We start from the raw sequence: 144,179 nt of genomic DNA, 5'->3' as shown, positions 1-144,179 counted from the left end.
CTGATCATGCGCGTGGCTCTTCTCTGGACTCTCTCAAGCTTCTCCACATCCTTTTTGAATTGTGGAGCCCAAAACTGGATGCAGTACTCCAGCTGCGGCCTCACTAAGGCCGAGTACAGGGGGAGAATGACGTCCCGGGATTTGCTTGAGAAGCATCTATGGATGCAAGCCAGCGTTTTGGTCGCTTTACTAGCCGCAGCATTGCATTGCAGGCTCATGTTCATCTTGTGGTCAATGATGACCCCCAAGTCTCTTTCTTCCATAGTGCTAACCAACATAGCACTGCCGAGCCTATAAGGATGCTGCGGGTTTTTTTTCCCAAGGTGGAGAACCTTGCATTTATCGGCGTTGAACACCATCAGATTCTCATCCGCCCACTTGCTGAGCCTGTCCAGGTCAGCCTGGATCACCCGCCTGTCTTCTGGTGTGGATGCTTTGCCCCAAAGTTTGGTGTCATCGGCGAACTTGGCCAGTCCGCTTCTGACTCCAGTGTCCACATCGTTAATGAAGATGTTGAACAGTATGGGTCCAAGGACAGAGCCCTGGGGGACCCCACTGGTCACAGGACACCACGATGAGTGACTTCCATCAATTACTACCCTCTGGGTCCGACCCCGGAGCCAATTTTCCAGCCAGTGGATCGTGGGGGACCCAAGGCGACAATTGGCCAGTTTCTCCAAGAGACGATCATGGGACACCAGATTGAAGGCTTTTTTGAAGTCAAGATATATGACATCAATCTCATCTCCCTTGTCCAGGTGATAGGTCACCTGGTCGTAGAAGGAAATGAGATTGGTCAAGCAAGACCTACCCGCAACAAACCTGTGCTGGCTGTCCCTTAAGATGTTGGCGTCGGCCAGTCCATTAAGGATGGCCTCCTTAATAAACTTTTCTAAGATCTTCCCCGGGATAGAAGTCAGGCTGATGGGCCTATAGTTAGCCGGATCCACTTTCCTCCCTTTCTTGAAGATAGGCACCACGTTGGCTTTCTTCCAGTCTTCGGGCACTACACCAGAGCGCCAAGAGTTTTCAAAGATCCGCGCTAGAGGCTGGGCTATGATGCTCGCCAGCTCCTTGAGTACCCTGGGGTGAAGATTGTCAGGGCCGGCTGACTTGAAGGTATCCAGCTTCTCAAGATGTTCCTTCACAAAGTCAGCATTAATGGAGGGCAGGGGATCACCCTCACCCAGACTTCCCGGCCCTGTAGCAGGCACAGGCGTCCCATGGGGCTGATGAAAGACCGACGCAAAGTACCTATTTAATAGGTTGGCTTTTTCCTGGGCGTCAGTTGTCAGTTGCCCCATCTGGTTCAGCAGGGGTCCAACATTGCCCCTGCTTTTCCTCTGGCTCCCCACATATCTGAAAAAGGACTTTTTATTGTCCTTGATGCTCAAAGCTAGCTGGAGTTCAGTTGCAGCCTTGGCTTTCCTGGTCAGCTCCCTACAGGACCGGACCAGTGCAGAATAATCCTCCTTGGAGGTGACTCCCATCCTCCATCCTTTGTAGGCCTTTCTTTTTAGCCTCAGGAGGTCTGCTAGGTCCCTGGAGAGCCAGGGGGGCTGCTGTGCCCTCTTGCTGCCTTTCCTCCGAGATGGAATAGACTTAGTTTGTGCATTGAGGATCGCTCCCTTGAGGAGCAACCACTCTTCTTGAACTCCCCTCTCCCTGCGGTCACAGTCCCTTAGGGCCTCACTGACAAGCCTCCTGAGCTTGTCAAAGTCGGCTTTCCTGAAGTCAAGGACTTGCGTGTTGCTGACCGACTTGCCAGCTTTTCGGCGGATGGTGAAGGTGATCAGCTCGTGGTCGCTGTCACCCAGCTTCCCATCGATCACTAGGTCACCGACTAGGTCCTCCCCAGTAGCCAGCACCAGGTCGAGCAGCGCTTTGCCTCTCGTTGGCCCATAGACTTCTTGAGTCAGGTTTTCTTCTCCTTTTTCCTCCCAATCCCACCCAACCTGTCTTTTCCCCTTTTCTTCTCCTTTTCCCTTCAGTCCCCTCTCTAAGCAATGCTACTCCAAAGTCCCATGTTCTGACTCCCAATCCTAACTATACACATAGTTATACACATACTGTGCACACTCCCCTATAGCCACAAGCATATACCGTTACAGGCAACACCATTCCAAAGTCCTGGGCTCATGGCCTTTCTGCCTATACTATGTTCAGCTATAAATACCTAATCTTCTCCTGACTGTAATAAGAAAAATATGCAACTGCATTCCATCTGCTCTCTCGAACCTTTCCCCTCCATCTCCAGCTCCCTCACTCCCCTCCCCTCCCCTGCCATCCTGGGAGTGCGTGACAGAAGCTGGGAGGAAAGGGAAACGAAAGCAGTAAACAGTGATTGGATCCAGAATTTACTGCCCTGGCCTTCGTGACTGCGGCCCCCAGCTTCTCAACGGCCAATTTTTTCACACGCAAATTTCAGCTGGAGCTGCCCCTGGGTCAGGTCCCCTTTTCACAGCCAGCTCTGTGTGTAATGTTTGGAAAGGGGGAGGAGGGCTCCCAAAATGACTATGCCGTCTCCACCACAGATGCCAGAGGCTGTGATCCAAAACACACTTTCGTTCCCTGCCTTCCCTGCTCCCCAGCTTGCACCAGCAGAGCTGGGAATAATTATGAATGGCAATGTTCTGCGGACTGGAACAGATTGAATTGCACACAGATGGATGGATAGTTTGCAAGCTGCAGTGCTGCTGGAAAACCAGGGATGCTGACTCACATTTGTGAGCTCCACAGGACAATCCAGCTTCCTGTTTCTGAACAGGTTAGGATTGTTCCCATTGCCCAATTCACGCTAACGACCATTCCCCACAACTGCAGTGACACCTCACAGGTCTTCAGGATCTATCCTCTCCAAGGCTCTTAGACATAGAGCTGAACAAGAAGGTTCCAGTGAATCAGGTTTGCTGTAAATGCCAGCTCATCGAAACCAGATGAGTTTGATGGGAATGTGTCTGTTTTGACAAAAATGTTCTTAGGAAGAATTTGTGGTCCAGGATGGTAAAGGGAGTAGCCCCACCTCTTAAGCTTAAGGAGGTCACAGGTTTCCCCCAGTGCAGGGCAAGAATATTTTTTTGAAATCCAAAAAATAACCTTCAGGAGAGGAGAACCATTTCCTGCCCAGCTCGGTGCAGTGTTTTATCAATTAGGGGGTACACTGTGCTTGCTCTTTCACAGCAGTTGTAAGCCAGAGTTTGCAAGTTCAGTGGTGTAACTGAGGACACAATTTGGTACTCATATGGCAGTGCTGAAACTCAGCCCTCCCTACATCAAGGATGGGAAAGTGATAATCAAGCAATCCACAGCATCTTGCACAACATTAGACAGAAGAGAAAGTTTGGCTTATAGCTCACAGGAAAAGTCTTGCTTAAGAGATGTGTCACAACATGTCCACAGGCCAATTTTCAGCTCCAGACACAGTCAGAGAGAGATGCAAGCCATCAGTACCTATACAAAATTAGACTGGTTGAGTCCCTGCCCAAGGGAGATTTTGAAGTGAAAGACCCCATCCCTCATAACAAGGGAACAAGCAGGAGGAACTAGTCCTCCTGTTAGCCAGCACCAACCCAGACATAGTGAGGCTCACCAAAACATGGTGGGACCCAACACATGACTGGGCAGTGAATATCAAGGGCTACAGGCTCTACAGGAAAGAAAGGACAGGTAAGAAGGGCAGGGGTGTGGCACTCTATGTCAAGGAGCAACACACATCCACAATGTGTATCACTGGGTCAGAGGAGGAGCAAACAAAAGTGCTCTGGGTTAGAGTACAAGGGGGTCGGGGAGAAAGGGACTTAACGGAGGGGGTCTACTACAGACCACCCAACCAAGGAGAAGATCGAGACCAGGAATTCTTAAGTCAGCTCACGGAGATAGTTAGGTCCAAGGATGTGGTCATCATGAGTGACCTAAACTTGCCAGACATCTGCTGGGAGGAGCAGACAGCCAGGTCTGACCGCTCACGCAGGTTCTTAACTGACATACAGGACCTCCATCTAACCCAGGAGGTACACAGCCCCACCAGGGGAGACGCCTTGTTAGATTTGGTCCTGGCCACAGGCAACAACCTGGTATGGGGCCTGCGGGTGCTTGACCACCTAGGCGATAGCGATCATCGTCTGCTGGAATTCACCATCCAGCGCGAGGTAGTGAAAGCCTCCAGCAAGGCAGCAGCCCTTGACTTCAGGAGGCAGCTGCCATGTGGGAGCCAGATGGGGAGGGCAATCCCCACTGCTCTGCGTTGCGCAAGAGGGCTCTGCCATGAGCCCTCAGAGGTCCTAATCGCTGCTGCTGCAGCTGGTGAGTACAGGGCTTTTTTTGCTTTTTTTTTTTAAATGCCAGGAGGCTGGGGCCGGACAGGGGATGGGGCCGGGCAGGGCAGCCATGGGAGTTTCTCCCATGGCTCCTCCCATGGCTCCTCCAGCTGTGCCTGCCTCTGCCCCAGTGGGGGCAGCTGTGAGAGAAACCCCCATGGCTGCCTTGCCTGGCCCCATCCTCCACCCACCCCCAGCCTCCTAGCACTTTAAAAGGAGGGCTGTGGGGCTGGACTATTCCCAGGGGCACCTCTGAAACATTCCGAAACATTAAAAACATTTCCAAAACATTTCAGATGGTTTTGTTTTGGATGTTTTGGAGCCTTCCGTTTCATTTCAGATTCGGTGCTTTGGGCACCGAAACAGGCTGAAACACCTCTGAAACTAAATGGCTGCAGAAATTTCATACAGCCCTATTATCTGCAAAGCATTTGGTGAAAGAACTGAGTCACTATTTCCAAGATTCAACCCAGTACTTCTGAGGGTGAGTGCACATTTAATATGAAGTCTTCCACAACAGAGCAGGGAAAAAAGGGGGGGGAGGGGGTGTAGCACTCTACGTCAAAGAGCAATTCACATCCTCAATGATCAGGATGGGTTCAGAAGAGGGGCTAACTGAGGTGCTCTGGTTTAAATGCAAAGGGGGGTGTGGGGAAAGGGACTTGATAGTGGGCGTCTACTACAGACCGCCTCACCAGGGGGATGAGCTGGACCTGGAATTCTCAGGTCAGCTCGCGGAGACAGTAAAGTCAAGGGATGTGGTTGTCATGGGTGACCTAAACTACCCAGACATTTGCTGGGAGGAGCAGTCAGCCAGGTCTGGCTGCTCACGTAGGTTCCTAGCTGGGATACAGGACCTCCACCTAACCCAGGAGATGCATAGTTCCACCAGGGGAAATGCTTTGCTGGACTTGGTCCTTGCCACAGGTGACGACCTGGTGAGGGGTCTGTGGGTACTCAACCACCTGGGCGACAGTGATCATCACCCGCTGGAATTTACTATCCAGCGCAGGGTGATGAAAGCAAGCAGTAAGGCAAAAGTCCTCAACTTCAGGAGGGCCAACTTCAATGAGCTAAGAAGATTAGTAGAAGAGGCATTGGGATCTCAGAGCTTCAATGAGATGGGAGTCTAAGACGGGTGTTTGTTCCTCAAGGAGATGATCCTCCAAGCTCAAAGGGAGGATCCTAATGCACACCAAGGTGGGCAAGAGTGCTAAAAAGCCCCCATGATTCGGCAAAAGCATCCAGGAATGCCTGAGGGCAAAAAAGGAGGCATACAAACAGTGGAAACAAGGGGCTTTCACCAAGGAGGATTACACCTCCGTTGCTTGTGACTGCAGGGAGGATGTTAGGAAGGCCAAGGCAGAGATGGAGCTAGGGCTAGTGACTAGAATTAGGGATAACAAAAAGTCCTTTTTCAAATACATAGGGAGTAAGAAGGCACTGGGGAACGTGAGGCCCCCTACAGGATAGGTTTGGCAATCTGGTGATTGCAGCTAATGAAAAAGCTGACCTCTTTAATGAATTCTTTGCCTCCATATTCCTGAACTAGGATTACAGATGGACCCAGGGGAGGCACTGCCATGCCTAGGGTCAGGGATGACCTAGTTAAGGAATTGTTGAAGGGGCTGGACATGTTTAAATCAGTAAGTCCAGATGCTCCTCATCCAAGGGTGCTGAGGGAATTGGCGGGGGTCATAGCGGGGCTCCTGGCATGGCTTTATGAGCACTCGTGGGGCTCTGGCCAGGTACCAGAGGATTGGAAAAGGGCCAGTGTGGTCCCCATTTACAAGAAGGGGAGAAAGGAGGACCCGGGTAACTACAGACCAGTTAGTCTCACCTTGTTCCTTGGGAAGACTTTTGAGAAAACTATCAAGGATCACATCTGCAAGGGCCCAGCAAGGGAGGTAATGCTCAGGGGCAACCAACATGAGGGCAGATCCTGCCTGACTAACCTGGTTTCCTTTTATGATCAGGTCACAAAGTCCCTGGACGAGGGTGTCAAGGTGGATGTTGTCTTCCTGGACTTTAAGAAGGACTTTGACACTGTTTCCCACCACATTCTCTCAAAAAATGAGGTAACTGCAGCGCTGATGCTTACACAGTCAGATGGGTGGCAAATTGGCTAGATGGTCACACCCAGAGAGTGGTGGTGGACGGTTCGTTTTTGACCTGGAGGGATGTGGGCAGTGGAGTCCCCCAGGGCTCGGTCCTGGGGCCTGTACTGTTCAACATCTTTATCAGCAATCTGGATGTGGGTGTGGAAAGCACACTGTCCAAATTCACTGATGGCACCAAGATGTGGGGCAAGGTAGGCACGCTGAAGTGAAGGGACAGAATCCAACTAGATCTAGACAGGTTACAGAGGTGGGCGGATGAGAATAGGATAGAATTCAACACAGACAAGTGCAGGGTACTACATCTAGGGAGAAGGAACCAGCAATAGACCTATAGACTGGGGAACACCCTTCTTGTCAACACAGTGACAGAAAGGGATCTTGGAGTCATTGTTGACTCCAGGATGGACATGAGCCACCAATGCGAGGAAGCGGTCAGTAAGGCTAACCACACCTTGCCGTGCATCTACAATGCATCACAAGCAGGTCCAGAGTGATGATCCTTCCCCTTGATGCAGCATCAGGCCACAGTTGGAGTACTGTGTCCAGTTCTGAGCACTGCACTTCAAGAGGGATGTGGCTAGCATTGAGAGGGTCCAGAGGAGGGCCACTTGCATGGTCAAGGGGCAGCAGGGCAGGCCCTATGAAGAGAGGCTAAAGGGCCTGAACCTATTCAGCCTCCACAAGAGAAGGCTGAGAGGGGATCTGGTGGCCATTTCCAAACTCACCAGGGGGGACCAGTGGGAATTGGAGGAGGCTCTGTTCCCCTGGGCACCACCCTGGGTTACTAGGAATAATGGCCACAAATTGTTAGAGAGCAGGTTCAGACTGGACATCAGGAGACATTACTTTACAGTTAGGGCTGCCAGGCTCTGGAATGGGCTCCCAGGTGAGGTGGTGCTCTCTCCTACCTTTGGGGTCTTCAAGAGGAGGCTGGACAGATATTTGGCTGGGGTGTTATGATCCTGCACTCATTCCTGCTTGGGGCAGGGGGTCGGACCTGATGATCTGTTTAGGTCCCTTCCAACCCTAAGCACCATGAAACTATGAAACTAATATTCATCTTTCATCCCATGTAATTTGTGAGGCACATTAGGTTGATGTGCAGCACTTCACTGGAAGTTAACATCTGTCCTCTCACCTTCTGGAGCACTTTAAAGGCACCTGAAGTCTAAATTTTCTAACGCTGGTGCTAGGCCTTCATACTGTTCCCTCTGGAGAGAAGAGATGGCAGGATAGCTCCAAGAAAGTCCAACAATCTCAGAAAAACTCCAACAACTGTCAAAACTTAGACATTTTGGGCATGTCCCCATGAATGGGAACGTGTGTTCCCGGGGGACAAATAGCTGTGGCACATATTTGTGCTGTTGCTACTTGTCCCTGGGGAATACCTGTGCGCATGCACTCTGGTGTGTGGCAAGTTGCTCTGGGTGGGATAGGGGCAGCTGAGGCCAGCACCTGGGCTGGCCCCAGCAGCCTTACCTGGGGTCCTGGGGGGACTTCTGGGGCTCCAGCAACAGCAATCTGGGTGTGTGGAGCCTGGCTGGCAGCCAGAGCATGGCTCTGGCCAGCCACACTCTAGTTTTGGGTGGTACATGCTGCTGCCACATGTGCCATCCTGCTTTTTTCTGGCATGGGGTTTTGTGACACTGGATCTGCCAGTGTCAATAAAAGCCCACCACACTGTTAATTAGCAGTGCGGAGAACACGGCATTTGAGTAGGCTGGAGACGTGCCTTTTGAGTAGGTTGATTTCAAAACAACAGCTGAAGAAAAGCTGTGGTGGCCAAGGAATGCTGAAAGGGGGGAGGAAGCAGCCAATGCCAATCAAACCCAAGGCTTGCATGACTGGTTGGTCACTTTAAACCTGAGAAGTATTTTCAATCCTACTGGCCATATATGTGTGCATTAAATAATCCAATGCCAGCACAGAGCTGAACAGAGGAACCAGGCAATTCCTAAATCCCAGTATTTCGCCCTAACTGGTGTCCTTGTTGTCTTTGGAGAGGATACAGAGTAAATGAGCCCTTGACTCTAATCCCTCATGTAACCGTAAGGGAAACCTTTCTAAATTCAGGGTTGAAGCAAGGTATTGCTTGGGGAGCTGAGGAGAGACAAGGCAGCTCATCTGAAAAGCAACCTACATTCAAACTATTGATAGATGGTGCAACCTTAATGTCCCTGCAACAAAGATTTTTGTTTGGAAAGCACCTTGGTTTCTAAAATGCTTATAACACAGGACTAGGGAGAGAAGAAAACTGGGAAGGAGGAATCCCCTCTTCTGTGAGATTTGCAGGAGAGAAGCATCAGCAAACTCCTCCAGGTCCTTACCAAGGCAGGTCCTTACCAGGTCCTTATCAAGGCACACTCCTCCAGGTCCTTACCAAGGCAGCCAATGTCCTATGGACCTCAGGAGTTGCACAGGACAAGGGACCTGTTTAAGTGCATCAGCATCTTGGAGAATCTTACAAGCCCTGTCACTGCTCCCCAGAACTTACAATATTTGCATGTTTGGTTACTCAAGCACTACAAAGAAACTACTAAAGCAACAGGGTCTGGCTGGCTGAGAATTCCCGTGGGATTAGGGAGCTCTTAGCTAAACAAGGGCAGAATGCCCAGCTGCTGTGCCACTCCACGAGGCATGTCAAGGACAAGGGAAGCAGAGGCTGCAGTGCACTGCATCCCAGCTACACTTTGCTGCATGCTGTCTCAGGAACAATAGCCAGCTATGGTTACATTACAACAAAACCCACACAACTCTAATCTATTGCAGGATCTATATGTAGTCCACAGCATTACAAAAATAAAGCATCTTCCCAATGACCCTTCAGCCTCTGTTGAGATTAATAGAAACTAAGAACAGCAGACACTCTGGGACTGTCTGTGCAGCGTGGTGAAGATGAAGGGTGTTGTGTAAGCGCTAGGTCACAACAGGGAAAGCGCATCAATTCCCCTGTTCCTAGGGACAGCTCCCCTGAAACAGTTCCCGAATACTCCAAGAGGTGCTGAGAATGCCCCTTTTTGGAAAGGGTCGCCTGCATCATTTTTATCATGATGATTCTGAGATATGATTCATCTGTTTCTCTCAACATCTCCCTGAGAGTGTGACTCTCTTCTACCCTGCTTATGTCCCTAAAAAGTTAATTCAAGAGTGGAGGGGAAAGTGGGATCTTCCTTGCTGCTTTTCTGCAACTCAGTCTGAAGGACAAGGTGATTCTATGTTACAAAAATAGATGCATTACTGGATTTCAGGGCTCAAACTATGTGGAACAAAATTGTGCTTAGATACCAAAGTCCACTTACACACCTAATAGGTAGAATAGACTGTGCCCCCTAGTGCTCAACAGCCTGAAAAAATCACGCTTGATAAAACAGCCCAATATATTTGCCTGAGTAGGGCTCAGACGTGTATGATTCTGAACACCTCCACGACCTTTATGACTTGTGACATCCTTTATGAGAGCATGGTTAACATTTATTTATCCAGCACTGTTTGTTTGGCAGCAGCTGTCTGACAGAGTTGAAGGCTGCTTCAGATTATGCTTGATAAAATGTTAGCAAGCTACCCTTGTTACACCAATCACAGATTGGTGGCACAACTATCATGTTATGCTGTTCCACATCCTTACATGTGCACTTACTGCTTGAATTAGCAGTTCTCCATCCCATTAAACTGGTTTTACTCTGGTGTCACAGCACTATTTTCAATTAACATACTCTTGACATAAAATTAGTGTCCAGGAGTGAAGCACCAGGCTCAGTGTGGCAAATAACCACTGTTTACAATCCACCCACAAACATACTAGCTGTTGTATTGATGCATAAAAAACAGGCCCTGCTCTCAACAGTTTATAATCGGAATAGACAACAAACAGAGCAAACAAGGACAGGAAACAGATATAATGGAAGATCAATTTTTCCATCCCTGCTTTCCATGTTCTTCATACCATTCCTTTCCCTCCCTGGCCGATTCTGTTTATTTTTGTAGCTCTTTAACTCATCCCAATTTGCATTTTGAGCAACACTGTAGGTGGCCCTTCACTAAAGAGCCTGTGTTACTCTCTTGTATTGAATTTCTAGTTACACAAGATCTAAGACCCCCTACAGTCATGGGAGTCTTTCAAGTTTGACTTTGACTGGCTCTGAATCAAGTCCTTGTTCTTTCATTTGTCTAAGATCTAGTTCAATTTTTGTCTTAATTTCCTTAACACTTCCTTTTTTTAAAGTTATTTTTTAAATTACAAACTCAAAAAAATCTTTTTGCCTCTTGCCTGTAGCTTTATAACTATCAATAATTGCTAAGAACTTAAATTTGTACTGAGCTATACATCCATCTTATCTTGAAAAAGCATTGTTTTAACAACTATATATCTAAATCAGCTTTCCAGCCCTTTAAACATTCCTTTAAAAACCCCTGAAACATAGGTCTCTGCTAGGTGGGTTTTTTTGTGTGGGATTCTTTAAATGAATACAAGGAAAGAAAGACTGATGTTGATTATCCAGCTGTACCATCCTCACTATCCTTATTGCAGAGAACCCAAATGTCACCAGATTTCTTTGTAGAGAGCCACCTGCTGGAAGAGCCTAGCACTAGCCACAGGCTGCTCAATCTTGACCCCAGTAACATGGATACACACTGTACTTCCACTGTCAGGTGCACTGTAACTGTGCAGAACAGAAGTGACAGGCACTTAGGGTTACAGAGCACCAATAAGGTTACCCATTGTTTTTCAGATGCAGTAGTCTAGTTTCCAAGATCATAATTACACCTGTACTTTAATAACTCTTTCCTTCAAGACCACCAACTCACTTTACAGACAGCATTCACTAGAGTTAATGCTCACAGCTCCCTAAGTAGACCCATTTTACAGATAAGGGAAGTGAGATACGAAGGGCTAAATCTTGCTCTCGCTTAAATCTGTGCAAGTCTAGAGTAACTCTGCAGACCGTAACTAGCTGCACCAGGATTACATCCAAATACCTGTGGGTATGTCTACACGAGACGCTACAGTGACACAGTGTCAGCAGGCACGAACCATGATGCGTTGCTACTGTGCAGTAGGGTCAGGAACGACCCATGCGCCACTGGGACTCTGCAGGAATGGCAGTAACAATGGTGCAGTCAGGGACAAATGTAGATGCACCGTGAGTAGGATGTGACTCAGAGAGCTTAAGCAATTGCCAAAATTCTATTAGAATGGCACAGCCAAAACAATAAAATGACTCCATTTCCCAAACTACAAGACAGAAAAGAAGCTCTGAGAATTGCATGCAGACACACAGGTTTATTTAAAACAAACACACAAACAAACAAACCAGACAACAATACTGCTGTTAAAAAGCACACATCACAATGGTGCAGATTTATACATCTGAAAACCAGAAAGGAGTATTGTAATCATCTACTCCAACTTCCTGTATAGCATGGGTTATAGGACTCCCCTGAATAAATCCTGGTTCAAGTCCAAAGTTTTGGCTTAACTTGAACACCTCTTCTAAAAAAGCCGCCAACCTTGAGTTGAAATTTTCCAGTGATGAATCCGCTGGTAAGTAACTTCAGTGGTTAATTACCAGCACTGCTACAAATATGTACCTCACTTCAGGTCTGAATGTTTCTAACTTCAGCTTCTAGACAACTGGCTCTTCTTATACATTTGTCTGCTTGACTAAAAGCTATTGTGAAATATCTGTTCCCTGTACAGGTCCTTACAGACCATACTCAATTAACTCTACAACCTTCTCTTTGATTAACTAAATTGACTGAGGTCCTGGAGTTTCTTGCATCCTTTAACCATGTTTGTGGCAGCAGTCACATCAGGGCCAAATATGAAGCTAAGTTTCCCTCCTTACTCCTACTTGATAGTCTCCTGCTTATACATCCCAAGACCCCATTAGGCCATGGCATCACCATGGCACCTCATGGTGAGCTGGTTATCCATAAGAACCCCTCAAGATTTTGTCAGAGTCACTGCCTCCTTGGATAAAGTTCTCCCCACAATCCTGTAAATATGGTCTACATTCTTTTTTCTTGGAGGTAAAAGCTTACATTTGGCAGCTTTCAAATGCATACTATCTGCTTAGCAACATCTGGGTCTCTGCTTGATCCCAGTCTGACAAGCCAGGACTTTTGAAGCTCAATAACCACTCATGGCTCTGAGATCATATGGCAATTTTACTGTTTAACGTATCTAAATTACAGGTATTTGATGAGACAGACAGAAATCATCAGGCTCATAATACATTGGGGTATATCACTGGGAGTGACTGTCACCTCCTATGTGTTCGACTGTGAAGGGATAACTATATTATGAACATGACCACAGGAGACATCCTGCTAGTGATCCCCACAAAGAAAGCTCCTAGTCCCATAAAATTACCATGAAATTAGCAGCAATCTAAAAAGAAATAGCCACACAGTCTATGCAACTGAGGATCTGGAAACACCTCTTTTTAAAAATCTGTCATGCTGCAGTGTGGGGTGGCTCTAAAATAAGATATATGAGGTGAAAGGCTTTGAGTACAGCACAGCCCATCGGTTATTAGAAATAAGCTGCACAGAGCCCAAAGGAAGCACACTGACAGCCCACCCACAGAACACAGCAATATTATACCCTTAGAATTTCGTGGGAAATATAGAATTGGATCTATAAATTTCCTCTAAAACCACACTTGTTAGAACAACGTAATCAATTACAGCACAGCAATAAAAACTCTAGTATAACTGATTGTGTCAGGCAAATTTGCTTGTGCCTACCACAGAATGTACTTTTAACAGGCCTTTTCCCTTAGCCTGAATTCATTTATTTACACCTACACAGAGCAGTATAGCTTGGCACAAAGGCTTTGCTGACAGGAGTTTGGGATGGGCACTTTCCTTCAACGACAGTGCTCTCAACCTTCTAGACCACTCCAGACATGACAGTTGAGAAGGAAAGAAAAATTGGGCTTTTTTTTCAAATAAGTATGGCTATTTGTCTTCTATTTCTACATATGAAGCCAATGTTCTTAAGTGCAATGAACCCAATCATCTGAACCTTAGAAAGATGGGAAAAATAGAATTTTATTACTTAAAAATAATTAAATTTACCTAAACAATCCTAATACATGCTAGTTTTGTTACAGCACTACCACCCAAGATCAGGACCACATTGTGCTAAGCACTATACAAACATGCAAGAAGAGAAAGTCCCTTCCCCAAGGAGTTTCAAATCAAAATATGAAGCAAAATGAATGGAAAATGTACATATAGACGCAGGGAACAGGGGTCTGACACTGAGTCCTTTGAAGTTAGTGGAAAGACCCCCACCTGAACAATGCAGTCTGCCTTATGATTTCTGCACAGAAGTTGAAAGGATGTGGCAGAAGTAGTTTCACTATTTGTTTTAAATAAGTATTATATGTATTGTAACAAGTTATGCCTAGTTTGAGTTCTTGGTGCATCTCACACATAAGTCTCTTCCAGTAGGATGGTTCTTTTAGCTAATATCTTCAAAAGGCTCTTTTCTATGTGGATGCTTGGAGCTTCAGGGACCATTTGCTATAAATCTTCCAAGGTGGTGCCTATTATCATTTCCTGTACATGGTTACAGTAGGGAGCTGGGAATAGGGACTTCTGGGTTCTGTTCCTGGCTTTAACTGTAATTCTTCAAGGCACGTTAGGAGGGTCACTTAACCTCTCCATACCTGATTTAGCTGTAATACTTAGTTTCTTCAGAGAAGTGCTATAAAAACTTTTTGTGGACTCTCCATCATGGAAGGTTTCTAAGTGCAGGTGAGATAAACACTTGGCAGGGATGGCTAGATGAGGATGATCCTGCCTTGAGCAGGGGATTGAACTAAGTAAGCTCCTGAGGTTCCTTTCAACCCCACTTTCTACAATTCTATGAACACCCTATGCAGGGGGCTTAGAGATCCTTAGGCTAAGTGAAAATTAAGGATTTACCACAGAAACTGTGATGAATATTTTGAGCATTATCCTTCTCTGTTCTGTTTAATGGAACTCCTTTAGAAACTGAGCAGTTACCATTTGTTACAGATCTCACCAAGTTAATTTGCTCTCTAATCTATTATCATTGCGCCCTACCCTGAAGCTTTTGCGTAGGGAAGTGCCCGTTCTGTTCAGTTGAGAGTTCTATGTTAAGGACTGGAGGATCAAACCCTTTGACACTGGATTCCAGTAAAGGACAAAACACCTATGTTTGGCAAGCAGCTGGAGGTCACAGTGCAAATAAAGAACATCTCAGATCTTGGCCCGCCAAGGTCCATCTGTTTTTGTTGGTCAATAGTCTTCATTTTTCATATATTTCTGGATGCACACATTGCAAAACTAAGGCATTAAAGTCTTCGGCAAAGCAGAAGGTTGAGAAATCAACAGCATTGCTGATGTTCAACATGTCCCTTTTGCCATCCCATCTACAAGCAACATGCTGTTGTTTTACGTTCCACTGCACATAATGCTATGCAACACAGCATTGTAATGGGTGCAAGGTAGGCAATTTGCAGCATGTTGAATTTTGGTCACAGAATTTATTGACTGACAGAAAACACAGGGACTGATCCAAAGTCCACAGAAGTTAATGTAAGTCTTTCCACAGATTTCAATTAGGTCCTTATGCGATATGCATACACTGTGCCCCTGACGCTCCCAGCATGCCCTGCCCTTCTACTGCTCTTTCATACTAAGCTCAGGAATTCATTAGTGAAGGTGCTTTTGAAACCCCTGTCTCTGCCCGCTGTGAGAGTGGTGGTGGGGGCTGCTCCTGAAAGCAACTTTTTGTGTATGTAGGAATAGAAAGTGCTCAACAGCCTGCCTTCCCCACGAGAATTTAGGGTTTGATGTAAACATACCTACACACAGGGGAGGAAGGAATCCCATGCATTCTGAACAAAAGGAAGACTGGTGATGTGTTTTTATCAAAAGAAATATAGAGGAAAGCTGTTTTTAGGTACATGGGTTTTGAAGAATTCACCAAATGGTATATACCTGGACTGTTCACATTTGCCCCACAAGAGGTTAACACACAGCCCCCAAACTCCTGCCTAGCCACCATTGCCCTTATCACTCCAGCTGCAGCAGCAGTGGGTGCTCAGGGCTTCCCCTCCTTCCCCTGGCTTCTCCTGCAGGCCCCTGCCCCAAGAGGCAGGATGAGTTGTGGTACAGCCTTTCAGTGTTATGGAAGCTGGGGGCCTGAAGCAACCCTGAGGCAAGGTGCAGTGTGAAAGCCTATGGCCAGGCAGCTGAAGATGAGGTGGGGTGTCTGTCCACCTGCATGCACATACACAGAGTGCAACAGGTTGGATGGTGCAGCTGTGGGGGACATACATCCATAGGCATGTGCAGTGTGCAGCCCATGTGAGCTCTGGTCTCCACTAGTGCAGCCTATGGCGTGTGCAGCCCTGGCTGCTTAGAGGCTGGACAGCCCTGGTATAGACTGCATTCTAGTTTATTGTTTAAAATTGAATACATATGAATTTAAAATGCATGTTCCAATCAGATGGACCCACCACAAACACTACCTCACAGCAGGACTTACACTCAGTCCTTCTTGTCTATCAAACAGTTGCCTGGATTAACCCTCATACCTAAGATGCCATTTATTTTATGTATTTATTTATCCTGAACACTAAGGAGATGCTTGGAACCCAAATTTGGACTTGGATCTAAACTCTGAAAACGTCTCCAACCCCAAATCAAAAGTTGCAATTCAAGCCTTTTCGCTGCTGCTGTCGCACCAGTTGCTGTACTATCCAACCCCTCAGTCTCATTAAAAAATAAATGAATAATTTTCCTCTGTAACACCCAAGTAAACTGCTTCTGTGACTACTCATTGCCTGTCATCATGTCCCAGCTAATCCAGCCTCATTGCCATACAGATATTCAGCCAAAAAGTCTGACTAACCACATAAGCCTTACATTACGCCCTGAAGGCGGCCAAGCCTAAGCAAACTGTCAGAAAAAGTAAACTCAGTAGCAAAGAGCCCTCTACTGAGAGCATTTGGCTGTGTGTCTCAGGACGTTTTATTCTAAACACCAACAGAAGTGCCCCAGCCAATCTCCTTTTATATCCCAAAGGAGCAGTGACTCAAATGGCCATGTCCAGGGTATGCTTATGCTGAACAATGCTCAAGTTAGCTTGGGTGGAATACCCTGAAGCTAATTAGTTTGGCTGAATGACAGGGTTTATTAATGCAGCTCTCCACTCAGCCTAATGTGGCTATGCTGCTTCTGGTGCCGAGCTAGCTTGTTCTAAGTTCTCTGCTCAACACTGAGCTGCACTGCATAGATATACTCCCAAACTATTTGGGGTTATGTATTATAAGGATACCTTGGATTGGACCTAGAAGTAGACAGGGTAGGAATGAAGAATGCCTCCTTTCATTCCATTATCTGGGCTTAAAAAAATGGACTTTGCATTCCATTTCCTTCTACCCTTATTGAGACAACAGCTCTCTAACAGAATTGTTTCCTTGTTTCACTGCAAACAATCTTATCTTCTCCAGACTTCACTGGGCATACTAGTTGTGCACTCTGCAAACCTGGCTGATGTTAGCAGTGAAGAGCTGTGCATCCTATAGTCAAGAGCCTGAGTTTACAGGAAAAAGAATATGACACTTCAAGGTCCATGATGGGGGAAAGAGCAGCTGCTAGAGAAACAGGATTGAAAGGTGCAAAATTTAACCCTATCGGCCAGCCTGATCCATTACCTTATAAAATCCTGGGTTAGGCCAAGTTGCCTTTTTGCACATTATCTGCCAGTTAATGAAAAGTCTAGAGGAAATCCCAGGTCTTTACTCAACACATTCTAAACTATAACTTGCCTTGCCTAACGTTTTAGAAGATGCTAGCAAAACCAAGCTAGCTAATACTATTTTATAACACAGCTTTCAGTCCTAGTCCAGGCATGATCTTCGTGAGCCAGAAGCCCATCTCCTCAGCTAGAATCTAATTCCATGCCACTTCCCTATGTTTTCTTTCACTGTTCATTTTTGTACATAAAAGCAGCAGCTTATATAATGTTGAAGTGAGTGATTTCTGGTTTTGAAATAGAAACTGCATCCTGTGTCACTCCCCTCTCAGCTGAAACCCTATGATCCCTCTGCTGCCTGATGTAATTCTCTGCCTCTCTAACCTCTTCTCAAATATCTTTACAGGAATGAACCCAGCTCCAAGACAACTTTGAGAAGACAGGCAAGTACTGTTATTATTCATCTGTATTGCTCTAGCTCCAGTGACCCCCTCATGATGAGGACTCCATTGCGCTAGGTGCTATACAAACAAGCCCTCAGCCCAAAAGCTTGTGATCTAAGTAAAAGACAAAAAACAACTGGTGAATACAAACAAGTAGGGAAAAACAAGGACACAATATCAGTCAGCATAAGCAGTGGTCTTGAAGAAGTCTCAGGGCTTGGCTTGAGCAGTGTCAAGTATTTTTATCAGAGCAAAAGGAGTGTTTTAAGGAGGGATTTGAAAGAGGACAAGCTGATAGAGTATAGACAAGTTGTCTTGTTGTCTTTGCAGATGTGTATGGAAAACTCTCCTTAACCAGGAAGGGCAGCAGAGAAGAAAATATTAAGGTCTGTTATCTTCATTTTACAGAGATTGTCACCCATGCTGTATGTCTACCCAATAAGAATATGGAGGAGAAGTCTTGTAACAACAACAAAACATTTAAAAGCCAGGAGTCCAAAATTAATCTATTAGATATATAGTAGGTTCTAAAATAAGTGTCTTGTTATTTTTGAAAAGCCAGATGATTTATTTAGATTCCTACAGTTAAAGCTCTTTGGATTTTTTACCCCAAGTACTAAGGAGAATTTTTTTCAAAAACACTGAGGACCCCTAGTCTATTTTCAAAAGTGACACAAGACACTCAGGAGTCACTTTTGAAAATGGGACATAGGCTTCTCTATCATTTAAGTCCTATTAAAAGTGTACCTCAGTTCTTAAATATATTTAAAGGGATAGAGGCAAGAAAAATAATCACATAGAAACATTCTTTACATATTGTTGCATATATTTTCAAACTTATATTAAGTCTTGTAAAACAGATTTAGTTCTTTGTTTTCAATTTTGTATTTCACTCAGCTTATACGGAAGTGGAGGCTAGTCAGGTACATACTTGCTCCTCAAATACTTATGAAGCTGTCCTATTTGGATTCCAGTACTGCAAGAAATTATTTCAATGGAAACAAAATGCTTCCATGGGTTTTCTTGTTTTGCTTTGTTTTAATTTAAGGGAAATATTAGATTTTTTGGCTTTGTTCCCTTGCCCCTCCACTCCTTTCTTTTTTTAAATTTAATAACATTCAAAATGTGGGCCTTGAACTACTTCACGCTCACTATAATAACATCATTGCCAACACATGTAAAATTAAAGAAAGAGTCAGACCTGCCAAGATGATCTGTCACTCTGGGAAATGTCTATCCATAAAATACTTATATTTCCCATGAAGCACCAGCAGCATCACTTCCTGACACTTCCTAGCCTTTGTCCTCAAACATGCTCAAGAGATTTTGAACTTAAAAAAAAACCTATCACCAATACCTCCACAATTACTGTACTAAAAAAAACCCAACCCCACAACATACACATGCTATCTGGGCAGAAAGACCTTGAAAACAGGATTTTAAATGGCATCTGGGCCAGATCCTCAGCTGATGTAAATCTACACAGTTTCATTGGCATTGGTGGGATAAGGCACTAAGGAAGCGTGTGGTTCTGCACCTATTGAAATCAATAACAAACTCTTACAGATGTCTAAAGGATCAAATCCTACCATCACTATACATGTAAAAGAACAAAAAAAAGAGAGAATTCTCTTTTCCACCAATGATGTGGTCCTTCCAGCAACTTTCTCAGCTTGAGTTCTTTATTACTTAATACTCATAAAGCATAAGGGAGGACATGGTGGCATATCATAGACTAACTCATTCAGAGAGGCATAAGCTTTTGTAGGCTACAGCCTACTTCATCAGATGTTACAAGTGGACTTGCAAAGAGCTAAACAGAAAGAAATAAAGTAATTTAAGAACATAAAAAGATAGCATAAAAAGTGTCATATTGGGTCAGACCAATGGTCCATCTAGCTCAGTATCCTGTCCCCAACAATAGCAGAAGGAGAGCACTTAACTGGATGTATATGAGTGACCTATCCCCTCTGTTCAATACCCTCCCTGGCACCCATCATTATAGATTTAGTGATGCCAGAGGAACCATCTGCAGCCATTCTGTTCAACAGCTATAAATAGATCTATTGTCCAAGAATTTGTCTAGTCCCTTTATGTATCAATACAGACCATATCATGACTTGTAACATTTTTTATCTATGCTTAGAAAGCTCCTGTCCTGAGCACTGGTCAGTATTAACCTGGCTCTGGATCAAACTGTAGCCATTAATAAAAAAAGTTTCTATTGGCCTCAGTAGGAGTGTGACTCAAGTGAGGGATAAAGATCTGAGCTCTTTCTCCATTAATGTTTGCTGTTAGAGTTTGCATTCAGGAAAAGTAATTTCTATACAGTAACTCCTTTTTAAAATAAATTGATAGCTATTAATTTGGAACTGCCACTATAAAAGGCAACAGGGAACTTTTTTTACAGGGAACTATTTAATTTAAACTTGATTGCTCCAATGTTTTCTCTGTCATCTCCCTAGCTTCAAGCGAGGAAAAGAGAGAGATAAATTAACTGTTCTAGGTCCTTTAAGATTTCTGTGATTTACACTGCTGTGAGATGACAGCATGACTGCAAACCACAAGAAACCCTGCTTATATTTATATTAGATTGCAACATGACAGATACTGATGTGATGTCCACTTTGCCAGAACCCTAGTGCACTACTGAAACAATAAAGGCATATGGCAGGGGTAGGCAACCCCTGGCATGGGTGCCAGAGTGTGGCACATGACAGCATTTTGCTTGGTAGATGGTCTCGTGGCAGAGGGGAAAGGACTGGGGATGCATTGCCACAAGGATTGGGCTCTTTGTGGCTCCCCTGCCATCTGCCCCTGGCACACCAACATCTTACAAGTCGAAGTTGCGGCTGTTTTTGGCACTCGGCCCAAAAACGTTGCCGACCCCTGACATATGGCATAGCAATTCTTCCTTTCTGGTGCTGTTGACTGAGGCCAACATTCTTCAGAAAAGCCTACTGATTTTTGGCAGTCCTGCTCAAGAACAACTATGGCTGGTTGTGAGAGCTACACACCACCTGAGATTGCCATGGATTTCAGTTGGAGTTCTGGGTGCACAAAGAGTCTGACATGAGTGGCCCCAAGTACAATTTGCAGAGCACTCAAAACCAGTGAAAAATGTGCACCTCTAATAAAGCTTCAGACTACATCATGAGAGAAAGGCTCCCACCCTTTATTTGCACAAGCTCTGCTCAGATAGTTTTGAAAACAAATGCCCCCCCCTAAAATACCTTGACAGTTCTCAGAGAACCTCTCCTTCCTGCTACTGGTTTTCTCACTCACTCTTCCTTGGTGACTGTTCTTACATTTTCCTTCTTTGTCCTTCTAGGTCTTTACCTGTTTTACATGTTTTGCTGACTCCTCTCCCAAGCCCTCTCCCTGTTCCACAAGAGGCAAACATGACCAGTAGCCAAGATCGGTGGATCCTGGCAGAGTCTGCAGAGTCTGCATGTATATACTGTTTCCAGAGCCAGCTACTTTAATGGCTGTAAAAAGAACAAATAAAGAAGATGAGCAAATTTTAAGGAACACCTGCTGCTTTACCTGCAATACAACACCATGTTTCATGTGCCTATGCAGGATCTGGTAACCTAGAGTTTTTCCCATCCACACCTACTTCTCCGCCACATGTGCCCTTCTGCACCAATCTAGCGCCTGGCTATACATCTCTCAAAGAAGCAGGCCAGAGTAATTGTGGCATCTGCTACCTTGAAAAAGGCATCCTTACCTACTTCTATTTGAATCTATTACTAGATAAACATGACCTTATTTCTTACTCCTTTGCTTCCCCCCACTCCCAGCTCCTTTCTCATGGAATATACATTAGCTAATTAAATGGAACTGTTCACGCCATTTTCATTACAAAAAAACCCTAATTTTTACTTATTGTCATCTTGTACAGATATTTTATCTCCTACAACATGGTACTATCTTGCCCAGTGATCTCAAGCAGGATACCAGCTTGATGTATAAAGAGTTAAGCAGATAAACCAAGAAAATAAGCCAGGCAGATAAACCAAGCTCAGATCCCCAACCCTGCCTGTTTTCTGCTCCCTGCCTTATCTGCTATTGTGCTGCTTGTCCTCTCCCTAGCCTGCCATGTGTTATTGTGGCAGAGCACCTTTGGGGGTGCTCGCCACTTGAGGGCTCTCACAGGCTCCGAGGGGAGCCTGATTTGGAGAAGCAGCAGGGGAAACCTCCCCCAAGTACCATTTTAAGTGGGGAAGTGTGTGGCAGGACACTGTTGGTGCCTGCCACTTTAAGACCTGAGCCAGGCAGCCAGCAGGTGCTTGACTGTGGCAGCCATTTTAGATCCCTGGCTGCCTATATAAACAGATCAGTTTCCTCCTAGCATGCCAGGTGGTAACACTGTCTGGCTGTAAGGCTTCTTGTATCATCCTGGAGGTAAGGGAGGAGCTGTAAGGGATGGCTAGGAGGCTCCTTGGTCCTGGGCATGACCTAAAATTGCACCCTGCCAGGAGTGGGTGGCCTGGTGGGGCTCTCAGTGGTGCGGGAGCCCCCAGGAAATGCCAGGCCAGTTACTACCCCAGTGAAAGGTGGGTGGGGGTGCCTTAATCCTAGCCCTCACCTTTGTGTGGGTTTAAGTAACACTGGTGGTAGTGGGGGACAGGCATGGCTGCAGCCACCTAAGCCCTGTGGGGTGTAAGACCCTGAAGAGAGAGAGTGGAGGCCAGGCATGGCTATGGCCACCTGAGCCCTGTGCAGGGTGTAAAGCCCTGAGAAAAGATAGTTGGGGCTAGGCATGGCTGAGGCCACCTGTGCCCTGTGGGGTGCAAGACCCTGTGAAAAAGTAGTTGGGGCCAGGCATGGCTACAGCCACCTGAGCCCACTAGGGAGGGAAGCCTTGTGGCCCTGAATGAAGGGGGCAGTGTGGAGCCCTGAGTGACGGGGAGTAGGCCAAGGCATGTTTCTAGACACCTGAGGCTGTAACTTGCCCCAGAGGCAGAGTAAAGGGGGCTCAGCCCAAGAGCGGAGTGAGTCCTGACCCCAGTAAGTTCTCCACTGCTGGGAGGCCGAGCATGGGTCAAAAGCAAAATCTATAGTGAGCACAATGACATGGTGCTTCAGGCAGGGGAGTGACAGTCCCCGTGAGACCCTGGAACACCCGTTGTGATGTGAGTTACCGCAGCTCCCACAACCAGGTGGGTTATACCTAGTAGGGCCAGAAGGTGGACCCAGCAGTGAGAGTGGGGCTAGAGGCTCAGAGGCCTGATGTAGAGTACCCTCGACTGGTCAGTGCTGGGGCCAGGACCAGAACGGTCAAAAGGGCCAGGGGCCCACCACAAGGGATGCCCAGAGCTGAAGGCCTGGGGTTCTGACTGGCCTTGGAGGTGAGGCCAGGGCCTGTGTGGCCAAAGGTCCCAGAGGGAACATGCCTGAGAGGGGAAATCATTTCAGGGAGCTAGGCAGCCTGAATGAGGGTGGAATAAGCTGCCTGAATGGAGGAATCTAAGAGGGGTCCTGATTGGAGGATTCTGGGGCCCAGTGTGGGGCTGGTGAGATTAACATCCAGTGGATGCCATCTGCAAGGCATGGGCTGTGGTGTTCAGAGCTGCAGATAGCGCCCCCTGGCGTTGGGGCAAGAATGGGCGGCTTCCTGCCTTAATTAATTACCTTGTTAATTAAAAAACAAGGTATGGCAGGCGAGTGAAGTGGGTGGCATGCCCAAAGGCAAGTGGGGAACCTACGCAGGGAGCCCTGCTTCGCCAGTCATACACAGAAGCTACCTATGCCACTTATGGCAGACATGCTGCAGTTTGGCCATCCTTGGTCTAGAAGATAAATACTTATCAATCTGACAGATCCCCACTCCTACTGCCCAACCCCTGTGTAAGGAGGCAAGTACTGCAATATACACACTTAAAAAAAAAAAAAAAAAAAATTAAAAAAAAATTGGATGCCACTTGATTCTTAAAAGTCTTGGAAGGGTACCTTGAGTCCAGGGATGGGTACCTCAAGTCCAGAAAAGGTTGAGAACCACTGGTCTGGCCTCATCATCCTTCTTGGTTAGTGGATGGCAAATATCTACCTTTCAATGGACTTGAATCAGCCTTTGAGCATCTTGCATACAGATAACAAGGCTCTGTCCACTACCTGGGGTTAACACTGTAGCTATAGACCTGCAAGGCTCAACACAAGAAACCTAAGGAGAGAGCCTACAACCTTCTTCTGCTCCTGGTGGTCAACTTCCATTGGGCAATAGCAAAATGGGTTTAATTAAATTGTCACTGAAAATAAATGCTCTCCTAATGAGGATCAGAGATTCATTCTTCTGGCTGTCTATGGGAAAGATCCTGCTCCCTTCCATGAGGTACCTTTACTCTGAGCAGAGGTTCACTCTTAGCATACCTTAAGGCAATAAACAATTCAAGACTACCTCTGTACTATGGACAGAGCTCCATTGTATCCAACTACATATGGTACTAGTACTTGGCTTCACAGGGTGGAATAGGGAAAACAAAGACACAAACAACCCCCCCCCCCTTCCCCCCCCCGGACGAAAATCTGATCTACTGTGGCTTTCTAGAAAAAAAGTCATAGAAGCAGCTTCCAGTGATGAAGTAATTTCTTTTCCATCATGTACTTCTCAGGAGTGTGGTGAAGGTTTTATTAATTGCAGTAATGTGGTCTGGGCTCTCCTGAAAAACTTGACATAGAAATATAAGCCATTAGCTCACCATCAGAACCAATAGTGGTTAACAAGTCCTTGTGGACAGGAATCCAGGGATGATTATGGCTTAGAGCAGTGGGCCACAAATGACACCTACACCCTTCCCAAGTGACGCTCCAATCCCCTTTCCCAGCCCAATTGGGCACTCTGCTTTCTGTCTGATTTGCTACTTTGCTTTATGCATCCTGTCCAATCTGCTCCTCTGTTTTCTGCTCTCTGCCTTATCTGCTACTGTGTTGCTTGTCCCCTCCATAGTCTGACATGTGCCACACACAGAAGCTACCCATGCCACTTCTGGTAGACGCACTGCGGTTTGGCTACCCCTGATCTAGAAGGTAAATGTTTGTCAATCAATTTACAGTATCAGTCTGACTGACAGATCCTACAATTCTTTATCAATTATCACTTTATGAAAATTGATAAAGTCACTGAATGTTAACTAAGCACCATAATCAAGGTTGAGCTGGGTTTTCTGCTAAAAGCAGACTAAACGTTTCTGAAATGTACAACATATTGTACATCCCCAGTAAATTACGTTGCTTTTTTCTTAGTACCAAATGAATTTTCCACATATTTTATAAATAAATCTGTAAAATAGCTGGTAAGTTAAATGACCCTCTTCTTAGTTAATTTCAAGACAGCTAGCATCCAACATCAAACTATTTTTTCTCCCAAGAGATCTTAGCTAAGCGATTGGCATAAGGCTATTAAAGAGCTTCTTGAAAGTCATACATGTGCAACAGTCCATTTTCAGATGTTTGTAACTTTGGTGTTTTTAATTAAAATAAATACCAAAAGGCATTACAGACTAAATGCATACAATATTGTACACTGGGAAACAAAAGCGTTTTATATTATTAGATTATATTACATTTTTCTGCTTGTATAAAGTTCTATTGTTCTGCACTCATAACTGGAAAAATTCTATTTTCCCTTGAAAAGTTGCTTTTACAAATGTGCTTGTGGACCAATACTAAGGACACACTGTCAGACCAGTACAAACCTTGTATTCAATGAATTTAGAAAATCAGGATTTATAATGGCAGTGCTGACAGTTGTAACTATGTAACACTGTTATAACATGTGAAATGCTGCATAATAATTCCAAAGCACAAGGACAGAGCTGAAGTGTGTGAGAAAGCTGGCAAAACTAAATATTGTACACCTAATACTGTTCAGTGTCTAATTTGCCTGGTCACAACTGTTTTCTTTTGGTGATTTAAATTTTTTACTCCAATAAATCTGATGGCTGCTTGTCTTTGGCCAAAGGCCAAAGCATCAAGTCCAACTGCCTGATTCCCAGGTAGGAAAATTCCCCAGTTTGGTGGCCTCCATAGGTGGCCTTCTATGGTATTTCATACCTCTGAATCAGATATGGGATTGTCCAAGACTACAGCCACAGAGCAGTAACTTACCCATTATTAGTTTTGGTCTGTTGCCTACAACAGGTCTCTTAAACCCACAGGTACATTTTGGTCTTTTGGCTCTGTATGTTTCTATGCCTCAAAGAATATGCAGTCCACAATGAAAGGCAGGGTCAGGGAAAGTATCCAAGCATGGAGCATGGTTTACTTGACTTTCATAATCTACATCGCAGGTCCCCAACAATGACTGCTCAACCAAACAGTGACCCAGGGACTCGATCACCTTCAGCATCTTTCCTTTTGCTATCTAATGGAGTCCTTCCTAAAAAAAAGCTACTAACCAAATATTAATTTTCACTAAGACTGTTGACAAGTCATTTGTTTTCCATCCACAAGTTTGCCTAGAGCAGCTCTACTTCTTTCTCTCAGCTGGTAAAATATAACTTTCAAAAACTATAGTCAGGTCTACAATTGCAGAAGGGTTGCCGTGTAAACTGAAATCTGCAGAATAATCCTTGTTTTCATCAGATACCCTATGGACAAAATCCCCCAGGCAAAATTCCAGTTGCATTCTATAAATGTAACATCACATTGTAACAGTGATTACAACAATAAGTGATTATTAGCCTATATCACACAGCATGAGGATGCATAACTGTCACAGACTGAAGAAACCCTAGAATGAGAAGACACAAGCACCCCTAGTTGGGGTTGACTGAGTTTAAAGTGAGTAGCTGAAGACCAGCTTTGACTAGGATTGCAAAAGCCCTGGAATTAGCTCTGCTAATGTAATGGATTTTCCTAGTTTTGGCACCCTTATCTAGTGTGAGAGAACGCTGACTGGCTGACTTGGCAGGACAAGCACTCGTTGGGTTTTGAGGTCATGTGCTTCAAGATTATATTGGAATATGCAATTTGTATTCAGAGGACATTTACATTGGAATTGGTTTCTTTCTGTGGAAGCCATTCAGACATAACATGAATCACACTTGAAAGAGAAACTGCATTTCTATTAACTGTGTCTGGTTTGTATAGAGCAGGCTCTGATGGGACACTGCTGGTCAGTGAAGTGTTACATGCAATGTCTCCGTTAAGTTCCCACAAGTCTGATTATGTGACTTCAGAAGATAAATTCACTTTCAATTTCATGTCTGGCTGTAATCTTCCCTGCAAATATTTATTTGTGCAATCTCTTCCAATGCTGCCCAATATTGTCTTTTTGTTTCCTGATGTTCTCCCATCTGCCTCTATCTGTTGTCTCTTATCTTAGATAGTAACCACTTCAGGACCATTTTTGTTCTGCATTTGTACAGGACCTGATACAAGGATGCCCTGACCCATGCCTGGGGCTCTGAGACAATACAGTAATACAGATAATAACTAGAAGGTGTCTGCTTTATACATAGCTGTGCTGTTACTTGAGATAAACAAAGTACAATCATCTATGGTGCTTACCTACTGCAGCACTAAGAACTTCTGCCTGATTGGGGAAATTACAAAATGACAGGTGTCTCTGTTTTATTAGTCATTTAGTATGCTTTTTAGCATGGAAGGCAGTAACATTGAACTTGACATCACAAGTCTGACATGTCTAATTATAACCTGAGAACACATTTGGGAAAGCAATGCAACATGTGTAAACAATAATATGTGACAGGACACATACTGGAAGTTAGAGAACTCTGGAACTCGAGTATGCTTTCAGAATGCCAAAATAGTGCTTAGCTCATAGCACTAATAAAATAGTTGAGGTTTTTTTTTAATAGGTGTGATAGGAGATCTTTAATGTCTTCATCAGCGACTTGGACAAGGGAGTGAAATGTACTCTGTCCAAGTTTGCAGATGACACAAAGCTATGGGGAGAAGTGGACACGCCGGAGGGCAGGGAACAGCTGCAGGCAGACCTGGATAGGTTGCACAAGTGGGCAGAAAACAACAGGATACAGTTCAACAAGGAGAAATGCAAAGTGCTGCACCTAGGGAGGAAAAATGTCCAGCACACCTACAGCCTAGGGAATGACCTGCTGGGTGGCACAGAAGTGGAAAGGGATCTTGGAGTCCTAGTGGACTCCAAGATGAACATGAGCCGGCAGTGTGACGAAGCCATCAGAAAAGCCAATGGCACTTTATCGTGCATCAGCAGATGCATGACGAATAGGTCCAGGGAGGTGATACTTCCCCTCTATAGGGCACTGGTCAGACCGCAGTTGGAGTACTGCGTGCAATTCTGGGCGCCACACTTCAAGAAGGATGCAGATAACCTGGAGAGGGTCCAGAGAAGGGCCACTCGTATGGTTAAGGGCCTGCAGACCAAGCCCTACAAGGAGAGACTAGAGAAACTGGACCTTTTCAGCCTCCGCAAGAGAAGGTTGAGAGGCGACCTTGTGGCTGCCTTTAAGTTCATCACGGGGGCACAGAAGGGAATTGGTAAGGTTTTATTCACCAAGGCGCCCCCGGGGGTTACAAGAAACAATGGCCACAAGCTAGCAGAGAGCAGATTTAGATTGGACATTAGGAAGAACTTCTTCACAGTTCGAGTGGCCGAGGTCTGGAATGGGCTCCCAAGGGAGGTGGTGCTCTCCCCTACCCTGGGGGTCTTCAAGAGGAGGTTAGATGAGTATCTAGCTGGGGTCATCTAGACCCAGCACTCTTTCCTGCTTATGCAGGGGGTCGGACTTGATGATCTATTGAGGTCCCTTCCGACCCTAACATCTATGAATCTATGAATCTATGAGATCCCTTTAACTTCTCTGCTTTTGCTCTTAAAAATTGTCTGACATGTTTAGAACACTAAAGGAAGATGTGGTGGTTGAAGTAGATATCCACAAGCACTACATGCATGTTAGGGGACAACAGGCTTTGACACTCCAGGGCCAGTCTGGCCCCATTTTCCCTCTCTCAGCTTTTCTCTGCTGTTTCTTCTTTGCAAAGGCATCCCTGCTTGTTGGTGTCTCTAGTCTCCATCAATTCCCAAGAATCCTATACTGGTTGATAGTTCAAAGCAGGTGCAACAGGAAACAGGAAAAAGGTTTCTAGTACTCATATAGTTTGTACACAGCTGAGCAGAACCAAGGACAACCTTAGGAGGCAGGATACAGCATGAAAAATCTTTACATTTAGCCAGTGAATGAGCAAGCATAGATACCTGGGCTAGTCTAACATCCCTTTTGACCTTACACCAACAGACAGCTATTTACTTAGTTTGTGAATAAGCAAATAGCTTGTTAGGTATTCTACTCAAACTAATGGAATATATGAATAACTACTGCTACCTACACCTTGGACCTGGGAATGATTCTAAATTAGCTGCTGTTTCTTCTTCTTTTTTCCCCTCTCTTTTCTCCACTTTATAAAAGTAATCAGAATACTTGGCACTTGTGAACCACAGATATCAAAATAATTCACAAGGGTGGGTAGGTATCATTATTTCCTCTTCACAGGTGGGAAAGGTGAAAAACAGCTTCCACCTCAGAGTTTTAGAAGTGGCTTCATTCTAGACACCTATTAGGCTCGGATCCTCAAAATTATTTAGGAACTTTACTCCCATTGCAGGTTAGATACCTAAATACAGCTGAAAACCCAAGCCTTAGCATTTGACTTTTCAGAGGTGAAGAGCCTGCTACTCTGGCTGAGGTCACCTTTGAACAATAACTGTAAAATTAATGCACTGCTATCTCTGGAACTTTTTCACTAACAGAAACCAGAAAGGGCTGTCTTTGGGATGGGATTGTGCAGAACACAAATGAAGCCATCTGTTTAAAATGCTTGCTCCCACGATGGTACCTACATCCAAAGGCCAGGAGCTGGGCCCATTTGCACAAGCTGAACACATGCACAAGACTTTTTTCAACCTCCTATTAATACTTAGCATTTATATACTGCTGTTCCCCTTACAGAAGTCTCACATTTCTCAGGCAGCCCAAACCTACCTCCTTCGTGGCTTTAAGTCAGATACAGTAGATTTCAAACCCCAGCATGAGATTTAACCTAAATTTTTCCTGCAAGTTTGGCTCTTACTCTGGTTTCCATAGATGCCAATCCCTCCCCTCCTTCTTCAGGAAGTCTCCAGCCCCATCTGCCTCCTGACTGGAGCTAACTGAAGCCACCTGTCAATCTCACTCAGCAAAACTTTCAGCTGCTTGTCTACACTGGGTAATGGCACTTTTGCGGATGGTGTCTTACCAGAGAAGCTGCATTTCAAGGAAGGATCCTATAAACTATCCTAGCCTGGGCAGGACTTGGGAATGCCCACTTCCTAGCCCTGAGCTCAAGCCAGTTGCTCTCCTCCCTTCTGCACACAGATGCACCCCATGGAGACCTGTTTTTACCTGACAAGGTGCTGTCCTGGTTTCCCTGGGGGAAAGGGCTCCAGCAGTCAAGAGCCTGGCCCTCCTCCTGCAGCAGGGGCCAGCAGGACACCTGAATACAAGGGAGAGTCACCTTTCTTCCCAGTTCCATTTTACAGTTAACCCTTCCCACTCCCGCCCCTCCTTCCCCATGTACCCACATCATCTTCTCTCTCCTCCCCCTGCTCTGTAGTGACTCTGTAGCCCACCAGTTTTCTTTAAAGTGAACCAAATCAGAACCATGACTTGCTTAATGCAGCCAGTGTTCCCCTCCTTGCCATCCCCTGCCCCCCAGCACTGAGCTCCACACCAGGCCTTGGCTTGCACTCATCAGCCCACAGACGTCTCTCCCCCACCCCAAACACCTCCCTCTGCCGCCCCTATGCCTGTGGCAGCCTCAGCCCTGCAAGCATCTGCAGCCAGCCTGGGAGGGGCTGGTGGAGCACCCAGAGGGAGGGAGCGAGCGGGATCTTTCTCCAAATATGCCAGCACTGGGTGAGGGGAACCGCTGCTTATCCCTTGGCATCTGCTGGGCTCATAGTCCATAGCTGGACATAAGAGGTATTGGGAGCACACTCAGAGTTGGTTGCACCTGGCTCTTGCATCTGGCTTCTCACCCAGACACCACACCACGGCACCCTAGGGAAGGGAGGGAGGTTTGTTCTTCCTATTTTACAGAAAGGGAAACTGGCAGGGGGCAGCTGTATGATGGAGCAGGGAAGACAACACAGATCCTGAGATTCCCGGTGCATGTAATGAACTTCCAAGCTGGCCCCGCTGCCTCCAGCTAGGGAGTGAGTGTGTATGAATGGGAGCAAGAGCAAGCCGGCAAGTCTGTACACCCCCCAGCATTTCTACACACCCCAACACACACACACCCATAGCCCCCAATGCATCCCCACACACACCATTTACACCCCCCTGCATACATGCCATACATGCACACACCGAGACATACCATTTGCAGACACATACCATTTACATATACACCATTTGCACACCCCAACACCCCCCCATTTGGACACACCCCAACATCCTCCATGCATACACCCCATTTACATACCCCCCCACACCATTTGCAGGCATAGCTCATTTACGCACACACCCAACACATGCACACCATTTGCACACATCTATGAACAAATGCACATTTGCAGGCACAGCTTATTTACATCCCCCAACACACAGTTTGCACACATCCAACACACATTTGAACACACCTGCACCCATCCCCAGCACACACACGTCTGCACACACCTGTGTGCACACACACAAATGGCACGCCCCAACACACACAATTTGCACTTCCCAACACGTGCACACATCCACATCTGCACACACACACACACTTTGACTTTGCACACACCAACACACACCCCATCGCGCACCTCCCACGCCCCATCCTGCACACACCCAATTTGTGCGCCCCCTCAACACACCATTTGCACATACCCCCACCCCAAGGCGCACACACATGCACTTTGCACACACCCCCAACACGCACGCACAATTTGCACACCCCCACCCACACCCCCGGCCACACACACACACACACACACACACACACCTTGTGCGCGCAGGAGCCCGCGGCGCAGAGGCCGGTGCCGGCGCGCGGCTGGAGCTGCCGTCGGGCGGGGGCTGTGACCGCGCGGCCGCGGCGTCGGGCTGGGCAGGGGCAGGGGCAGCCCAGGTGCCCCCGCCCCGCCGTCCCCTCAGGGCCCGGCAGGCGGGCGGGAGGGCGGAGGGAGGGCGGCGGGAGGGAGGGAGGCGCGGCCCGTCCCGAGGCGGCTATAAAGCCGGGCGCCCGCCGCCCCAGCGCAGCCGAGCACGGCTGCTGACGGGCCGGGCCGGGCTGGGGCGGCAGAGGCGGGAGGCTCCGGGCCCTCGGAGGGGATGCGGGGCGGGCGCGGCGCCATGAGCACCCCCGCAGCCGCCGCCGCCTCGGGGGGGCGCTCCGGCCCCGACGGCCCGCTGCGGCCCGGCACCGCGCTGCTGGTGCCGCCGCTGCTGCTGCTGCTGCTGCTGTGGCTGTGGGCGCGGGGCCGAGGGCGGCGCGGGGCCGGCCCGCCGGGCCCCTGGGCCTGGCCCGTGCTGGGCAACGCGCTGCAGCTGGGCCCGCTGCCGCACCTGGCCTTCGGCCGCCTGGCGCGGCGCTACGGGGACGTCTTCCAGCTGCGCCTGGGCGGCCGCGCCGTCGTGGTGCTGAACGGCGAGCGCGCCATCCGGCAGGCGCTGGTGCGGCTGGGCGCCCAGTTCGCCGGCCGCCCCGACTTCCCGTCCTTCCGCCTGGTGTCGGGCGGGCGCAGCCTTGCCTTCGGGCCCTACGGCGAGCCCTGGCGGGCGCAACGACGCCTGGCCCACGCCGCGCTGCGCGCCTTCTCGGCCGGCGGCGGGCGGCGCCTGCTGGAGCGGCACGTGGCGGCCGAGGCGCGGGAGCTGGCGGCCGAGCTGCTGCGGCGCGGGGCGGCCGGCGCCCGCTTCGACCCCAGCGCCGCCCTGGGCCTGGCCAGCGCCAACGTCATCTGCGCGCTCTGCTTCGGCCGCCGCTACGGCCCCGACGACGCCGAGTTCCGGGCGCTGCTGGGCCGCAACGACCGCTTCGGGCAGACGGTGGGCGCTGGCAGCCTAGTGGACGCGCTGCCCTGGCTGCAGGCCTTCCCCAACCCCGTGCGGAGCGTCTTCCGTGACTTCCAGGCCCTCACGCGCGAGGTGCACGCCTTCGTGGCCGACAAGATGGCGCAGCACCGGCGCAGCTACGACCCGCGCCGGCCCCCGCGCCACATCAGCGACGCCGTGCTGGAGGGTGCCGAGCAGGCCCCCGGCGGGCTGGGCCGCGCCTATGCCGAGGCCACCATGACCGACATCTTCGGGGCTGGGCAGGACACCACGGCGACGGCGCTGTGCTGGGCACTGCTGTTGCTGCTGCGCCACCTGCCCCTGCAGCGCCGCCTGCAAGCCGAGCTGGACCGCGTGGTGGGCCGTGCCCGCCTACCCACGGCCGACGACCGTGCCGCCCTCCCTCAGCTCGAGGCCTTCCTGTGCGAGGTGCTGCGCTACAGCAGCTTTGTGCCTGTCACCATCCCGCACGCCACTACGGCCGACGTGCAGCTCGATGGCTTCTACATCCCCCGGGGCACCGTGGTCTTCATCAACCAGTGGTCAGTCAACTACGACCCGACCAAGTGGAAGGACCCGCACGTCTTCGACCCGGGGCGCTTCCTGGATGCCGAGCAGCAGCTGGACCGTGACCGCGCCGCCGGCGTCATGATCTTCTCGCTGGGTAAGCGGCGGTGCATCGGCGACCAGCTGGCCAAGCTGCAGCTCTTCCTCTTCACCGCCATCCTGCTGCATCAGTGTGCCTTCGAGCCCAACCCAGCCGAGCGCCTCACCATGGACTGTGTCCATGGGCTGGCACTCAAGCCACAGCCCTTCACCGTCTCCGTCAGGCCGAGGGGCGAGCCTGGGGGTGCCCTGTGAGGAGCCAACTGGCCCCAGGGTAGCTCTGCCTGTAGAGCCCAAGGTGAGATTGACCCTGCGACCAGGGCACATCGCTCTTGAACAGCCTTCCTCTTGAACAGCCTCTAGCCTGCCCCTCAGGGCAGTGTAGGGAGAGCAGTCCCATGTCCCCGCGTGGCAGAGTGGACACATCTGCAGCTTCAGGCAGAGAGCTGGGGGTGAGCTGAGCCTCTGGCAGCCCTTATGCACATTCCTCAGCCCCCAGCAGCTTTTGCTGGCTCTGGGAAGAGTCCTCTTCCAGCTGTCCTATCGCTGCCAGGGTCCCCGGAGCTGTCCCTCCCTTACATCCAGGGCACTAACTGAAAGACACCTGCTCAGATCGGACCAAACAGGGCAGCACAGGGGCATCTGCTGACAGCCTTATTCCTTTCACTAAAGCAGCACACATGAGGGTACGCCTCCTTCCCTGCTCATCCTAGCCCCACATAGACAAAGCCTTTGAGGGAGGGTGCCTTCAGGCACCGCTCCTGGATATTGCTGCCAAATCCAAGACAGTTGGCCCTTGTTCCTGGATGCTGGACAATCACTGGTTAATGAAATTGACCCAGAGAAATCAGGAGCAGGAGTTGCACTTTGCCATTCAACCTGTGCAGCCATAGATTCAGGGGTCCCTTTCCTACATAAACAGCTTCTCCCAGCCCTAGCTTCATTATTCTCACTCCCCAGTGAAAAGGACTTCCCTGTAGACAAAATAAGTGTGGCAGAGCCCTTTGGAACATTCAGTGCTTTATTAAGAAATGAAATCCAAAGGTATGGGGTGAAGGGGACATCACTGTTTCTGAGCCAGACTCTTCCCACTGCTGTCTGTTCATGGGGAATAAGCACAGGCCTCCTGTGTCCTGAGTCACTCTCCCTCGGCCAGAAGTCAAAGGGAGCAGCAGTCCCTTCCCAGCAGCTCCCACATCTGCTTGGCAAGTCAAGAACTTGGGGAGAGTTTAACCTACAAAACATTGCAAATCTAGGACATTTAAAGATAAAAACCCCCAGCTTTTTTCTCTGCTATTAAGCTTTGCACGCACAGATTTTTTACAGTGCTTTTCTGTGTTCTTTTTGTAATGGGAATGGCTTAAGTCTGAATTCACAACACAGTGAAATGTGACATTTTTCTTTCCTTTTTAATTTTTTTTGGTTTTTTTGCCTTTTCTGAATAAATCTCTGACAAGTGTTTGTACTGGTGGTGGTGGTTTCCTCTTGGAGGGTGGGGAGGCAGGTGGAAGTCTATACCTGGGCTGAGGTCCTGTTCTTTGCAAAGACACTGTATATGTGTCTACAGAGGCATCTGGAAGGGAAGTGTTTTAAGGAACGTACATGTCGGCTCCTGGCCTGAAATTGCTGTTACAGGAGAGAAGGATGTTAAAGGGGGAGACTGTCAAAGGTCATGAAGGGTCAGGAAACACATCTGGCTTCTTTGGGCATTACCTGATATTCCCAGTGTCTTTAGGGGTGGGTGAAAAGGCCAGTGTTGAGAGGTCTAAGTCCTGCCCTCCTGTGTTCACTGAGGCAGTGCTTCCAAAGCAACCAGGTGATACAGCACCTGCCGCAGCACTCACCACTCCATGTGGGCTAAGGTCTGGGGCACAGGTTCACCACAAACAAGGTGCATGTAGTAAATGCTTTCTTTAAGGAGAGATCAGAAAGAAACCAGAGGCTGCTGGATGCACAATCAGAAAGAGACTTCTGTAAAATCAAGGTGCAGCACCACAGAAGGTAACATATAAAGGGGAAGGAAGGAGAAAAGGTGGGAGGATAAGGTAACACCCTGCCCTGCCCTGCCCTGCCCTCCCCCGAACAAACAAGCTGAACTCATCACTGGAGGCTGAACATGTTGCTTATGGTGCGGGGAGCTGAGTTCTCTTGAGAAATATTAATCAGAGCATTTATGGGATTAAAGTGACAGTGTTTTACTAATGGATGCTAAGGCCTACAGTGTATCAGTTCTCTGGAGGCACTGCTGAGCGCTGCCTGCAGGGCATGGGCTCTGTTGTGATAATCAAAGGGGTTGACTGCTAGAGCCCACAGGACAGCAGGGATATACAAACAAATAATATGCCCATACAAACAATACAGACAGTATAGCATACCCCAGCAATTCCAGAGCTGCAGGTATAGGTCTACTTTTGTCACTGGACATGAAAGTGGCCAGTATAGTGTCTTTAAGAAAAAGAAATCAAAGCTGGCACTTGCCTGTCCCTACAACCAGTATGTCCAATGGGGCTCCACAACTGGGAATTCAGTAGCAGGTCCTGCCCCCCACCGAATTCCCAACCCCTCTGGAAACCCTGCAAGCCAAGTGAAATGGCTCTATGTGCCGCACATGGCACCTCTTATTCAGAGGGATCTGTCCGAATTCCAGCTTTAACCAGGGGACTCCAGTTCCCCCCACTCCCAGCAGACGTCTTCAAATCCTTTTTAAGTGCCAGGATAGAATGGGTGATGATGACCAGTCCTCCTCTTTCCCTGCCAGTGCCTTTGGCACCATTAGCTCCTTCAGTGATACAGGCAACAAAGCATGCAGAGAGAGGGATCTAAGGGAGAGAGGAAATCTGGGTGCTAAGTGCCCTCATCTTCCATTTAGGAACTTAAAAACTACAGGAGCAAAACAGTGGAGGGAGCTGGCTGGTGAAAAGATCTAGAGCTAGAGGCAGGGAAATAGAATCCATGCATGATAGGGAGCAAGAGAGAGACAGGAACAACCAGAAAACAGACTCCAGTGGGAAGCACAAAAGGTGGATGGCATTCAGAGATGGGAGGGGCAGCGGAAAGGGAAAAACTTAGAGGCTGCAGTCCCAAAGAAGGAGAAGCTGTTCCTGGGACAGCTGCAGGGGAAAAATACCTGCCATGAACCCCTTGAAAGGATGCATGTTTTAAACCTTTCATAGCCTGTCAGACAAAAAGAGATTCTGCAGATTTTGCCTCAATTTGTTGATGGCTGGAGTTAGGCAGGTTTTCCTACTTCACTACACCATAGTAGTTGTTACACCAACCACTCTTCCAGGGCAGGCTATGGTCTATCCTGGGGTAGTATTATAATGGGAAGGAAATTCTACTTCTGAGTTGTAACAAAACATGAAATCTGTGACAATTTGATTTTTGTCAAGCAATCTAAAGGTCAAAGGGGTGCCATAAAATTAATTGATACATGGCCAACCCCTCCATCCCTGTAATGGCACATGCTCCTTCCTATGTAGCCAGGGAGAGACTGCAGAACCATATAACGTACATATTTATCACACACTTTTTATTTCCTTTGCACACTGATCTATTTGCACCTGGCATCATTCTTATGTTCCAAGCCCCTTGAAGCAGCTTCAAAGGACTTCCATGTTTTCAGGAAAATCAAACTGGTGCAGATGTTCTTGCTTTCTCCTTTTCCTTTCCCCTTCCCCTAGTCACATGTGCCCAAAGGCAATAGCCAAGACTCTGTCCTAGACCAGCAAGCATTTGAGGTGCAATATATCACAACTCTGCAGGAAAGCCTGCTTAACTTCTGGCTATGACAAGCCATTCTTTGTGTTATACCAAGGGAAAACAATGCCAGCTGCTTTTCATACAAATGCTGAAGACTAAATAGCAGCAGTCTAAGTGGGGGGGAAAAAGTGCCTTGGTGTAGGAGGGAACCCTCACCCTGTTATTGGGGGAGAGCTATGAAGCCAGTAGAGCCACTGAGGGTCCATTAAGAGAAAGGTTTTTGTGGCCTGGGCTAAGGTAGCTGGCAGGGCCCCTGTGCCCAGACCAGCTAATAGGTCAGGCTGGCCAGAAGGGGCAGGGCTCAAGGGGTAAATAGGCTTGCCCTCAAGTTGTAGGGGCAGTCTAGCCCTGACTGGGAAAGGGGTAGCACCCTGTAGTTGGCCTGCAATGAGGCCTGGAAACAAAGGGGAGTCCTGGTGAGTAAGGGCTGAGAGGAAGGTTTGGTTGTTTGTTTGTTTTTTGGTTAGCTTTTTCCTTTTTCCCTGTGCAGGACCCAGAAGGGAGAGGGGACTGCTACTTAGGGAGTACTTGTTTGTGAGTGCCTGGAGAGGCAGTAGTTTATGGTTGAAAGCAGTTTCTTGCATGTTTTTTTTTGTTTCAGTTTGTGGAGATGAATGACTGTGAGGGGGAAGCAGAGGTCACTCTGTGAGTACCTTAAAGTGCCCTGGGAGAGTCACCCCTTGTGGATGAGGGGTCATGTGGGGGCAGAACAGGAGAGAGAGGATTTAACCCCCTTTAAGGCTGGGGAACCTGGGGGGGCTATGGCCTTATTGTGTAGCCTAATTCTCAGCTGTGCCACGTTTACAAAGAGCCCAAGCTGAACTGAGTGGGTGGAACTAGGGCTGCAGGAAAATAGACCCTGACCAAGAGAGATGGAGCCTGGACAAATATAAAAAGGTTAAGCCAAGTGGCCCAAAGGAAGCTTCACTCTAAGTCCCAGGGTGCCTCCTGCATAATTAGTTCCATCGAGATGTGGCAGGAAAGATGAAGGGCAGTAGTTCAGAAGCGCTAGAGAAGAATGGGGGAACAAGCTACATGGCTACTTTATGACCTAGCAGGGCTAGACCTGCCACACTTGGTCAGAAAAGTGATTTATAAAATAGGACCTTGCTGAACCCACCTGCTGCTTGCACAACTTGGCAATGCAAAGAAATGCGTTCTGGGAAGAAGTAGAGGATTTGTAGTGTATGCCAGTAACTCTCCACCTTTTTAGACTCAAGGAACCCCTCTCATTAGCATCAAAGTACCCTCTGAAAAATCCCAGCTCTTGGCTTCTGTTTCTTTTGACTGCAGGAAAGCAACAGAGCAATCTTTCTGTTGGAATGAACTCGGAAAGCCCACAGCAGCTTAGAATGTTTTTTAACACCAAGTTTATATTTGAATCTCCTGTCTGCGCACCTAACAGTACTAACATTGGGCAGTGCCCTTGAAAAGAGTACAAGGCATCCCAGGGTGCGTTGGCTCCTGGTTGAGAATCACTGGTCTAGGCCTAGCTGACACTGTTCTGAGGAACAGTTTTTTTCCTCATTTAAAAAACAAACCAACCCTTCCTCCCCCACCATCAACAAATTCCTGCTGTAACAACTCCACCAGAGGGGATTCTCTCAGTTAAAGCACTTCAACCATCTCCTGCCATCCATGTCAGTACACAGCTGCAAAATGTAGTTATGCTCGCTTGTGGGGGAGGCAGGAAACTACTTGTCTTCATGTAGTTGCTACAGCTATGGCACTTGGTAACAAAGAGAAAGCAACTTAAGATGGGTGGTATTAGCAACAAGGGGGAAAGAGCATAGGTTGGAGGAGATGCTCTTAGGAATTGCAGTACAATCTATCTCTGCCATGACCTTAGCAATGGTCTGTTAAGCTTGTAGATTTGGAAGCAACCAGCCAATGCTCCTTAACAGCCATCAATCTATGATGGGACACTGATACCTCACACTGGTGCAGATTTTCCCAATACTTAGACAAGCTGCAGACATGAATAAGCTCCTCAGCCAACCCCATACAGATACACATGAGAGAACATCTGTGCCCTTTCACCACTAGAGAGATGTGTTCTGTTTATCCAAAATGCTAGTTACTTTGTGAAGGCTTTGGGGGAAAAGTTTCTCCCAGTCAGTTTGAAAACACATACAGAAGTTTAATGAAGCTGAAGGGGCTTACCCATTGGAAGTTATAGGGTGGAATTGCTTAGAGCCTGACTGGGGCCATCTTCCCTGAATGCACAGAGCTGAAACCATTTCAATGGATACTTGCTAGCTGCAGCTCTTAAACTCTGTTGTGGAGAGGTAAACATACCACACCACATAAGCACATTTTGTACAGAACTACCAGCATGAATCAAAAACACTTCATCGGTTTATTTGTAAAATTTAAACAGACTTCTTGTTCATGTTCTTAAATACATTGGCGCTTGCAAGCACTAGAGAATGTTTAAAGCAGTTCCATGGGGCTAAGTGCTAGATTTTGTTCTCAGTTTTAGCACCAACTTGCTGTATGAGCTTACCTACAAGTCACTTCATCTCTGTGCTTGTTTATCATAGAATGATAGAAAGTAGGGCTGGAAAGGACACTGAGTGCTCATCTAGTCTCTTCCCCTTTGTCTGCAGGAAGGATCAACTATACCCATCCTAAACCATTCCTAAGAGGTAATGGTGTAAATTCATTAGGTAGTCTAGGTATACTGTAACACCGCCCCCTCTCCCCACCCCCCCACGTGAAGTGGTACATGGAAATAAGGTACATGGAGATAAAGTACATTGCAATACTTAGGTGTGAAGTTCTGTAGAGAAATGTATCTGCTTGGACCCATTATGGCCATTAGATGCCTAGAAAAAAAGCCATCCTCAAACTTGCACCCTTTTTGTTTCATTGTGCTGTCCCGGTGCTGGTCCAAAGAGAGTATATATTTCTATGGTGGGTTTTCTAGCAACACAAAGACTTATTGCATCTCTCTCATTTGAGAGAATTGTATCTCTCTCATTTGAGACTATTGAAACACTCTCAAAGCAGGGAAGTAAAGGAGGGAATAACCCAGCAGAACTTAATCTGTCTATAAACCTTCATCACAACTGGAGAAAGTCTTTAGAAAACCTCTGCTGAAGTCTCAAATCTTCTGTACAACTGCCATGCTGGAAATATTATAGAATACAGCTCTTACAATTATGTTCTCTTCCCAGCATTTAGTTTCTTAATTACATCTGGCAAAGCGATTTACTTTTTTTAAATGTTCCTTCCCCCTTGATGCAAAGAATTAAAATCCCACAAGCAGTGAGCAAGTAAATAAAGCATCAGTTTTGTGTATGTTGTGTTAACTCCTTTATGACAGATTTCTTGGTACCATTTTGAAATGCATCACTAAATTGCACTGGTGGAAATACATCTACTGTATTTACTAGTGTAACATACACCCTTCTGTAAGACATGAACCTAGTTTTCAGAAGGCAGTAAAAAAATATTCTTGCAGCAGCATAAGATGGGGATGGAGGGAGAAAAGGTGGAGAAACCCTGAGCATGCCTCAAGCTGGTGTTGGAATACACCCTGCTGCTGAAGAAAGAATTGCCCACAGCCAGCCAGCAACTTGGAGGTTAAAGGAGCAGCAACAGGTTGTTGCTCCCTCCTATTGCAGCTCCTAGTGTTTATTATGTCACTGGCAAGCAAGGAAATACAGTAGAGCCAAGCTATAGGGCACCCTCCTGCCCAGCCCAACTTAGGTGACATGAAGCCATTTTTATGCTATTCACACCCTTAGCAAATCTAGGGCTGAAGAGGGTAAATTAGAACACATCAAAGTGAGTTACAGCAACTTCCTTGTACTATTGGATTTCTGGTTGTAGCTGTAGCTTTCCTTATGCTGTAGCACTGTCCAGAAACTTAGTAATGCCATAGCCCCATCCCATGTCCCTCTCACTCTCAGCAGGTCCCTTATTAGACTATATACAGGGGTATGCTTTGTACAATAGAAGACTGCTTGCATTAGAGGAATGGTCTCCTGGCTGAACCTGGGGATTTTAGGTTTATATCACTCTTACCATTTTTGCCCACTGTAAAGGGGCTCAGAGAGCCTGGGCATGGTACCAGGACATGCTCTCAAGACTATGCCTATTGTTCATACTGCAAATTTGCAAGCTCAGGCATGAGGAGGTAGGGCTTATCCCTTCAGCAGAATACCTGTAATGGCTAGAGAATGATATTTAGAACTTTGCTTTTAGAAATTGGCTTGTAGGTAGAATAAATCATAGAAAATGAGGGTTGGAAGGGACCTCAGGAGATCATCTAATCCAACCCCCCGGGGCTCAAAGCAGGACCATCCCAGCCAAAGCTTTGTCTAGCTGGGTCTTAAAACCCTCTAAGGATGGAGATTTCACAAACTCTTGGGGGTAACCTGTTCCAGTGTTTTACTACCTTCCTAGTGAGAAAATTCTTCCTAATGTCTAACCTAAACTTCCTTTGCTGCAACTTGAGACCATTGCTCCTTGTTCTGTCATTCCCCACCACTGAGAACAGTCTAGCTCCATCCTCTGTTTAATGCCCCCCCCTCTCCCCCCTTCATGTAGATGAAGGCTGCTATTAAATCCCCCCTGTCATTTAGTCTCCAGACTAAATAAGCCCAGTTCCCTCAGGCTCTCCTCAGAAGTCACATGTCCCAGACACCTCACCATTTTTGTTGCCCTCCACTGGACACACTCCAATTTGTCCATATCCTTTCTATAGTGGTGTGGGCGGGGGAGGAGGGGTAAAACTAAACACAGTACTCCAAATGTGGTATCACCAGTGCTGAATAGAGGGGAATAATCACTTCCCTTGACCTGCTGTCAACACTCCTATCAATGCAGCCCAGTATGCCGCTAGCCTTCTTGGCAACAAGGGCACACTGCTGGCTTGTATTCAGTTTATTGTCCACTGTAACCCCCAGGTCCTTTTCTGCAGAGCTGCTGCCCAGCTACTCAGCACCCAGCCTGTACTGGTGTATGCGATGGTTCCATTGTAAGTGCAGGACTTTGCACTTGTCCTTGTTGAACCTCATAAGATTCTTTTTGGCCCAGTCCTCCAACCTGTCTAGGTCACTTTGAAACCTACCCCTACCCTCCAGTGTATCTACTACTCCCCACAGCTTGGTGTCATCTGAAAATGGGTTCCTTGAGGATCTGCTCCATGATTTTTCCAGGGTCTGAGGTGCGGCTGGCTGGTCTGTAGTTTCCTGGATTCTCCTCCCCGCCAATTTCTTAATATGGGCACTATATTTGCCCTTTTCCAATCATGTGGGACCTCTTCTGATTGACCTGAGTTTTCAAAGATGATGTCCAGTGGCTCTGCAGTCACATCGGCCAACTCCCTCAGCATCCTTGAGTGCATCTCATCCAGCCCCATGAACTTGTATATGTCCAGCTTTTCTAAATAGTCCCTAACCTGTTCTTTCGCCACTGTTGGCTGCTTACCTCCTCCTCAAACTGTGCTGCCAGGTGCAGTATTTTGGGAGATGACTTTGCCCATGAGTTCCTTAGCAAGTAGAAGTCTGCTTTTGTCAAGTCCAGGATCCTTATTCTGCTGTTCTCCATCCTTCCTTTCCTCAGGATCCTGAACTCAATCATCTCATGCTCGCTGGTGCCCAAGTTGCCATCCACTACTACATTCCCCACCAACTCTTCCTTGTTTGTGAGCAGCAGGTCAAGAACAGCACAGCCCCTAGTTGGCTGCTCCAGCACTTGCACCAGGAAGTTGTCCCCAACACTCTCCAAAACTTCCTGAATTTCCTGTGCACTGCTGTATTGCCCTCCCAGCAGATGTCAGGGAGACTGAAATCCCCCATGAGAACCAGGGCCTGTGATCTGGAAATGTCCACTAGCTGTTTGAAGAAAGTCTCATTCACCACTTCCTCTTAGTCTGGTGGTCTATAGCAGACCCCCACCATAACATTACCCTTGTTGTTCTCTCCTCTGCCCTTAACCCAGAGACTTCCAACAGGCCTATCTCCAGTTTCATACTGGAGCTGCGAGCAATCATATAGCTCTTTTACATAAAGTGCAACTCTTCTCCCCTGCAAATGAATGATGAGTGCATCCTCAGGCTGGGGGGGGCATGGCGACCACCTGCAGGTGGCGGCAGTGTCAGCAGAAGGTGCGTGGCAGCCCTGAGTGCCCACAACTGGCTGCAGTGTCTTCTGTGTTGAGGGCGGGCTGAGCAGGGACCACGCGCAGGCGGCCGCTGAGGTGTTGGGGGTGGGGCGGTGACGAGCGGTGAGTGGGGACCACCTGCAGCTGCCATCCATGATGTTGGCGGTGGCAAGCAGGGACTGGCCACAGGCACTAGCAGCCACGTTAGTAGGGAGGGGAGGGTGGCAACTGCCCACAGAAGCTGCTGGCGGCCAATCTCGGGGGGCACGTGCCCCTCTGTGCACCCCCCATGTGTTGCCTATGCCCCTGCCTGTCTTTCCTGAACCGTTTATACCCATCCATGACAGGGCTTCAGTCATACAAGCTCCCACCAAGTCTCTGTTATTCCAATCACATCATGGTTCTGTGATTGCACAAGGGCTTCCAGTTCTTCCTGTTCATTTCCTAGGCTCTGTGCATTCATGTACAGGCACCTAAGTAACTAGTCGATTGTTCTGATTTCTTGGGAAGAATAAGAACACCTCCCCTGTTGCCCCTTCTTGTTTTCTCTTCCTCCAGGTCACCACTTACCTCAGGGCTTTGGTCTCCATCCCCCTGCAAATCTAGTTTAAAGCCCTCTTCACTAGGTTAGAGAGCCAGTCTGTGAAGATGCTCTTCCCCCTCCATCAGGTGGCCAGCAATCCTTCTTCTTGGAGCATCATCCTGTGGTCAAAGCAGACAGAGCCCTGCTGGCAACACCACCTGTGCAGCCACGCACTGATCTGCATTAGAACAATGGTCTAGGGCAATGACAAGGGTTAATTGGTTTCTAAAGCCTGTTTGTAGCACAGATCAGTCTCATTACTGTGTTAAACAAACAGACACATACCTTCTGGGAAATTGAAAACATGTAGCAACAAAAAGCATCTAAGCACTATGTTCCCTTAAAACCCATAACAAGGAAGGAACATGCACATTTAGCATCAGGTCACAATGACCAGCAGTAACTTGGTCAGAAATTCCCAGTTTTGGTGGAATGACCAAATTGGTAGACTGGGAATGCCCAAATTAAGATAATACAGATGTGATAGGTTTAGGAAAACAAGGGATTAGGTTGACAGGGCAGAACATGGACAACATGACGACCACAGGGAAACCAATCAATGGTACCTGGAAATGAAGAGTCATCAGGAGAAAAAGAATACAAAAGGAGGGGTTTTCAGAGAAGTGAGTGGGCATCAGCCCCAAACCTCCAAGACTACTGACATTCGACATTGAAGCAAAAACTATTGGGTGGCATTTGTGTACTGGCCAGAAGTACTGTCCCCTCATGAAGCCCTAGAACTGGTAAATGAATACTATTCATGTAGTCATTTTGCTTGCTTTGCTCACATTTAGACTTATCTGCTATCACTGTGTATCAATAATGTTTTCCTATTATCAAACTGAGGTATTGTGGTCAGTCAAATTCAGAAATGTTGGACCTGCCCAGAGCAAGGCAACAGGACTAGGTTGTAAATCCAGTGCCAACAGCCTGATCTCACTCAGAACCCGATGTAGATATAACCTTAAAAGATTAAGGGAAGCCAGACTCTTTCCCTTCCTTAGGCTGTAACAAACCAGATAACATCATAAATATCCTGTTTATTATTAGGGGTGCAGTGACAGAGATCTTTGGGTCTGATACTGATAGCTGACTTTTAAGGAGGCGTATCTGCTGACTACTGATCTGATTTCCGATAGGCAGCCCTGCAGCTTGAAGAGCAGTGTCTGGCTGGTAAGTCTGTTGTAGGGGAAGATCAAGGACCCCATGGTGAGGGAGGGAGTGGGGCTGGGGCAGGCACTGCCCAGCTGGGGTAGGGTGGGGCAGAGGACAGAGCTGTGGTTCATCCGGGGGGTGCTGGAGTGGGGCGGCTCCCACCACTCTGCACACCCCAGGAAGGCATGGGAGGTGTGTGTGCCCCCCAGATCTGCATGGGGCAGGTTGGAGTGGGCTGCAGCTGTGGGCTGGGGCTGGGGCACCAAGCTCTTCGCAGCAGGAGCTGGGCCAGGCTGTGCTTGGGGTGGGCAGCGGTGGCACTGGGAGGCGGGGTTGCTCCCCCAATCCTCCCTCCCAGCATTGCCACCGCTGCTTGCCCTGAGTGCAGCCCAGCCCAGCCTCCTCTGCTAAGAAGAGCCTAGTGCAGCCCTGGTCCCAGTCTGCAGCAGCAGCCTACCCCACCCCACCCAGATCTGGAGGGCACATGCCCCCCCATTGCCTCTCGGGGTGCACGCAGTGGCAGGAGACACCCCCCCCCCCCTTGTACTCCCTGGATGAGACACGGCTCTGTCCCATACCCAACCTGGCCCACCCCCACTCCCTCCCTTATTGCGGGGGGGTGTTGATCTGCCCCCCATGCCCCTTCCCTCCCCTCCACCACAGCAGACTTACCAGCTACAAGAAGCTCTGCAAGCTGTCAGGCTGTGCTCCTTACCTATGTGCTGGGCTGCAGCTGTGCACATGCATGGGCCATTTATCGGCCACGTTATTGGCTATATCAGGGCAATTTCCAATACAGTCAATTTTCTTTATATCAGTGCCAATCCGATATCAGACCAATATATCTGATTTACCTCTAATTGTTATCACTCAATCATATTAGTGGATGAATACAGGGTTATCGGGATCAATATGCAGTAAGGGCTCAAAATCCACCCTGGATGATGACAGATTCAGGTGGAGAGTGACTGCATGACAGGTAACAACCGCTTTGTAATCAGTAATTGCCTAGCAGCAACATGTTTGAAGTAATCATATTTGAACACTAATAAAGGAATTTTTAGCTGAACTACTGCTATGGTCTGTCTGAATTCCTAACATCTCCCCTGCCACAATATTATATGGGACTGAGTTTACTGTACAATGTATTACTTTTGAAATTAATTGGCTGTCCCAATTAATTCTGGTTCCAGTCAGCAGGTAAATACAAGTACTTGGCTTACCCTTCCTAACCCATCTATAACTTTGTACCTCATCAGCCTATACATCCATTTTTACAACTCAACAGCCCTGATCTTTTTTCATTCTCTCTTCCTATGAAAACCTCTTCAACCTTCTTACACATTTCCACCACTCCTTTTTTTGTGCTTTTTTTTCAGATGGAGTGGCCAGCATTGACATTGTTATTCTAAGTGAGGGCGTGACATCATTTATACAGTGGCATCATGTTTATCATTTATTAATCATGGTTGTGGTAGTGCCTAGTATGCCATGAACAAAGCCCAAGTGTGCTGACCTTTGAACAAACACAGTACCAGATTCCATGGTCCCAAGAGATTATACTCAGAATGGATAAAATAGGGTAGAGGCAAAGCATAACACACACCAGCAGAGTGAGTATAATCATGGCAGCAAACAATATTGGAAGGGAAGAAAAGTGGGTGTGTGGGGAAGGAGTAGGGTTAGTTCCTAGGGGACAGTGCTAAGGAAAAGGGTAAGAGGGGCTATCATGGAATAAAGATGAGGATGAATTTGGTTATTCTCTCCAACTCCCTCCTTCACAATCAGCATAGAGCTGCAAACATTTAGTCTTGATAAAACAGTTGTCTCAATATCCAAATAACTGTTTGCTTATACATAGGTTTTTTCTAGTCAGCATGGTATATAGTACAGAAGTTTTGAACAGTCCATAGTCCCAATACATTTAACTATTTTTTATTTGTCTTTATAACTAGCTGCTCATCAAAATTGCTCTTGGTTCTACTACATTTCCTTGCACCTGACACAGAAAGGAACACACCAGGAGAGTTTAAAGACTAGATTAGCATTTAGCTTGCTAACAACATCCCTTCATTGGGTGCGGCTACAAAATTACTGAAATTATGAACAATGAAGGAAATACAAAATGATTTAAGATAAAGAAAAAGCTCAACTTGGTTGAATTACTAAAAGAAATGTTATAATTCTTCATTGGAGTAAGCTATTCTTGTTAACATTATGTTCAGGGGAAGAAGACTTGAGACGGACATACAAAACTGTGAGCTTCTAAAATGGTCAATGATTCTTAAGAAATAAAATACAGGAATTAAAGGCTTTTACCACCTAGGAAACACCAGGATTACATAACCATATACACGTAATTGATACAGAACTGATTCAGATACAAGATTGCTGTAACTATTGAGATCAGCTTTTAATATTCTGGGTTTAAAAAAACCCTGTGGCTGGCTTTTCTGTGTGCATTAATAAAAGAGGTGATGGCTAAACACTGACAACCAACTATGAATTCCTGAAAACTATCACAAGTGCTTATTCCACTGAAAAATATTACTGAATATAGACAGAAATTAAATATTACCGTTACTATCCTGCCTTAGGGCCAAGGATCTATAATCTTTGAAATTCTCCATCACCTGCAGAAGACAAAAATAATATTTTATTGCACACCATTATACAATGTTTTAGACCGGGGTGGTTTGTTTGTTTTTTAGCTTGAGATGCATATCAGCTGTATTCTATATCTGTAGTGAGGCTTGAAGCAGATGCAAGTAAAAATATCAGATCAAACTGACAACAGCACACATGAAGAATGGCTCTGTTTCTTTCACAAAAATAATCCATAAATTTAAGCACCAAACACCCCTCAACATTCAGTCTTCAAGGCTGATTCATGTACTGAAAGGGAGCACAGCAACAACAAAAGGGATAGTTCTGTTATTTGGTTTGTTTTTAAGGCAGAGCCCATTTTATGTTTCTTCTTCTGAAAGAGAGAGACAGTTAAAAACAATTAGTTCTGGAAAGGAAGACATTTCCCCACCTATGCCCTGACACTGCAAGGAGTTCTACAAGGGCAGACAAGTAAATGCTTGTACCCTACCAAATTTAATAACAGTCTTGTTGTGTGAAGCAGCAGGATCAGGGCTTAAACTAAACTCCAGGATAACAGAAGGACCAGAGTCTCCAAACATGCAAATTATTGGTGCCATTAGATGGCAGTTATTATGTTGACTAATAGTCCTTCGGACCATGAGCACTGTGTGTTCAAGTCAACTGCAATGCTTGCCTTCAATGGATTTAAGCTGCTTTCTGCATAGTTGGTATGAGTAAATTGGATTATTTCTTTGGTGGCAGACACCTTGTTTCTCACCTACGCTAGGACTTGTACCTATCCTACTTTATAAGGACGTTTAAATAAGCTTTAACCTATACTTCTTACTAAGGAATTAATATTATTTCAATCTGATTATTGGACTATACTGTAAGTACTATCACAATGAATAGGACAAAGCTATTTTCTAATTAAAAATTCAAATAAACAATGACTGTAAGAGACAGTGTTCAGTATTAATTTTTAAAATACAGGTTTTGAAAATCATTACATTTAAATTTTTCTCCTATTCTCCATGCCAGATTTTTGTCCACACCTGAAACACTGGCAGACAAAATGTCACTAGAGATGTCATAAAACAAAAAAGCCAGTAGCATTCCAGCACTGCGTTCACTGCACAGTTCAGTTTTACAGACCATTTTCCACAGCTCTGGTTTTACAATCCAGTTGGTGACTTACTATTTGACACCTAAATGCATCATTGACAGACTGATATGCTACCTCTCAGCCTGTTTGACTTATGCTGGGAAAACCAGCATAAAGTTGCAAACTGTCATGGAGGGACAGATGTGGGGAAATGCAAAGTCTTTTATCTTCATATTTGAATGCTGTCAGTGAATAAGGACTCAGCTACTACTTTCAAAACCATCTCTCTCTGCACCTCTTCAACACCACTATAATCAAATAATACCATAATGCTCACAAAACCTACTAGGAAAGCTACTAGGAGCTAGAGGCATCAGTCCTTTGGCTGTAAAGCTCCCCACTGCCAGTGCTGTTATGTTGCAATTTGGACTCAAAGCATTTACCTCCATGGCTAAGCACAGACATTAAAAAAAGCCCAGCCTGAATTGATTCAATCTTTCCAGGTTAGTCTAACCTGCATAGATTGAACCAATTTGCAAATGAATAGACATTCACTTCTGAATCTGGAAATGCAGCCACATGCCTGCAGTGGCTCAGGCTAGAAGCCAGCAGGGTGAGCACCAGAGTGAGCCCTTGGCTGCAGGGAGGCTCTGCTGGGAGGGAGAGGGGGTGTGGCCAGGCCCTGGCAGGCTGGGCATGATTGGGGAAGGGTTTAAAGCCTTACCTTGGCCTGTTGGGACCCCAACCAGGGTGTACCTGGAGGGGGAAGGGGGAAGCAGCTCTTGCCAGACATTTCCCATCCCTGGCCTCACCACTTGAGTGTCAGGAGGCTTGGCCAGCCCCAGCAGCAGCATGAAGCAAACAGAGATGGGGGAGTTTATTTCCCCCTCCCTGCCCTGTTCCACCAGCACAGACCTGATCCAGGGTCTGCCTGGCCGGGGTGGAGCAACCCATGTCAGGGTCGCTCCCTAATCACTGCTGCAGCAGCAGAGTTGGGGGATGTGGCCAGGTGCCAGCCCAGCATGGCCCCCTGAGGCAAAGAGGGCAGGGAAGGGGTTTATTCCTGGGGCTGGCAGACCCCACCTGTGGTCCCTAAAATAAACCCCCTCCCTGCCTCTTCACTTCAGGGGGCCATGCTATGCATGTCCCACCCCCGTCACTGCAGCAGTGAGCATGGAGCAGCCCTGACATGGGCTGTTGCATCCCAGCCAGGCAAACCCCAGCTTAGGTCCATGCTGATGGAAAAGGGGAGGGGGGGGTGGGAATTAACCCCCCTGACTCTGTGCACTTCACACTGCTGCCAGGGCTCACCGTGTCCCCTGCCACTCGAACAGCAAGTAGGACAAAATGCCTCACAGGGGCTACTGTGCCCCTGCCTGGCAGACCATGGCCCGGTGCTGGTGGGACAGGGGAGTGAGGGGGGAATAAACCTCTTCCCTGTCCTTTGCCTTAAGGGGGCTGGCATTTAGCCACACCCCCACTCCTGCTCCAGCTAGAAAGAAGGGGCAGGGCCAGCCCTGCTCCACTGGAGCAGACATACCCCAGTCCAGGGCTGTAGAGCATCCTGGGATGCTGGGGGACTCTGGTTTAACTTAAACCAGGAAGGATTCTGGGACAGAAGTTTCATAAACTGGTTTGACCTCAATCAGTTAAGTCTGATACTACATTCAGCCAAGTTTATCTCAGGTTTCAGCCACTTTGAAACTGGTTTACGTGCACTGAACTTCTGTTCTGTTACAGATTTTAACCAGTTTCTCATCACTTAAACCAGTTTATGTATAACTTCTGTCCCTACCCTTGTGAGCAGGCCTTCTATGGTAGAAGCTAAGCGATCCAGCATCATTTGCAAACTCTGCACATCACAAGGGAGAGGAAAATGTTCTTAGCTAAATTTAAATAATGTTCCTCATCCTTTTTCTGTTTGGCCCTTAGGTCTTGCAGTGCCTTGGAAATCCACAGATAAAGCAGTGGAAGTTCAATGACTAAAGAATTATCTACCCTTGCTTGGAGAACTGGGTTTCTGAATCCAAGTCTTTTCTTTTTACAGTAAAATATCTCTTCCTTATAAAAGTGAAGAAAGATTTCCAATGCACCTCACTCCTCAGTTCTTAAGTTGTGGACTCTAAAACATATTTAAAGCCTAGATGTTTGCATACAAATAAAACAGGAGATTCTTTCTTCACAACACCAGATTGCAGCACACTTTGTAAAGCATATTGGCCACAGTTCTTTTTTCCACAGGGGAGAAACTGCTGAAAGCAGTTATTTGAACAATGTTGCAATGCTTTTGACCAGTCTAATTTCTCAAGCACAAGGGAAGAGTTGTTGGCAGGAAATAAGGGGGCTTTTTTTTTCGGAAAGTGGGGAAAGATTGAGGAGGGAAAGCTGGGAAACATATTGTATGCTTTTGGTCCCTTGTGTCTGATCACATTCCCAACTCTTCATCTAAGATTTCAGTATTATTTGCAAATAGCCAGGTATTTCACAGACTTTGCTGTAGTGGTTTCAGCTCAGAGCTCTGGAGACATGATACTAACATTTCAGACGACACGCAACAGAATGGTTCCAAAGAAAACTAAGATACAGAGGCTGGGTGAGAGGGGAGAGGAAGTATGAACCATTACTTACCCATAGAAGAAAGCCATTTTGACAAACAGACCTTCTTTGATGACATTCAAGCTGGTCTGAAACACAGAAATGTCTTTTGGGACAGTGTCCTGCATTTTTTAATGAATAAACTAGTCAGTGACTAGAACTTGATCTGTGGAGGTGTATTTAAACATACAGTCCATGATCAAGACTGCACGCATCCTGCACATGAAAGTTTGACTCTTATCACTGACACACACTTGCAGTAGTGTGGACTCTCTCCATAACACAAGTTTTTTTTTTCCTTTTAGGCATTAGCTTCAGTCAGGAACGGAGAACTTGAGCCTCATTCTGATTTTCACTGTGTAAAAGGAAAATAAAGTTGGAAACTTGTTTCTGATACAGACATGTATTCTACTTTACTAAGCTAGATCTTTTACCCTTTCCTGCTCTAGGCAGAATAGCCATCATGAGCTTGAGAGTGACCAGCAAAATTCAACTGCACAATGGAAAAAAGGTATATGTCTGTTTCAAAGAACATGCGCAGGAAACCTAGATACAGCATCCATAAGGTATTAGCACAACTGTCCAAGCAACACAAACGGTGTGATAATTTTCTTAATATTCACTTTCAGACATGTTGTATCAGGGCCTACATAATAAAGCAGATGTCAACACTGCTCACTTTTCAGAGGAGGCAAGGAAAAGAGAGGGCTTGGATTGCACAGATCTGCACAGTGCACAAGGAGTTAACAGCCAATTTTGAAAGCACCACTGAGTGCGTCTTGGAGGACTCTTGGTTGCACATAAAGAGAATAAAATAAAAAAGAGTAGCAGAGTCAAGCAGAACCCCGAGGGGACATCTGATCTCCTACAGGGGGTGCACCATGCTCAAGAGGTACAACCTGAGCCCAAAGCTGATTCATAGACCTGTGGGCTAACAGAGACCTGGTGGGATTCATCCCATGACTGGGCGGTACATATTGAGGGCTATAGATTGTATAGAAAGGACAGGTCGGGGAAGAAAGGGGGGGGGGGGGTTGCACTTTATGTCAGTGAGCAATATACATCATCCCTCATCAAGACAGAATCCGAGGTTGAGGAAGTAGAAGGATTGTGGGTTAGGCTACATGGGGGGCAAGGAGAAAGGGATTTGGTGGTAGGGGTCTGTTACAGACCCCCACACCAAGGGGAAGAAATAGATGCGGGGCTCCTGAGGCAACTCTCGGAGACCATAAAAGCTAAAGAGGTGGTAGTCATGGGGGACCTAAACTACCCGGACATCTGCTGGGAGACGCAGACAGCAAAGTCCCACCGCTCACGCAGGTTTCTAACCTGTGTACAGGACCACCACCTGACACAGGAGGTACACGGTCCCACTAGGGGGAATGCCATACTGGATCTGGTATTGGCAACAGGGGATGACATGGTAGGGGACCTCCAGATCGGTAGCCATTTGGGAGACAGTGATCACCTTATAATAGAATTCAACATAAGACGGCGAGTGGGTAAGGTAACTAGTAGGGTGAAAGTGCTAGACTTTAGGAAAGCTGATCTCAATACACTCAGGCGATTAGTCAAGGAAGCACTGCAGAGTAGGAGTTTTGAAGGGATGGGAGCCCAAGAAGGGTGGCTGTGCTTAAAGGAAACGATCCTTCGGGCACAAAGCAAGACGATCCCCGAGCGAGGCAAAAGAGGGAAAGGGGCCAGGAGGCTTCCATGGCTGACCAGAGAAATCCAGGGCAGCCTAAGGGCCAAAAGGGGAGCACATAAAAAGTGGAAACAGGGAGAGATCACTAAAGATGAATATACCTCCTCTGCTCGTGCTTGCCTGGGGGAGGCAGTTAGGCGGGCCAAAGCTACCATGGAGCTGAGGATGGCAACCCAAGTAAAAGACAACAAGAAATTGTTTTTTAGATATATTGGGAGTAAAAGGAAGGCCCAGGGAGGAATAGGACCGCTGCTAAATGGGCAGAAACAATTGGTGACAGATAGGGGGGACAAGGCTGAACTCCTCAACGAGTTCTTTGTCTCAGTGTTCCTAAGTGAGGGGCACGACAAGTCTCTCACTGGGGTTGTAGAGAGGCAGCAGCAAGGCCCCGGACTTCCATACGTAGATCCTGAGGTGGTGCAGAGTCATTTGGAAGAACTGGATGCCTTTAAATCGGCAGGCCCGGATGGGCTCCATCCGAGGGTGCTGAAGGCACTGGCCGACATCATTGCAGAGCCACTAGCAGGAATATTCGAACGCTCGTGGCGCACGGGCCAAGTCCCAGAAGACTGGAAAAGGGCTAACGTGGTCCCCATTTTCAAAAAGGGGAGGAAGGAGGACCCGGGCAACTATAGGCCAGTCAGTATCACCTCCATCCTTGGTAAAGTCTTTGAAAAAATTATCAAGGCTCACATTTGTGAGAGCCCGGCAGGGCAAATTATGCTGAGGGGAAACCAGCACGGGTTTGTGGCGGGCAGATCGTGCCTGACCAACCTAGTCTCTTTCTATGACCAGGTTACGAAACGCCTGGACACAGGAGGAGGGGTGGATGTCGTATACTTAGACTTCAGGAAGGCCTTCGATACGGTATCCCACCCCATACTGGTGAACAAGCTAAGAGGCTGTGATGTGGATGACTGCACAGTCCGGTGGGTGGCGAATTGGAAAGAGGGTCGCACCCAAAGAGTCGTGGTAGATGGGTCGGTCTCAACCTGGAAGGGTGTGGGCAGTGGGGTCCCGCAGGGTTCGGTCCTTGGACCGATACTCTTTAATGTCTTCATCAGCGACTTGGACGAGGGAGTCAAATGTACTCTGTCCAAGTTTGTAGATGACACAAAGCTATGGGGAGAAGTGGACACGCCGGAGGGCAGGGAACAGCTGCAGGCAGACCTGGATAGGTTGGACAAGTGGGCAGAAAACAACAGGATGCAGTTCAACAAGGAGAAATGCAAAGTGCTGCACCTAGGGAGGAAAAATGTCCAGCACACCTACAGCCTAGGGAATGACCTGCTGGGTGGCACAGAGGTGGAAAGGGATCTTGGAGTCCTAGTGGACTCCAAGATGAACATGAGTCGGCAGTGTGACGACGCCATCAGAAAAGCCGATGGCACTTTATCGTGCATCAGCAGATGCATGACGAATAGGTCCACGGAGGTGATACTTCCCCTCTATAGGGCGCTGGTCAGACCGCAGTTGGAGTACTGCGTGCAATTCTGGGCGCCACACTTCAGGAAGGATGCGGATAACCTGGAGAGGGTACAGAGAAGGGCAACTCGTATGGTCAAGGGCCTGCAGACCAAGCCCTACGAGGAGAGACTAGAGAAACTGGACCTTTTCAGCCTCCGCAAGAGAAGGTTGAGAGGCAACCTTGTGGCTGCCTAAAAGTTCATCACGGGGGCACAGAAGGGAATTGGTGAGCATTTATTCACCAGGGCGCCCCCGGGGGTTACAAGAAACAATGGCCACAAGCTAGCAGAGAGCAGATTTAGGAATTAATTAGACATTAGGAAGAACTTCTTCACAGTTCGAGTGGCCAAGGTCTGGAACGGGCTCCCAAGGGAGGTGGTGCTCTCCCCTACCCTGGGGGTCTTCAAGAGGAGGTTAGATGAGTATCTAGCTGGGGTCATCTAGACCCAGCACTCTTTCCTGCTTACGCAGGGGGTCGGACTTGATGATCTATTGAGGTCCCTTCCGACCCTAACATCTATGAATCTATGAATCATATCCCACTGACAGGAAACAAGAGCTCTGAGAGTGCACATGGGCCTATTGTGAACACCTGCACAATATTTCTGTGAATGGTCTCTCATTGGAGTGGGTCATGAAAGAGTGCCACTAACTCACACTGGCTCCACAACCTCCCTGCCCCCAAATTCCCCCCAACAGTGAAAGTATGACTTCCTAAGGTCAACTTTCCCCTCTTACCCTGAGCAGCAATTACTTTGCAGATGAGACAAAATATAAGCAGAAACAAGTTGTACATACTTGATTCTAACAGTGTTTCCAGCTGGAGAAACATTTACTTGTAACGATATCCCACAGTCTTTGAAGTGAACCAGTCACCACTTTAACTGCTCAGTCATTTCAGCTCAAAGGAAAAGTCTGTGTTATCAGCAGCAGGGATTGCTGTTGGAAAAGAGAGTGCAGTACACAGAAGAAAATTGCACCATTTCATCTTTGGCTATGCATCAGGTCATCTCTCAAATTACATGGGTCACACCATGTCATCATTTATCAAGAAACTTCCAGGGAATAGTCAGATGTTATAGGAAGTCAAAACTTTCCTTAAATTACAGAAAGTTAAATTGTGAACAAATGCAAAGTCTCAGGGTGTGTGATAACTCTGGCTCATTTCTTTCCAAACTTCACTGAGTCAGAGCTTTCCCAGAATGACTTTAGGAGTCATACCTCTGGGTATATGCTATGCTGACTGGGCACTCACCACATTGTTGTGTTTGGATCCCATATAATGGACTTGTGTGATTTTTTGAGAGTGGTTTTTAACCTTTTTAGACCTCAGGCACCCCTGGATAGACTCAGGCTCTCCTTGGAAAATACCAGCACTTACATTTTCACTCTTTTTTTTCACTATAGAAAAATAGCATAGTTTTTTTTCTGTTGCAAAGAACTTGGAAAGATCACAACTATGGATTTGTATTTGAAATCTTTGGGCTTACTCTATGAATTGTGTTTGCATATCTACAATGCTAATGTTGTGTGGTACCCCATGGCATCCTTGAAAAGATCTCAGAGCACTCTGAGTGAGAATCACTGTTTTAAGAGCTTCCACTAACTCCACTCAAGAGCAGCCCTAGGTGCATCTATACATGCAATTAATCTGAAGCAATGAACTCTGGAGCAGTTTGAGCCAAAGTAAACTACTCCCAGGTACAGCATCTACCTGTGCACCTGGGACAGCAGCAATTCAAGCTGGGGCAGAGCAGTTTACACCAGGACTGCTCAGCCCTGGGCTCCGGGTGGTGGTGGTGTCAAGTTGTGGAAGGGTTGCCTGGGGCTGGAGGGTGCTAAAAGTGCGGAGCTGTGAGGCTAGGCAGCAGGCAGGAGTCTGGCTCCCTGCTGCCTGGGTGCAATTTCCACCTGTGGTTAGCATCTACACATGCATTTAATCACAGTAAATTGCCCTGGCCTAAGATCTGACAGTACTATTTTACTGCAGCATAAATGTGTTCACTGTGGCCTAATACTGTCATGTGTAGATGGTGATGCTTTACTCCTTAGCTAATTAGTCTACTCCACAGTAAAGCACATGTGTAGACACAGCCACTAACTCTTTCCTTGGCTTCTCTGGCACACTTCTAGGCTGGTATGCCATTGAAGAAGTAGGACCTTATGACCCAAATGCCCTAAGCAACAGTGATGGCACATTCTCTCAAGATACCCCAACTGCATAAGCAGTCTCAGTGCTTCAACCTTGCAGGAGTTCAGGAAGGCCATTCTTTCCACCAATGCCACCTGAGAAAGGAAGTATGCAACACCAAGACAAGATATTCCATTTCTTTGCTAGTCAAACAAACGTAGGCAAAAGGAAAAGACACCTGACCTGCCTCATTTTCCTAAGTACCCCAGGGATTCTTTGGCTTAGATAGGAGTCCCTTGGGGTTTTGAGGCTCTCCCACTTGCCCTATAATAGCCTTGTTGTTTCAGGTCTCTTCTCTCTAAAGCCAGCTTGTCCAACATGCGGCCCACCAAGCCGTTTTCTGCAGCCCGCGGTGCTGCGACAGGAAACGAAGATAAACACGGTTTACTTTCATTCCCACCCCTTGTCCCTCCCCCAGCAGCTTCCTAATGGCTGCTGAAGGGCTAGGGAAGAGAGAAGGTTCCCACATGCACCGCAACAGCTTGACGTTGCCGATACGGTGCATGTGGGAAGAGGAGTAGCCATGTGCCACTCGGGACAGGATGAGCCCGGCCGGAGCAGCAGGGGCTCAGCTGCACTTTTCCCCTACCTGCACCGGTCAGTCCTGAGTGGCACACAGCTCCACCGTCACTTCCGCTGGCTGGTGCAGACCCAGCTGGGATCCTCCTGTCCCCAGTAGCTTGTGGGAAGCTGGCTTCAGCTGCATGCTGCTCCAGATGGGATGGACCCAGCCGGGTCAGCACCGGCCAGGAAAAGTGGAATGAAGCTGAAGCTGGCTTCCCATGTGCTGCTGGGGATGGGAGGAGCCCAGCCGGGTCTGCACCGGCCAGCAGGTTAGTATAACGTGACAAGCCTATGGCTGGGGAGGGGTCAGGCTCCCTAGATCTGATGTAGGCTATGGCACAGAGACTCACTCTGGAACAACGTGCTAATAAACTTGTGTCTGTACCTGCCAGGAACCCAAGTAGCAGGTGGTTGATACCTGGTAAGCTCATGTGAGTAAAGACTGCTTATTGTTTTCTGTGTGGCCTTCAAAATGTTTTTATCCTACTAAAATATGCTATACTTTGTGAGAGTCATTGCCTCTGTATGAGAAAGGAGAATCATAGCCACTGAATTAAATTCATGCCCCGTGGGAATAATCACAATTCAGCAAAATGGGCAGGAAGGAAAAGCCAGAGTTCTAAGTGTGCACCCTAAAAGAGGCCATGAAAGAATCAGAAGCACAACCTTAGAACCAGGACAGCTATCCGGTGATGGCAGTCCAGGAGGCATGATGGGAATCCTACTCCCATGAGATTTAGGAAAACAAGAGGACATGAGAACGACATGTAGGCAGAGGCAGTATAGGAACTTGGATCCATGTTAATAAGTGAGGACAACTGTGTTCCCACTCTGGTCAGTGACTAATTGTGGGTACATCTTCACTAGCTTCAAGTCACTCAAACCTGCTGCCAAAAAGTAAGCCCTTCCTACCCACTTACACTTTACCTGCTCTGAACTCAAAATGAGGCAGTGAGGGCCCTTCTAGGGTGGTCCAAGGACAGTAGAAGCAGATCACACACAGAGAGTGAGAGATGTTCCCAGAATGTCCTCACCACATTTCTTCTGAAAAGCAGGGATGTCCTGAGGTTCATTTAATGTTTGTAAAATGCTTGGAGAGCCCCACATAGATGCACTGCATAGAAATGTAAAATATATTTTGACTTATTTGGTTGGCACCTTGGGGTGAGATTTTCAAAGCCGAGTCAAAAGGCCAACTTCCATTAAAATGAATGGGATTTAGAGGACTCCAGATCTTTTATGACAACTTTGTAACTTGCCTATCTACCCCTTTTTGCAAATCTCAGCCATAGTTTGGAAGCTCAGCCAAAGAACATAAGAGCATAAAAAGTGCCATGCTTGGTCAGCCCAAAGGTCCATCTGGCTCAGTATCCTGTCCCAAACAGTGGCAGAGGTGGATGCTATAGAGGGAGAGTTTTGAACTGGTTAGACATATTTCATTGTCACTTCCTGCAACTTCATTGCTGTCAAAGGTCACGTGACATCACTTCCTGATGTGATACCCTTCCTGTGAGGTCTTTGAATGTAGCCTGCCGGCCCACTGGGTGATAAAAAGTTCATGATCCGGCCCCACATTCAAAAAGGTTGGACACCCCTGGTCTAAAGTGACTGAGAAGAGTCTTAAGAGAACTACAATTTTCTAAGCAAGGCGACCCCCTCTAGCAGCTTCATCAGATGATCAAAATTTACAATCATATGATCCATTGCTTACTTAACAAGTCTGCCTAGATAGACTGGTGGTATTTTAGTCAAGCTAATTCATCTCCCTTGGGATCCAAGGGTATCACCATTTAAGTAGAGACTGACAAATTTTATCTATACTTCACTGTTAGCCCAATGTCCATCTTATGGCATTTCAACCCAAGACAGAGATGAGAGAGAAGGCAAATAAGCTCAGCATTTGAAACTGAGTTTTTATACAAAGGCTCCCAATATAAAATATAATTCATAAACAGGGCATTAGAAAGATTTTCCAGATTATCACAAGGGGTCTCACTGATGCTTCAGGTTGGTTTGTCTTGCTCAGCAAATCAAATTTGTGGTAACTGATGATACCCTGGCACTTTTCCAAGAATACAATACAGGAAATTTACAAATGAGAACATTTCTTCCTTCAATTCTTAAAATACTTTATTTCAAACAAAACAATGCAATACAATGAAGTGAAAGCAGTGATTTCAGTTACTCTTTAATACAATATTAGTTTGACCACACAGATTCACTTTAAAAATCACACAACATGAGTTGCAGGAAAATTCTCATTTCTGATCCCTGCAAAAAAACCTTGGAAAGGGCTTCTCAAATCAGAGCGAAGAGTTCTTCAACTAACATATTATCCATCCACACCTCCAGCTTTCTGTGGCCCTGGAATGTTTATAGGGCATCCACCTTTATGAAATTCACATTAAAATCCAGGACAGGTCAGTAAAGCATGTACAAATGTAAACATTCTTAATATCTATGCATGCCTGAGCCAGTTAAAAGTGCAACTCTCTCTCTCCTTCTAAAAGGTGCAAACAGCCTACCCCCATCCCTCCATGTGTATAAAGGACACTGTTTGCCAAGGTATCCCAACTTTACCAAGCACCTCACCTTCTGTCAAGAAAAAAACCCCAACATTTTAAATTACTTAAAACAAAGCCGCAGATGGTGCTGCTAGAATTTTCTTTCTAGTTTGGGCAACCTGGCTGTGTTAGAATGGACTGCACTGCTGAATCAAATCTGTCTTTCATAACATGCAAGAAAGACTAAAAATGTAAAGGTAATGTGTTCCCCATGTTGTAATGCACTGCAGATCCTTGTTGATTAGTGATTAAGGAAAAAGCAAAATATTGCCTTTATCAGGGCTTGAAAGGAACTGTAGATTTTACCATTCCCTTTCCCTATGTTAACTAGGCTCCAGTAAATATATCTAACTAGAAAATGTCAGCTAAATTAACGTCAGCATCTGAGGCATTAAGTACGAGTGAAATTTTCAAGGGAAATCTTGTATACACTCAACAGAAAATTACATCTCTGAATCCCAGAGTTCCTAATGGAACAAGGGTACCACAACAAACACAAATTAGAATATCAGAGCCTAAAATCCTTTTTAAAGCCAACCAGGTAGAGTCCATATTTTTTTTTTAAAAAGCATCTGAAACAGGAAACCAAATGCACAGAAAGTCTAGAGTAAGCATTTACATAATAAAGGTAGAGAGAAAACATGATAAGAGACCATTAATATTAAGTATCCTGAGCAACAGACACCATCAGAATATGAAAAAGAGGAATGAGCAGACACTTGTCTAAATTATCTCCCTCCTCCCCAGTAAATGCAAGGGCTTTCTTTTTTTTTTTAGGTCTTCAAGCAGCTAAGAGAAGTTTTGGACATGGTTCAATATTCTTTAAGGCATTTCTTCAATATTCCAAGGCATTTCACCAAGTATCTCTGCATCCAAAAAACAATTACTCAGCCTTCAGCAATTGAAAGAGACAAAACAGATTGATAGAAATATCAGTTCCAAAGCTGCACTTGTACGGTGTTCTTCTCATGAGCTGCAACATTTCCCAGAAGCCCAAAAGAAGCTGATCTGCTCTGTGGGCACTTTAGAATCTGCATAGGGGTTTTGTTGACAAGGAAGCGGCAGAGAGGAATCCCTTGGAAGGAGCCTAGTTCTACTTTCAGGAAAGTTAGTGGGAGTTCTGCCATCAGCTGTGAGTGGCAGCATGACTGGGGCCCAACAGAAAAGAAGATTCAAGTTCAATCTATGCAAAATGGATGTCCAGGTAATACATGGCAAAAGGAACCATGAATTAAGGATGTCCATTAAATCTCATTTGACCTAAAACAGTTTGCAGCCTTTAATGTTATTTGTTTGCAGAAGACTATCCAAAACCTGAACTAGAATTCATTCTTTGGAAATGTAGAAAGGAAGCTGGTAAGTCCATACCTCCAAATTCTGAATAAATGTGGCATCTCCAAACAGTTTAATATTTTGACAAGTTTTAGAAGAAGCAGCAGCCTTGCTGAAGACCTGTACTCAAAAGTTTCAAAAACCAATACCAGTAGTTACCAGTTCCCTCCCCCCTCCCCTGTCTTTCATTTTGAATCCATTTACTTTATAATGAGAAGGCACGTTTAAACGTAATGTATGAAATAAGTAAAGTTTTATCAATATCATTCAAACACTTTGCTGGCAACAGAAGACAGATGAAATAAGCCCAGTTAATTGGTTGCTTTACTTTGCAAACTCCTCAACATTTCTTCACAGATGCATCTGTAAACCTCTCACAAAAGAGTTAAGTAGTTTAAAGCAACCTTGTGGTAAATGGAATTGAAGTCACTAAAGCTAGAATTCCCAGGGTTCAACCAAAGAGAAAATAATTTAGGCTGTAGTGGAACCTATTTAAAAATTAGGTGTTTGGAAAGGCAAAGGTTATTTATTGGGGAAATATTTGAGACCAAACTGTTTCCTTTCATAGATACGCATTCAAGTAAAGGGAAGGCAGATTTTTTTTCTCCTTGGCCATTTCCACAAAATAAACAGAAGGAAATATGCATTGAACATTTAAATTCAAATGATTCCCTTAGACAGGGTTAGGGCTCCCACAGAACACAGAGGGAACTACCACACTCATGGCAAGAGTAATGTTTGGCCCTTCAGATTCATTGCTGCATTTGCAATAGTATAAGGGTCTGGGTTTGTAACCCGAAATCAACAGAAAAGTTAATCTGACTCACTTGGATCTTCCAAAGAAGGCAGCCTCATTTAAGACAGAACAATTTAGACTGAAGAGTTAACAAACAGCAGGTCTATACAAGGGGAAGTTTCTGAAACAGTTTTTCTGTATACTTGCCCTCCAATTTTACTTTCACAATGTAAAAAAGCAGAAACTGTTATTTTACTGTGTATATGTGATTAAGAAGGTAATTTAACATACTACTGAATTATATGTTATCATCTTAAATGTTTGCTTTTGTTAATCACACTTCGTAGCAAAGTCAAATATGAAACTACAGAACATATAATGAAGTCTTAAAAATAATTAAGACAAATGAGCTCACAGCTAAAACAAGAAAAGGTAGAGAGAAACCCAGATAGATTATTGTGCCTGGAAGAAGGTAAGTTGTGCTGTGCTTTGGAAAAATGTAACAGTTTGCTTTCTAACATGGAATTAATTAGAACAAACAGTTGTCAGCCTGATGTAAATTGGGTGACATCTTTTAATTGTTCAGTAGAACTGGGTACAAAAACACTATGCTGAGCTATCTATTTTGCCATATGATTCCCCTCTCTCCACAGCAACTGGCTAACTTGAGAATTTCTAAATTGCATCATTTATATAACATAGCACAAATACAATTTAGATGAGTGCAGAAAGCTTTCACTTAAGGAATCTGAAATAACCTACTTGGATGAACAGAGTAGCATCCTTGACAGACGCAAGAAATCCAGCTGGGTACCAACTTTAAGTTTTTATCCCTGCTTGCTTATAGAAGTGATTTGATTCTGTAAAATAAGAGTTAATTGTAAAAGAAAATGTTTAAGAAATGTCATGAAGGGAGATATGCAAGTCTCCCAACATTAACCTCCTGGATTCACGCAGATGACCTGGGATCCTGGTTTCCCGTTTCCCATGGAAAAAAACAGAAAACCATGGATTTCCCCTTTTTATCAGAGAAAACGCAGCTTTCTCTTTTTAGCAGTGAAACCTGCGGATTCCCTGCTTTTGCAAACAGCTCTGCAGGCTGGTTGAGCTCCAGCCTGCAAAAGCTGTTTGCAAACAGGGCAGGAAACCCCCAGCCCTGCCTGGAGGGGAAGGGGGAAGGGCAGGGCCTGAGGCTGTCAGTCAGCCAGGGCTCTGCTCAGCTGAGCTGTACTCTTCGCTCCTGGAGTCTGAGGTAAGTGGGGTTTGCAGGGGGCTGGGGGTCCCTCTGGCAGGGATGGGGGGGTTGCAGGTCATGGCTGGGGGGCACTGGTAGGGCTGGGGGGGGCAGGAAATGGCCCCACCCCCACCCGAGCAAGCAGAGCAGTTGGAGATCTGGCATCATGCTGCTTCTGCTGCAGCTGTCTGCTGTTGGGGGCAGGGAACTGCAGACCTGGGTCCCTGGCCCCATAGCCCTGGCAGCTGGGGGCCTCCTCCAACAGGGCCAGGGGGCAGGGGCTGTGAGTGGGGGCAAGAGGTACAAGTAGGGTGGGTGGCTGTTGTGGGGGCAATGAGGGGCACCAGCAGGGTTGGGATGGCTGTGGGAGCACATGAGGGGCACCAGCAGGGCTAGGGGGGCTGCAGGGGGCTTTTAATTTTAATAACGGATTTTGAGGTTTTTATCACAGAATTTGCGATTTTTTTTTTTATCAGAGAAAACCCGGATCCCTGCTAATGACTGTTGCTGGCTTCTCCTTGAAGACAAATCACAAAGCATCTAGGTGAACTTACAAAGGAACAATAAAATAATGCTCTGGACATCAAAATAAATGTTTTTATAGGGAGATGAATAGAAGCAGAGTAGAACTTCTTATGGAATTGCAAGCTTTTTGTAATGGGCTTTCTTATAACCTAGCATCTCCACCCACTTCAAGCAATAGGCTTAATGGAATGAAAACACCCCTTTGTCTTAAGTGCATCAGCCTGATATAATTAATGGAAAACTGAACATCACAAACACAGTGGCTTTGCCCTTTACCTTTCTGGAACCTCTGTAAATATCAGACCTGTATTTTATCAGCGCCATCAAGCATTCAGTGTGTGGCTGCAGACCATGCTAACACAGTTTATGAAGTAAAAGAAAAAATGAGCTGATACATAGCACCTGGACTCTAGAGAGAAACATTTACACAGTCTATTAAGAGAGCTAGCAGCAAGGCAGAACTGAAGTTTTCAACTCTACACATTGATAATGGTCATTACTAAATACAAAGAGATACAGGCATAGTTATGGTTAGCTATTGCCTTCTCACTTTCATGACTCCCTAGAACTAGTCTGAAAATATTTTAAAGGAAGAACAGGTTACAATTCCAATTCATACCTTACATGTCAATATTCTCTCTGTGCAATAAATTGTGCAATAAATATTTCAGAGTGGATGACTATGAAAATCAATCAAGACTATGTAGGACAAATGAAATCCAAATCAGGCTGATGGCTGCTGATCAAGCCATGGAACCAAAATCAAATAAACATATATAGCATCACAGGTAAAGAGACTATCAGAATCTGAATTTAGTTCTGTTGGTCTGTGCCAAGATCTCGCTCCCCAGAGAAGAGCTGATGAAGGCAGTTTTACTTGTTTCCTGTAAACTTTGTATTTTGTCCATGAACCTTAATCCAAGGTTATCAGAATTGTGCGGGAGAAAAAACAACTCTTTAGGTTGGAATGTTACTGTCCACACAGTTATTAAATGACAGGGCTTATTCTTCAGGAATTGCCTGCATGTCCTCAAGCTCTCTCTTGCTCTCTTCATCCTAGGAAAAGCAGAGAAAGACATGGTAAAGACCACAACTGCTGGTTGGTTTAATCCCAAGCCATTTACAAAATAAAATAAGGTTCCTTTGTTTCCTTTTTTCTTTCAACCCTGTACTTTCTTCCCTACCTCTCACATCCCTCCTCCTCCTGCCCCCTGTCACAGTCCTGTTAGGAGACAAGCCTGAATGTGAAAAGTTATTCGGGTTTTCCAAACAATGAAAAAAGAGCTCCTTGTATATTTCCTTTGAACTTCTGAGCATGGAGGACTGAGAGCCAGGAACACTGATTTTCTAGCCGTGGCTCTCACCCCAGGGCCTCACTGCTTTTCCTATCAAGTTTTCTTTTTCCAATTAACAAGTGAGCATCCTAGCTCTGTCTAGAGGCTCAGCCTGAGATGAGGAAGCTATTCATTTTTGTTCCCTGGAACTTGGAGATTTTCTGCTCAAAGAATGGAACGTGTGCATTTGATACCCTGGTTTTCCTGGATTAGACAGTGTGCCAGAGTACTTGGTGCAGTACTGGACCGTGTGCTGCAGGTGGCAGTGCAGTAGAGTCACCAGACTGCTGGCAGAGACTCCTTGCATACCTGTGGCCTGAACCCAGCAGAGCAATTTTGCTACAGCAACACAAGGTCTCATTAAGATTTTAAAATGCTGCGTGTGATAAGAACAGTGATCAGTGGTTCTCAGTTTTCTTTTTCCGTGGACCACTTGAAAATTGCTGAGGGTCTCAGTGATCCACTTAATAAACTTTTTTTGTTCTACAAATCAAAGTGCACAACTCATATTTTAATACAGTAATCTTACCTTACAAGTACAGATATTCTCAACTGTTCTGCAACCTTCCTGTGGACCATCTGAATGGACCTCACAGACCAGTGGTGGTCTGCAGACCATAGTTTGAGAACCTCTGAAGTACACTATACCTATAATGCTGCTTTGCATCTGTGTTTATTCAACACCACAGAGCCTGAAGGGGGAAGATTAGGGTGACTCGTTTAGATTTCACTGGCATTTGTGATAATGGTGATGTAAATGATATCTGACAAAGTAAAAAGTTGGTGGGTTTCCAATCTGTCTGCAACTGACAGCAACCCCATGGCAGCCCCTTCCTCGCACCTCACCTGATTTCCTTATTAAGCAAAACTATTATAAAATTTCCAGCTGGGAACACTAACACTAACATGGTGTCTCTGGGAGAAAATGCTCCCCGGACCCTTGGGAGCCACTAAGTAAAAGAGACACAGTTCTTGTGCTTCACCACTGCCCAGTGAGACAGTTTTCCCATCGCTGTTCAGTGGTGGGCAGCAGTTACACTGTCAAGAATCATGTTACTTTTATTTAGAAGCTGGTCAGGCCTTGCAGGGTCTGCAGCTTTGGACTAGGGACCACAGGACTCCCAGATTTCCTAGCTATCTGACTGTCTGAGCTGCTGTCTTAGGAGCCTGGAAAGCTGCCCCAGGATTCATAGGGCTTGTGGCAAGGCAGCAGTGTGTCACAGTATGCATGGGGCTAAGCAAGCCCCATGCACTGAAGTTTGTGGATGTGCTCCAGAGCTAAAAGTTTGCCAGCAAGACTGCTCTGGGATAGTTCTTCCCAATTTCGATACTCACACTGGCATAGGCAGGCCCAAGGCTCCTGGCTCCCTAGCAGAGAGCCTAGAATAGCTTCCTAATTCCCTGTTAAGGGCCCAGGAACCAGACCCTGATGGGTGTCAGGGCTCCCCAATCTCTTGGTGTGGCTGCACAAAGTCCCCAGTTTAGGGCAGTCCATGTAATGAAGCTGCTGCTGCAGAACTACAGATTGTGGAAGCCTGAGCTCTACAGCAACCTGCCAAGCACCTAGTCTCCTGCCAGCTCAAGACTGTTAGAAACCTTCATGTGGGACATCAGAAGTTTAAACCAGAGATGGTTTCACAGAATTGTGTTTTACCAGGAAGCTTCCAACTGTTTTACTGTTGATACAGCAAGAGAAACAATCCAGGGTTTAAGTTTTGGATTCCAAATTGAATTTGCAGCACTTCGACAAATAGGCTTGATGGCTTTTGGATTAGTATTTTTAAAAGCTGGTAAACTGGTGATCTTGATATTTAAAGCAATAATGTATCAGTAAGGAACTCCAGAAAGCCATTCTTACAGTCACAATTGGGTTGACACAATTAAAAGATGAGAAGGAGAAACAATCCCAAAGTTTCAAAAGCCTGTATCTTACTAAACCATCTGATCAATGTAAAAGCTACAGAAATCTTCTTGTGTCTGAAATACTGAACACATCCTACATTTCAGATACTACTAGGAGCCATGGGCACTTCCATAAGATTACTAAACTCTTTCAGTGTATATTTTACCATTCAATATTTTTTATTATGCTGTTTGACTTCTTGGTGCATTGCAATTGCATATGCAGAGAAAAGGCAAAAGTCCCTGTTAAGAACTAGATCTCAGTGCTTAATCCAGAAACACTTTACCAAACTAAGTCTTTTTGAATAGAAAAGGAAATATCTTGATGGTCTCAGACCATTTACTAGTAGATAAATGTCACATATTGGAGAGGTGACTGGCAAACTTCTCTGAACTAGCTGGAGAAAATTCAAAGAATAAAGGAGCTTGGAGACCTCAAACAGAAATGCAGAATTTGAATAGTTCACTTACAGGCTACTGCATATAGCAATTACAGCCTAGATTGAAGACACTAGAAAAGAACTGCTGAAAGAGCTCTGACTAATGTTACCACATTACTAACTTAACTGCACAGAATGCTTATTCAATATCAGCCATTTGATTTCAAAGACAAATGCATATGAATACATCTACATTTGGATCCAAAACTTTATTTTAAAAGATATTTTTGGTAAATGGTTATAATTAAGCAGCAGTAAAGTAAAGAGCTGAGATTACTACCTCCTTTGTGACGACTGACAGTTCGGAAGCCAGGTTCAGCCAGTGAGTTGCTGCAGAGTTATTCCCCAGATCTCTATAGCACTGTAAAGCAAATTGGCAATAGTAAGAAATGTCAAGAAAATAGACTGCAGAAAATAACATGTGGTCAAGGAAGCAGTCTTGCTACTGATGAAGAGAAGGGCTTCTCCCACCTTTCCAATATCTACAAAGAGATATCCCTGAAGTGCCTTTCATTGGCAAAGCATTATAAACAATGTCTTGTACCAGGATAGCAAATAATTTAATTGTGGCACGAGGAAGTTTTAGGACCCTTCTCCATGTTTTTTCTAGTACAGATGGAAGTTCCCTGGATTTATTCTCATTTCCATTTACATTCTTATTATTCCTTAAGTGACATAGAGGATCAGTTGGCAGTAGGCATCCCATTCTTCAAGAGTAGCCGTATCATTTTGTGAAGTGCTTTGTCTCCAGGAAATGAGTCGTGAACCCAATTCCAAGGTCTAAAAAGTTTAATATTTAGAAGACAGTTGGGTCTGACAATGGATGTACAAAGAAAAATAAAAGAAATCCTATTGATATAGACAGATCCAACTATGTTCTCTTATAACAGAAGCTGAACTCCTTTGACCTGAGTAGGACAACTATTCCTACCATCAAGTGCAACAGAAGCCATGCTCAGGAATTTGAGTATTATACAGCAAGCTAGAGCTGAATTCCACGCTGAGCTCTGGTACTGCAGTAGCCTAGCGCTGTAATCAAAACATTCTGGAGCAGCTTCAGGTAAACTAAAAACTGGATTTACTTATCTAAAATAAAGAGAAACATATATCACATGATGCAGGTTTCTCCATTAAACTCTTTTATTTTTATGCAGAGCCATAATTTTTATTTTTCACATATTGGAGAGTTACACCTGTAACTTCTCATTGTCTTATAAACTGCCAGGGGGAAAAAAGATAAGATTTTGAAACTCGGAAAATGTATGTTTCCTTCTTTGGTTTACAGAAAACCATGGTAGGTAGCTTGGGACTGTGGGACAAGCAAGTTCACCACTAAAAGCAATCAGCAGTGAAACAGGCATTGCTCACTTTTATTGTCACTAGGTTCAAGGGCAGACACTCAACTGCAATGAATGGGACTACTCTCACCTCTCAGAGCTAATGTTTCTGGCTCCATTTTTAAAGTTCCTCTCTATTCTTAACCATATTAAAGCAGAGATTGAAAATGCATAATTAGCTGAAAGCAAAACACAAGATTCTCCAGTTACAGAACTGTGCAAAACTGACAGCCACAATTAATTAAAAACACTCCCCTATTACTTTAATGCTCTACCTTTAGAAGTTGAAGACTTTGGAACTGCATAGGAGCAGGCTGGATTATCTTCCATGTACTGACAAAAAGAACATTTGCGACAGTACATACAAGGAGGTTTTAGAGACTGAAAGTAATGCTCATTTATGGAGATAGTTTCTTCGTTTCATAGTAGCTAGGGTCAGGAGGGACCTGAACAGATCATCTAGCCCGATCCCCTGCCACAAGCAGGAATGAATGCTGGGTTCACAAGACCCCAGACAGGTGATTGTCTAACCTCCTCTTGAATATGCCCAAGGTAGGGGCGAGGACCACTTCCCTGGGAAGTAGGTTCCAGATTTTGGCCACCCTAACTGTAAAATATTGCCTTCTGATCTCCAACCTAAACCTATTCTCCATCAGTTTATGACCATTGTTCCTCATCACCCCAGGTGGTGCTGGGGAAAAAAGCTCTGCCTATTTGCTGTTGATCCCCCTTGATGAGCTTGTAGGCAGCCACCAGGTCCCCCCCTCAGCCTCCTCTTGCTGAGGCTGAACAGGTTCAGGTCCTTCAGCCTCTCCTTGCAGGGCCTGTCCTGCTGCCCTCTCACCAAGCGGGTGGCCCTCCTCTGAACCCTCTCCAGGCTGGCGACATCCCTTTTGAAGTGCGGTGCCCAGTACTGGACGCAGTACTCCAACTGTGGCCTGATCAAAGTTGCATAGAGGGGGAGTATCACCTCTCTGGACTGGCTTGAGATGCACCTTTGGATGCATGACAAGGTATGGCTGGCCTTGCTGGCTGCGGTCTGGCATTGGCGGCTCATGTTCATCTTGGAGTTAATAATGACTCCGAGATCCCTTTCCACCTCTGTGCTTTCAGAATTTAAGCTGTTGTGGCACACGGTAGTTTTCACTGATACACAGACGTAACCATTGATGGCATATCAATGATGGAACTGTGGTAGGTTTAGAGGCTCGTGCACCTTTAAGTTGGCTTCCTTCATGGTTTGATATTACTTTCTGTTTTTCAATAAACTTAGACCCTTTCCTGTCAAGTAAACTCTTCACCTTGGTTCACATACTAATACATTCCAGACCAAGAACAGAACCTAAAACTCACACGCTACCCAGATAAAATTGACACTCTTTGGGACTTTGGGAATAGAGTGATTTCACAGAGAATGACTAAAGCTACACTTTGCTACTAAGGCTGTTTGGGTTTTAAACATTTCTAGACTTCAACAGGAGGCCAAAGGAGCTAACCATACATATCTATTTAAGGGTGCAAAAGAATTCTCTTAACAAACTCCGCCCCTCCCCCCCCCCCAAAAAACAAACAAACAAGAGTCTCTGCTTCAGTGAAGCCAGCACATTCATGGCATGTTTAATTCCTATTTAGGACTGCCTTCTGTATGAGAAAAAGAGGGGGTAATGTTGAACATCCCCCCAGTCCTCTTCTTGCATACACCTTACAACTGGGAGTGTCAGTTAAGAGACTGTGGCTTACAAGTTTAGCAACATGCATTTTTAATCAGAACTTTAATCGGCTAAATTAACACGAGCATCCCTATAAAGGCAAAATCTCCAAAGAAAGAACAGTTATTAGGAATGCCCCATCTTCCTGCATGAGATAAATTATTATTTTTGCCCATTTAAAAATAAGTTGCAATTCATTAACTTACAAGTTAACTACCCACATACACACACCATACTGCATTTCCACATCAACAATTCAGGGAGCTCCAAATGCTTTACAAACCTGAATTATTTTTAACACATACACTTCATGCCACACATGGCCTGAAGTGAATAAAATCAACTGACCCAGTGCATGGCCTTACCTTGGCAATGTATACTCTTCCTGCTTTGGAAAATCCTGGACTCAGCTCCTCAACCTAAAGTTCAAGACAAAGGGAAAATAACAGCAGACACTAGGATTTACAAGGGGCCCATTTTGAACAGTTCGGCCTGACCTATGCAACGCCCATCTTTCAAATCAGGGCATAAACGTTGCTTTTAACGTTCAGGGCTGTCCTTAAGCTGTGTCAATTTAACACCTGTTTAGAAGTTAATTTAATTTAAATCAGTGCAACCCATTGTGCAAGCATTCTTAACATAAATGAAGAGTACCTTCATATGCTATCTTTCCAGCTCCTTGTTAGATGTGGTATTCTCCTTCAAATACCCTAGTTGCTTCCCTGCCTCATTCTCTGTCAGTCAATCTAGTTTCTCCTCAACTCATCTTACTAGCCCTATTTCCTTCCCTCTACACAACCGCTTTGTCTTCACTTTCCCTAGGCTTCTTGTTTCAATTGAATTCTAACCCAACCAAGCCTGACCTTTGCTCTTTCTGCATTCAAATCAAGCTGCCCCCTCTTCATGCAGTCTGGGTTCCACAAGGAAAGCACCAAGAGAGCAAGACAGAAGCCACTGGACTCAGAACTGGGTCGGGCTGCAACTGCCCAGAATTTCAGCTGCAGGGGAAGACCTGTTCAGCTGGTACACAGAAAGGGCACATGCTTTTAGCTGCACAGCTCTAGCAAGTCTCTACTGAGCCTGTATGATCTGCAAAGTTTCAAAGGCTTATAACTTGCTGTTAGGCATATACTATGTGCCATTTGCCACATCCATAAAAAATCTGGCAAAATCTGACCAACATTAGCTGCCTGCAGAATTTCATGTACTGCTCTAAAGGTGGGAAAGGGGGAGAGATGGGAGTAAGACTTCACAGAAAAAGGTGTCATCGGGTTTTTTTTAATGCATTAGCAAAACATTCTCTGGAATGATTGAACCTTTTAGGCTGAAATTTCCGAGAAAGATTCATGTCAAAGGCAAATACTTCAATAGATAAACCCTGGCAAAGTTGCAAGCAAGTGAGACGTGTCCAAAGGGTTCCTGACACTTTCTATCGTAACAGGCAGAGTGACTAGCCTATCTATATAATTTAGAGAGCAATGGAACTATGCAAGTCTGTAACAGATTTCATTAAAGAATTCAATAAGTTTTTATCAACCTAGGCCAAACTACAATATTGTTTAACTCATTCATGTCATAGAACATTTTGTCACAAAAAAGTTGTGTGTTTAATAGTGTGGACCCTGTTCACGTTAAAAGGGAACTATTAATGATCAGAAAAGAATGACACCTAGTAGGTGAGGTTTCTATAGCAAAAAAGTGCTTTCCAAGGGACATAAGCAATATACTTCCAAAAGCTTTGAGTATATCCCATGAGACACACATGTATTATAATTAAAGAGCCTCCTCGTGAGATATTCTGCAATGTTAAAATGACTGTTGTTCTAGATATGAATACAAGTGTTTCAAGACTCAAGTTCAAACACCTGTAATACAAATCATATCCTTAACATAAAACCCTGAGAGTGTCTTTCACTGCAGTTTTGAAATCTACCTCATTTCCACACTAGAAATCATTTAGTGGTTCCCTTGTTCCTTTTTCAGTACCTTTAAAAAGTTTTGCAGTGCATCCTGGACAGTGGCATTAGGGGGTGTTTCAAATAAGGCAGAAGCGGTCTTTTTTTCAAGCCATCCCAGGTGAGAGACCTATGATGAAACAGTAACATAAGACTATCACCATGAAAATCAGGAGTAAGCTCATGTCACCTGGAATTCAGCAATACTCAAAACCAAGAGCATGCAGGACACTTGCACATCCACAGAACTCACACGCTAAACCTATCCATTAACATCTGCTCAAGCACACAGATAAATTTATCAATACAATTGAACCCCATCCCTCCTTCCACCCCCTTTCCTGTCTTATGGTAGAAGTCAAACTTTGCAACTTTAGCTACTGGTTGCAACAGGTGTATGGATATGTAAACAGTACATCTTTGTAACAAGATTTATGGTGGTGCAGCTGCCCAGGGAGTTTTAAATTCTACTATCATCTTATAATCATATCAGTTTCTTGCACCTTTCACCTACATACAAGAGCAGGCAAAATATATTTACCCCCCTTCTCCAGTACACAAATATCAGAATATTGAGGATTAAGTCCTGTACCAGAACGTGTCCCCAGCCCCCCCCCGCCAAAAGAGGAAGGTTAAAATTGGCTCAACAACACACTCTCTCTTTAAGAAACATGTAGTTACAGTAACTGCTCATTGAAATCTCACTGTCATGGCCCCAACTCTTTTATTAATCTCAAATGAATCTCCAGAGCTGTTCACTTCTCTGGAATTACAGTGGAGAGCATGGAATTGCTATTTCTGAAAACAGCTCAGAACCTCTTCACCTACTACTATATACTTCTATAATCAATTATAGATTGCTAATTTGGTGCCAGTAAAGGAATCAGATCTTTGTAGAATAGAAGCTTCAGGCACATTCACAGGCAGTGAAGAACAGAACTAAATTATTATATAGGGCCTGGGTTTATTATATAGGGACAGGAAAAAGGACAATGACAGGCTGCTCAGATATGCAGATATTACTTCCCTGGAAAACTAGAGGTACACAAAGCAATGTATAATTGGAACTACGTTTCAAGATATGGACAGATAACGAGTAACACAGTTGCATACAAAGATCAGTATAGACAGGATAAGGGCCTTGGAACTGAGCTTCCATCTGGATATAAATTTAAACTACATTACACATACTTCAGCAGTCTTTCGCTGCAACTAACTCAGCTAGAAGCACTTCTAACTTGTATAAATCAAGAAGTGGATGGTCTCACCAAACCCTTATTTATTTTTATAGGCACTAAAACTGACTGATGGTATTTGACTTCCAGCTTTTCCCTGTCAAGGGCCATAAAGCAGCAGGCACGCTTCCCCTAATATCACCAATACTCTGTGTAGCAAACACAAAGGAAACGCACGCAAAGGATTATACAGATATATTGTACACGGGAGCCCTGGCCAGCTTTGAGATATTTTTGATCACATCCATATGTGCTCAAAAGACTGAAAGTGGTTTGTTTTTACTGGAGTGTAGCATGGGAAAAAGTAAGAACATGAGCAAATCTGTAAGCAGTAATCTTTTCTCATTGTTCTTTTTATCTTCCACTTCCCATACCCCTGGCAACGAATACGGAGATAAATCAGAAGCATAAAACTATCCAAAACCTCTGATTTTCAGCAGCTCAGAAGTGTGACTTTTAGCAAGTTTGAAGAGATATAACATAGAGGGAAAAATGGGAGTAAAACAGTAGTAATGAGTACAGGAAAAAGTCAACAGCCTTTCTTCTATTCTGGGTAAGAAAGTAAAAGGTATAGGAAGTATTTACTGACACAAGGCAAAAGTATATTACATCAGTAAGAGCAAATGGTTTTGTCAAACTGAATTATTATTTTGCAGACTGGAAATTTAAAAAAATACATCTAGCTCCATGTGTTTCAATACCTCACATTGTTCTCTATCCCAGTCTTTGATCACTATCTGAGAACCAGTGCATAGAAAAATGTATACTAGACCTGAAAACATTTACACTTATTACAGAGTGCATTTGTAACATTCTCTCTCTGCTGTGGGAATGGAACTCTCCTGAACTGTAGAAGTTGCTAGAAAAAAATTTTACCATTTAAAAGGTGGGATTGCAAATCCTAAAGGAAAATAAATATTAATTTTAGCTATAGTTGATATTTGGAGTGTAGGTAGACTAGGGTTAGATTAGCTAAATCACATATTCATACCATATACCATAGATATTCAAGTGTAAAGATAACAAAGGACGAAGGCTCAGCACCAGCTTTCTGAAGTGAACAGTGACATTACAGTGCTCCACCATGTGGTAGGGAAGCCAGTTTGCACTGAGCAAATGACTCCCCTAGGATGATGATGCCTTTGGGAGCAGACAGATGACCAGTACATCTATCCAAACTACATGGGTACACAGGCACTACAAACTTTCTAAACAGTAACTTTACCATGAAGCAGGGTGCCCTACATTAATGTAAGACTGCATCATGGTGACACGTCACTTCTACCATGGAATAAAATTATTATACAACATAATAAATGTGTCTACAACCGAGGATGGGAATCTGAATAACAAAGATTAGCATCTAGGAGAGGGAAGTCCAACTTCTGAGCAGCCAATGGCTGCACCAGCATGAATCATGCCCCCCCACCCTGAGGCTGTATGTTGTACAGGCACCTCCTGCACAACACACATGGTGTGCCCTCCCCCACATTCCCTGCTATACCCAGAGTGGGGCCACAAAGCAGAAGCCAGAGGAGGGAGGGGGGAGGACAGAGACCCTGGCTGCTGCTGCAGCCAAAGCAATGGGGGAGTAGAGGCCATACACAACCCATGGGCTGCCAGTTGGACCGCCCCAGTTTAGGATATTGTGTCATGAGAGGCATAAAAATTAAAGCTTTGTAGTCTTTGTAAACTGGGGTGAAAGGAATGAGTACATTTGTTTCTAGATCTTGCACTGCAAAAGATTTTTTCATGTGTCAAACATCTTTATCAGTGCTCTTCTGATACCAGTTTAGTACTGAAAATAGAAGCTGTGGACCCCAGGCAACATTCCATTTCTATGTACAGATAGGGAACTTCAGTAGGTAGGGGATTTCCCTGTTGATCTATAAGGATTTTCTAACACAGCATTCAGCTTCCACTACTGAACAGAATTCAACTAAGCCTTATGCCAGATGGACTGTATCTGCCATCTCTTCCATCCAAATGGAGGATCAGCTCCCAGAGAAAAACACTTAGAACATCCCAACTGCTGCCCATTGTGCATGATAAGAGGCCAAAGAAAGCTATTTACCTGGTAGCACCACCTGCCCAAAAGATAGTAAGACTTGGGGTCATCCGGTTTCAGACTGATTGCTTTATCAATGTGTTCCTAAAAAAAACCCACAGCCAAAAGAAAGAATTTTTTTTTATGATAAAATCATTTTACATAAAAGTAGAGAGTTTTTATTTCAGGGATCTGAGTGATTTAAGTATCAATATTCAACAAAAAATCATGACTGTGATTTAAGTGGCTTCAGTGAGCATTAAAATGCTGTTTTGGGTAACTAAAGTTCTGTGCATCTACACCAAGGATGGCTGTAGTGCAGGCTTCCCTCCTATGACTGCCAATATTCTGTAATCTTGAGGTGAAGGACTGTTTCTGGGGATAAAGGGGTAACTTTTTTCCATGACTATACAACTCTTTACTTCTTTTCTAAGTGATAGTAATTTGGATTTGTGCAGAGTAAGAACTTTAATCAAAACTCACTCATTTCACATTAGCCAAAATCGTTAAACTAGACTGCTGAAATCCTCTTCAACATTTCAGACTGTATCACGCATACACTGTCCGAATGACCGAATCCCTCCCTCCAACAACTTATCACATACATTTTTAAGTCAATCTTTATACTCTACAAACAAGCATTTCAGACATAAAGCAGCATCTGTTTTTACTCACCTTAAAAATAAACCCAGTTTGAATGCGCTTCTGAATATTCTCATGTTCTGACAACTGGCCACAAATAATAGCATACCTACAAGACAAACCTTCAGTAAGAAATCACACATATTCTGTTGTAATCTCCAAACATTTTCCATCAGAGCATAACTTCTCTTCACAATTGCAATGTGAACCTCAACTTCCCTGTGTGATTGGGAAGTAACCTATAAATGCCACAGATGGAGAAATTAAGGCAGCAAAAGATGCTAGACTTGCCCCAAGGCATATTAACAAGCCTGCAGAACAGCACTGGCTAGATCTCAGGGGTCCTAACATAAGAAAGCCCTGTACTAGATAGCATTCCCTCTAATTAAAAAATAGTTATAGAATATTTGTTCAACATCCTCCTTCTCTTCATCTGTCAACTAAATAACATCAAAATACAAACACTTCAGGCAGCAAAGACTGCATCCAAAGGCAGCAAGAGCCTAGAAGGGCAAACAGCAACACTAGTGCATCGCATGCTAGGTAACTGTCCATAGATAATGCAGGACTGACAGTGTTTTTGAAGGGGTCTGAAACTCTACTTTGAAGAGAAGTGTTGTGAAACTCTGTCCAACTCCCTCCTCCCATAATCACCACCAGCACTGGACAGAAACTAACACAGCAAACATCTTTTATGTTGCAAACTCAACCTAGTTTATAATTGAGCATCTTGCACCAAAAACTGTCCCACAAAGAAACTCCTAACAAGACAAACAAAATTCTACTTTGCTGCCATCCATTTGTTAAACATCTAAAGTTCTAGTACATACCTGTGCTGATGGACACTGATATCCCTTGAGCAACCTTTGGGCTTTTAGTCACAGCAGAGGTTCATAAAGTATCTCATAAAAAACAACAACAACTTTTTGAGCTTCTGCTCAAAGACATGACACAAGATCATAAAATGCTGAATCCTTTATTCCTCTCGTCACTTCTAAATGTCTGAACCTGTCTTTCACGGTGTCAAAATTATAATATTAAAAACCTGCTTCTTGCCTTCTCTTCCACTTCTTCCTTCCTCTAACTCCACTTACCCACTCCCAACTATATATTATATTTTCCTCTACATAAATTGTTCTCCTTCCCCACCCTTCAAAGAAGCTTTTAAAGTAAGCTGTGATTTATACATCAAAGCTGTGGAATGAAAAACACAGGGTAACTGGAACTAGATACCAGTACCTTGAAGAGCAGCCTAGAAACACAAGCGAGAGTCTGCAGGTCCAGACAGGGAAAAGCAAGCAGGGGCAGATGTAGCAACATCCATCTCCAGAAGTCAGGCTGTTCTGCTGTGTCCTGTGTTGCCATGCTGCCACCATGAAAAGCATGTGCTGTAAGGAGGGTGGAGAGGGAGTTTGTAGCAGCCCACTGCCATGAGTATGGGGACTTGAAGGAGTCAGCTATAGCAGTTTACCACTGTGTTCCCCATGTGCACCACAGACAGATCCTCAGGGAAATGCCCCATGTGGGTCACTGAAAAAAAATTAGGTTGCTGTAAAAGCAAAATTTTATCCTTTTTTTGAAGGGAGTGCACTTCATACACTGGACAATGTAGAACACTGCAGCAGTAGCAACACAGGCTAAAGTGCTATGCACATGCTAGAGCTGTTACTGGTAGATAAGCATGCCAGACTCCACCTAGGTTAGTAGAAGAGTGAACTGAGAGAAGGACTGCATATCTCCAATATGGGACTAAGATGACACTTTCTGTTGCAGGTGCTAAGAGATGCTACATAAGATACAACTCTGGCCTTTGAAACTCATAAAACTGTGTAAAGAGAAGTTTCAACATGCTTTTAAAAATCTTTATCTCATACTAAAAATCTGATTTTCGTTGCTAATTACAGGCATCAATAGAATAATGCCTCACCGGATCGATCTCTGGCCCAGAAAGTAGCGACACTGCCACGGTCTGCTTACTTGACAGGTGGCTTGCAAAGTGTTCAAAATACAATTGGTACATGTTATGCTGGACTCCTTGGGGCTTGGCTCCCACACAGTGGCATTTAGCTAAATCCACACATAGGTGGGATTAAAGGGTAGGAACAGGAGACACACATATGGGTCCCTGGCTTCTGGGATTATTTAATTTTTAAATAAACCACATATTTCTAATCCTAGCGACTTGTAAAGAGCAGCTCCAAAATATTAGTTGTGTACTTGAGCTGGAAGATAGCTAGGGACAGAGGGAGAACTTATCAATTACAGGAACCAGGAAAAGCCATTTAAGACCCCACAATTGTCACCAGAAGACACTATGCTTTCCTGGCACAGTGTAGGACACTAGATGCTTCACTGGTCAGCATTCCTTCCCTCTGGCCTTTTGGCTTCATAGGTCATAAGAAGGAAGGAAGAACAAGTAGTGGGCAACACCTTCAATGCAAGAGAATGCTGTATTTACTTGCTCACCATACGCTCCTTTCCCCCCAAAACGTCACCACTCCAAAATTGGGGTGCATGTCTTAAATAAGAAAGCTGATTTTCTTCACCTGAATAGAAGCATGAAGCCATTGTGTTGCAAAATGACTGCCAGCTGCTCTCTCAGCAAGCAACAGAAAGGGTGGAAGCCAGTTGCTTTCCCTTTCACAGCTGCTCTTAGCTCACTGGCTGAGAGAGAAAGAGACAGTCATTTTACACAAGTTTCTCCACAGAAAGGCCAATGCTAGACCATGTCTGGAAAGACCATGTCTTTCTCTCTAGCATTCTGTCTTCCAAAAAACAAGGTATGCATCTCATTTGGGGGCAAGTTGTATGGGGAAAAAATACGGGAGATTGCACAGATCATTACAGAAAAAGAGCAGACATCCTTTCTTTCACATCTTGATCAAGAATGAAACAGGTTTTTTTTTGCTTCATTTATTCTTCACTGGGCATCTGAATAAGCACCCCACTGAGATGAAGGGCTATTATTTAGGCTGTCTGTAAATTTGGGCACACATTTCTAGTACCTTAAACTTGACCTGAGTGAATCTGTACAGCAATCATAAGGTCCAGAGACTTCCTCTGCTTTTTAGCATGACAATATACTCACCTACATACTATTGGGTACTACATACTAACCTGGCCCAATAGGATCCTTTGATAAGAAAGCCATGCAGACTTTAATTCGTATAATATTCAGCTCTTAATAATGCTACCCATATCAGACGTTTTCATATTTCGGCTGGCCTTAAAAGCTGTAAGTGCTGCAGCAGTAATACTGCTATATGTCATGAAATGAACAGATAATATATAAAGAGATCTCTGAACGGGCTCTTGACTCAGGTCCTGGTCTATTAGACACTGTGCAAGCTACTTTTGGCCTCAGTCTTATACCTGTACCTTCTGTTCCAATGCATGCCTTGAGGTGCAGGATGTCAGCTGGTGGTCTCTGAGACTTTTTAATTTCCTAGCCTTGTGCCCTTTAGTCCTGGCAAATCCCCTCCAAAGCCAGTTTGCAATGCTATTATGGTTTCTGCTTCCCTCTTTCATTTGTTTAACTTGGCTAATTCTTCAACAGCTGAGCAGTTCACCTTAATTCATTTTCTGAAGTGCCTTCAGACACATTTTACAGAATTGAAAGACTATTAATAATAGACAGAAAATAAAAGGCCAGGAGAGGGGATTTTCATCTCCTTTAAACGTAAGGAGAGAAACATAAGGAGCATTACGTAATCTCTGAAACACAGTATGGGTTAGAAAGTCCCATTTCAGAAAGATGCTAAAGCAATTCCTGAAACTTTGCAGTATGCCACTTGCAGAATTAATTATTAACCAGAACTGCTCATTTAGCTATTGACCTGGGTCAAACCACAAGCTCCCACAGGAATCTTAACTCAGTTATGGGGTCTCCATTTTGATGAAAAATGAGCCCAGCAGAGCAGGAATGGCTTTTACCACAGACAAGAAACTATGTCTGCCCTCCCTACTCAAGTCCCAGAGCTCAGATCACAGAGTCAGGCAGAAACCTCATTCCCAGCACTGAACTCTGTCTGGCTCCAGTCTGAGCATGACTTTCAGTCTATAGGTTGACAATGTAAAACATAGAGGTGCTTATTAGACCAGCACCTCCAATTTACTAGTAAGAGGATCCTGCCAACATACAGAGTCCCTTAGCCTCCACAGTTGGTGGTCTCTGAAATAGCAAGGCTGTTGGTGGTTCCTTCCTACAGAGTACAGCTGTTAAATTAAAAAAACCCTCCAAAAACCAAAAAACACCCAGCAAGCAAGGGTTGGCAGGGGGTAAAGAAAGCGAGAAAAGTAGATGGAAACATGGCCATTTCTAATCAAATGATAAAGAAAAATGAAGTAGGCCATTTAATAATGGCAATGGAAACAAAGTCCAAAACTCAGATAGGTGAGCACTTCAGCAAAGATGGGAGAGACTGTTCATTTAATTTTTTGAACTAGAAGATCTATTTTGTGTACTTCAGAATCATGTAGAAATAATTTTATTTCTGTCAATATTATATGAGTCAATACAACTATGGGAGAACAAGAAGGACTGATAGTTAAAATCAGCACTATCTGTCATATTTCAAGTACAAGGCCAGCCAGTTACACATGCAAACCCATTTAGAAAATGTAGTGGTCAAGATGTTAGTCATGGGAGGTGCTTTATTCCTAGAACTGGCGCACAAACCAAAAAACCCATGCCACATCATAACTTTCAGATGCCATAGCTAGCAGTCTGGAGAACAGTTAGGGTAGAAAAAAATACAAATTTTTAAACCAAGCAAATAAGTCATTAAAACACTCAACCCAATATACTATTTTAACAATCTGCTAAGTACGTGGACACATTTGTAATATTTTTTTTTATAAATCATATACATGAATTTTCCCTCTTTCCTTTGTACTGTTACCTACCAGGCACAGGGATTAACTCTTCCTCTGGACTGGCAAGAGTGCAATAGGGATAAAGAATATATAGCTGTCTGGATCAGTAGGAAACAGGTCATCCAGAACTGAACGGAGCTATTCACCTGTGAATAACCTATCTTGGTGAAGACCATGGAAACCTGAATGCCTGGACAAAACAGCTGGAGTAGAAAAAATGGAAAGAAAGGGGCCAAGTGTGAAGAAACTAAGTTGCACTGAAATCTAAGAACACAAGAACAGCGGGGTAGATGAACCTCAAGACATGCTGGGTTACATGGAGCCATCTGCACAAAGAATTCTGAGGGCTTGTCTACAAAGGGGAGTTATTATGAAGGAGGCCAGAGTATGAATTTACAGTGCATTACGACTTCTTTAATACCCCATGGAGACACACGGCATACTCTAGCTTACCCTACTTCGGAAGTGGAAGTGGTTAAAAAAAACAGACAAAACTCATTCTTCATACAAACCAAAAGTATCCATACAAGCAATGCAGAGTACCTAATGTGCTGTAAATTCATATCCAATCTTACTACGCATTCTCTTTCCCACAGATGAGCCCTGAGTCAGGCCATGGTTTGGCCACACTAGCTTAAAGACCCCACATACAATATACCAACTGCGTAATAAACACTACTTAGTTTGAAGACCATCTAACATCACTATAATTATTACTGGCTATCCTTCTTCTTACAAGGAAGACCCCAACATAAGATTATTAAGATTTGCTAGACAGACAATGGGAGACAAATAGTGGTCTTAAGAGCTGAAAAAGATGTGGGATTTGCCCTTTTAGAAGAGCTATTTCTGGAAGTATTAACATAAAAAGGAAGATTAAAAAGGAGACTGCCTGCATACTGGGAATTTAAACAGCCTCTAAACCTGTGGCATCTTCCAGATTAGAACCACACTTTGGGCTGTTATTATTATTCTTACTTCTCACTCTTCCATGAAGACTCAGAATTAAACACACATATTTTTACTATAGACTATTTCATTTCTGGAAAAAAAACACAAGCTGAATGCAACCCTACAGTTTACCAGTTCCTCTCATGATTTAGAAACATATTTTATATTTTCTATAATAATTTTCTAGAGTTTCTAGAGTAATCCCTTTTGGAAAAGTGTGTTTTTTCCTTTTTAAAAGTGACTTGATAATTATGATTTGAAAGTTGGCTCCAGCTCAACGCACAGTAACTTTTTTCTAACATATACTGCTTTTAAACACTGACATCTGCTTAGGATTCAGTGCCAGGACACCTCATTAAATACTCCAAGTTGGGAAATTGTGTGTGAGATTCATTTGATACTATCAACATCCTACAGCTAAGTATAACGAAAAGGGGTAACATTTCTTCTTGGAGGACACTATAAGTAAATGAAATAACCCTAACCCTGTGTTAGTCAACTGATACCACTTCATATAAAAATCCGTTTTTGAAATCTTGGGTAGGTGAAATTATTTATTTTACCTTGGGAGCTATATTACATTTTGTAACAGATGTTTAAATATTTGATCCCTTAACCCATTCATATGGACTGCAATATTTGATATGCTCAAGTTTTTGAGTAGTAGCCTTAAAAGCCAGAAGTGGCTTTAAAAAAATGTTTTAATGACAGATATTCCATACTCCAACATCCATTCCTATTGATTGGAGCTCTTGTACTGAAGAAACCAGATATATCAAGAACTGTCTGGAGAGCCTTTTGAGCCCTCTGTTGCGAGGGCCTAAAAGTCATGTGGAGGAGTAGCTGCTTTGAACCTGCCGCTCTCCTCTGAAGGCTGAGTAGTACACCTTCCTCCTGAAGAGATTTAGCACCCCCCAGGATAGGCTTAGCCTAGCGTTACTGCTTCAACATCTCACAAGCCTTTTGAATCACAAGGGTACCAGGGGAAGAACACAGATAGAAATATCTACACCATTAGGTGAAATCTGCTATCTCTTGTTGACCCTTTCTGAAGCCGTTGAATTTGAAGCTGCTGTACGCCACATCCACTTTGGTTTAAGCAGTACATCAATAAAAAGGCCTGACTAGTCACCCTCAAGAAAAATGTTTCAGGATATCCTTCAGCTTAATTTGCTTTTTCTGGGTAGTCTCCAAGGACTAATCTGGCATCTATACCTAGAAAACCGTTGGCTCTTCCACAGAGGCAATGGATGGAGTCTTATCTGGGGAGGAAAACAATATGACAAGAGATTGGTGATTGCTTGGGAAGTGATCATCCACGCTATACTCCTTCTCTCTCTCTCTCTCTTTCTCTCTGATCTGTGGTTTGAACCAACTATAGTTTGTAGGGGTATGTCAGACATTAAGCTATCTGAGGTACGGGTCATGCCCAGGAGGACTGCTACAGCCACTGCTAGTATGGACAGTGAGTAGGATACACAGAGAGGCCCCGAGTGGGTTGTTCCCTGAAGCCCTGGTGATCATCTCATTCTCCTCGGGGACTTTTCTCTGCACTCTTTGGCTCTGGGAGATATACCAGCTGCGTAATTCTTGATGGCAAGGAGAGAGTAAACCTACAGTGAAGGAAATTACTCTGTCTGTTCAGAGTACTGTCACTATTAGGTCCAACAGGGGTCAGCCATGACCTCCTGTAGTCTTACAGGGAGACAAAAGACACAACTGATGGACTTCAGGGCGCCACATACAACAGTGCTCACAAAGAGTCCACGTGCCACCACAGAGGACTGCAATGCTTCTGGGAAGCTCAATGACAAGATGCTTGAGGGCTGCAACTGCCCAATTAAAATAAAGCAGATTGTAACATGACTTTGCCCTTGGAACTTCTCTGGAGGTGTTCCCAGATCAGACTCAACTTGCATGGATCTTTCAAAGAGAGTTTCAGCTTTGCTTTCCTTGTCCTCAAGTTCTTTTTGAAGGAGAGCCTGCAGGTGGAGGAATGTGGTAGATTATGGTGCTTACCAAGACACAGCAGGCACTGGGAGAGCCTTGATCACTGACTGACACAGCTGCTTTGCAGATGAGCAAATATTACAGCCTAGCGACTTGGATCAGCCATTTTATACTTTCTTTCAGGCATGTTATGAACCACAGGAAAACATCACTGTAATTTATTGTTACTCTTACCTAAAAATATCCAATAAACCCAAGTAGCAATGAGAAGTTATATTGTAATAAAAGCTTTATGAACTATAGAGAACTAAGCTAGTTCCTGAACACTGACACAAGCTCCATCTTGCAGTAGTAAGTACCAAAGGTAAGTACCAGGGATTCTAGTTTTCTCTGTTTAAAACCTCCAAATTCACTACTTTAAAGCCCCCCAAATCAGCCTTTTTCTATTATTAAAATGAAACACCATCATATATACAGGTACCAGTTGAACACAATGTTTTATTGATATATTTACAATTTTAAAGCAATTTGGAAACCTACTAGTTCCTCAATCATTGTAATAAAATAAATTCTAAATACCTATATATTTTTAAGTTTGAAGGTTTTTTATCATAGAAAATGAGAGCTCCTCCTGCCCTCTTTGCCCACCAGGATATGGGTCCAGCTGCAGTTGCTTCTCCCTTTGAGGGAGAATATCTGCACTTTTATCCTTAAAGAGAGAAAATCTGCATTTTTCTCCTTAAAAGGAGAAAATCCATGTTTTTCTGCACTGAACGGAAAACCCAGATCCCTGCTTATGACTACCCCAACATTTATGCTGCTGTGAAGGGGTGTAAGGGGACAGTCATGGCACAGGAGTGACTCTGATCTTGTGAAACAGAGGAAACACATACCCAAGCAAAAGACACTAATTTTCTCCAAGCAGTCTAGAGCAGTGTTTCTCAAGCTGTGGGTTGTGACCCAATAGTGGGTCGCAAGAATATCTGAAAGGGTCACAAACAAACTTTAAAAATGGATTCTTCTTTAAAGGAGAAAAACATGAGAAACCGTGGCTTCTCCCATGCAGGCTGGCAGGGTTCCATGCCCCACCCCCCCTGCCCCGCCCCCAACCCCTACCTCCACACTGGAGATCTGGGGTCTGGATACAGGGGGCAACAGGTCAGGACTGAAGGGTTGGGACTGGCCATTGATGTTTACAAATAGATCCTGGTACAAAAAAAAAGTTGTGAACCACTCGTCTAGAGACCCCACAGCTCTTTCCTGGGATTAAACACCTTGTTGATACCAGTGTCCCACAGAACTTCTAACTGTGTCCTTATTAAGTACCCTCCTGGGAAAAAAATCAAAATTTTATGAGTTCAGCTCCCCGATGGATCTCGATATACAATAAAATATCCCTAGTTTAAATGGTAGTCAAGGATGATGTTGAGGTTTTGTTATATACCATCAAAACCACTAAAATAAAAGTCAATTACTCTTAAAAAAAAATATAAATCTCCTGAAGTCTCATACTACAGGGTTGAAGGAAAAAAGAGAGAAGAGATCCTTTATTGCATTTCTCCTTACACTGTTATAGCTAAAGACATTCTAGAAGTTAAGATCACAGTTCAGCTAACACCCAATGATCAGTTATATGCAGCCTCGGGGTCACAGGAACTACTACAGTGAATTGTCCCCATGATCCACCTAATTGGGTATAATACATTTGTTAACAACCAGCAACAGAAAGGTCCAAAATCTTTTTGCAGTTTGTTCTAATCCACAATCATTAGAAATTGACTTCAGTCCTGAACCATGGCGTTTTGTCTTCTAAAAGCTATTTTTGCATTAGCTCTGACAACAGTAGCTACCACTGTTTGTTACTCATACTAATGTCCAGTTTCTCTTCAAATATTAAGTTCATGACCCCTGCGACATCCTGTAGCAATTAGTTCCACCAGCAGGAGATCTTTTACATGTTTGTCATGGTACTTTCCCCTCATTAAATTAAAAAACAAAACAAAACAAAAACAAAAAAACAACCTTCCTTTGCAGTTTTACTTGAAAACAATATTCTTTACTTGCTCTCCTACCACTGCCAAAGAGTGTTACCGTAGACTAGGGGTTGGCAACCTATCGCCCTCATGCTGGATTCAGCCTGGTAAGCAGTGTCATCTGATTCTCAAAGGTAGGGTATTGGTGGCAATTGAGCAACAGGGCAGAGTGGCTGGAGGCTGGAACCTCGGTGTGGGCAAGGAGAGAGACAGCCCATCTTCAGAGCTAAGCTAATTTGGCACCCTGTTCCTAAAAAGCTGCAATCCCTGCTACAGACTAGGGGTTGGTAACCTATGGCCCACGGGCTGGATCTAGCCTGCAGAGCCACTGAACATGGCCAATTTCAGGGGTTAAATAGGGATGCATAAAATCTGTGTCTGAACTCAGCATCCTCTGGATGAGACAAGTAGGCTATTTTGACTGTGGCTGAAAATCATAATTTAAAATGTGGTTTTATAACACTGCTTAATGAGACAGTTTTATAAATCCCTCTTGAACTCTAACAGACCTTTAAATAATAATAATAAAAAAACCCTAACTTTCCAGCTTGCTCATATTTGCCCTAAAGCCAGGCATTAGTAAGGAAAGAAACCCTAGAGAGATGTTGTGTTACTCAGCATATGTGCCTGTAAATCTTACCAGACTTTTGGGAGACTGGGCCTCCAGTTCCCAGTACTGCTGGTTACACATGGAATTTGAATAGCTAGTAATTAGTGGTGAGGTTTGTAGCTCTGGCTCCAGTTAAGAGCATACTGCTTCATCTTTCTCTTGTTGCTAACCTGGTTAGTTAAAACAAAAAACTCATGCTGGAACACTGCCAAGTTTGTGAACGTTCATATGCTCCTCTCAGCATCAACTGAGAATGTCAAAGACAGGAAAATTAATCAGCTAAGTGTGGGGTGAGAAATGGAAGATGGAGCAACAACTCTTATGGGGTTGTAAGAGTTTTTCTACTTGCAAACAAATCAGACACTTCTCTCTCTCCCTGGTCTATTTTCAACTCTTGCAAAAAGGAGATTTTATCACTATGCTGCAAACTGAAGATTGTAGAGAATGATGGCTCAGACACCTTAAGGCAAAGCTGTGGATCTAAAACCAAAGAACAGACTCATAGCTTTGACCAGAAGAAGAAATAGGGCCAAAGCATGTAGGAAGAGAGACATACATTCTAGAGACTGGATCCAAGAGACAGATGGAGTACAGCATGGTCCAGATTTACTCTCCATGTTAAACCTAACACACATCAATCATGGGTACCCTGGCCTTGACCCCAACAACATCCAGTGACAATTAGTTCCACAGCCATGAGCTGCTTTACATATTTGTCACAGTACTTCTCCCTACTCCTTAACTAAACAGAAAATATTCTCTGATGTTTCAGTTGGAAACAATATCCTTCACTTGCTGTCTACAACAGTCAAATAGCATTGTTGTAGACTGTTAAAAGTTGCCGCATTTCACTTCAGAGATAGATGTATATAGATGTACATTGGTGGCGTATACTATCAGCACAGCCACTGATATAAATGATTAAAGATAGCCTTTCTGTCTCCAAAACAAAGAGGCATAAAAGGGACAGAGGGCAAGGAACCCCTCACACAAAACATATGTTGCAGGGTTGTTGGTTGTAGCTGTGATGGCCCAAGGACACAGGCAGGCAAGTTCTTTGGGAAGATGTGATATCTTTTATTAAACCAACTAAATAGTTTGGAAAAAGTTCTTTGCAAGCTTTTGGGCACAAACACCCTTCTTCAGGCATTGGGAGACTCTGCTGCTATGTGTTCTCCAAACTCAAAACCACCATTCACATCATTTCCATCTGAACTACAAGAAAAACTTCAGACCTTGATCCCTTCGTTGCCCAATCCAGGCACATTTTACATGCTCCCTAAAGTCCACAAACAAGAAAACCCCAGCAGACCCATAACTTCCAACCGTGGAACCTTAACTGAAGAAATATCAGGTTTCATCAAATCCATCCTAAAACCTCTTGCCACCCAAAGACTGAGTTTTATCCAAGACGACAAACTTTCTGTGAAAACTCTAAAACATAGACCACCTTCTCAGCAATACCCTTCTAGCCACCATGGATATTACCAGCTTATATACCAACATTCCACACCAGGATGGCATCCAAGCCTGCCTCAAATATCTACAAGAGCAAGATTACAACTCAGAGTACAGACCTCAAGATATTACTGAACTTACACACTTTATCCTCACACACAACTTCAGTTTCAACATCCAACACTTCATCCAGACCATGGGCATAGCTATGGGCACCAAAATGGCCCCACAATATGCCAACCTTTTTATGGCCCACCTGGAAGAAGAAATCCTCAAGAACTGCACCATCAAACCCATGCTATACCTGAGATACATAGATGACATTATTTGGACCGAAAACCTGCAATCTCTGATTGATTACCATCATAAATTCAACAATCACCACCCCTGGGTCAGACTATATCTCTTGAATACTCTAGCACCAACATTTCCTCTTTAGACACCATGATCAGTATGCAAAATGGTAAAATACAAACCACCATGTACAAGAAACCCATGGACCAACATACATATAGGAAAAGAGAAGTGGGGTGGGGAGGTAACCGCCTCACCTGAACACCGGCGGCGGCCCGCCGGCCTGCAAGGAGCCCTCCCAAAGGGGTGCCACGTGGAGTGGCGAGCGATGCGCAGCAGCGGTGCCCGAGGCACGGCCCGGAGCCAGGGCCTGGGGGCTTCGGGCCAGGCGTGACAACCGGACTCGGACCGGGAGCTCACACCACAAAGTGTCCGCCATCCCCCTCTCAGCAGCGGGGCACACGACTCGGCTTCGACCCGCGGGTGCAGCAGCACGGTTCTTTTGCCCCGGAGGTTCCTCTGACCGACCTTCTGCAACCGAAGATGGGCATTTAGGGTCCTGAAAAACGTGTCCCCAAAAATCTCCGCGAACCTTTCTTGGCAATATTGTAGATGTGGCACCCGGCCCAGCCACCAGGGCGAACCACCAGAAGTGTCCGCCCTCCTGGATCGAAGGGTCGGACGTTCTTCTACACAGAACCAGCAATCACCCTAAACGCACCAAAAAAAGCTGTAAATTTACAGTCAAGCTTTCTGATACTACCAAATTTGCACTGAGAAGAATACCTGCAATTGTCACCTCACAAATCTCAAAAGGGCTTTCCCCCGACAAGGACACCCCTCCAGAGAGAGAGATTGCACTTTTGAAAGAGCCAACCAGCTACCATGTAAAGAATTGCTGCCGTACAAAAAAAAAAATCCCCATGAATCATACACCATTAAGTATGACATACCATGCTTCCCTGGAACCTATATGGAAATTCTCAAACAACTGCAACCCACAGTAGAAGAAGACCTAATTCTTAAAGAGATCTTTCCAGACCCACTGATCCTAGCCTTTAAACAAGTACCAAACCTTGCTAAATTCATCACCAGAAACAAACTTCCTATGCCCCAAAACACACCAGTGGATCCAGACCACACCAGAACAAGAGTTGTAAAACCTGCCAAAACACCCCACAACAGAATCATAACCATTCCTGGATCTTACAGCTGCACCTCCAGAAATGTAATATATCTCATCCAGTGCACCAAATGCCCTGATGGAAAATATGTAAGAGAAACCAAACATCAGAACGAACGCACACCAAAAATCCATCAAAGACAAAAATATCCAATTATCTGTGGGTGCCCAATTCTCACAAGACAATCACTCCCTTTCTGATCTCCGAGTTTTAATCCTCAAAGGGAACTTACAAAACACCTTTCTTAGATAAGCCTATGAACTTCACTTCATAAACGTACTGGATACAAATCATGGACTTAATATAGACATCGGATTTATGACACATTACAATCTGCCTGACATCAGACACACCAGGTAACCACAAGCTAACCACCTGCAGTCCTTCACACATTTCCCTCCCCCTCTCCCCATCTCTACTCACTGTCTTCCAAGCTTCCATTCATTTGCATTTTCACAGACTTCTTCAGCTTCTTTTCTACTTTGAAAAACACATAACAGCAGTAGAGTCTGCCAGTGCCTGAAGAAGGGTGTTCGTGCCCAAAAGCTTGCAAAGAATTTTCTTCCAACTATTTGACTAATCTAATAAAAGATATCACATCTACCCAAAGATCCTTGCCTCACAAAGAACATGGCCTGCAAAAGAGGGATATAGTTCAACAGCATAGGATGGACTCAGTAACCTTCCGGCTCCTCTTACCAGCCCCCATTTAGGAAGCATGGCTGACACCCAAACAAATTCTAACTATATTGGCTTCTCTAGCCAAGAAGGCCATAAAACCAAAGCACAAATTATAGCAGGTCTGGGACTGCTGTAAATGACACAGCCAGTGGCCTTAGTGAGTATCTGAGATAGAGTGCCTCAAAGCCAATCAGTCTCTTTCCCCAGAACCCATTTCTGCACCAAATGCAGGGAGGGCTTCAAATTGAGACTCTCGTGTCTCAATTAAAATGTTCAGGGACTCCCTTGGCCCTTTAATATCCCTTAAACCAGGAATAATTCAGGTCTTTGGCAGGTGTCCATTCTGTTATACTAGCTTGTTGCTTTCCAGCAGGGGTGCACAACTCAAACTCTGAGGGCCACTTCCAAGGTGCACTTTCCAATGGAGGGTCACTATCAACTGGATCCACTCTGACCAGATGCACCCCTCAGCATGTTTGCAAGTTGGAAGCAGGAGTAACATGAAGGACATGCAGATGAATGAACTGCCACACACAGAGACCACACAACTCACTGCTACGCCTTCAAATCCCCTTCTACTTAAAAAGTAGTTAAATGAATTATAGTGGGTCTTGCTTTTCAGCAATATCTTTCTAGCTCTGTTTTCCCTCTAAAATTCTGACTTTTTCACATTCTCAGGCTAACATGAAACCAGTCAGCATTTTAACATAGGAAACTAATAGCAAGTCCTAAGGTCAGCCAGTATCCCTCCACCAATACAAACATTCCTGTTTTTGGTTGCTGAGACATAGGAGAAAGGACATTTAAATGAACAGGTGATCATTTCACTTCCCCTTCTTCACTCTTAAAAGATAGATTAAATCCAAGAGACAGTGAAACTATGTATTTAATTCTATTCAATTTAACATGCTTAAAGCTAACTCTAGTTGAAGAAATTTAAATTGAAGGGAAAACAAACTAGGAGACTGTGCTGTGTGGCATGTAACCACAGATAAAGAAAATACCTGAACATTCCTCCTAGTCAGATCAAAATATATTTAACCTCTCCTTTCAGCACTATTACCCAACAGAAGTAATCTCTTGTCACCGATTGTGTAAACTTCCTCGCATTGCCACTGTCTTGACTCTTAAATTGAGAGATGATCCAATCACCTTTAAGGATGAGGGCAGAATTCAGTCTCTTGCTTCATTAAAACTTTAGCTCTTTTCAGATGCTGCAAAAATGGGGTTAAATTCACACCATTTACTGCTGTCAGGGGAAGCCTTCCCTGATCTTACTGGATTTTTCATTCAAGTATATTTTTCTTTTGAGTGCAATGGTACAGAAGCTGCAGTTTGCAGAAGTACAGCCTTGGAGAGGTGGTTTTTGCTAAGACAATATGTACATTTGGGGGGGGATGTTACTTTCATACTTATTATCTATCCCAGGTTATCAAGGTCTAGCCTGTACTTTTATACACATAAAAAGAATAAGGACACCCAGAATGCCATTCCAGATAAAGAGCACATGTTGAGGTATGTGTATGCGGGGCTAGAGGACTGGATATCTCCAGAGGCTTGGCTCATAACTAAGTCACAAATCTTTTAAATGGTCTTGAAATATTATAAACAGAATCTAAAATTCTACAGAATGCATCTCTGGTTGTTAAGCAATACCCAGGTAAATCTAAAGATAGTTTTTAGGAAAACACTTCACATACAGTGCTTTCTCTCTAGTGGTAGGAATTCTCCTCATAGCAGTTAAACTTATTCTAGGGTAGTAGTTAAAAAAGCAATGGTGATGTTCATCAGTCACACTTAGCTTTACATTACTTATCAAGACAGTAGCACAGCAAGTAAGACTTTGCTGAAACAACAGCTCCACAGCCCGGCACTTTGATACTACATCAGTATACAATAAATGGAAGGTTGTATGCAACCTCTGAAGTAAACAAGTGAAACCATAACTTAGATAAAGTTCACATTATAATCCACTTCCTTAATTTTCTAGGTCCATTGCACCCTACATCCACTACCTCTGTTGGTTTTCATGTCACTAGAGGCAACACACTGCAAAAGAAACAAGTGTAGCTTTGCTCTCTCTGTCTCTCTTGGTCCAACACAATTTCATTAACATAACATGATCTGAAGCTTTCCATTGTGGTCTGCAAGCCTTTCACCCCACATAAGTGAAGCAGTCATATCAATATTGGAATAGAAAAGAAAATGCTCAAACTTTTTTTTAAAAGTGATGTTAGCAACTAAATAGATGTTAATATTCCATCCAATTAAATACTGAGTGCTGGTTTCTGAAAGAGATTGAGACTTAAGTCATGACAATTTGTGGTCAGAGAAATATTCTGACACTTTTAGAAGATGCAAAGGTTAATATTCCTGCTTTCAGCCAAGTTCCATTTCACATTTAAGTTTCAGACGCTCATGAATCCTCTCGCTATAGTCTCAGCTAGATAGGAAGTGAAGAACCCCTCTCCCCCAAAACCCCCCCAAACCCACTAATCTTAAACATTACAATGGAAGGACCCATCCAGACAAAAGAAAACCACAAACACATTTTCCCTCCTAAAACACAAAACTAACATGTTTTTAAACAACACTTGGGCCCAACAGAGATAGTTTAAAAGTTAAAAACTCTTTTAGCAGCTCATGATCAGACCTAGGATTTACCACAACCAGTTACCAAGATTTTTTTAATCCGTTAGTCATGGTCCACACCGAAGGCTAAGTGGTGTTATAGACCACACAATAATTAACAATATGTAAGTCAACATTATTTTTCTCATCTAGACAGAACCAATATCTGCTCTACACTGCATCTGCCCTGGAATAGTCTTTTCTGTTAGGGGTGAAATAAAAAATAATATTACTATACAGGCCCTAATGTGGGATGCAGCTATACTAATGTCAATCTGCCGTATGCCAGTATAAGGTGCACTTTTATCACCATAACTCTACCCATGCTAAGTGAACGTTGTTGTGCTTTAGCTATAGTGGTACAACCAACTCTAGGACTTGGCTAAATAAAAAAGTTGCACTAAAAGTTGCAATGCATTAGCTATACTGCTACCGCTAACACATCACAACTTTGAGTACAACTTTTGTATTTAACCGCGTCCTGGAGTTACATTCCAGAAATGGTAACCCATGTCATCATAGCTGATAACAGTTTTCAAATAGCTGAAGTGTGATTACAGAGAGGACAGAGATGGGCTTTTCTCTGTGGCCATAAGTGACAGGACAAGGAGCAATGGCCTCAAGCTGCAGCAGAAAAAATTTAGGTTGGAGATAAGGAAGAACTTTCTGACTATGAGGGTGGTGAAGCATTTGAACAGGTTACCTAGACAAGCTGTGGAATCTCTATCCCTGGAAATGTTCAGGAGCACATTGAACAGATGCTTGGCTGTGATAGTATAGTAAGGATGATCCTGCCTTGAGCTGGGGGGGCTGGACTAGGTGACCTTGTGAGGTCTCTTCCAGCCCTACTTCCCTATAATCACATAAGGGAGCTCTATAAGCAGCCTTACAGTGCAGAGCTTTCTCAGAAATTTCCATGGATCACCTGGCCTGCCATTCACAACATCTGTGTACTATTTGGCTGCATATCTACTAGAACACGGGTGTCAAAGATGTAGTGCAAGGGCAAGATCCAATCCACAGAGCTTCCCATGGGGCTAGAGATTTGGCAGCTGGACAAATGGCAGCACCATTAATTGCATTGCTCCTGGAGCCACAGCAATTAACACTGTCACCATTTGTCCAATCACCAAATTTCTGACCCCATGAGAAGACCCACAAACCAGAACCAGCTCCTGAAGCCATGTCATCTAGCTCACAGGGCTGGAAATTTGGCAACGGGAGGAAGGGTATCTGCCATGGCTCTGAATGCAGCAGCAGTTAATCCTGCCACCTGTCACAACCCAAAGTTGTGATTTTTTGTTTGTGTGTGCGCTTCGGCACCACTAAATTATTTTCCTGCCAATTTGTCGCTTTCTTTGCATGGTAGAGTTCTCTGCTGCAAGAGAGAACTCTGGTGCAACGGGGGATTTCCCGCCAGATTACAGCTTCTTTGCAGGGTGCATCTCTTTTGCATCGTAGTGATACACGCTGTAAAGAAGTTCCCGCCATTTGTATTAGGATTCACGCCACATTATTGGCCCATTCCTAATGTAGGCACACGTGGCGGCTAGCGATTGGCTTGCTAGCCGTACAAAAGGCTTGGGTAGTTTCCACCCAAGTCGGAGGAGGGAGGACGAGAGAGATTCTGTGTGAAGATCTCCAAGCGCTGCGGACCCTCGCGGACCCAACGCGCCTCCCCTAAGTAGGCAATAGAGGCAATAGAACCGAGTCTATGGAGCTTTCGCTTCTTGCCTCTCCCCGTTGCCGAGCGCAATCCTAGACGTATCCCTTTCCTGTAACTTCGGACCCACGGAGCCTAAGTAACTCCGGGGAAACTTTTCGAGTCTAACCGAACCGGATCTGCGGAGCTTGAACAACTCCGTGAGAGCAATCGATTTGTCGTGTTCCTCTAGTGAGGATCCAAGCGGGAGCTGTGCCTGGAAACCTGTCCAGCCTACACCAATACCATCTTTGGGTGTAAGTAAACAATCTTTTCAATCAACCATTACACCTCCGTAACTAATTCTAACTTGCGTGCGCTAAACCGCCCAGCGGTTCTCTCCAGCCCTGTGTGCCCCAGCTGCTGGGCACAGCCCGTGTGCAACGAAGACGGGCCCGGTTTGCCCCCGGCTTGCACATGGCAACGGGAATGAGATCAGAATTGCCGCCGCACATGGCAACAAAGGTGGGATCGGGGCGCGGCCCACACACCACCAAATTTCCAGTCCCGAGGGCAGCTCCACAGGCCAAGTGACATAGCTCTGCACTCCAGATCTAGCCCAAAGACCAGTAGTATGCTCTGGATCTGGCCCACTGGAAGAGTTTGACATCTCTGTAGTAGAGCAATAATATTCATGGAAGAGTAACATAAGGATATGTATAGTTAACTTATTCTGTGTGATATAGCTACTAGGAATAAACTCATCTGATCAGACAACCCTTGAGGAAATACCTCAATTGCTTTGGGCCATTGTTTGGGACCCATTGTAACGTTATTTACAAATATGTGAGTCTGCTAATATGCTATTCAAATTTGTTTGCAATATCCTTCTCCAAAATGTAGTAAGTGAAAAGATAGCAATTATTCTATTTCCAGTCCATACAGCTCTGATTTTTCACCAAACATTTGAGAGCATTTGTAAGAAAGTATTTCCTGCCCTTTACAAAAAGGTCATTTAAGTTTTAGATTAGCAAGACAATACTCTGTTTGTTTCTTTGAATATTCCATGCAGACCATGGTTCACATCTGCCGAACTATAGGCTTTCTATCTTTGTACTAATGGAACCAACAAGGTCACTCAACAAATAAAGTAATTCAAGATAACTTGAAAGTAAGTGAACCTCCTCCTCAGTCATGAGCAGTGGAAACCTGCTGTGTAAGCAAAGCCTGGTCCTTTACAAAAGGCTCCCATCTGGACGAACTAGAAATTAGGGAAGTGTTTTATTTGATCAAGATCTACAAAGATTAAAGAAATAACCAAACCCCCTCCCTACCCCCCCAAAAAACAAATCTACAAAACCTCATGATTTTTAAACCACATTACAGGCTTGCTGTGCAGAATTATGGCTTAAAAGGATAAGTTCATCTCAATTCAGAAGACTGGAATAATACAGCTGTAAACAACTCAGCATGAATATCTGGGTAAGGAAAATATTGCCTGAGTTATTATTTTAACCAGCACTTCTTCTCATCTATGTGCTCAGGATTTTTTACATTTTCCCCATCATCTTGAGGAAATCGAGTGATTCTCAACTAGGGTGTCACAGCACCCCGGGGTGCTTTGAGATCTTTACAAGGGTACCATGGGGTGCTATGCAATATTAGCACTATTATCTCGTGGATTATGGTTGGATGTCTAAACCCGGAGATTTCAAATAGGAATCCACAGTGTTAAAAAAATTCTGACCTGCTCCGGTCTTTCCAAGATTTTACAACAGAAAAATTGCTCTACTGTTTTTCCACAGCCAAAAACTAAGTGAAAGCTGAGAGCTGGCATTTTCGGGGGGGGGGGGAGGGGGTGTGGAAGGCTTCAGTCTAACAAGGTTAAAATCACTGGTGTAACTAAAACAGCCAAACCTTGTATGCCAGCCTCATCTGGCACATGGGCCTGTATCATCTAGCCTGCTTGGCTCCCCATGGGTTCAGAAATTTGGAGATGGGGAAGCAGTGGCAACATTAATTGCCATGACTCTGGAAGCTGTAACAATTAATGCTGCCATGGCTCCCTCACCCTCACATTTCTGAATCTGTGGGGAGCCCCTCTGGCACGCATGCACTCAAAGAATTGTCACTAGCTTGCTCTCAAACTAGAAAGCCACTTCAGGCAGCGCTGCACAGACATCTGTTCTGGATGCAATGTTATGTAGCAGTTTTTATTAGCTTTTTGGGTTATGGAACTGAAACTACATTTATTATGCTTGCAGCTTTCACCAGCCTGGGAGGGGCTACAAACACCTTGATGGGTACTATAAGAATTCAAAATTATCTTGATAAACTTCAGAAGAGAAGTGCAAAGTACAGTACTACATTTAGCCATGAGAAGGCCCAAGCACAAGTACAACATGGAGAATAACTTTACAAGCAGCAGTTCAGAAGATAAAGATATGAAGGAAAAGAGATCACACATGAAACAAAACAACATGATACTCTTGCAAAAAAAGAAGAGACAAATCTCATTCTTGGTGCACCAGCAGTGCTGGAGGCATCAGCTAATGTGTCCATTTTTGGGAACCACAATTTGAAAAAGGTGATGATAGACTTAAAAGAGTCCAGGAGGGCAACAAAAAATTCAGAGGTTTGTAAGTCAGATTTTCCACACACACAAAAAAAAGATTCGAGGATTTTCAAGGATTGGGTTTGTTTTCTTTAGAAAAAGAAAGTCTCAGGGAACATGATAACAGTACTTAAGTAGGTAAAAGTTTATGAAGAGGGCAAAGTTAAGTTGTTCTGTATATCCATTCAGGATAGAACGAGAAGCAGTTGGCTTATTTTGCAGCAAGGAAGATTTAGGTTGGATATTAGGAAAACCTCATAATTATACAGGGAGTTAAGTACTAGAACAGACTACCTAGAGAAGCTGTAGCATCTTTGTCTTGAGAGGTATTTAAGAACAGGTTAGACCAGGATCTGGCCCATAGATCTGATGAGGGGAGGGAGAGGTCCTCAAAACTCATTAAGTGGCCCTCCAGCTGAAATAATTTCCCACTTCTGGGTTAGACAGACACCCACAAATGGAGTACATTTCAGCCTTTACTCATCTTTAATTTCAATACACACCTAAGTGCCTATTAAAATTAATTTTAGTAGCTTGCACGCTTTTACATTTTTCATTTTAAAAGATCCATATGCAAATGAGGTTAATGTTTGAATATTCAAGGTAGAAATTGTACCATTTTCATATAATCTCTACATTTCTGGACTTCCAATCTTACTGTGGCTTCCCATATCAGTTACCACTCCAAGTAAGGCAAACCAGAATCATGTTTTCCATGCCCAAACAGCATCAAAAGTACCCACCTTGCAATGGCAAGTCCCAGAGTCTGTGTTCTCTACAAGCTCCTCACTGAACAGACATTTCACTCCCCCTGCTGAAATATGTAGGCAGGTCTGAGAGAAGGAAGGAGAGAGATGCACACGCCATTTGGAGAGACACCAAGGTGTAGAGATTGTGAGAGAGAAGAGTAGAACAAAAAGCAAACAGAGCTAAGAGCGCTTGTTCAGAACTGCAGAGAACATTCCGACATCAGCCTCCACTGGCTTCTGTCAAGGCTCCTTTTGTTTCTGTTCCTACTTGACTTCAGTGTCCTTTGCTTGGAGTTGGGCCCCTCTATAGATTTTCCTATTCCTTAAGTTCACATGAAATAGGGGTTAAGGGCATTTCACATCTGCTAATGCATCTGAAAGGGAAAGGGTGGGTGTCACTTGTGCACAATTCTGGGTCAAGAGATTGCCAAGGAGGAGGAAAGGCTCAGGCTGAGCATCCCAACGCCATGACGCATCACTCCTAATACTGAAACACTTTCCAAGGCTATTTCTGTGCCTACTCCTACCAGCTATGATTCTCTGACCCCTGATTTTACACGCTGCTTCCCTGATTAACCTTCATATGAACATGGAGTATTCAGCACACAAAACTAGGCTTAGCTGACAATCAATCAGTTTTATGCAATACTTTGTGACGAGCAAGACACTACCAACCAAACTGGCTTCTGGCCTAATCATCAGCTCAAAATTGTACCCAGAATGCTGTCACTACCTGGCAAGGAAAACATCTGCCTGCAGGAAGCACAGACATGACAAATGCAGTCAAATTAATAAACAATTTACTATTAATAAACAGTTAATAAACAATTTACTGCTTTGCTCAAAGATGAGCAAGGGCTTATGACTTCATTTGCAACAAGAACTCTCAGAAGTCAGCAAATACCATTTAGTTTTCAGAAGGAGAAATATTCAGATTGAATAAAGGGCCAAAAATGCAGCACCTGCAAAATCTGCCCCAGACGAACCCATGAAATCCCTTATTGCTCTAGCTGTACTTCCAATATTTCTTTTAACAACAGGAGTTAATGCCAAGGCAAACACACAGTTCCCTCACTTCCTAATCCTTGAAGCTGGTGTTCTGTGGTCGGAATTGCACAACAGACAGACACATTGACATGGACAGGGAATTAAAACAAGAAGTCAATTGTTTCAGTTTCATGGCATTTTTTCATATTCGTGCCCAGAGTAGCTTAATGTTCATGCTTATGCAATATGCAACACTCCTGTTTTTTTAATTATGTATTTGTTCTCTTCTCTTTTCCAAGATTTCCAAATTAGTTAATGAAGCAGTAATCATGTGGTTTAACATCTGCAAGAGACGCTATCAAAAAAAAAAAAAAGATTACCACCATTACCAGTGGAGAGCAACAAAAATGATTAGAGGCCTGGGAAATATGTCTTATAAGGACAGGCTGAAAAAACTAGGATTATTTAGTATACAGAAGAGAAGACTTTGGGGGTAGGGAGGGTAGAAGAGAAGGGATGTGGGGGATTTGATAATAGTCCTCAAATGCCTGAAGGGAGATTATAAAGAGGATGGAGATAAGACTTTTCTCTGTGACTGTAAGGGCCAGGGCTAGGGGCAATGCCTCAAACTGCAGCAGAGGAAATTTAGGTTGGAGATGAGGAAGAGGGTGTTCAAGCACTGAAGCAGACTACCTAGAGAAGTTGTGGAATCTTCATCCCTGGAAATTAAGAGCAGGTTAGAAAAACATTTGATTGAGCTGGTTTGGTCAGGAGTGATCCTATCCTGAAAAGGGGACTGGACTAGATGACCTTACGAGGTCCCTTCCAGCCCTACTTTCCTAGTATCTTATTTGGTTTGCAAAATATACTCATTGCTTTCAGAGCTCTTTTTAACTATGGTACAGGTTACTTTTGATACAAAGGCACGGTTCATGTAAATAAGGCCAAGACCGCACAAAGAATAAGAATGTCAAATTCTTCCCTAGTATCATGCCAATGCAATTAAAGACTACTACTACTTTGGCCATTCAAGAGAAGCACTAGTAGCCAAAACAGCTCCCACATATCTCATATATTCCTAAAGCAGCCCTGCAAGGCGACTGCAGTAAGGAATTGAAAGACTATGTTATTTCTGCTACACAAGGGCTCTCTAGTTCATGGATCAGGACAAACGGCCTGCAGGCCAAATCCAGCCCACTGAGCGATTTTATCCAGTCCATGAAGGTTGGTGGAGTGGGGAAAGATGGGGAGGGGCAGAAGTCAATAGTGATTTGGCAGCAGGGGTGTTACCAATCATGGCTGTGGCAGCTACATTGGAAACACCAGCTCACCTGAGACAGAACTGAAGTATTTCATCCTACTGCTTCTAAAAAGTTGATGACCCCTCCTTTAGTCTATTCAGCACTGTGATCAAAACCACTTGTTTCTACCATGTGAAATGACCTTTCTTAAGATCTACTAGGATCCATGAGCAAACAGTTATAAAATAGCAGCTTTGTACTAATCTCATGTGAAAAGGATCCCAGGGATCCATGGAAGGGCTCCTCTTCATGTTTGGTACCAGCCCAGGCCAGAGCAAATGGATTCTTACACAATCTTGTCCCAAAACATTCTTGAGAAAACAACAGAACCTGGATTCTTCACAGGATTCAGTCGCTTAGCAGCACCAACCCCCCTCCCCCCCTACATACCCTCACCCCAGGAAGGTGAGGGTTTGTGAACTACCAGGGTAGAAGTGGGGAGATAGGGAGATATTGCAGCCACAGCAAGCAGTTGCATAGGAAATACTGAAGTGCTACAGGTATTACTTTAAAGGGATGAAGTGGATCATTCAAGAGCTAACTGCGCATTAAACGGATACAAATGATCCAGGTTCTATCATACTCAGGCTGTCAAAGCCTTCCAAACCATCCAACCACAAAGGCATCATCCAAAACTGTGGTTAAGATCACTTTCCCGTTCAGCATTTTTCAACTGGCCCTCATGGGATTATGTTCCATGCTGATTAAAAAAAAGTTAAGTAACTCCACTGTAAGTACCAGAGATAAATACAGAAAAAGCAGTAACCTCACTCACACCTGTTTCTAGATCATAGGTAGAATATACATGCCTATAGACAAACACTACCACGGTAAAGTGCTAGCAGCACTACACTGCACTAGAACAATATTTTTACCTTGCTGACTTATCATCCACACCCAAGGGTCAATAAAGAGGGTAAAGGCTAGATAATATGCACCTCAGACAGGAATGCATGGTGAAGCAAACAAACAGAGGTAAAGGAGCATAGTAAAAAATCACTACATCCAAGATAATGCATGGACAACAAACTGAAGAAGATGGAAAAATGCTTAACAATGTCCTTTGTTATTATGTCACATGACACCCAATTTTTTGATTTTCACGTACTGAGTTAGAGAGTTTGAATTACATTCTGACTCTTGGTGGGGTCTGTGGTAGCATTAGCCAGAAGCTGGAAGAAGCTGCTGCTGCCCCTGCTGCCGCCTGAGGTGCGGGGTAGGCCGGAGGGGGGGCTGTCATCTCTTATGGGGGGAGGGAGGGGGGAGCAGAGGGGCTCAGCCTCTCTGAGCTCCCCCATAATTCAAACCCTCCTGAGTTGCACTTGGTAACGGGTAAGCTGTTTCTCAAGGGGACAATTAGTATGAACAGAGGCTGGAACCAGAAAAAGCCTGCAACTGTCATGACCCAGACAGTGCTGAGAAGGGAACAATTTCCTGTTATATTCATGATAAAGAACAGCTATTTCTTTGAATGATAAAGATGGTTAGTTATTCATTTCCAATAAATCCCAGGCCTCCCACATGCTGTGCTATTTCCTTTCCATGGCTGCCTTCTTGGCTTTCTGCAGCTGTTCTCAAGAAGTAATAGCAAGATCTAGATGTACATGAACAGCCTTGCCCCTCCTCAGCAAAAAGACAGGTCTACAGGGACAATTTAAGCCTGAATACCCTTCCACTGAGGACATTCATGGAAGAGGTGGGCACAGATTAGAAAATACATCCTTCTAGTGCATACTACACTGGAGATGTGATTAAGCAACACACTAATACAAAACAATGACAAACAGTTTATCTTTACAGAAAGTCCTTATCAATGGTCTATTAGAAAGCATGCAGGAAAGGTGTACCTAGCTCTACCAGCCTCTTTGGACAGCATATAACCATAACGGTGGAAGGGTCCCGCATATTATCATTGCATAATCAGATTTCACTCCAGCTCCAAAATTCTTTGCTGATCAGAAATTGTTGGATCAGTTGTTTTTGCACACAATAAGCCTCTGAATCACAAAGCCAATCAATCATTGTACAGCTCAGAAGCAGTCTTGCTCTGTAAAATGTCCAAAGCTCAAGTGTCAAAGCTGTTTAAAACTTTAATTGGCAAGTTGGTGGTTCAACATTCCAGAAATTAAACATGCAGAGAGAGCCAAACACCTGACTCCACTAGAGAGATCAAGTCACACTGGTCTACCTCATTATTCTTCCCTTGCATCAACAAGGGAAACATGTTTGCAACAGAAGCAACTAGTTACTAACTGATCTGATGTGGGGGGGTTTTCCAGGCCTTAAACTCAACTTTTAGCCCACAAAAATGTATTTCCCACAAGTCTGTAATCTGAGCAGATCTTCAGAATGCAAATACTGACTTCAGAAAACAGAAGAAACTACTTTTTTCTTAATGAGATTTAAGAACCCAGAGCTCCTGACATTGAACGTTAACACCTTTAGTATACCATAATCCAGAGCTCTTTACATTGAAGATTAACTCTTTTAGTACTGTATTCCATTTTCAAAATCTCACTTGGTGGCACTGAGAAGCTCAAGAGCCAAGCATAGTTTAACAAGCAGTTCACTAGAACAGACAGACGTTTTTCCTTCTCCCTACAACCAGCATGTATAACACAGTAGAAGCAATCTGAAGTTTACCTACTTAAGGCAACATTAAGCATAGCCGAACACGCTATCCTTTCAGTTCTACAAAAGTTTCTAAAAGAACCTATTCAGACACCGAAGCTACTGAGGGATATAGGGGGAAGAGGGGAAAAAAAAACAAAACAAAACACTTAATTCTTATAACAAAACACTTATAATCCTTTATTATAAAATTTAAATAATCACAATATTTACACAAAAAGAACAAAGTTACATACAATGTGTTCAACTTAAGTGCACAGCTTCAAGACTACCAAATAAATAAATGAAGACCATGCACCAAAGTAAATTATACACTTGTGGAACTTAACGTAAACAGAACTAGTTCAGCACACAGAGATGTTGTGTGGTTGTATTGGCAGCCCTGAACAAGACTAGCTCCCTTCATTTTCAGGTTTCTAACAGTTATTTTGGGGGCTGCTAGTAGAAGTCTAGAAAACAAGGAGACTAGAGCCCCTTGTTTTCAAGGTTTCAAAAATACTGATGCTTTCTCCTGAAGCCCTACATGCAGCGTGATGAACCTTTCTTAAAACGGTCTTCATTTTACTTGGCACTATACAAGCCTATGGAACATCCATAGAAGAAATCAAGAGTAACAACAGCTACTAACCCCAGAAAAATAAGAGAACAAAAAAAAAGAGCATCAGGTCATTAATAATCATCTAACTTGTAAATTGCTATCCCCACAGCCTGTGCAGCTGGCTAGGAGTTTGCCTTTCAAGGACACAAGTAGTTTCTTTGTAAGGGGCTAGAAAGGGGCCAAAGGAAACAGCACAGAAAGAAAATAAAAGGGCCTCACCAGATCAAGTTTTTGAACATGGGTAGTGTGGCTATCTGCAAGTCAGTTGCATGAAATGAGATTCCTAACCCTCTCATCACCTTCCATTTCCAGCACACAGCCCTAGGATAGACAAGTAATTTTCCCAGGTCTCTCAATACCGAAAGATAGAGATGAGCTCTCTTCAACACCAAGAATTTTGCAGTTAGGTGGGACCATATGGCCACAAATACCATAGCAGCTGAGCACTTATTTATGTCTTGTTATAGGGAAAAAAAATAGTTTGACTGAATTCCAGAAAAAGCTTTCTTGTGTACAAGCACCAACTTTTCTCCATTTCACATTTATCCCTCACATACATATAGGTGTGTATGTATGCATCATTGTCAGCAAACCCTCAACTCGAGAATGATCTCTACCATGGCCCATTGATGGGTCTTGAGGTGACTCAAGAGTCCAATCCTTGAGCCACAAATACATCTGCAGAAGTTGCAGGTCTTTCCGCAGGTGAGAGCAGGCTGCCGGCTGGGTTTCTCTCCTTTTTCTTGCTTAATTGTCTCTTCTCTGCTTCAAGGGCAAGACACTTTACCTTGAAATGAGCTGCCACTTGCCTGAGGTTGTGGTGCTATTGGGGTTGGTTGGCAGGTAGATTCTTCCACTCCTGATGTCAGCATGCATTTTCTTGAGTTATGCCTTCAGTGTGTCCTTGTAGCGTTTCCCTTGGCCATTGTGAGATCTCAGGCCATTACTAAGCTGGAAGCAGAGCACTTGTTTTGGGAGTTGAGAGTCAGGCATCCACACACAATGTTCACTCCAGCAAAACTGGTGCTTGAGGATCACCAACTCAATATTAGTAACATTGGCTTCAGCAAGGAAGCTGGTGTTTGTGTGGCAATCTTCCTATTTGGTATGGAGGATTTTCTGGAGATATCTTTGGTGATACCTCTCCAGGCTCTTGTGCGCATGCGCACACACACACACACACACACACGCGCGCGCGATGATCCTGCCTTAAGCAGGGGGCTGGACTAGATGACCTCATAGAGTCCTCTCCAGACCTACTTCCTAGAGTTATGACTAAGATATGCAAATATTAACTCAAAATAAAACTTATTTTAAAAGTAGCAGTTCTAGTCCCCAAATTCAGACTACCTAAAATATCCTAAACATACCACATTCCCTATTCTAAATTCTTGTTGCTAGAAGGCCATTTCTGAAAGACCTATCTGTATTATTAAACTATTAGATGAACATTTGCAACTACCTGATATGTATTCCCCAGAACAAAAAGAAAAATAATTAGCTGCCATCTTCTGCTCGAGAACTCTTCCAGGCCACCTCTTCTCAGAGCCAAACTTTGAATTAGCTTGCATGATCCAAATGAAAAAAAATCTCTCTCTCAATAACTGTTACCAGCACCATTGGTCAGTGCACTATTTATTCATACCAACTAACAAAAAAAAGAAACCAAGAGTCTACTAGGAAAAGCAATGACTCAGTATATATTTAAGATAAGAACAGGCAACATTTGCTGTGAGGATTGTTATACACCCCAACTCCTGAGGAGTTTCAACAGCCTCCTCTTTTCTCTCTTACAACAGAAAACAAAAAGTTACATACCACTGGTGACACTCGGAACTTTGATCCCCTTTCTGTAGGGCTGCCTCTGCCTCTTCTTTCCCTGCAAGTGTTTAGAGCGATGTAAGAAACTCAGTTAATTGCACTCTTGATAAATCAGTGCTTCCCATCTCCCAAAGTACTAGTCTCTACAATGACAGGAAGGTGTAAAGCAACTATACACTTATCAGTCACTTGGCTTTGAGAGTATTTTGCAAATGGTTTCATGCTCTGGGCATCCAAGACTATACATAAATAACCTCTATATATAATTAGGACCCATAGCTGACATCTTGGATCACCAGCATGGCTTCACAGCATGCTTGACAACTGTTTTGAACGAAGAAGACTGATAAAACTTTTCTTGGAGCACAAATTAAATGGGTTCTGTGAAAGTTTCATTCTAAAGATCATTCCAAGGAAGGTTTAAGAAATGATCCTCACCTTCTCTACCTGTTCCAAGTGCTTAGGGGTCTTAAGATGTTTTAGCTGCAAGCCCTTTTATGGATGAGCTACATAAATTCAGAATCTGAAAATTAAATAACTACTTTAGTTTTCTGAAAGGGACCACTTGGGTAAATGAGACTAAATTAAGTTGTAAATTATTTCTTATATCTAACAGTTATAGAAATCTTAATTTAAATGTCCTGTTTTTGTTTACAGCCATCTACAGTGTTGAAAACACAAAACAAACAACATTTGAATTAGTGAATTAGTATTGGAAAACAAAACTGATCAAACTTCACTGAGGAAATAAACATTTAAAACTCATTTACTTTTTTTCTATATGTACCTTAAAGTGTTAGTACACTAAGTAAGCCTTTTTAAGCAAGTTACATCAGAAACATTTATTTCGATGGTAAAGACACTGAATGCAGATACATGGTTTTACTGTAAGCTTTGCTTCACCACACACTAAAAGCAAACCTGTATATCTCTAAGTAGTAATGGGAATTACCCATAATACCTTTCTGGCAACTAAATCCAACATATCATTACAGAGATTGTTAATCCATTCCTAACGAAAAAAGGTTTAAAGATAATAAACCCCTCCCCCATACGGTTTCAAAGGGTCTGGTGGCAGAGCAGGTAAGGAGGTATCGAGATATGGAGCCAGAGGTGTGAATCTGAGCCCCACTCTAGAGTGATGCAGTGGGCTTTCCCTGGGTACACTTGGTCATTTGGGCTGGGGAATGAAAGGCAGTCAGACTTGATGTCTGGGCATGGCTGGTTAAAGAAAAAGGCATTCCTTAACCATGCTACTTGCTAAGCTTGGGAGAACTTTTGACCTTACACTCATTGTTTATATGTTCAGAGTGCAGAGTTTATAAGCCTAAAGTGCAAAAAGTCAGCCCCAGTAAACATGTTACCATACATATACACTTCTCCTTACCATCAGAAGCGTATGATTTTTTCTCATCTGCGTCCTCTGTGATATCATACAGATCACTGTAAGCTCGGATTAGGCGCCAAAGGAAATTGTTATGGTCCTTATACTGCAGGCAGAACATAAATATTGGAGATGATTTACTACAAATCAATTTTGAGAGCTTTGAATTGGATTCGGACCTTTTTATTGGTCCCAATTTAATTCAGATTTGGAGATTCAGCCACCAAATTGGGCCAAATCTCCTCTAAATCGAATTGGTATCCAAAGCTTCACACAGCCCTAGTAAAAATGCTAAAATGTTTAAACTGAAGTCCAACCCACTTGACAATTTCCCTTTAAGTTGGTTTATGTTGGCTAATATGTTCTAATACATCTTAAAGAAAGTGTGAGACACTTTCAAAAAGGAAGTTACAAGCGTATTGAATGCATTCCTGGCAGGGTCTGTCACTATTTTTTTCTTGAGACTCCTTTCTAAGAAATACTACTGATTAAAAGCAGGAGGGGGGGGCAAACCCAACTGAGACCCTGAGTCAGAACTGGTCCCTGGGGCTACTTGTGGGTCAGATCTGGTTTGGGGCATAGGGCAGCATCAAAAGCCATTGCAGTGATGGCAGTCACCACTGTAGCAGCCACAGGCAGGCAGTTGCAGGGCAAGTGAATGCTGTGCTACACAGGCTTCAGTGGCAGGCAAGTGAGCAGGGCCACAGGCCCTGGGATTTCATGGCAGGCCACACTCAGAACTGAGTATGCCCCTATCTTCTGGTACTTCATTGGTAGCTGAGAGGGCCAGATGGAGTGATTCCACAGGCCAAATCTCATCTGCAGACTTTATGTTTAATACCTCTGGATTAAAGTAATGTGTAATTACTTCCTTCTGAACTATCTCTGCTCTTTCAGTTTCAGTGTTGAGGACACAGCAGACAAACATTTTTTCCCTTTCCACACTGGTGCCTACAGAAAGAACAAGTGATATCATTTCCTTTGTTAGCTATTCCATGCTTACCTAAATACTACCATTCAACTGAAAGCAATCACAGCAGAAGTAGCCACTCCAGATCTAAGCAGAGTAAGAAGCTGGGTTCTTAGGCCCATGCAAAGCTAAAGGCTCTCTGCATCATTGGCGAGGGGAGTTGCAGATCTAGAACTACAATGTTTGTAGCCCTGCATTGAGACAGGAGCCTGTCACCAAAGCTAAAAGCCCTCCCTGTTGCTAGGAGCAGAGCTAAACATACCCAAGTAGCTTCAACAGCAGGAATAAAGACACAATGGCATAGACTTCAGTGTGGGCTAGGTACCTGAACAAAAACCTAGGGTCCCTAATGGAGTTGTGGCAGAAAGGTCTTCAGTGTAGGCTCCACATCTCTGCCGCTATTGTTATCCATACTATAATAACAGCACCTTCCTGTTGCAAAGTAGACTTATGCCAAGTCAGGGGAACCAGTTCCAATACAGACCTTTATGACAGATAGAATGTGACAAGATACATATAAATAAGTCAAGAGTCAGGCCATTTATTTGATTGTTGAGGGGCATTAATCTTGAAGACCAGCTCTGTTATACTTCTAAACAACCTTATGACCAAGGCCACTGATTCCCCACTAGTTGTAGTGTGAACTGGGTCTTACACAGCGACTCATAAATAAAACCAGTTTGTTTTGCCCTTGTTATTTTGTTGAACACACACAATTCTACTGGGGAATAAAATTGAACTTTACCGCCAGTTTACTGTTAAACAGCAGCTGGAATCCTTCTCTCTTCTCTTGCTCATTCCCAGCATGCAACTGGTCAGCCTGCTGCAGGAGCTGCTCAAGTTCCTCCTCCACTGTAGAATCCAGGATTAAAGCTGTTTCATCCTCATTGACTAGATCCAGGGAATCTTTCCGTGCAGTCCTCACTGTTTCACAGCTCACTTCATCTTCCCCCTCTTCATTTTCTTTCTCTGACTCCCGATCGTAATCAGACTCCGCATTGGCTGTGCTGTACCTTTCAGAAAATACACACATTGTAATCCATCATTAAGTTACACAACATGTACTCAAAACAAGATGCAGGGTGACAGTTTTACATAAAGCTTTAACAAGACAGGGATGAAGATGATTTAGTAAGTATCTTGGGTCAAACTGTTTCCAGTGGCAAGGAATATACTCCACAAGGTAACCTCAAGAACTGTGCAGAACACCATTTTAAATCCCTTACAGCATTTTCACTGATCATTATAACAAGTGGAAAAAGGCAGAGAGAGAAACTCAAAGGAAGCCAGCACAAAACTCAAGCAACAGGAGTTCACTTCCAGCTTCTCTTCTGCAAAAGCTCTTTTAGAACATTTAATTTTTAAGGCCTAAAAAAGATGTACATTGAACAGAACTGCCAGAGAAGAGCACCTAGGAAATTACAGTCAATTTCAATAGGAAACAATAGACTCATCTGGGTGGTAGATGCAACTTGATGTTTTTGATGTAAGCCAGAGAATTTCAAACACAATAGCGTTCTTGGCAAGCTCCAGTATTTTGATCAGGTGTCTGACCAGTAAATATGAAGCAGATTAGTCATGCTGACATGTGTAAAGGTTTGAAAGTTAGATAATCAAAACAATTTCATGTGTACAAAAAGCCAAGTCATTATCATTGAGAAACCCATGCAGTCAAGGGTGATTGTCCTCCATGATTGCCTGATCTGTGGGGCCAAAGGTGGCTGACAAGGCCAATTCAGGATCGACAGGTTCTAGTGCAACTCAGGTACGTGTTTCCATACAGCATGGGTGGTTCTAGATTTTTGGATTGGTTCATGACATGGGTGTTTCTGCTGCTTCTGTTTCTCCATCTCCTGTTGTCGTTGTGAGGTTTCAAAGTACTGAGATCTTTGCATTTGGGATACCCCTGGGTGATAATCTCCTATGAGTTGACATAAATGGTGCATTTTTTCAAGTGGGCCTTGAGGACATCCTTGAAGCATTTTCTCTGTCCTCCTCGTAAGCTTATGCCTTGACTGAGCTAAGAGAATAAAACTTGCTTCAGGAGTCTGGAGTCAGATATTTGGACGTTGTGGCCATCCCAGCGAAGTTGATGTTGAATGATTATTGCCTCGATGCTCATGGTGCTTGCTAAGAGGATGCCAATGTTGGTGTATTTGTCTTCCCACTAGATTTGAAGGATCTTCTGCAGGCAGCATTGATGGTATTTCTCCAGCAACTTGAGGGGTCTCCTGTACACTGTCCACATCTCAGCTCTATACAGTAAGGTAGGGATCACGACTGCTTGTTAAACCTTGAGCTGGGTTTCGAATCTGATGTTGAGATCTTCAAACACCCATTTCCTTAGACATCTGAAGGCTGCACTTACACATTTGACAGGATGTTGGATTTCTTCATCCATGTCAGCCTTTTGTGATAGATGGTTTCTGAGGTAAAGGAAATATTCAACATTCTCCAGAAAAAGCCAAGTAGCAGATGAGCAATATAAAGATGCAATATTTATATAACAATATGCAATTGTTAGTTATTAAAATGGTCAGGTTATATAAAGCAAAATAAAGCTCACACAACATTTTTTTCCAAAGCCTGTCTTAAATTAAGCTCCTTAAATTATGTTTAAGTGTCTGAATAAGTGACCTGATTTTGGAAACTGCTAAGTACTTACCAGCACCCACCAAAACCAGGATTATTTAGATACCTAAAGTAAAGGTTTAGGAGTTTAACTTTAGGTTTTATGTTTGACCTAACTTGTCCTCTTTCAAACTCAGATGGAAGCTCTTAACTAAGGAAGGGAAATAAAGTTAGCCCTAACAATTTCAGAAAGTACTGTTTTAAATTCAGGGTTTGCTCAACCAATAAGGAAAACAATTTCCAATATCCTATCCCAAATCCTTTAAACTTTTCATTCCAGAGCCTGACTGCAATTGTTGCAGCAGTGAACAGGAAGATACGCAGTCTCTGTAAGTAGGACCCAAACAACATTAAAACTTTAAAAGCTTAATACCTGTGCAAGAGGAAAGCCCCTGGGGAACTGCTGTTATGTGTTCCCTAGAGTTGGACATGTTAAATTGTCATGACATTCTGCACTAGCTGAGACTTCCAGTGTTCTCTACAGGTAGCTGTAGTGTTCCCTGTGTGAAGTTATCAAACCAGTAGACAAAGCATGTGCCAAAGTCCATGTCTAAGATAGCAGTCACAGTGAACTGGATTAAACAAAGGTGAAAAGACTAATTCTTGGCTACCAAAGTAATAATTTTTTGAAGTCATCAGGGATTCAACTGTATTCTAAAGAGAAAGGCATTTGAAGAGAAGGGTTAGCACAGATCCCCACCCTCAGGCACCACCATGTGGTATGATCATATCAAATCTCAAACTAAAGTGGTATATTGCCACTATGTTGATGGAAGAGAGGTGGTACAGAAATCATGCTGAAGATTCAGTATGTAGCATTATTCCATTTAATTCCACAGGTAGGTACTATAATCTATCAACATGGTGATAGATTACTATGGTGTTCCCATATTTTGAATGAGTTGTAAAATCTAATATCTTTACCACTTCCTATGAAATAGTCATAAGATATTTCTTAATGAGTATATGGTACTAAAACTTTGATTCCTTGGTTAAACTCAGTTTGAGTAGTTACATTTACCTCCCCAAATCCCCTTTGCAGTTTCAATTTACTGTGCACCAGTGCAGAGTTTTGTGGACTACCAAAGAGCAAGTGTGCTCCTCCTAAGCAACAGTTTAATAGTACCTGAAACTATTTTTATAGTTAAGATAAGAAGTGGTTTTCATTCTGAAAGATCTAAAAAAAGTAATTTTGCCACAGAAAAGTAAGATCTGACGAAGTTCACCATGTTAAAAACCCCATTTGCCCTTTCTTTTTAAACAAAAGATGGACACCACTCAATGCAGGGCTTGTGTGCATGTTTTTCCCCCTCTGCATTCAAACTCACTTTGACATGGCTCATCTGAGATGCTGCCAGTTTAAAAAAAGAGAAGCAAGCAAAACTGAATAACTTTATAAAAGCAAACATATTCAAAAGGATCCACAGATTTAGATGTTATCCTGATTTTCTCAAATTTAGGAAGACGGGAAGTTCTTAAATGCCATAATATGTCAAAGTCCTTGGCTGGCACATTTCCTGAATGGACAACAAAAAGGACATGCTATTTGGTGCTAAAAAACACAAGGAAAAATAAAATGGGGCAGAGGAGTCTGTTGGACCTTCACAGTGCCAGAGAAACATAAGGAAATTAACTTGTACACCATAATACTTCTTGCTCACAACATGGAACAATTTGGGTCATTTGGAAATGAAACATGAGGAGCTAATAATGCCTGTTTGGCTTATAATGAGGAGGAGAAGAAGGAGATTTATAGGATTTAATTAAAAGGCAAAAGAAAGTAGTTGTCAAAACAAAGACACCGATTAATTTTTATATCTGTTGAGGATAACTTTTTCCCTCCCAAGTGCCCCTACATATATAGGTTGCCTTTTCCAAAATAAGTTTTTCCCACACTGATTTTCTATAGGAAGAAATACATTGCTTACATTTCCAAAAGGTAATGTTGTGTGATAACACAGAAAATTTTGATTTGGTTGCCAGATGGCTGCTATACACAGCTGTTTAGGACAGTGAAATATAACTCCAGCTTCACGTAACAAAACCGCTTTATATTAAGCCAGGGTCCATCCACCATCCACTAATTCACCACAGTGACTCTTAAATCTTCCTGTAATGTTTTAAATTACTGACATGCAGCTGAGCCACATTATCTAAATATATCCTGACAAAAAAGAAAATTAAACAGCATTAGACAGCAGCAATGAATCAGAACCCAGCTTCAAGATGCCTCAACCTGATTTACGGAGAGGTGGCATAGAGTAGGGATCAGCAACATACAGCCCTGAGGTTCACTGGATTTGGTGGCACGTTGGTGAGAGGCTTGGCCTGTGCACATGCCAAGGCTAAGCAGCAAGGATCTCTTCCAGGTCTGGTTGGCAAGAAGCTATTCACATGCAGCATGGGGGCAGGGATAAGCATGGTCTGGAAGAGTCTCTGCTCCCACCATGGCAGTGGTGGCCACAGCTGCAGCAGAATGCTGGCTTGCCTCAAGACCGAAGCTGGGTTGTTCTGACCTGTAGCTCTGAAAAGTTGTAGACTACTATCATCAAGAATATCCCTCATCTTATTCTTCCAACTCACTGTGCTCTCTTGCACACACCTTTACTAGCCAATCCTTTACACAGCAGGACTCCTTTCCCAGAGATGTCAGAAAGCTCACAGGAAATAGGAACTAGACAAAAGCTGAAAATTGGCTGTGCAAACATCAAGTATTGCCAATCCCGAGAATCACGTTAATCAAAATCACAAGATAATTATGTCAAATATAACAACTAATCCAGGTTTGAGCCTGGGTTTGTATTTTCTGAGACCAAGAGAGGTAGAAACTCACTAAAGCAGTGATTGGTAGCCTTTTTAGGCTCATGTTCCAGCTCAGGCTAGAGGCAGGCAGACAGATAGGCAGTAGGACCTGGCAGCCTTCACTTCTTTCTTTGGCAACCTAGGGAAAGCACCCAACACCACTTCTCCCAGTGGTGGCACAAGAAAAGCTCCCATGGCAGCACAGAATAAGTGCCCACCAAAGCCCCATGGCCATGAACTGAATTAAATGGCTCCATGGGCTGGATCTAGCCCATGGGCCATAGGCGGCTGACCCCTGTACTAAAAGAAAGCTGAGATTCTTATGAATAACACTAACCAATTGCCCATCAAGAATGACAGGGGGGAGGGGAAGGGGGGCTGGGATGAAGTGCTGCCACCTAATACCCCATGCTGCCGCTGTTTTGCCTCTTGCCCGCACACCCCCTGTCCGGTCCTTGGCACGGCTTCGGAATCATAGCTGTGTTCCCCCATGCTTGGAACACTCTGATTGGCCGTTTCCATCAGCCAATCATAGTGCAAACAAAGCATTACGGACAAACAGACAGACTTAGGCTTTTATAATATTAGAATGATTCCAAGAGCTTGAAGCTTTAAGAAACATCATAAAATAGGATAAGCAAGGATCTGGGTTTTCTGTTTCCCACGGAAAAACAGAGTAAACCGTGGATTTTATCTTTTACCAGAGGCAAACGCAGATTTCTCGCTTTACAAGAGAACCCCATGAATTTTGCCATTTTGCAATAAGCTCCCTGCAGGCTGGCAGAGTTCCAGCCTGCAGGGAGCTGGGAGGGAGCAGGAAGAAGGCGGAGAGACAGGGGGTGCCACATGCATGGACATGCACATGGCCCCAGGCAGCCTGCAGAACAGCTCCAGTAGGTAAGTGGTGGGGAGAGGGAGCTGGGCAGGGCTGAGGTTGCTGCCCAGCCTGGTTGGGCTTGGGGCCCAGGGCTGCAATGCTCAGCTGCAGGGCCCCAGCAGAGAGCAGGATGGGGCTATGGGTGGCTCATCTGGGGGAGGGGGAGGGCCGGCTCCCCGCTGCCATGCACACTCCCGGGTGGGAGGGAGGGACCCATACTCCCCAGATCTGTACCCGGGGCAGGCGCAGGCTGCAGGCTCCTGCCCTGCTTCCCTACCCTGGGGCCTCCAGAGCCTAGTGGGCATGACCCGGCACAGCTGGGGACAGTGGGGCGGGCCACACAAGGATTTCCTTGCTGCTACTCCCTCCCCCGCTGCACTGGCGATGCGCTTCCAGTGCCTGCTGCTGCTTTGAGGGGCACAGCTCCATGCTACTGCCCTCACTGCAGCCTCGTGCACAGGAGGCGTGTTGCCAGGGCAGCGGGGTGGGGGCGGGGGAAGAGGGGCAAGCAGATCCCCACATGGCCTCACTGTCCCCAGCTGCGCTGGGTCATGCCTGCTGGGCTCCAGAGGCCATGGGGCACAGAAGCAGGGTGGGAGCTTGAGCCCGGAGCCTGCGCTTGCCCCGTATACAGCTATGGGAGGCATGGGTCCCCCCCTCCCACCCGGGAGTACATACGGTGGCAAGGAGCCAGCCCACCCAAGCCCACAGCAGGGGGAGTGGGGGCAGGCAGCAGGGATTTTTTAGCAGAGAATTTGGCATTTTTTTTTATCAGGGAAAACCAGGATCCCTGATGATCAGCCTCACAATACAATCATGAGATTTCGCATCAGCAAAGGTAAGAGGGGGGCGTTCCGGTCCGTGTCCTCATGGTCTGCTGAAAGATCTCAGCAAGTCATAATTGCCACTTCAAGTGACCCACCCTATGGCTTAAAGAAAAAAAATTCTTTACTTTCAAATTATACATTGAGCTTAAACTCTTAAGAAGTCACTTATTTCCTTCCTGGTCAAAACAATGAAAGTTTGAGACTCTAGCAATCATGGAAGGGTATTACAAAAGCAAAGCTAGTAAATTAAAATTACACTTCAGGTAAAATAAAAACCCAAAAAACAAAACTGATTAGTCTTAAATCAATTCTGTTTTGGTCCTGGGGCAATTCTTAGCAAAGGCATCCAGTAAACCTATTCTAAAGTAGCAAAGGATTTGGATGACATTCTAAACACTGGTGAACATCTGTGTTTAAGGTACCAAATTTAATGAGACACCCCTACGAAGCCATCAGAAAAGCCAATGGCACTTTATCGTGCATCAGCAGATGCATGACGAACAGATCCAAGGAGGTGATACTTCCCCTCTATCGGGCGCTGGTCAGACTGCAGTTGGAGTACTGTGTGCAATTCTGGGCACCGCACTTCAAGAGGGATGCGGATAACCTGGAGAGAGTCCAGAGAAGGGCCACTTGTATGGTTAAGGGCTTGCAGACCAAGCCCTATGAGGAGAGACTAGAGAACCTGGACCTTTTCAGCCTCTGCAAGAGAAGGTTGAGAGGCGACCTTGTGGCTGCCTATAAGTTCATCATGGGGGCACAGAAGGGAATTGGTGAGGTTTTATTCACCAAGGTGCCCCCGGAGGTTACAAGAAACAATGGCCACAAGCTAGCAGAGAGCAGATTTAGATTGGACATTAGGAAGAACTTCACAGTTCGAGTGGCCAAGGTCTGGAAGGGGCTCCCAAGGGAGGTGGTGCTCTCCCCTACCCTGGGGGTCTTCAAGAGGAGGTTAGATAAGCTTCTAGCTGGGGTCATCTAGACCCAGCACTCTTTCCTGCCTATGCAGGGGGTCGGACTCGATGATCTATTGAGGTCCCTTCCGACCCTAACATCTATGAATCTATACCTAGAGAGCTCTGAAAAAGTAGATTAGCCAACTGAAAGGATTTTGTTGCTATGGCAGACAAGGTTCTTTGGGTAAATCCGATATTTTTTATTAGACCAACTCAAATAGTTGGAAAAATTCTCCTTAGCAAGCTTTTGGGCACAAACACCCTTTGGCAGGCTGAAGAAGCACCTGCAGATGGTCTGTGCTCATCCTGGATGGAGTGGTAAAGCAGCCAGAGGCCAGTACGTTGTTGCTATGGAAATTCTTAAGTTCACAAGTTTAATCTTGTCTCTCTTTCTAAACCATTGGACAAAGCTATCTTTATTTTATGCTGAATGCACTCAAATGTACCCACCGGTGAAAATATGTCAACACACCAGTTCCAGACCCTCTCCCAAAGATCGATCAATTGAACACTTACTAGTAATTTAAAGCCACCCGAGAGGCAAGAGTAAGTCCAACACCCATCCTGCAAGTTCATGCTGATTTCCCTCCTAGCAACAGAATTAAAGCTGCAGGCTGATATTTCCCAATGAGGAAAGCACTTTAATAAGAGGTTTCCTTTTTTTAAGTCTTTTACTTGGAATTACTGGGTTTGCTGCTGTTTCATAATCAACTTTACTGAGAAATACCTCTTCAACAGCACATTGATAGTCACAAAAAGCCACTATCCAGTGTGCTAACTGGGCTCTGGGACAGCCACGTTCACCTTTAACAAGATGTCAGGACAGTAAGTCGTGACAATGAAGATTCAACTTATTTGGTTTAACATAAAGAAAAACTTCATTAACACAAGAATTTTTCTCAGAATCACTTACTCAGAGAACAGCCTCTTTAAAACAAATTCCTTAGCTCTGAATCTTCCTCTTACCAGAATCTCAGTTAGGATCCTCACATGAATCACTTGCTCAGTAACTGCCTTTTTATCCAAATGTTTTTTAATGTCTCCAAAATATTTCAACTGAATAATGTGGCCCCGTAATCTGAGTGAGATCACCTCAACCACGTCAATGCCTTTTTTGGAATTAATTTTGGTAGCATGAACTGGAAAGCATGCTGCTTGACAAAAATCAACCGTAAATTTGGATCTTCTCTGCAACAGCTGAAGATGCTCATAGGAGGATCCAGGATCATGGAAAGAAGAGGTATGACCTCAGAAATCTCACTGCATGTGCACCACAGCCAAAGGCAGGGTGGCCACAACCCCTTGCCACCATCCTAGATGCAAGTAAGCTCTCTGAGCTCATGGCACATCACTGCAGCTCCTGTCTGAGCTTCACATGCACCACGAGCTCTAAACTCACCAGCTAGTTGGCACAAGCTCTGGCCAGACCCTGGGGGGTAACTGCTGCTGCTTTGCCCTCTATTCCCCCACTGTTGAATTCAGCAAACAGGGGGGAGGGAGAAACAAAAGGAAAGGAGGGCGAACAGTGGTTGTGCTTACCCCCTGACTCCAGAGCTGTGTAAAAGCAGGGCTCTGGCCAGAGCCTGCGCTAATCAGCTGATGAGCTCAGAGGTAATTATACATGCAGAGCTCTGGCAGGAGCTCACTGCACATGCAGCACACAGCCAAAGAGAGGGGGCAACTGTACTGCCATCCCCCCGCTTCTCCCTCATCTGCTCCTGATGATGCCTCACCCCTAAAATAGCAAGAAAAAAACCCCAAGATCTGCATACTCTACCCTGCTCCATTTATTCCAGTTTCTGCAGGGAAAACGCAGCTTTTCTGACACACAACATACAAACACAACCTTACTCTAGACACTGTTCTAAACAAAATGATGTCTCCTGGCAAATGTGAACTATATGGTTATCAATTAACGTAACAGGAAGAACAGGGGTAAAATGCACATATAAAATAGTACCCAACATGCCTGACAACCAAACAAAGCTGTCAGCTGGCAAATATCAGCTCTTAGCTATCACTTGTTCTTTTGTTTGGACTTTTGAAAAAAATAATTTGTAGTCAAGATGATGCTATTTTTCTCTTCCTGTGTGTTACTACCAAAGACCTCCTCCTCTACCCTCTTACTCTAAGTTACTGTTTTTAGGGGAAAGAGGCCTCTAATAGGATAACTGTATAAACATACAAGTATGAGGAATTATTTAGTTGTAGAGTTGTAAACTGTTTAAGTCTACACACATTTAGTTAATGATTTGGAATGTTAAAAAGACCTAATACTCGGGTCATCTCTAGAGATACTATCAAGCCAAAATGACAAAAGTTATATAAAACTGAAATCTTTGTTAAAAACAAAAAGACACAAATATGTAAACATAAATATTTCCATTAAGGAGAGGCATGCTCTTTAGTGTTTAAGTGCCCTTTCACAAGCCAGACTAAATACTGTACAGATGCATCTATAAGGGAATTTGTAAACATCTTTCCCATCTTAGTTAATCCTTTAATATAATTAAAATTAAGTTAGAGAAGGAAATTTTTTTAAATGTTGTATTACTTAACCTGACTGTCCCTACAAGTGTCATTTTTACACAAATGTAATTGCATTTTCCTTCCAAATAGGATATGAGTTAGACCCTACAATCAATGGTAATTTGTCACAAATGTTTGGGTAAACCATTTGTGGCTTGCAGATACAACCCTTTAATTCTTCAGAAAAATCAGATATATGAAATTAGGCTGGATGACATTACAAGCACTGCACAAAATCTATTACAGAACATAAGCAAGCTGTTCAGTAAAACCTCTCAGCAGTAGAAAGAACTGGACATTATAAGGTGTGGAAGCAGCACTTCATTGTCTACACTGGGTCCATTAAACTGAATAAGCATAGAAAGATTCATTTAAAACCTGCTCTCGCAAGCCCTCAATCAAGAGGCTACAGATAAAAATGATCAAAAAGGTACATTAATAATTAGCCAATGGGGAGGATGGGGCTAAAACAGAGGCTGGCAATTATTTTGGCTGGAAGGCCGCTTAATGAGTTTTGGTGAGCTGTTGAGGGCTGCATGGATAGCCTCACCCCTTGACAGTTGCTCTGCTCCCTGGTCACCAAATTGGGACCAGAAGTCCCACCCTTAACCCCTGACCTTTGCTACTGAAAGTCCTTACCCTTGACCCCCGAAAATACTCCTTTTGGGAAGGGAGGGTTGCCATCTTGGAACCAGAAAAAAACAAAATCATACACTAAAAGTTAACCACCTACTGTAACATATTTTAATTTTATTACTAATAATATTTGTCATGATTTGTGTTTGTGTACTGTATATAGAGGGGACTGCATAATAACCCAGAAATAAAGTCTTACTCTTGTATATTGTGTGGGGGGGGGTGTGGCTGTGTGTGTGGGGGAGGCATAGGACATGTTGGGAGGGTATATATGTGGGGAGTGTGGGGACAGGGTGTGGAGTATGAGGGAAGGTAGGGGGCATGGGGACCCCCCCCACACACTCCTCCACATGGCGCATAACCCCTGCTGCCGGGTGTAGCAGCAGGCAGGGGTGCAGGCGCTGGAGCCTGGCAGTGTGCAACTCTAGCCAGCACTGCAAGTGGGGGCAAGTGCAGCTTGCCTGGCCCACCTCTATCATGAGGGGTCCACACAGCATGCCTGCAGCTCCCACATTTGTGCAGCATTAGGAGAAGCCCTGTGCTGGAGCCAGCTGCCTTCCTCGCCCCCTGCCGTGCAGGTCCTGGGACTCTGTGGGGAAGCAGGGGCCGGGGCTCCCCTCCACTTCTAGTGGAGTCCCAGGACCTGTGCAGCAGGGGGTGGGGAAGGCAGCCAGCTCCAGTGTGGGGCTTCTCCGGGTGCCACGTGAATGCAGGAGCTGCAGGCAGGCCATGTGGAGCTCCAGTGATATAGGCGGGCCAGGCAAGCTATGCTCCTCAACCCAACATACAGTGCTGGCTGGAGTTACAGATCACTGGGCACCAGGACCTGGGTGGATCCCCGAGCACCCCCATCTACTGCTGCTGCCAGCAGAGGGGGCTGTGTAATATGTGGGGGAGTGTGTGGGGGGGTCCCCACACCCCCTTACATTCCCTCACACTCACACCCTGCCCAGTCATGCTCCACGCTCCCACTGCCTCCCTGGGTGCAGGCTCTGCACTGCTGCCAGCCCCAGCTCCATGGTCTGTGCTTCGGCCCAGCTGCAGCTCCCCCAGCCGCTTCCCTACCTGCTGCTTAGAGTGGGCAGTACTCTGGGGAAGCCAAGCAGGTTCCCCAGGGGTAGCAGCAGCCCTGCCCGGAAGCTGCTGCTGGCTGGGCTGGGTCCTTCTGCCCATGAGGGTGGGAGTGTGGCGCAACAGGATATATTGGGAGGGGGGTATATATGTGGGCGCCTTGCTCCCACTCTTGTGGGCAGAAGGGCTGGGCAGGGTACAATTTGTTGGTGGGTATTTTGACTGCCCCTGGGCTAAAACATCAGGAATGCAGCTTGCATTAGTGGTTCTCAACCTTTTTAGACTCAAGGTACCCCTTGGAAAATGCCAGCTCTTAGCTGTCGCTTCCTTTTTTTTTTACTATGGAAAAAAATAATAAAGCATTTCTTCTTTTGCAAATAACTCAGAAAGCCCTTAACAGCTTAGAAAGTTTTTGACACTATAGATTCCTATTTGAAATCTTTGGGTTTATCTCTGTGAATCATATGCAAGTATTTGCATACCTAACAATGCTAATATTATGTGGGACACCTAGAAAGATCTCACAGCAACCTGCATCTTGGTTGAGATTAGTCCAAATCTACTATATGCACAAAATCGTTAGAAGTCTCACTTACTATAAGGATGACCAAACCCATGGAAGTATTAACAAAACCTTAATCACCTAAACTCCCCTCAATAGTCTATACAAGTGATTCACCAAATCAATCAGGAGCTTACAATTACATACAACTATTATAGTCAGAATGAGACTGGAAGAGTAAGGTATGTGACCATTTTACAACTAAAGCTGAAACCATCTCAATCATTTCCATGTCTTAAAAATCAGAAGTGCCCAACCTTTTTCACATTGCAGGCCAGACGGGTGGTGCCATATCCATCTTCAGGGTGGATCCAGCTAATGGGCCTGATGCATTGTGCAGGGTGGGCACAGCCAGGCCCACATAGTAACAGCTTAGAACCCACTGGCTGTGCAAGGCTTGGAAATTTGGCAGCAAGGGAGGGGTGGAAGTATTAGCTGCTACTACTCCACTGCTGCCAAATTTCCTAACCCATGGGGAACACCATGGGCAAGATACCATGGCTCTGTGGGCCAAATCTGGCCTATAGGCCAGGGGTTGAGCACCCCTGCTATAAATGATTCTCTCTTCTCTTTGGGCAGTTTCTCTTTGTTTTTTCAATAAATTCCTCAATGTCTCTTGGGAGAGAGTTATGTTCTCTGTTTTGCCATAGTCAGAAAATCCAAACAGATCTGGCACTTTTGCAGAATAGGCTCTGGAGTCACAAGATAGCACAATCTAAATCACAAAACACTATTGAATTAAAATTTAAAAATCCATTTTCTTTCTTTAAGAGAAAATCATAATATATGTACTTTAATTGCTTTTGAAGTACGTCAATTGGTATTCATATAATTGATGAGATTAAATGAAAGTGCAAATTACTCATAAAAAAGGAAGGGAACCTGGAAGAGTTGCATTACCAGCTTGAAAGTTGCGCATTGTAAAGATTGTAAAGATAGGTAGGAACCTTCAATTTTCTCCTCCGTATAATGACACAAACTTTGCCAGTCTATCTACTATTGGAAGACATAAGTAATTCTGTTAGACTGCAACCAGCAACTAACTGTATGAAGTCCATCAAAAAACAAAACTCTGAAATGCAGAATATTTTAGAAGTACAGTTCCAATTTTTACCTGATTGGACTCTAAGTAAGAAACCAGTATCAGCATTGTGTGGTCAGGAATCTTTCTGCACACTCCATAAAGTACTGAATCTTTTTTCAAATAAAGCAGAAAAGAGAGACTTGCCAATTCCTCCTCCTGACCTGAGGCATCAGCCTTCACTAGATACTAACTGAAACTGCTATGTGCACCCCCAGCTAAGGGCACCCATGTCCTCTAGATCTGTGCACAGGGTAGGGCAGGCTGCCCCAAGCTCTGCGCTGCCCACATTCTCTACATGCAACTCCATACCACTGCCCCCACTGCAGCCACGCAGGCAGGGGATGCATCACGAGGGCAGCAGGGAGTTTGTAGCAGCAGGCAGCTTTCCTGTGCAGCCCCGATGTTCTTTGCAGTGCTGGGTTGCACACGCCAGGCTGTGGAGGCCCTGGGGGAGGACAGTGGGGTGGGAACCTGAGCCTGAAGTGGGCAGCACACAGCCCCTGCCCCACGCACAGATCTGGGGGGCACAGGTCCCTGCCCCCCAGGAGTATGCACCGTGACAGGGAGCAGTCCCACCCCCACAGCAGGTAGGGAGGGGTGGGGGGGGCAGGAGCCAGGCTTCACTCTCTGCTGCCTCCTGACAGGGGCAGGGGGCTGTGGACCCAGGTCCCTCGCCCCATAGCTCTGGCAGCTCAGTGGTGCTGGCCTCCCCCCTCCCCTCCCCCACTCTGTTCCCTCCATCCCTGCTGTCACTGTGGTACTCCGCTGCGCCGCTGCCTCCTGTCCATAATGATCTTGGAGCACTCTGATTGGTTGTTTCAGTAACCTATCAGAGTGCTCCAAGAGCGTTATGGACTGACAGACAGACAGACAAAGCCCTTTATTATATTAGAATTAGAATGACGATTTAGCATAATCTAGCACAGAGAATGAAATCAATTGGGATTGCTCTATTGTGCAAGGTCCTAGCCACCACCTTGCATTTTTGTGCAAGATGTACTGTTATTTCAATTTGGTCATATAGATTGTGTGTGTAGGTCCAGTCAAGCTGCCACTTCAGTCATCAGCCACCACTGAAAATAGTCTAGCTGCATCCTCTTTGGAAACACTCTGCAGGTAGCTGAAGTCTATTAAAGTGCTATTAAATCCCCTCTCAGTCTTGTCTTCTCTAGACTAAATACACCTAGTTCTCTCAGTCTCTCCTCATAAGTCATGTGCCCTGGCCCCCTAACCATTTTCATTGCCCTCTGCTGGACTCTCTCCAATTTGTCCACATCCTTTCTGTAGTGGGGAGCCCAAAACTGAACACAGTACTCCACATGCAGCCTCACCAGTGCCGAATAGGAGGAAAGAATCACTTCCCTCAATCTGCTGGCAACACCCCTAGTAATGCAGGCCTGTATGCCATTAACTTTCTTTGTAACAAGGGCACACTGCTGGCTCATATTCAGCTTACTGTCCACTGTAACCCCAGGTCCTTTTCTGCAGAGCTACTGCTTAGCCAGTTGGTCCGCAGCCTGTTCTGTCCTAAATGCAGGACTTTGTACTTGATCTTACTGAACCTCATGAGATTTCTTTTGGTCCAATCCTCCAATTTGTCAAGGTTTCTTTGAATCCTAGCCCTACCCTCCATTGTATGTACTACTCCCCCCAGCTTGGTGTCATCTGCAAATTTACTGAGGGCACACTCCCTCCCATCTTCCAGGTTGTTGATGAAGATATTGAACAAAACTGACCATAGGACCAAAGTCTGGGGCACCCCACTTGATACCAGCTACTAACTAGACATCGAGCCATTGATTACTACCCTCTGAGCCCAATGATCCAGCCAGTTTTCTATCCACCTTACAGTTCATTCGTCCAATCCATATTTCCTTAGCTTGCCTGTGAGAATGTTGTGGGGAACTGTATCAAAAGCCATGCTAAAGTCAAGGGTATATCATGTTCACTGCTCTTCATGCATCCACAGAGCCAGTCATGTCATCACAGAAGGCAATCAGGTTGGTCAGGCATGACTTGCCCTTAGTGAATCCATGCTGACTGTTCCTAATGACCTTCTTCTCCTCCAAGTGCTTAGAAATGGATATCTTGAGGACCCACACCATGATTTTTCCAGGGACTGAGGTGAGGCTGACTGGTCTGTAGTTCCCCAGATCCTTCTTTTTAAAGATTTGCCCTTTTCCGGCAACAACTGGGAAGATTTATTTTTGGTTTGTTTTTTAAAGTTAGACATGGATGCAAAACCCACAGAAATTAGCAAGAAGTCTCAGAGGCAGATGTATTACCTGAAACTTTTAACTGGAAAAAAATCCCCATGTAAACAAACATAGAAAATAGTTTTCATGCAATTAAACCAAATACAAGAAGGACAGGAATTAACATAACTATTTAAAACATTTCCCATCAAGTTAGAGGACAAAGTGGTACTCTAAGCTTCAGGACATGACAGAGTTCTTAATGGGTGTTTTGCTTACCCTCCTTCACTTTCAGCATCATCTGTATTGATTGCTCCCGAACTGGCTGTGAAATAAATAGAACTGGAGCCTGTAGAATCACTTCTTTCTCTAGAAAAAACATAACGCTTCCTCCGAGTTACTTTCTGGGTTTCCTCCAGATGGGACCTATAAGAAAGGCAGAAAAATTAACAGCAATGATGATGGGAGTCCCATTATTTTACTTCATGTCTTTGTCTCCCTGCTATGCTCTTTTACATCCACTCCACACAAAAATAACTATTATTCAGGTCTTGAAATGCTTCTGCTTGTTACTCCAGTCACACAAAGTGGCACAGTTTACAATACCGTGTGCTTCACTATGATAAAAAAAAAACAACCTGCACACCAGGCGATTTGATAGACATTTCTTCTGCCTTGTAGTTGAAGGAAGATAAGGGGATGCTGAAACATTTCAAAGTGCAAAAGCATATTCCATTCACAGCTGAAAATCCCCTCTACTCAAGGCAACAGAAAATGACTGACAGGAAAAAAAAAGAGCTAAAAATGTATACACTAATTGAATCCATCTAACCGAGCATTTTGCTAAAACAAGCGCCAATACTAAATACTCCAACTTCAAGTTAAGTTGTAAAGTTAACGTCTAAATTGGAGTGGTTTTGCTCTATTTACATCATTCCCAGCTTGCCCATAGTGAGAGTTAGAATGTAACAGCTGCTGCCCTTTTGGAACTGCTCCAAATGTACATGTCCAAACCCATATTTAAATGGACACTACTTACAGATTTGTCCTTATTAAAAGGATACTCATTACAGGATACCTCCTGTATTACATGATACTTCTTGTAGTTTTAAATACTTTAAATTTAAATTCAGTCATATTTTTAAATTTAGTTCTAGAAACCTGCAGTATCATCAGACTTCTAAATAAATGTGCCTGTAAGGGTGGCGAGGCACGGATTTAAAAACTCATTTTAATTTGTAATGCTATGCGGTTTCCTGCCATTTCACCTCATGGGCTGTTTCTTGGCTCTGTGGTTCCAATGGACACACCCCTCAGTTGGAGACAAAGGCTTCACTGCTCCATACAGTAGAGACAGAGGTCTAAAAAAACTTGGAACTTGGCAAAAGTCTCTAAGGGTTTCTGTGCTCTAGGGGTACAGATCAGAGAGATCCCCAGTGGCAATCTGAGATACCTGGCCATCATGGCACCTCTTCACGTAAGCTGAGCCTGCCACAACTGTAAGAGCAGATGACCCTGTATTACACCCATAAATATAAAAAAAGCTATCTGATCCTCTCTTTTTTTATCTCCTATCTCAGCTTTTCCCTTTCCTTATCTAAGTAAACCTTATTAGATGTCTGACTTTAACTTAATTTTTTGAGAGGACTGAGCAAAGTACCTGTTGAGTAACTCTGCCCTCTTTGCATTTTCTGCTAGGAGTTTCCCCTAGCTTGGTAATAGTAAATGCACAGCTTCCTTGGTCTTTTTTTTCTGGCCAAAATACATATAGAACCTGCTCTTGTTGTCTTTAACCTCCTTCGCCAGGTGCAGCTCTTTCTTTATCTTTGCTTTCCTGATTTTGTCCCACCAGATTCTTGCTGTTTCCTAATATACTTCCTTGGTGACCAGCCAATTTTTTCATTGCCTGTATGCTTTTCTTTTGCATTTGAGGCATTTTAGAAGCTCTTTGTGTAGCCACATTGGCCTCTTGCTATTCTTCTTGTGCTTCTATTGTGTCAAGACAATTTCTTGTTTGGCTTACAGATGCCAGTCTGGGCTGAGACTGTTTCCCTGGACTCTTGGCCCTGAGCTGTGGCACAGCACCCTAAAGACCCATGCACTCAATTACTGAATGCAGAATCCAACTTGACCATGAAGATCATGGAATTGGTGACAGTCAAACAGTTCAGACAGATATTGCCAGTGGGCACAAAGGAGTGGGACTTTGATACTGTGTTCTGGACCCTAAGGAAGCAGTCTGTTTCACTGAAGACTTTTTAGACATGGAATTAAGAGTACGGGAAGTCTCCAGCCAGGCCAAAGGGACAGGCCCAACAAAGTCTGAGTACACAGCAAGAACAGTTGGGCATAGCTCATGAGCTGCTAAGTGGAGGTCATGCATTTGGCCTAGGAGTTCTACTGCACTCCCTGAAATGACACGGACAAATGCAGCAGCCTTGGGCTCTGGAGTTCAGCTGATCAGCAGTGAGAGGTGGAACAATACAGGGAAAGGGGAGCCCTTGGTTTGCTTTTCATGTAGTCAGCCCTGCTACTGGCACTGAGATTGACCCCTTAAAATATGTTTAAGCAGATGACCCTATGCTTGTTGGCTTTTAAATGTGTCTCAAAGTTATCTGCTCTGTACATTAACACTGCTTTGATCTAATTATAGATCAACTTTAAGTATAAGCCAACTGTGATTTTTATAGTTCTCTCTCAAAAGAATGTTGATTTACAATCCAAACAATACGGTATTGTTCCACCAATCTTTTGAATAAACGTATATAGTGAAATTCTGTCTCTCATACATTAAAAAGGAGTTTTGCTATTAGGAGCTAGAATTTTATGCATAGAAATAAACAACCTGTGGAAAACAAATATTTCCATGTATTGGTTTCACACTTCCTCAAGCTTTTAATTTCACTAATCCTACCCTTGTTTTTGTATTACAAGCAGAATAAAAAGGATGAAATAGTTAGTGTTCAGTTTTCTGATTATAATTTTGCTGACACCAAGCAACCCCTCTCTAGCTCTTTTCTTTCTAATATAGATAGCCCTAGCCCTTATACTAAAACAAGAGAAGGTATCCCTGCATGTGTAGGGACTGTGGACTCTGGCACACAACTCAGGTTTAACTTCTCTTGCCTGGTAATGCCTCCGCTTCCTCTCAACCCCCAAATTTTACAGAATAGCAGCTTGCATTCCTCATCTATTTTCTAGAGCACTGCCATACTAAAGGGCAGACATGAGAATTTGGCCTAGGTTCTAATTTATAAAAATGCACAGCTTGATCCCTCTCTATTAGAGAAAATAGAAAAGATAAGATTATTCGACCTGTGACTCCTGACCTTCAAACTCTTTTAAGGCAGAGAGATAAAGAGGTTTTCCAACCATTTTTGCTGACAGAAGAAGTAGGCATTGTACTTACTTGACTTCTCCAACAATCTCACTAGCTAAACCCTGAAGGCTATTCCGCAGTTCCTCCACTTCTTGACGCAGCTCTTCAATGTTTTTCAGCACAAAGTCTAGACGGTTCAGCACTTCCACCTGCTCTACGCGTGTTAAGAGAGATGTGCATGCTACACCATCACCAGCCTCCACTGGGGCCTGTGTCCTAATCAGAACTAAAAAATAGGAGAAAGAAATTTAATTAATGGTGATAGAGTGAGGAGGCTTAGAAAAAGGAAATGTCATTAGAACATGCTTGTTTCTGGAAACTTCTGGAAAGGGAAATAAAATAATAGAAAAGTATACTGCTCCAATAGTCATTACAGTTTGAGGAGGACGAGTCCTGTTTTTAAACACATAGTTCTCCCTGCTTTGCTTTAATTTTTTAAAGTGGAAAACTTTAATAATTACACCAGCACCAAAATTAATTGTACATGTAATAAAACAAATACGCATAATTCCACCGTCCCATACTTAACATCCATACTCCACTTCACTTCTGAAACATAGCCAACTCAGGAGTGGAAATACCAGAAAGAAAAACTAATACCCCAACAAAATAATACACAATGGTGGTGTGAAGTATGCAAACTAATTCTGGTCAAAGACAAGAAAAAAAATCTCTGTTCTTGCAAAAAGTATACAGGATTCTATTCTAACATAATAAAGGGCTTAGTCCGTCTATCTGTCCGTAATGCTCTTGGAGCACTCTGGTTACTGAATCAAGCAATCAGAGTGTTCCAAGAGCGTTATGGACAGGAGGTGGCAGTGGTGACGTGCTGCCATGATGGCAGGGATCGGGGGGAGAGGAGAGAATATGGATGGAGCAGGAAGGTGAGGCCAATGGCCTTTTTTTTTTTTGTTATTCAAAATGCATCTGTCATTCATCTTGACAGGCAATTCACTAATATTTTAATATCAGTTTATTAAATTAAGAAGTTACCAAGAGCTGCATGTTTATGACCTAGGTTAGCTTGTCTGTTGGACGGTGTACTTTTTTACAGCCACAGCATAGACAACAAAAAAAGAGTACTTACTGCCTACATGCCATAGACTTAAAATTATCTGAGTTTTCTTAAAAGTCAGTAGTAAATATTGACGTAAGAAAAACACAAATAATCACTGCTTCACTGCAAAAATAATAATTTTTGCAAGAAAAAGGCCTTGAGTAAAATATTTCTCTTTGAAAAAAAGGAAAAGTAAGATCGTCAAGAAACTGAACACAGATGGACTACCACATGAGGAACCAAAAGACAGGGACCAACTATCACATATCCTGATGGAATTTGCATTTGTCTATTAGAATAATATAAATTATGCTACAATCAGGAAGACTGAAAAGTAGCTATCCTAAGGTAGCAACATGCAGTAGGTGGCTACTACAAGCCTTGCCACTAGCTGGGAGAGACCTAGATGGACAGAGATGGAAAACACCTAGCACAGTGTACACTGGTGAGAGTTCTACCCTATTTTTTCAGGGGTAATTCTACCAGATTGCATACAACTTCCCCCAGTTTATCCCCATTGTGCCAGCCACTTTATTTAAACTATAGCTGTTCTGATTATTTTGGTGTAAATGCATCTTTTCCCAGAGTCAGGTTTCTCGAGAAACAAAGACTTAAATTTCCAATAGTACTTTGCATTTCTTTATGCTTTTAAATTAAATAACCAGATCCTTAAGGGTGTTCAGTCAGGCACATTTTTCAAGAAAAATCTGGCCCATAATGATATACTAACTTTTCAATCACTCATGAGTGAAAAAACAGGTATGCAATAATAGTGCTTTCATTTATGCAAGAAAAACAACAAACAAAAAAATGATGCATATTTCAGAAGTTAAAATGACATCAAGGATTCAAACAGGAACAAAAAATGAAGAGATCTTCTAAATAAAACTTATTTTGATACTAAAACTAAAAGACAAAAATTGACTTTGCTTCCTATCATTTATGCTATTAACCTGAGCATTAATTCAACAAATTTAGACCAGGAAATTTCACTTTCCAGTTCTTACAAATATTTCCCATTGCTGCAATGATATATGGCACTGATATTTAAGTTAATAAAGCCATAAATAAATATAATTCAATTTTTTTATTATTTCAGTTAAAACATTTTTCATATGTCTATAATTTCTCGCCTCAAATAGCTCCACTCCTAGTAAAAAATAATCTTCCCTCCTCCCTCCAAATGTAAGTATGTACTTAAGGAGTTTTTTTCCCCAAAACACAATACCACACAATACAAAAATAAAACTAAACAGAGTGAATGCTTGTTACTCATGGCCTAAAACTAGCTGGACTAGGTACTGACACACCTTTTACTAGAAGAGTCTCCTTCCAAATAACTTACATTTTCTATGCTGAAATCACAACAGCTCTTTCAACATATTTAGAGGAGCAGTCAATTAAAAGTCTTGTGCTGTATGCATTTTTGTACAGAAAAGAATAAAGTATATACTTAAAAATGAAACATTTAAAACTTCAATCATTCATCTCTATTCATGCTATTGGTTTCATTTCTTGTGTTAGACAATTACCCCTACTAAACTTAGTTTCACTTTTGGATTCCTAATGGTGCAATATTCTGGGTTTAAACAGGTGTAGGAATGTGTTTATTTTTAAAAATATTTACATTGCATTTGTTTTTATAAAAAAAACTTTATTGATCTTTTTTTAAGTGCTTAAGTGCCTCTCTTTAAGTCTTACTTTAAAAGGCTCTAAAATTAAATCCACCCCATCACAAAATTCTACACAGAAGAGCATGTATTAGCCTGCAAATACTCCCTAAAGTCTGTGTTTTGCTTTGATATTTTCAAAAAATAAAGCAAAACACAATCACAGATACTCAAATTTCTTTGCACCAAAACATTACCCCTGGAATATTGTTTCTAGAGCATGGTTCTATAACAAAGCCACTTAAAAATGTGGTCCAGCATACTTATCTCAATCACAATGCATGCTAGCTCAACATTCAAACGACTGTATTATGTTCTAGTTCATGACTATCCAACCTCTGAGCAACCAGGGGTCACATACTACACAGGCTGCAAGCCCCCAGGCTTCCCTAATGGACAAGCTCTCCTGGCACAAGCCCAGAGGCAGGGGTAGGAAGCAGATGCCAGATGAAGGAGGGGAAATGTGGAGACCCCAGTGGCAGCAGAAGTAGCATGGGGAGAGTGACAGCCAGGTGGAAGCCCAAGGGTCATAAACAAACTGCTTGTGGGTAACATGCAGCCCACCAGTTGAAAATTGGATGGCCTTGATCTAGTTCTTGCAGTTTCAGGTCTTTCTCTTTACTGCTTCTTTTAAACATTCGTTTTATAAGCTTAATTATCAATTCAACTGCAAGTGCTTTGGGGCAGGAATCATCTTTTTGTTGTCTGTATAGTTTTTCCTTGAATGGAGACCTGGGTTTGGGGGATAATTTGTTTTTTTTAAGGATAATTCATTTCCCCTTTTGTTTAGGAAAAACTCACAAATCTTATCAGAAACTGACTAGCCACTACATCCTACAGACTTAAAGAATGGGGGCCAACATGAGATTGGGAGGTTTGTCCAGGTTGTTTCAGTTGTAGAACCTATCCCATACTGTAAAAGGTAAATAAAAGTATTAAATGCACACAAAATAAAACTGGAAAAACTAGTTAGAAACCCTATCTCTAGGCTTAGATATTATTTGTAACCCATGTGGTAAATAACTTCTTTTAGAAAAGAAAATCACTTTCCTAAATTTACTATGTCCCTTTAAGTATTTATTTTATACCTATTTGCAAGCCTTAAGACCGTGGTTCTCAACCTTAGTAAACTCAAGGCACCCTTTTATAGACTCATGGCCTCCCACAAAAATGCCAGTCCTTTTCATTTTCCTTTTTGATTACAGAAAAATAGGAGAGCAATTCTTTTGTTTCAAAGACCCTGAAAATACCACAACAGGTCAAAATTGTTTTAACACTATGGATTCCTTTTTAAAATCTCTGGGCATTTTTACACTTGCTCCAGAGGTGCGCACTTTAATTACAGCAGCTCTGAGAGCCACTCTAATTAAAAGGCCGCAGTGTCTCATGTATCAGCGGCCCTGTGCCTTAAAATGGTGGCAGGGGCACTTTAACTAGCTTGTTCAACAAGCTTTTGTTGAAGCGCAGGGATGCTGATACAAGAGACACAGAGGATGGCTAGTTAGCATGATGATTAGCTTGCTTCAGCACAGTCACTTAATCGTCTGCTCCAACACACTGTCAGAGACTCCCAGCACATCTACAGGCACCCAATGGGTTTAACTTGTAAATCATATTTCCACATCTAACAATGTTACAATCTAACATCTAACATTATGTTGCACTCCATGGCACCCTTGAAAGGATCTCAAGGTACCACAGAGAATCACATTGCCTTAAGACAACAGGGTTTACTAGTATGCTAGTGAAAGCAAATGGAAGATGACCAGACACAGAAGCAAAACTTACTCTTTCTTCAGTGTCTAGGCTAAAGGATGTTCTAGAAAAGAGAGAGCATAAATGATTAAAAGTAAATTAAGGTAGAACACTGTTATTATAAGTCTACCTTTTCTTCTACATAAAAAAAAAAAAAAAATCACACTCAACTTATATAGCGAGTGCTTATAATCAGATTGTGGCAGAACTGGACTTTTCTGTCTTCAGTCACTAGCTACTGAGCATGGGAGTTAGGGATACAGCCTCTGAATTAGAACTTCCTAGACTTTAAATGCTGGAGGCTGCAAGTGAGAGAGGAACAGTGGAAAAAAAAATCAACCCTGGTCAAACTCAGTTCACTCTCCCTTTCAGCATCCACTCAGCCACTGCATGACACAGGCCTATTTGTTACCTAGGGAATGCGAGCCAATGGCCACAAGGAAACACTATAAGCCTTCCTTAGAAAGGGAGGTCACTATGTAGACAACAACTGACTGCTTGGGACAACTAAAAACATAACAGGGATGGGAGTAAAGGCCAAAGGTGGAGTTTTAGGGAGTTTTAGGCCCTGCTTGGCCAAGCAGGGACACCAAGCAGGGCCCATCAGACACTGTGACAGACTTATTTGTCACCTTGAGGGGTGTGGATCTATAAGCCCCCTTTAGTACTGGGGGCCACTAATAACATATTATAAATTACTTGGGACAAATAATAATGAAAACAGGGACAGGAGTGGAGGTCAAAGGGTAATAACCAGCAGAGCACACTGGACCCTATATGATACAGGCCTATTTGTCACCTTGAGGGGCATGGGCCTAGGCCCATCAAGTAGCTTATTGGCCTCCCTCAGATGGGGAGCCTACAAAAAAAGTTGACAACTGATTACTGGGGCCAAATAATAAACAAACAGGGACAGGAGTGCTGGTCAATGGTTAATAACCAGTGTGCCAAGGGGAGACACCAAGCAGAGAACACCAGGCACTCTGTAACAGGATAGTGGGCGAGAGGGACCTACGGTCTAATCCAGTAAGTGGCAATTCTTATGTCATTATGAAATACTTTTGCAGTGTAGGTTTTGTTTTAGTATTTTAGTGCACTTACCATATTCAACTGAATCTAAGATGAGGTTTTATTCTCCATTTAACATGGGCAGAGCCTCATGTTGGAATTGAGTGCCAGGGCTACAGCCAGAGCTGCTACTGCTGCTGCTACCTGAACAGGGCCAGGGTGGCTTGTAGAGCAAGGATGGGGAGACACACCAGGGGAGACCATGTGATGTGAGGCAGAGAGAACTGGGAAGACTACGCATACAGGAAGAACAAGAGGGAGATGCTGTAGTGCAGGATGGCGGGAGCACAGGGGAGTCTGCAGAGCAGCAAGGGAGTTATTCCTGCTGCTGCTGCAGCTCTCCAGCCCTGACCCAGCAAGGGACATAGTTGGGGTTGTACTACCACTGCTATCTAGCCAGGGCTGGAGCCAGAGTTGCGCTGGGCAAGCAGCAGTGGGGGGAGCAGGTGGCAGAGGCGTAGGAGCTGGGGGGTAAGGTGGCAGGGTGGCAAGTAGCAAGGCGCACAGGCAGCAGGAAGGCAGAGGCACTGGTGGGAGGGGGGTAGGGGTGCAAGTGACAGGTGGACTAGTGGGGGCACAAGGGTTAGAGATCAGTTGCCTGCCCCCAACCTCCTTCCCTGCCACTGCTTTCCATGCCACAGCAGCAGGGTGACAAATTTAAGACAACTCCCACCCACATAATTAGATTCAATACATGGAAAATTACAGATTTTCCACGTACAAAATGTAATGGGGGGGAAGGGTATCATCTTACATTTGAAGTCACCTCAGATTCAGGTAAACATAGCAATCTTTTGGGTCTTTCCCTTGGTTATTTTTGTGGGATTTTGTAAGGGCAACAGGAATTCAAGGCCTTTACCTGTCGTTATCAATTTATATTTGGTAAAAATCCTACTTTTCTTCAACTTGAGCCTGAAAACAGGGACCTGGCTTATACATGGGGGTTGACATAACTATACTACAGGAGCTATTCTGGGCAAGACCCGGAAGCTGGTTGCACATTGGCAAGTCCCTACATTTGCCTGCAGTCCCACTGCATGCATGGGGGAACCCACCACAAAGATCGGGGTCAGGGCACAGAATGGGAATGTAAACGACGGGCGTCTAAATGGTGACAGTCGGAGACTGCTCCCTTTCATCACCATGTTCTTTGCTGGGGAGGCCAGCCTGCATGGCCCGGGTGCCACACATGGCACGGGAGGTCTCTCTGTGCAACACGTGACAGATGAGGAGGGGGCAGGGAGCAGAGCAGCAGATCAGGCAGCGGCAGAAAACAGAGCAGCAGATCTAGCAGGAGCAGGGGATCAGCGTGGTGCTGGGGGAGGGCGCAGGGCTAAAAAGGATGTAGGAGAAGCTGCCCCTGCTGCTCTCAACCAGGCTCACACTCTCTAGCTCTGCCAGCGCCTCCACACGGGGCTGCTGGAGGGCACGAGAAGTGCAGGGCAGAGCCAGCTGCGGGGCAGCCGAGGACGGGAGCCCCGCAGCCAGGCGCAGGGCAAGGCAGGGGGCAGGTCGCGGGCACCCACCCGAGGCGCCAGCTCTCACAGGCTTCACCGCGTGCTCTACCCTCGCCCCGGCCCCGGGAGGCTCTGGGCGCAGAGCAATGCCAAACAGGGGGGACGGGACGGGGCAGCACCCTCCGACCCACGGGGCAGCCCAGGCGAGGGGCGGGGAGCGCAGGGCGTGGACCGTACCGCAGTCACGGCGCCGCGAGCCCCCCGCCGCGTCCTCCGCGCCCTGCCCGGGGCAGTCCCCGGCGCTGCCGCTGCGCCACGGCCTGTTCCTCCTCTGCCGGCGGAGCGCGTACAGCAGCCCGAGCCCCGCCGCAGCGCCCAGAGCCAGCACCAACGCCAGGCGGGCGGGCCCCGGCCTGGCCATGGCGACCTGCAATAAGCGACCGGGTGTCAGCGCGGGGCCCGCCTGCCCACGTGCGCGCCTCCCGGCCCGGCCCCGGGGGCGGGGCTGCCTGCTGTCATCCTGCGGCCCCTGGCCGCTGGCGCGGACTGTGGCGGCGTTGCTGGCGGCCCCTCCGGGGGCTCTCACAGCCCCCAGTCCCGCCGTGCACACGACATAGGGCCAAGCACACAGCAGGGCGCCCGGGGTTACTCACGCCGGCGCACCCTACGCTTTCTGCTTGGCTTGGCCCCACTCGGTCACCGTCCCGCCGCAGCCCAGACAAACACCCCCTGACGCACAAAGATGACGTCTACAGAGCGCCGAGCTTCCGTTCACCCTGGCCTCGCCGCTGCCAGCAAGCGGCAACGGAATGACGGAATCGAGCACTGTCTAGCACCCCCTGCTGGAGGGCAAGTGTCCGGCCATGCGCAAAGGGCACGTGACCCGCAGGGCCCAATGAGCATGGGGCAGGGGAGCTGAATGGGAGGATTCCTGCCCCTGGGTTAGTTCAGTCTCGAGTTGTGCGTGCGACTGCTTGGGACGCTGCCCAGTGACTGGGGCTGGGGAGCTCCGGGCCTGCGGCTCTCTCTGTGGGCTCCCCCAGGCGTCCTTTTGGCCTTCCTGCCCCAAACCCTTGGTCCAGTGGTGCTCAGGCAGGGAGCTGAGGCGCCGTGAGAGCCTTGCAAGGGCGCTGCGTAGCGTTAGCACTCAAAGGTGGGCAAATGCGCGTCATGAGAGAAGTGTGGAGCCATGTCCAGACAAGTGCAGGTGTGCGGGATGTGCTGCTGTAGACCCGTGTGTGGTGCCACACCACACATGCAGGTGCTCCCCATGCTGTGGTCTTGCAGCTGGGTGGGGGAGGGGGTTCTTGATCCCAGTTTAAAAAAAAAAACCCATGCCACAGAAACGGGGGGCACATATGGTAGCACTGCACATCACCGGAAACTGGAGCCTGGCTGGCTGGAGCCCCACTCCAGCTGCTGGCCAGGCTTCCTGCTGTGACTCCAGCTCTGGGTGGTCCCCAAGACCCCAGGTAAGGCTGCTGGGGCCAGTGCAGTTGCTGGCTGCAGCCTCCCCTACCCCACCTGGGGTAACCTGCCATGTGCCAGAGCGCACGTAGTACAGGTGTTCCCCTGGGGCAAGCAGCAGTGACACAAAGTATGCTGCTGCTATGAGTCCCCCAGGAAACAAACATCTACACTCGTTTGGATGTAGCCAGAGATTTCAAATAGGATTCCACCGTGTCAAATAGAACCCAGCAGGCCAGAATTTTTCTGTAATCTTTGCTACAGAAGAATCACTCTATTCTTTTTCTGTAGTCAAAACAGGAGTGAAAGCTGAGAGCTGGCATTTTCTGAGGAGTGTCTGCCCTCTAAGAAAGTTGAGAACCACTTCTCTGGGTCCTTTTCATGCCCCAGTTGCATTTTATGTTGAACTGGGCCACAAGGAGGCAGCGGTTTTGGTGGAGAGTCAGGAAATGGGACAGGGAAAGCCAAGGCTTTGGATCTTCCAGCCTTTCAACGTGTTGCTCATTTAAGCTTGGATTCTTTTGTCTTCAAAAACTTTTGGCCTTTGTGTTGTGTTCAGGTAATTTGAGAAGTAAAGCAGTTTCTCAGTCTCTGAACTTTCCAGCTATCTTGCCTGGAAATCTATTTTTTGCCTTTCAGATAAAGCTTCTACCTCAGCTGCACTCAGTGAAAGTAATTGAAGCATGTCTGTTCTGATAAAGGTCAAATAATGAAAGAAAAAAAAAAAGACTGCACAACTTGAAAGGCTCCAAACATTATTTCCAGTCCTCTTATCAGTAAAGCAATAACAGATCCTCGGGGCAGCATGAATCTGAATTCATATCACTGCGGATATTAAAGATGATATCAGAATATATCATACCACAATTTTAGTTGAAACTCTGTTGCTTGTCTTATTTGGCAGATACTTGCCTTTATTAAAGCAATAAAGAAAGGGACTATGCATGTGGTAGGTGATGTTTTAGACCCTTTGCTTCTTCCCTTTAACTCCTTCCTGCAATAGAAAGCTGCCTTAGTTTCATGGTTAGAATAACATCATAGAAAGTAGCGATGACTGTGAAAGCCTGGCCAGACCTACACGTGAAATTTAAATTACTAAATTAAAATAACAGTGTGCCCAGCCATGCACAGTGAGGGCTGCAAGGACTTAAACCACTTCCTGCCTGCATTTCTGAGAGTGACTATTGCAGCTAACATATACTAGGACTTTTGTGATAGCTCACTTACTGAATATTGGGAAGGAGGCTTTTTCTGTCATTTAGTTTTATAGCTCATTTGTGATATAGTTATTAAAGCCTTTCTGTCACTAATGGAATGAGGTGTACTGTCAGTCCTTAACTACACTAGGTTTGAATCCTGCTTTTGATTGCAACAGTAGAGCTGGAAAAATCTCTTTGGATCCACTGCTCTTTTTCTCTGCCATTATAGAATTGTTACCTTCTGTATGCTATGCACTGTCTAGTCTAGTCAGGAGTCTAGTCTAATTTTAAAGGTTGTAAGAAAGAAGGCCTGGAATATCTCTTAGAAGGCTGTTCCACAGTTTGGCTGACTTCACTAGTAGGAAGTTTTTCCTGCTACTCAGATTAAATTGTCTTTCGCTTTCCTTGTTGCTCTGAGAGGTAGACAGGGTAACACTTATGCCAGTGTGTAAGATGAGGGTAACAAATTGTAGATGCAGTATACAGTTGTAGCAAATTCTGTCACACCTTTAGCTATGTTTCATTCAGGCAGCAGAGTGATATATCAATTAGGTTGTAACAACTGATGCAGACCCCTGAGGGGAAAACTCCCAACTCCCAGTCCCACTCCCTTTTTAAACTGGTTGAAAGTTACATTTGCCCATAGCATTAGTTCAGGGGTTGGCAGTGTTTTTCACTGGAGTGCCTAAAACACCCCAACCTCAACCCAGGCCTTGACTTGGCATGCCAGGTGCAGATGAGGGAAGCTGTGAGGTGTGCAATCTTAGGGGCTGGGGTAATGCTGCCCTGGCCCTTTCCCCACGGTGCTCCCCAAGATTCATGTGCAGCTGCTGCTGGCCATAGAGGCTAGGCTCACAGCAGGCAGCAGACAGGTTGCAAACAGCTACACCAGGTTCCAGAGCCCTGGCCCCATTCCATTGGCGACATGTAGGGGGTGCACGCAGGTGCATGTGCACCCCCTGAGTTTGGCGGTGCACCCCCAGAGATTGGCTACTGCTGATGCTGCTGGCAGTGCCTGTAGACGGTTGCCGCTCACAACCCCTCCCTCACTGCCGACACCACTGTGGTTGCCTGCAGGAGCTCCCTGCTCACCGCCACCAGCACCGCCACCCCATAGCCAGTGGCAGCTGCATTTGTGCCTCAGTACATGGAGCAGGGAAGGGGCTGAGGCAATGCAACCCCAGCCCCTCCCCTGCCAGCAATGAGCCAGGCAGGGGTTCAGCAGACCTCAGTGCAGCAGCTTGCAGCCTCCCAGTCATGTGCCATAGCAGCATGGGCTCTGGGCAGGTCCCTTCCACCCTCCATGGAACCTGGGCTGCTCTCAGCAGGTGGCAGGGAGGCTGCAAACAGCTGCACCAAGGTCAGCTGAGCCCTGGTTGGACTTGTTGCTGGTGGCAGGTGCATGCATATCTCTGGGTGGACAGCAGGGGAGGGCCCAGGATTGCACGGCCCTGGCTTCTTCCCTGTCATGCGCCCTTAGGTATCTCTGCAGCTGCTGCCAGTGCTGGGGCTCTATAGCCTGGTGCAGCTGTTTGCAACTTTTTGGCTGCCTGCCACATCCTGCCAGAGCTCTGGACAGTTGCTACCTGCCAAGGAGCCCAGGCTGCTTGCAGCAGGGCATGCAGCCTCCTGGCTGCCTGCTGTGAGCAGCCTAGGCTCTGTGGCCAGAAGCACCTGCCCAGAGCCTTGGCCGGATCTGGCGTGCCAAGCAAAATGGCTTTGTGTGCCATGCTCTGGCATGTGTGCCAGGAGTTGCCGATCCCTGCACTAGTTATACATCCGTGTCTTAAATATTTCTCCAACCTTGGTCTGGACTCACTTCAACTTTTTGTAGAGTTACTGGGTGCATCTAATGATAATGGCATCCATTTATGCGTGAGTGATGGTGGATATTGCAGCTGTTCTACTGGCTGATGGTACAGTGGTCTCAGGTGTACATGGCGTTAGGGGCTAGTGTATAAACAGGGTGCTTCTACTCATGCGATTTCATAGATTTCATAGACATTAGGGCTGGAAGGGACCTCGGAAGATCATCAAGTCCAGCCCCCTGCCCGAAGGGCAGGAAGTCTGCTGGGGTCATAGGATCCCGGCAAGATAAGCATCCAATTTACTCTTGCAGGTGTTCAATGTAGGTGCTTGAGCCACTTCCGATGGCAAGCTGTTCCAGACCTTGGGGGCTCAGACAGTAAAGAAGTTCTTCCTTATGTCCAGCCTGAAACAGTCTTGCAGTAGTTTATAACTGTTCGACCTCATCATCCCTTGGGGCGCTCTGGTGAACAAACGTTCCCCCAGATACTGGTGGTCACCCCTGATAAACTTATAGGTGTCCATCGGATCACCCCTGAGCCTGCGCTTTTCCAGGCTAAGGAGCCCCATGGCTCTCAGCTTGTCGTCGTAAGGTCTGTTTTCCTGACCTCTGATCATGTGTGTGGCTCTTCTCTGGACTCTGTCAAGCTTCTCCACATCCTTTTTGAATTGAGCCCAAAACTGGACTCAGTACTCCAGCTGCGGCCTCACCAAGGCTGAGTACAAGGGGAGAATGACATCCCGGGATTTGCTTGACAAGCATCTATGGATGCAAGCCAGCGTTTTGGTCGCTTTACTAGCTGCAGCATCGCATTGCAGGCTCATGTTCATCTTATGGTCAATGGTGACCCCCAAGTCTCTTTCTTCCGTAGTGCTAGCCAGTGTAGCACTGCGGAGCCTATAAGAATGCTGCAGGTTTTTCCTCCCAAGGTGGAGAACCTTGCATTTTTCAGTGTTAAACACCATCAGGTTCTTGTCCACCCATTTGCTGAGCCTGTCCAGGTCAGCCTGGATCGCCCCCCTGTCTTCTGGTGTGGATGCTTTGCCCCAAAGTTTGGTGTCATCGGCGAACTTGGCCAGTCCACTTTTGACTCCAATGTCCACATCATTAATGAAGATGTTGAATAATGTGGGTCCAAGGACAGAGCCTTGGGGGACCCCACTGGTCACAGGGCACCATGATGATTGACTTCCATCAATTACTACCCTCTGGGTCTGACCACGGAGCCAATTTCCCAGCCAGCGGATCGTGGTGGACCCAAGGTCACAATTGGCCAGTTTCGCCAAGAGGTGATCATGGGATACCAGATCGAAGGCTTTTTTGAAGTCAAGATATATGATATCAATCTCTTCTCCCTTGTCCAGGTGATAGGTCACCTGGTCATAGAAGGAAATGAGATTAGTCAAGCAAGACCTACCCGCAACAAACCCGTGCTGGATATCCCTCAGGATGTTGGCATCCGCCAGTCCATTAAGGATGGCCTCTTTAATAAACTTTTCCCCGGGATAGATGTCAGGCTGATGGGCCTATAGTTTGCCAGATCCGCTTTCCTCCCTTTCTTGAAGATAGGCACCACATTGGCCTTCCTCCAGTCTTCGGGCATTACACCAGAGCACCAGGAGTTTTCAAAGATCCATGCCAGGAGGTGGGCTATGATGCTTGCCAGCTCCTTGAGTACCCTGGGGTGTAAACTGTCAGGGCCGGCTGACTTGAAGATGTCCAGCCTCTCAAGGTGTTCCTTCATGAGGTCAGCATTGATGGAGGGCAGGGGATCTCCCTCACCCAGACCTCCCTGTCCCGTAGTGGGCATGGGCGTCCCATGGGGCTGATGAAAGACCGATGCAAAGTACCCATTTAATAGGTTGGCTTTATCCTGGGCATCAGTTGTCAGTTGTCCCATCTGGTTCAGCACGGGTCCAATGTTGCCGTTGCTTTTTCTCCGGCTCCCCAAATACCTGAAAAAGGACTTTTTATTGTCCTTGATGATTGAAGCTAGTTAGAGTTCAGTTGCAGCCTTGGCTTTCCTGGTTCAGTCCCTGCAGGACTGGACCAGTGCAGGATATTCCTCCTTGGAGGTGAATCCCATCCTCCATCCTTTGTAGGCCTTTCTTTTTTGCCTCGGGAGGTCTGCTAGATCCCTGGAGAGCCAGGGGGGTTGCTGTGCCCTCTTGCTGCCTTTCCTCCGAGATGGAATAGAATTAGCTTGTGCACTGAGGATCTCTCCCTTGAGGAGCAACCACTCTTCCTGAACTCCTCTCCCTCTGGGTCGTGGTCCCTTAGGGCCTCACTGACGAGCCTCCTGAGCTTGTCAGAGTCGGCTTTCCTGAAGTCAAGGACTTCAGTGTTGCTGACTGACTTGCCATCTTTATGGCGGATGGTGAAGGTGATCAGCTCGTGGTCACTGTGACCCAGCTTCCCATCGATCACTAGGTCACCGATTAGGTCATCCCCAGTAGCTAGTACCAGGTCGAGCAGCGCTTTACCTCTTGTTAGCCCGTAGACTTCTTGAGTCAGGTAGAGGTCATCCACGCACAACAGGAAGCTTTGCGACTGCTCAGATTTTGCTGGGTGATCTTCCCACGAGATATCTGGGTCATTGAAGTCAACGGTAATTAACATGATGTGATAAACTCTGGCACAATTTTCACATGTGCCTAGGACAGCAGCAGTTTAAGCTGGGTTGGTGCAGTCCCAGGCTGGCAGCAGGCTCGGGGGCATCAGCCCTGTGTTCTGGGTGATGGCGTCAGGCAGCAGAGGGGCTGGCTGAGGGACAAGAGTGCTAAAGTGTGGAGCTATGAGGTAGGCAGCCCGTGCACTTTAGCACCCATGTGCCCCAACAAGCTTTGTCACCATCTACATGTGCATTTCATTGCACTCAATTACTCCACTGCAAGATAGTACTGTCCCCAACAGTACTATCTTACAGTGGAGTCAGTTAATTTACTGTACCTTAATACCAGCACACCTGGAGACAGTGATGCTTTACTGCAGAACTAATTACTCAACTCTGCTGTAAAGTGCATGTGTAGATGAATTCACTGAGTACCTCTTTAGTCATTGTTAAACAATAAGAGTAAAAGAACATTTAAATGTATAAGTATTTGAAGGTGGCAAATATCAAGGAAGGAGACTGATTTACTGGTAACAGTCATATATGCTTCCTTTTAATCCTTCCAGGTAAGTCAGTCCTGCCAATTCTCTCATTTTCTTTTGAGCTCCTTCCAATTTATTAACATCTTCATGGTAATGTGATGCCCAGATGTGCACCCAGTATTTCTGATACTCTCTCTCCATAGCAGTAAAGAAGGGCTATTATCTACCTGTTCATGACATATTAACCTTGTGGATGAACCCCAGGTTGTGCTTTGTTCTTCTTTAGCAGTTTTGCAGTTTGTGTTTTGGAGGGACTGTCTCTAAGGGCAAAGGGACATCAGTCTCCATTCTTATTCAGCCTTTGACTTTTCTGCTAAGCTTGCCTCTAAAGGTCTAAATTAATGCCAGTACAGGTTTCCCTCACTAACTGCGGGGGCTAGGTTCCGAAAAGGTCCCTTGGTTGGCATAACTGTGGTTGGTAAAACTAAAGGCTTATGGGAAAAACGGGGTTAGAAACTTGAATACTGTACAATATAGTGTAGAAAAGTCATTTATACTTACCTTTAATACATGGGGTGGTCACCTGGGCATAGGCGTAACCCTAGGGGTACTTCGACAGTTTATAGGGGGTACGCGCCAGTGGGGACAGAGTGCACCCAGGGCGTGGAGGCAGCGTTTCCCCCAGTGCATTCGCCTCTTACCCGGGGGAGGGGGAGGAGGAGGAGGGGAGGGACATGCCAGCTGGCCCTGCATAGCACACCGTGGCACTACCCTGCCCCCACCCAACTGAATGGCGGGGTGGGGGTGTTTTGTGCCTACCTCCAATGGTGCATGATTGGCTGGTCAGAAGCCCATAGATGGGACCCTGGCCAGGCCAGGTCGTGGGACAATCCAAGTCTGGTGGCAGCGGGAGACGCCTGCCCACACCCCTGGAGGAGCCACCAGACTTGGTTTGTCCCACGACCTGGCCCAGCTGGGGCTGCTGTTCTTGCCGGCCTGCTTCCCTCCCCCGTGAGCCAGCGCAGCAGGGAGCAGAGAAGCCATGCAGGGATCTCCTTGTCTGCCGCTGCTCGTCTCATATTGCCCTAGCAACATGCCTCCTGCACATGGGGCTGCACTGAGGGCAGTGGCACAGGGTTGTGCCCCTTAAACCAGCAGGAGGCACAGGAGGCGCGTCGCCGGGTCAGCACAGGGCAAGCAGCGGCAGGTGAGGAGATCCCCGCATAGCTTCTCTGCTCCCTGCCGTGCCAGGTCACATGAGAGGGTAGCAGGGAACAGCGGCGAGCAGGCCTGCTGTTCCCTGCTGCTGCAGATTGGGCATCTCCCCACCACTGGAGCCACCCTGCACCCTCAGGGGGCAGGGGCTGTGAGGGGGGGAAGTAGAGGCACGAGCGGGGCCAGGGGGATGGCAGGCTGATGCATGGCCATGGAAAACCATGGTTACTCAAAACTGTATACCACGGTAGCCAAAATGGTAAATAGAATATTAATCATGGATACTCAAAACCATGGTTGGCAAGGGAAACCTGTAGTGATTGGGCCCTTGGGAGCTGCTATGATACAGATATATAATTATTGCCCACCAAGAAAAGACTGAGATCTCCAATTTGTTTTGCACAGATCAACAAACAACCATCAGGTTTTGGTTATTACCTATGTAAGATGTGAAGCAGTGATCTTCCACTGAAGAGGTCTGTGACTAACACTGTGACAAACTTGGAACTGTAATTATAACCACTGTATATTGACATGGTTATTGGGTATGACTTGACTATATCAACATGCCACTTTTTTTCTTTACAGGTCTCTCTACAATTAAACAGATTAGGAAGGGAATAGAATGGTTCAAGACACACTGTACTCTTTCACAAATCCACAGGGGAACAAATCTGACCTGCAGGGTAAAACTGGTTAATATTCAAAAGGTACAGGACATGAGACCTACACTCAGAGAAACCAGACAGGTAGCAACAGCACCTGTCACCTTGCTATGTTTATAGTTTCCCCCTGTGTATGACCACTGTAACGTGAGGACAGTACCATTTGTGCAAGACAGACATCTCTGTTCATGCCCCTTGACCAAAGGAAAGAAGTGAAGTTTCCAGAATTTCATCCTTCCTCGTCTCTCTTTAGATTGGTTCTTTTATCTTGAGGAGGCCTATGTGAAATTGCCCGTACAACAATAATATAAAAAAGACAAGGTTTATTTAAACCAATTCTAGGTTAACATAAACTGCTTAACACATCTAGATTTACACTTTCATAAACTAAACTAGATCCTTTCGAGCATAGTTACAAAGGAAAGAAGAGATCTTGCATATATGTAAGACCTATCCCTGCTCTGACATCCTCTTGATGGAACCAATTTCTATTGTTCTATCCAGAGGGAGAGGGGAAGGAAAACTCTACTTAATCAGGTTAGGTCAGCTTGTAATCCCATACAAGCCTCTTGCTGAGTCATGGTGACTACTCATCTACCAAACTATTTACTCCAATCACCTCAACACAGCAGAGTTTGGGGGTTCTGCATGCTTTAGAAAATGATCTATTGAGAATGCAAAGATCATTTCAAAGTCTTAACATCCTAGCTTTGCCTTCACTTTCGGGATTAACAACCTAGTTTAA

The 144,179-nt window shown here is 44.9% G+C and overlaps 2 protein-coding genes across 2 annotated transcripts; one reads left to right on the top strand and one right to left on the bottom strand.

Annotated features, from left to right (window-relative positions):
• The first annotated feature begins 31,831 nt into the window (after window positions 1-31,831).
• LOC102571158 (cytochrome P450 1B1-like) lies at window positions 31,832-34,707 on the top strand. The gene has a single exon (XM_059722990.1). It carries the CDS (start codon window positions 31,918-31,920, stop codon window positions 33,499-33,501), a length of 1,584 nt encoding a protein of 527 aa, XP_059578973.1. The 5' UTR covers window positions 31,832-31,917; the 3' UTR covers window positions 33,502-34,707.
• Window positions 34,708-59,188: 24,481 nt separating this feature from the next.
• RMDN3 (regulator of microtubule dynamics 3) lies at window positions 59,189-134,707 on the bottom strand. The gene is made up of 12 exons (XM_006261322.4): window positions 134,226-134,707; window positions 127,012-127,207; window positions 123,882-124,028; window positions 108,178-108,445; window positions 106,466-106,568; window positions 105,076-105,136; window positions 76,102-76,177; window positions 75,454-75,531; window positions 72,176-72,274; window positions 70,555-70,608; window positions 67,424-67,504; window positions 59,189-64,523 (listed from the first exon to the last, which is right to left on the bottom strand). Exons 1-12 carry the CDS (start codon window positions 134,407-134,409, stop codon window positions 64,470-64,472), a joined length of 1,401 nt encoding a protein of 466 aa, XP_006261384.1. The 5' UTR covers window positions 134,410-134,707; the 3' UTR covers window positions 59,189-64,469.
• Between the last annotated feature and the right edge of the window lie 9,472 nt (window positions 134,708-144,179).

Source organism: Alligator mississippiensis, chromosome 2 (assembly GCF_030867095.1).
Source record: "Alligator mississippiensis isolate rAllMis1 chromosome 2, rAllMis1, whole genome shotgun sequence".
Classification (NCBI taxonomy): domain Eukaryota; kingdom Metazoa; phylum Chordata; order Crocodylia; family Alligatoridae; genus Alligator; species Alligator mississippiensis.
The sequence above is the reverse complement of the archived record's forward strand: the minus strand, read 5'-3'. Positions and strand labels throughout refer to the sequence as shown.

Excerpts from the sequence above, each read along its gene's own strand:
- RMDN3 (XM_006261322.4), bottom strand. The coding sequence starts at position 134,409 with ATGGCCAGGCCGGGGCCCGCCCGCCTGGCGTTGGTGCTGGCTCTGGGC. Across the intron at positions 105,137-106,465 it reads AAAATCATACGCTTCTGATG|GGAAAGAAGAGGCAGAGGCA; the intron begins GTAAGGAGAAGT and ends AAACACTTGCAG. Across the intron at positions 70,609-72,175 it reads CACTGCAAAACTTTTTAAAG|GTTGAGGAGCTGAGTCCAGG; the intron begins GTACTGAAAAAG and ends CTTGAACTTTAG.
- LOC102571158 (XM_059722990.1), top strand. The coding sequence starts at position 31,918 with ATGCGGGGCGGGCGCGGCGCCATGAGCACCCCCGCAGCCGCCGCCGCC.